The sequence below is a fragment of the Mytilus trossulus genome, chromosome 4 (genome assembly GCF_036588685.1).
Source record: "Mytilus trossulus isolate FHL-02 chromosome 4, PNRI_Mtr1.1.1.hap1, whole genome shotgun sequence".
In the NCBI taxonomy this organism is placed as follows: domain Eukaryota; kingdom Metazoa; phylum Mollusca; class Bivalvia; order Mytilida; family Mytilidae; genus Mytilus; species Mytilus trossulus.
In genome coordinates, this window is record NC_086376.1 from 53,893,792 (window position 1) to 54,022,355 (window position 128,564).

General features: G+C 31.7%; 6 protein-coding genes and 3 long non-coding RNA genes across 17 annotated transcripts; 2 read left to right on the forward strand and 7 right to left on the reverse strand.

The window, feature by feature from the left end:
* Window positions 1-2,116: 2,116 nt before the first annotated feature.
* Window positions 2,117-3,395, forward strand: LOC134716675 (uncharacterized). Its single transcript, XM_063579681.1, has 2 exons — window positions 2,117-2,334; window positions 2,971-3,395. Exons 1-2 carry the CDS (start codon window positions 2,169-2,171, stop codon window positions 3,393-3,395), a joined length of 591 nt encoding a protein of 196 aa, XP_063435751.1. The 5' UTR covers window positions 2,117-2,168.
* Window positions 3,396-4,662: 1,267 nt separating this feature from the next.
* LOC134715522 (uncharacterized) lies at window positions 4,663-23,271 on the reverse strand. Of its 5 annotated transcripts, XM_063577751.1 has the most exons (3): window positions 23,142-23,271; window positions 15,971-16,853; window positions 13,265-15,481 (listed from the first exon to the last, which is right to left on the reverse strand). In XM_063577751.1, the coding sequence occupies exons 2-3, from the start codon at window positions 16,729-16,731 to the stop codon at window positions 15,238-15,240; spliced, it is 1,005 nt and encodes a 334-aa protein (XP_063433821.1). In that variant the 5' UTR covers window positions 16,732-16,853; window positions 23,142-23,271; the 3' UTR covers window positions 13,265-15,237. The 5 variants fall into 5 exon arrangements, with proteins under 5 accessions (XP_063433820.1, XP_063433818.1, XP_063433816.1 ...); XM_063577750.1 differs by lacking the exons at window positions 13,265-15,481; window positions 15,971-16,853 and adding an exon at window positions 4,663-6,411 and having other exon boundaries at window positions 23,142-23,264; XM_063577748.1 differs by lacking the exons at window positions 13,265-15,481; window positions 15,971-16,853; window positions 23,142-23,271 and adding exons at window positions 4,663-6,411; window positions 9,665-9,716.
* A 4,596-nt stretch (window positions 23,272-27,867) lies between these two features.
* On the reverse strand, window positions 27,868-43,692 carry LOC134715523 (uncharacterized). The gene is made up of 5 exons (XM_063577752.1): window positions 42,897-43,692; window positions 35,830-36,058; window positions 30,019-31,417; window positions 28,766-28,918; window positions 27,868-28,420 (listed from the first exon to the last, which is right to left on the reverse strand). The coding sequence occupies exons 1-5, from the start codon at window positions 43,173-43,175 to the stop codon at window positions 28,294-28,296; spliced, it is 2,187 nt and encodes a 728-aa protein (XP_063433822.1). The 5' UTR covers window positions 43,176-43,692; the 3' UTR covers window positions 27,868-28,293.
* Window positions 43,693-52,668: 8,976 nt separating this feature from the next.
* Window positions 52,669-62,581, reverse strand: LOC134715524 (uncharacterized). 2 transcript variants are annotated; one of them, XM_063577753.1, is made up of 6 exons: window positions 62,459-62,581; window positions 60,486-60,585; window positions 59,611-59,819; window positions 57,427-57,553; window positions 54,771-54,977; window positions 52,669-53,776 (listed from the first exon to the last, which is right to left on the reverse strand). In XM_063577753.1, the coding sequence occupies exons 2-6, from the start codon at window positions 60,577-60,579 to the stop codon at window positions 53,643-53,645; spliced, it is 771 nt and encodes a 256-aa protein (XP_063433823.1). In that variant the 5' UTR covers window positions 60,580-60,585; window positions 62,459-62,581; the 3' UTR covers window positions 52,669-53,642. The 2 variants fall into 2 exon arrangements, with proteins under 2 accessions (XP_063433823.1, XP_063433824.1); XM_063577754.1 differs by having other exon boundaries at window positions 62,420-62,520.
* Window positions 62,582-71,297: 8,716 nt separating this feature from the next.
* Window positions 71,298-74,781, reverse strand: LOC134716677 (uncharacterized). The gene is made up of 3 exons (XM_063579682.1): window positions 73,976-74,781; window positions 73,492-73,673; window positions 71,298-71,329 (listed from the first exon to the last, which is right to left on the reverse strand). Exons 1-3 carry the CDS (start codon window positions 74,560-74,562, stop codon window positions 71,298-71,300), a joined length of 801 nt encoding a protein of 266 aa, XP_063435752.1. The 5' UTR covers window positions 74,563-74,781.
* Window positions 72,395-93,055, forward strand: LOC134715525 (condensin complex subunit 2-like). 3 transcript variants are annotated; one of them, XM_063577755.1, is made up of 17 exons: window positions 72,395-72,518; window positions 77,200-77,441; window positions 77,629-77,716; window positions 78,201-78,287; window positions 78,813-78,942; window positions 79,770-79,843; window positions 80,367-80,622; window positions 81,384-81,472; window positions 82,044-82,182; window positions 83,192-83,288; window positions 83,927-84,054; window positions 84,767-84,999; window positions 86,144-86,254; window positions 87,407-87,571; window positions 88,389-88,493; window positions 89,057-89,230; window positions 90,315-93,055. In XM_063577755.1, exons 2-17 carry the CDS (start codon window positions 77,200-77,202, stop codon window positions 90,369-90,371), a joined length of 2,175 nt encoding a protein of 724 aa, XP_063433825.1. In that variant the 5' UTR covers window positions 72,395-72,518; the 3' UTR covers window positions 90,372-93,055. The 3 variants fall into 3 exon arrangements, with proteins under 3 accessions (XP_063433825.1, XP_063433828.1, XP_063433827.1); XM_063577758.1 differs by lacking the exon at window positions 72,395-72,518 and adding an exon at window positions 72,552-72,572; XM_063577757.1 differs by lacking the exon at window positions 72,395-72,518 and adding an exon at window positions 74,953-75,110.
* Window positions 93,056-101,919: 8,864 nt separating this feature from the next.
* Window positions 101,920-110,905, reverse strand: LOC134715527 (uncharacterized). The gene is made up of 4 exons (XR_010106744.1): window positions 110,835-110,905; window positions 110,416-110,483; window positions 109,715-109,779; window positions 101,920-109,477 (listed from the first exon to the last, which is right to left on the reverse strand). It is a non-coding gene; the product is annotated as an uncharacterized LOC134715527 (long non-coding RNA).
* A 2,359-nt stretch (window positions 110,906-113,264) lies between these two features.
* On the reverse strand, window positions 113,265-116,078 carry LOC134715526 (uncharacterized). Of its 2 annotated transcripts, none has more exons than XR_010106742.1 (3): window positions 115,899-116,078; window positions 113,991-115,814; window positions 113,265-113,514 (listed from the first exon to the last, which is right to left on the reverse strand). It is a non-coding gene; the product is annotated as an uncharacterized LOC134715526 (long non-coding RNA). The 2 variants fall into 2 exon arrangements; XR_010106743.1 differs by having other exon boundaries at window positions 113,991-115,078; window positions 115,163-116,078.
* Window positions 116,079-120,957: 4,879 nt separating this feature from the next.
* LOC134713998 (uncharacterized) lies at window positions 120,958-126,883 on the reverse strand. Its single transcript, XR_010106458.1, has 3 exons — window positions 126,712-126,883; window positions 123,003-123,083; window positions 120,958-120,973 (listed from the first exon to the last, which is right to left on the reverse strand). It is a non-coding gene; the product is annotated as an uncharacterized LOC134713998 (long non-coding RNA).
* Window positions 126,884-128,564: the final 1,681 nt, after the last annotated feature.

Consider the following 128,564-nt stretch of genomic DNA (forward strand, 5'->3'; position numbering starts at 1 on the left):
AATGATTATTGTAAAAGCTACAAGTATTTCAAAGTTGGAAGATACATTGGAATATACAGATGGTAGGATATCTTGAAATATAATAAAAATATATTTTCTTATAAAGCGTACTTACCACGTTAAAGAAGTGTTTAGATACAATGAAATGTTCTCGATGTTCTGTACTTAAGACTGTCCATGATATGACGATAACAATCCCTACCCACAGAGTAGTAAATCATACCCCATTTAATATTACAATCTATAATGACATTGACATATATAAAAGCAATAAGCTGATAAAACGAATTTTATCACAAATTGTATTGACAATTTGAATGTACATATTTATTAGACATGTTTATCACATTATTTTGTCTTCACTGACTAGATTTATTTTTTTAGTATAAATAAAAGATGTGTTGTGCTCTTCAATACTTCAGCAACCCAACAAACAAAAATATATATATGATATTTTGTAAAATACTGTTTCCCAAACTTTGACTGTGCATATCATAGAAAAGAAGAAATAAAATTGTGAAGACAATTAACCGTCACTTTTATTATATTCCTTATTATCATTATTATTTTCAAAGTGTCAAACTTGATATTGTAGAGAATTGGCTTAATTTTAAAAACAAATATAGGCACACATCTATACTTGACAAAATTTAAACGTTGACAGTGCATTTTTCGACATCAAACCACTTTCTATCGTAATTTGCAAAAAAAAATATAATAAGGCAAGTACACAAAGGCAAGACTATATTTAAAGCAAGTGCAACATTTGCAAGACTTTATACAATCTAAAAGTCCAACCAGGACAGTTTAAGAACCAAAATGCAAATACTAGTAAACAACCTCATTGTCAATCTGTCCTACTGTTTTGTGCAGAAACGTGACGTGTTTAAGTAAGTGACCTTCAAATAATAGATGCATACCATGCTAGCTGCCTGAGAAAGATTCAAATAATGTTCTGGAAAAGTAAGATCAGCAACACGAGCCTTTTGAGAAATGCAATGCTTAGAGCATGGCAACAGAAATAATACAACGAAAATTTTGATGGTTTGGTCATGTGCTGAGAATGCCATCTCTATATTTAGACACCACTAGGAAAAAAAGGAAACCAGTGAAATTTAGAATCACCTAGGTTGAGTCATTGTAACAGCAGAATGGAAGTAATGGGTTACAGTTATGGTCAGGAGACAGTTAGGTGTGGCCTTATATCCCACTGGGAATGCAGAGTTATGAACGTAAAGTAGTTTGATTTAAATGAATTACTCGCATATTTCCAATATTTGGGATATTCATGATGTACCATTTTATGTTTCATGCTAAATACTTGCAAGGCGCTTGAACTATGTATAAAACTAGAACACACATGCGATATCGCGGGTCCGTGACTGAATTAAAGTATCTAAGTATGTGTAAGCCCTACACTTTTAGTATTGGTATTGTCATGTCATCTGATAAAACTATGCTGATTGTAAGATGCACAGTTTTCTCTGCTTACAAAATCTTTCTGCTTGAACCCGTCGACCTGGAACTTTTATTGGTAATATTAATTATTTGGGAAACAAAAGGGTCTGGAATGGAGTAATTTTAAATCAACAGCATTGTCCTAATTTAGTTATATTTAATTTTAACTCGCTCTCAATGCAGAACACTACGCCATGAGTTGAGCGTTTATACTTTCCTGACATATTTCCCTCCATATTTTTCTGCAAATCGTCTTGTCTAATTAAAAAAATAGAAGAGCTTGGAAGGCAAACACATACAAGTTTCTGACAATATGATCTCTCTTGAACTCAATCTTTGATGTTGGTTTATTTTATTTCTGATATGCTATAAACACATGTAGGTTTTCAGATGCACAAAGCTCAAAATGAGTAGTATTTTGCTTGTACCATGTGTTTAAGATTAAGTTGTTATTCTTTACGTATTTACTGCAGTGTTAATGAACAATATTTTGTTTGCATCTTTAAGAATTTTTCTACCAAAATATAACACTGAAATCATTATTTCCATCTGTTATTCATATGCCTTGAACACTTTTTTAGTTACTTCATTTTGTGGCTTTGGTAGCTACATACACTTCTATTTTTAAGTATGCAAGACTCATTATACAAGAAAAGAATATTCGTTACAAAAATATTTTCAAATAGAAAAATTACATATAGTGTTCAAGGATGGGTATTTTTTCATTCACATTAATAATTGAAATATTCTTATTTCAAGGTGTTTTCTCTAAATCTATTCAGAATATATCTCATTATGAAATCAAAATAGATGCATTGGAAAAGTCTATGGAAGTTATGGAGACACGTTTAAACAATTTTACTGAAATTGTGAATCGTAAGTAAAACTAAATAAATAACGACAAACTTGTTTTTTAAGACTAAAGATGGAAACTGATTTTTATAGTTTAAAGTGGAATTCTTATGTTTTGTATAACAGATAATTTACCTAGATATGTTTGAACGATAATGTCCCGGCTTTCTTATGGTGGTTTGTTTTTGGAATAAGGGTTACTTCGGGTTGGTTTTTATTTTTAATCTGGAGTAATATTTCAAAGGGAATGTTTAAATTACTCCATTTATATTATATTATGTCATTTTTAAAGAATTGTCTTGTATCTTTTTGTTTGAGCGTGGATATAAGTGACCGAATGTCAAGATTGATTTACTTTGAAAGAAAAAAAATTCATACTTAAAGAAATGGAGTAAACACATGGAAATCTGATACACGGATTTTGATTGGTATTAGAAAAATAGTAGAAACGACATTATACTTATACGCATTTCACCATTTGGTGACAAACCTAACAGTTAAACTCTTTACAAACTATGAGACCATTGATAATATTACAGATTAGAAAATACCATGGTAAATATTAAAAAAAAGTCTATTATAATGTTTGATATATATCATAACTTTATAAGTCTTTACAAGTCTGACAAACAGTTCTTTAATATTGATTTGACATTTTAGGTCAAACAAAGGAGAAAATACACCAACTGTTTTATGTCGAATTAGCCTCAACTACAATATTAAATGTCAATTCAATTGTGAAATTTAACGACGAAAAGATTGACGAAGGAGATAATTTTAACACAGGGGATGGAATCTTTGTGGCACCAGTCTCTGGGATTTATTTGTTTTCGTGGACTATGCAAACTTACAGTGGAAGATATGTGAATACTGAATTAAGGGTACAAAATTCTGTTAAAGGAACACAACATACAGCTTTATCATCGACAGCTGGAAACTTTGCAACAACACGAAATGTACTTTGTAGTGCAAGTAAAGGTAATCATGTTTGGATTCAAACCAGCGGACACTATTCAGAAAACTCTTTATATGTAACTAATGGTGCAAGGTGTTCGTTTATGGGAATATTGATTCATGCCATTTGAAAAAACGAATTCATGAACAAAAGTCAATTTTTTACTGCCTGATCAAGGGACCATATGATTGTCTATATTTCTTCACCTCAATTCACCCCTTGGTGTACCAGTAAAACACTATGATAGTGTTGAAAATACTCGTATTTTTCATGAATTTAAGCGACAGAATGTTCATTCTGTTAAAAATAAACACATAAAAGCTTTGTTTTATTGATCAAATAATATTTTTCTTTAAGTGAGATTATGACAAATTATAAAGCTTTGTTTTAGACGTGTGACTTATAGTCGTAGGGAAATGTTTTTGAATCATTACCTATAATTCAAGAACTTTTATAAATGTGTATCATTTCAAAATACTATTCTTAAAAAATAAACGATCTATAGTTAAATTGGTTAGCTGTTAAGCCCGTTCATCATACTATATATATTTTTACGCTATATACGAATATCTGCTCATTAGACACGAGTCCAACTCTGGATCAAAATCTTAGTATTGCATATGTATCTACGGAAACTTACATCATAATGAGCATGCATTTTGATAGCTCTAATTTGCATAAAAAAATGAAAAAGAAAAGTAACTCCGGTTTTTATTATTTTCAATTTTGTGCGATGTATACTTATTTTGTCACATGTTGTGAGTCATTGTTTCTGTTGTTCGTTTTAAATGTAAAAGTTGCATTAAAACCAATTGTAACAATAAAGAGGATAATAATAAGCAATCTAAAACAACAACCAATAAATTCATGCCATGACCAAAAGGAAAGACAACGAAAAGACAAGTAGTAACACTCCACAAAATAAAAAAAAAACAAAAACCAGGGTAGAACCCAAGTGCCTCTGTGCAAGAAGAAAACTACGTTTTTGTTAGTATTCGATTATTTCACAATACAGTAAAAAGAATTGAATAAAGCTACGACAATACTAGTGAAACATATTCGTTGTCGTCCGTAGCACAGATATTTTATAAAAGTTACACAAATAATGATGGTGCCGTAAATATTCCAACGAATGACTTCAACTAATATATTTTGAATCCTTTGATCAATATAATGAATATATATATACATATATATACATATGTTGTTTCATATATCATCGGTAAAGCGGAATACGAAATTAAAGTTTATTGTCAGCTTCTTTCAATTTTTCTTGAGAAATTCCGGGTGAAATCGGTCACACAAGAACAAATAAACAAGTAGGTGAAAAGAAAAACATCGGACAGTTTCCTCTATATTGTTTATTATATATTTTTTTCAGGTTATTGTTTTTGTTACTAAGGGAAAATATAGAGCCAGAACCAAGCATAATATCAATTATTTCACATCGTAGAGAAAAGCTGTTCCACTCTGGTTAACAATCAATAAAATGTTCTTTTCTTCACTAAAATGAATCCCAGTAATTTTGTCTATTCCATTTTCTTTCGTTAATATGGTTCTTGCATACGTACCATCAGAGGACAATATAACGACACTATCATTGTTCTGCGACGCGACATAAACGTTAGATTCATTGTCAACAGTAACACCCCAAGGACCATCAATGTTAAATTTGTCTTTATATTCCCACACCATCTGTCCTGCCATGGTGTAGCATGTGACGGTATTTGCCTCTAGACAAGTGTGATATAGTTTATTTCCAAATGTTGTGACGTAATTCCAGAATCCATTTACATTCTGTTTTACAAGAGAAGATGTGCTTCCCTCGGAAAGTGAGACTGTCTTGATTCCTGTCCCTTGTTCATAGTATATTAATTTATCTTGGTAGAACGACACTCCACAACACCAACAGGATATTTGAACCACTTTAACAACTTTTTTTGTTGTAATGTCAGCTATGTCTATTTCATATGGAGACCAATTGTGGGACACAGCGACGGTTTTGTCATCGATACAAGTAATGTCTACAGGACGGTTCGATACGAATATTTCACAATCTAATGTTCCACTGTCATTCAGAACTATAACGCGATTGTTTTCAAAGTCAATGAAAATAATTTTACCTGATGGTGTGATATTGCATCCTGTGACATGATTTGGCTTATTTCCTTTCGGCAAGTTAAGTGTCTTTTTTATCAAAAGGTTGATGTCGTCAATTGATTTAGGTTTCGCAATTTGAACGGACATCAACTGGGCTTCTTTTTCTTTTTCAGTACTAATGATGATAGAAGGGGGCGTCATTTTTGTTGATATGGCACCAAATGTTGTAATTGTTGATAATATATCAGACAATTTGTCATTCCTTGTAAAAAGGAGGTCTGTAAACTCTAAACTTCCGTTCTCTGTCAACTCGTGCAAGAATCGTTCTTCTTTGAATACATCTTCTTCAATTCTCTTACTTCCTAGAAAGGTTTGAAGATCAGATGCATAACTCTTTATATCGGAAATAGTGTTTTGTAACACCGAAACGGTATCGTTGTGAATAGTAAGATTCGAAAGCAAATGTTCTATTTCTTTGGTAATTTTATCTTCACTAACTTGCAATTCTTTGAGAATCTGGTGTTCTAACTTATCAAGATGGCTATTTATTTTTCCTCGAATATCTCTTATCTCTGATTGAAATTTCTGTCGCTGGGTTTTTATGGTTTTAAGATTCTCTTCCCGATCCTTTGTGATTTTTTCTATATTTAATTTCATATTGTCAATATTTTGTTCTATGTGTTCAATTAAAGAAGACTCTTTTGATGATTTAATTATTTCATCGATTGCAAGAACTTCGCATTTTCTATGGACAGTAGATATACAAATAGGGCAGCAAAGACTTTCATGTTGAGGGCAGTAGTTTTGGAATTTCTTATCATGGTCAGGACAGTGTTGTTTTATACTGGCTATGGAAGGTGGTAATTTGGAATAGTTATCGACGGAAATGACGTCATGGTTTCGTGAGGACTTATATGCATTATGGTACTTCAGACAGGACGAACATAAACCTTCATCACATTCAGGACACCAGTGTTCTGCAACTGTAGTGACGTCTTGAACCTCACATACGCCACATACAATATGTCCTTTTGTGGCCATTGTTCCTTAAATAATAAAAATACATGTGTTATACGCTATGTCAAGTTAAAATTCAATATTAATTTTTTTAATATCTGTTCGGTATTGTATAATATTTTCTTTATTTCGAATATTTCCACAAATACGAAAAAATGAATATTATTAATTTAGCTCATCAACTTCAAAATTGCTTTAACGAACTCACTGTTTTACCAGTCAATAAAATCTTTACATTTTCCTGATACGAACTATAATCTTTCCAGATTACGTGGAGACTTTTAAATTGTTGTAATTAATACTTTATAAAAGTATTTTTGTAAAGTTGAGTCAGTGCACAAAATCTTATTTTGGTTTACAAGTTGTAAGGTATGGCAGATCCTAGATATGTAAATGAAAGCAACAGTAGTATACCGCTTTTCGAAATTCATAAATCGATTAGGAAAAAAAAAGAAATCTGGGTTACAAACTAAAACTGAGGGAAACACATTACATGTAAGAGGAAAAAACGATACAACTGAAACACTAAAATGCAACACACACAGAAACGAACTATAAGATAACAATATCCATACTCCTGACTTGGTACAGGACATTTTAAGAAACAATGATGGGTTGAACCTGGTTGTGGCCAAACCTCCCGCTTTTATGGCAATGTTGAATATAACAATTAAAGAATCCTAGATAAAAAAAAATCATATGTAGTTAATGTTTCAGAAAATCAAAAACTTACTTGGATTTTGTTATGAATTTGATTTTTTTCAGTTTGCAAAAAGACAGTAAAATAAAGAAGCACACGAGTTTCATTTCAGTTAATATATAAAGGAGTTTAATCGACTGTCATAAAAGTTCGCGAGCTAAAAAAACAATATTTTCTAAATACGAAATTGCCTATACCAATTCAGAAATATGACAGTTGTTATTCATTCATTTGATGTGTTTTATCATTTGATTTTGTCATTGATTAGGGACGTCCTGTTTTCAATTATCCTCGGAGTTCTTATAAATTCTAAATATAACTTTTGGACTAGTTTAAATCTCGGTCTATTTCTGAAATTTATTCTTACATACTTTTGATTTTTAAACCCTGTATGCTAACATTGCCTATGTAAATGTGTTTGTAGGTAGTATATGTTTTTGTGTTTTGTTAAATGGTCCCTTTTAAAATTGTTATACGATGATGACTGATGTACCCATATCTTGACTGTTTTGTTTATTGTGTCTGTTTATTTAACGTTTCAATGTAAATATAACGGAATTTGATGAGACTGTCATTAAAGTGAGAGGGTTAGCGCTATATAGAACCAGGTTAATCCACCATTTTCTACATTTGAAAATGCCTATACCAAGTCAGGAATATGACAGTTCTTGTCCATTCGTTTTTGACGCGTTTTGTTATTTGATTTTGCCATGTGATTATGTACTTTCCGAATTGAAGTTCAGTAATTTTGTGATTTTACTTTTTTTTTCAGTTTTTTTTATAATTTTACTTTTTTTAATACGGCCGACTCAGTTTAATATTGATTGCAGATGTCTATTGTCCATCTACAATCCCGTTAAATCCAGACAACTCACAACATTTATATGTGAGGAGTTTTTCGAAAACTTCTCTCTTTACTAAGTTTAGTTTGGCAACTTCTGCTTTTTTAATATTCTGAAACTTAAAGTGTATTTAAATTTTGATATATCCATATCCAGCCATGCGACAAAAAACTTCCAGGTTACGGATCAGGATTGTTTGTACTCAAAGTTAAATATTTGGTGTAAATATGGCCATACTTTCTAAAAGGCTATAATGAATCTTAAATTATTAGATAATAAAATCTGAAACAAGATGTGACATCAAATATTTTTTTGTTATATATGTTTCCAGGATAAACCAGTCAACACAAATACGCTTAAACATTAAAAGATGTTCCTGTGAACAAGAACTTAAAGTCATATGAAACGATTTACTGGTGAAAAATTATGTTGATTCAAATTTTGCCTTGCACCAATGCACGCATATATCACAAACTTATTGATCTGTGCAAATTGTTATCAAAGGTACCAGGATTATAATTAAGTACAACAGACGCGCGTTTCGTCTACATTAGACTCATCAGTGACGCTCATATCAAAATATTTATTAAGTCAAACAAGTAAAATGTTGAAGAGCATTGAGGATAAAAAATTCCAAAAAATTGTACCAAATACGGCTAAGGTAATCTATGCCTGGGATAAGAAAATCCTTAGTTTTTCGAAAAAATCAAGTTTTGTAAGCAGGAAATTTGTAAAAATCACCACATTATTGATATTCATGTCAACACCTAAGTATTGTCTACTGGGCTGGTGATACCCTCGAGGACGAAACGTCCACCAGCTGTGGCACCGACCCAGTGGTGTACATTGTTATCAAAGGTACCAGGACTATAATTGAGTACGCCACAGTTTCGTCTACATAAGACTCATCAGTGACGCTCATATCACAATATTTATTAAGCCAAACAAGAAAAAAGTTGAAGAGCATTGAGGATTCAAAATTCAACAAAGGTGTGCCAAATACGGCTAAGGTAATCTATATAGTTATCAAAGGTATGCCTGGGATAAGAAAATCCTAAGTTTTTCGAAAATTCAAAGATTTGTAAGCAAAAGGTTTGTAAAAATTACCACCTTCCTGTGATAGATATTCTTAATTTTTTACGTATCCATGCATATCGTATTATCGTCAAAAAATATTTCACTTTTTCAGTGTTGTGAAAGTATGGCAGCTAATCAATGGTCGTGGATTGAAACCGAAATCAACAAAATAGCATAAATATTCAGGTAAGCACGTGTATAAAATGTACAGGTATATACAGTTTCTTTGAATGTTTACATTTGTTTACACTCTCTGCCAATTTGGTTTTCCCCTTTCACATATTGTTGCCTAAAAGCTAACAATTACAAAAAAATAAATTTCTTCTACATTTGGACAAAGAAAACTAGCCAATTTCTAATTAGTAATAAAACATATGCATCAATTTTTGTTTTAAGTTGAAGTTTAGTATGACTTTAACCTTACAGTTTACAAATATCTGAAAGAAACAAGTTTGTAAGATGCAAAGCATCCTATTAATGCACCTACATTTAACTTCTAAAGGTCAAAGTAACATCTGCTCTTTGTTGTTTTCAACTGGATATCAGCCTAAACAAGACACCAAAATGGTGGTCTTTTTGGTAATTGCATTTCCAAGTGGTCGACCGAACTGTTAAATGGCCATTATTTGTGCACAAACCTTGCATTTAATGGTGAAAACTTACACATGTCTAAATTATCCTGCTGACAACAACCGGATATATAAATGTGATCACGTGACAATTTTGTAAAGATAATTTGGTCGCGATATAAATAGATATTGACTTACATATGATTTTATAACTTTAAAAATTGAGAATTAAGTTTTATTATTAATTTGTTCGAGCACAATGTTATATTTAATTCTTTTGTCATTATTGATGTATCATTGAACATGATTTTCATTGTCTTCCTGCAATTTTGGTCGAAAGTGTAATGTCTTTCTAGAATGTGATCTTGATTTTATAGGATTGACAGTGTTGCTGTAACAGTATGATTCTGTGGTGTTGGTATACTAGCTTATCAATGCCAATTCGGGGACACGATAATTAGATGTTTATACCTTGGATTTTTATACAAAATATATATATAATGATTTATATGTCCCAGGTAATACGTGCCACTTTCGACAGGTTATTTTATAATATTTATTTTACTATAACCATATAAATTGCTACTCAAAATAGTATAAATATAAATGTAAAAAATGAAAAAAAATGAAAAATGTTATTTTATGAATTAATGTCATAATAAACGAGTGACCGGTGAAAAATAATGTTATTCCAATTATTGAACCAATGCATACAAATAAAGGCAACAGTAGTATACCGCTGTTCAAAACTCATAAATCAATGGACAAAAAACAAAATCGGGGTTACAAACTAAAACCGAGGGAAACGCATTAAATATAAGAGGAGAACAACGACATAACACCGAAACGCAACACACACAGAAACGGACCAAGCAACAGACAAAACACCACGAGAATAACAAATATAACATCAAAACCAAATACATGAATTTGGGATAGACAAGTACCGTGCCACGTCTTTTCTCAATATCTCAAAAATAAGAGAAAACACAAACGACCCAACGTTAAAGTGTAACACACACAGAAACGAACAATATTATAACAATGGCCATCTTCCTGACTTGGTACAGGACACTTTTAAAGGGGAATAAAAGTGGTGGGTTGAACCTGGTTTTATCGCATGCCAAACCTCGCACTTTAATGGCAAAGTTAAATATAACATTGAAATGACAACATAATATTACAGGACTGCAATACAAATAAAATAGGAGAACATATTAGACAAAGAAAAACATGATTAATAGATAACAAAAAGCATCAGGTTTAAAATTCAATACGACAAAAACGCGTCTTGTCCACACAAGAATCACCAGTGACGCCCAGATATAAAAGATCGAAAGTGAAAAAAGTACAAAGTTGTACAGCACTGAAGATCAAAAGTTGAAAAGGTTTTGCCAAATACGGCATTGTTTGTATGCCCGGGATAAGAACATTCTTATCATATAGAACAATTCATGCTATTGCAAACAGTAAATTTTATCAAATGAATATGAAAGAGATATACATAATGAAACTGAAGTATTAACTAATTACAGAAAACTAAACCCGAATACATAACGCCCAGATATAAAAGATCGAAAGTGAAAAAAGTACAAAGTTGTACAGCACTGAAGATCAAAAGTTGAAAAGGTTTTGTCAAATACGGACTTATTTTTTACCCGGGATAAGAACACTATTATTATATAGAACGATTCATGCTATTGCAAACAGTAAATTTTAACAAATGAATATGAAAGATATATACATAATAAAACTGAAGTATTAACTTATTACAGAAAACTAAACCCGAATACATGAAGCCAAGTTCAATACAGCATAGACACACCCGAATCAGTCCAGGCGTCAACGCAATTAAAAAAAAATGACGTCACATAAGATGGCGAAACGGCACAAACTTAGTCTTCTGTGCAAGAATTTATCATTTTTTTCGCATAAATTTCGTATAATCGTCAATTTTTTTCTTCAATCGGACAGTGTTGTTGTGAAAAAATATGGCAGAAAATTAAGGTTCGTGTGTTGAACACAGGCACTTGTCTCAGAAAAAAATCCTATATACCTTAAAATAACACAAGGTACTTAACTAAATGTTTTGAAAAATGTCACCTGGTCCCGATTTTCCGTTCAATTTCTCAGTTGACAAACCTTCGTAAACTTTTTATGCCGTGAATCTTAATTGGTTTATCTACACAATGGTATATGACACGACTATCATTGTTGTCGGGATCATTCGTATCAGGCCTCAGAAGTTGGTCAACGTGGTTTTTTTTTGGTTTTGAAGCCGAAGTTTAACTTTTGTCACCTGTTTGCCAACAAATAAAAAGCTTGGACATTGACCACGTGTTTAACATGTACAATCAGATGATAGTTTATTTTAAGGACATCTATGCGTATTGCGATCATCGGATTTTGACGAGATGTGTCACACTGAGGTTACTTTGCATACGGAAAATATGTGGGGGAATTGCTTCATGGGAGCAATTAAAATAAAGTAAACCTTTTCTAAAAATGAACAAATTAAAGAATTTTTATCAGAAAAAAAGTGTATGTTCATAAGTTTTATAATGAAAACTATCCATTTAGTTATAAAAACATATGCATTCTTTTTTTTTAAATTTTAGGTTTCTTATGCCTTTAAGATATTGTGTCAAAACTAATTTGCAAAAGCTTGTGCAAACTGAATTGAAATCTGTTGTGCTTTACCCGTAAATTTAGAATTTTAACGGAATGTAGAATTGTATTATAATTAAACGTATACGTTTGTGTTAATAGATATAAGAAGATATAATGCGACAACTCTTCATACAAGTCACAATTTGGAAAGTAAACCATAAAGGTAAAAATGAAAAAAATAACAAATGTTATTTTATAAATGGTAAAGGTCAAAGTACGGTATACAAAACGGATACTTGGCTATAAAGGGCCCCATAAATTGACAAATGTGTAAAACCATTCCAAAGGAAAATCAACGGTCTAATTTATATGGAAAAAAAACGAGAAACACTTATCAACCACATCAACAAACGACGACCACTGAACATCAGATTCAGTCATAGGACAATGTATAGTTAACGTTTTGATTTCATGCATCACTGAAGAAACAGATTCCCAAATCCGCTTATTGTGCAGTAAAATTAGTATCTGTTGTGTAAACATATAATGATACCACTAGGTCTGTACTGCTGCTGATGGATGTTTTTCCATGATGAAACTGTTTGTGTAGTATATCAAAATTGGTTACGACATGATCTAATTTTTAAAATAAATATTTTGTGTGCTACATATGTAGTAATGAATGAAATTGTTCCTTTTGGCTTTCAATCGTTCCCTTTTGCGTTGTATGATCGACTTTCCCAAACTTTAATTTTGATCTTACCTGATGATGGTTGTTCTATTCAACTGTGTTGTGCGCTATATGCTACACTTGTCTGTTAGATATAAATTATTGTTTGCGTCACTTAGACTTATGTAGACGAATTGCGCGTCGGGCGTATTAGATTATAATTGTTGTACCTTTGATATTTAGAAATACGGAATAGTTGTATGCAGTTTAAAAAAACTTACTTATTTTAAAGAACGCAATTGATATTCTTAGTGTCTCTCAATCTCAAGCAAAATAAAGCCATCGAGCATTCGAGGTGCTCTTTATTCTTGTCGGCAAAATACAAATCAGATGATTTACAATCAATAAATTTTCAGTGTAACTCTATTTACATGGAAAGAAGTTATGTATGTAATGTAAAATATTCATAGTTATTACAGCTATAATATAAAAAAAGAAGATATGTCATCATGTGGTATGATTGCCAATGAGACAAATCTCCACAAGAAACCAAATCCAAAATTGTATAAGAAAGTTATCTTCTTTAACCAAAGAGTGAATGTGTTGTTTCCTGGCAGAAAATATAATATAAAAAAGAAGATGTGGTATGATTGCCGATGGGGCAACTGTCTACAAGAGACTAAAATGACACAGACATTAACAACTATAGGTCTAAGTACGACCTTCAACAATGAGCAAAGCCCATACCTCATAGTCAGCTATAAAAGGCCCCAAAATGACAAGTATAAAACAATTTAAACGAGAAAAATAACGGTCTAATTTAAGTACAAAAAATGAACGAAAAACAAATATGTATCCCATCAACAAATGACAACCACTGAGTTCAAGCCTATCAATATGTTTTGATTTTACATTCCTCGTTAACCTTTATAATGCATCAAACCTAAGTTTACTATACATGATCATTTATTAGTTTCCAAATGCACAGATAGAGTGTCTAACTAACTCAATTTCCTTATTTTCATATTAAGAAAAAAACGTCGACAAAGATCAATAAAATTTTAAAAAACGGTACCAATTTTCTTGCACCAGATGCGCATTTCGACAATACATGTCTCTTCAGTGATGCTCGTGGCCAAAATTTTTGAAATCCAAAGCTTATATGTTAAGTTTCAAGGATTAAAATATTATAAATAGCAGCTAATATTAATAATTTTCTGTGAGAAGGACCAACCAATCCCCAGTTGATGAAGAATTGAAAAAAAGAAAGTGGCGATGGATAGAGAACACACAAGGTAAGCCAAATAACAACATTACAAGGCTAGCCTTACAGTGGAACTCACAAGGAAAGCGTGGCCGAGGCAGACCAAGATACACGCGGAGAAGGAACTTTGTAGCTAAAATAGAGATAGAAGGGTACAAGTGGTATGATATGGAGAGGCTGGCAAAAAACAGAATAAGGTTGAGAAAATTGTTAGTGGCCTTTGCTCCACCAAGCGGCAACAGAATTAAGTAAGCAAGTAAACTATATAAAAATAAAATGTCTGAAAATGATTATCATTAATAAAATGTCATTCCCTGTAATTCTCATGCTATTGCACTGGCATTTTGTATATTCAAATATATTTTAGATATAATTTTAATGAGATTCTTACTATATATATCCATATAATGTAAAGTAACTATATGCATAATGTTAACTAGTTTTCAATTGTAAATATTATGTTATTGTTCACAAAATATATCTTCCAAAGCAAATCTCAATGTTATATTATTTTCGAAAATATCATATAGTGATATTCAGATTTTATCTTTATGTAGATATACACTGTTGATTTTATCGATTAGTCATTACTTAATAATGTTTTACCCATTTAAACCAAACCAACAACAGATTTAACAAGGAGATTCATATTATTATTAATAATATATTACTATATTGAAATATAAACTCATTATATTATGTTGTTTTCTCCTATTTCCTCTTAATCATTCTCTGATTCGTTCATCCAGTCGTCTTTATCTTCGTTTTCCTTTTTTGTAATTGGTTCGATGTGATTTTCAAGTTCGTTAATGAGTTTCTTGATGTTTGGTAATTCGGCATTCCACTTATTGTCTTCAGCAATTCCAGCTGCTTCTTTCGCATGCATGCAGGCGATATCAATCTGATTATGTTGTCTATAGAACTCAGATTTAGCAATCTGAAACAACATCTTCCGTCTTTTCTCCATACCTTCCCAGATATCGGGTTTTTCAATAAAGTCCATAAAGTTTTTTGCTGCTTCTCTATCACTATCGTCCACTTTAACACTGATTATTCGTTTCCCAAAAAGTCCTATTCCTAATCTACAAAACACCATTTTAAGCATAAGCATTCTTTGGTAATCTTATCGCACATTTTCATCTTCTCCAGAAAACTGAGAAATGGCAAGTTCGGCAGTTTTTAGTATTGAGTTTTTAATTTCACTAGACGGATTTTGTTCGTATTTCTGGGAAAGTAGGTTCACCTTAATGTAAAATACCATGCCTGTTTCTTTACACGGAACCACATGTTCAGCGTGACTTTTTGAATACTCCAAATAACCTAGTCCAAAGTCTATAGATTCCAGCATGGAAATAGCTGATCCATATCTACAAAATACGATCAGAACTATTGGGTTAACAAAACCTGCGTCATCAGAATAGTTCAAAAGTGATAAAAAAAAATTGAAGAATAAAAGATAAAAAGACTAGTTTTGAATTCAATATAAACGTGTGACAATGATTTCAGTGACTTAGCTGAAATACCAATTAACTATCCGACAATGGTCTCTTACCAGTTACTGTCACAAACTCCTAAAAAAAGTTCTCTGTTTGAAAATATCTCGGTAACATAATTATGAACCTTTACTTAAAGTTAAACACCATAGTCACGGGTTCAAAACAAAATATCTTTTATTCAATGGATATCCAATCAACGACAATGTGAATACCGTTTATTTTTACGAACAACAAGAATACCCACAATTCTTTGAACAAAAAAAAATTGAAAATTATTTTAATCTAGCTGCATGAAAACTGTAATAAACCGTAGAGAGGATTTTCTTTGGAGAAGACAAGATTGGTTTTAATTGATTATACCTTGCTAAATATGTCATACTGCTCACTTGAGGGTTTGTTGTATATGGAATCGTTGACACCATGTCTTTAAAGATAGGATTTTCATACAAGGATACGTCAAAATTAACTCGTTTAAAACTAGCTTCAGCCTCGAGCGAGGTGAATTTAAGGTCTGCAAGATTCATACGTGCTTTTACATTCTTTAACCTGTCAAGTTTGTGCTTTGAAAACTTGTCGCCGATTTTCCCCACAAATTTTCTGAATTTATCAACGTCGCCGTCATGGTTGAGACGTTTGAGTCTGTGTGACATCCTTGAGATTCTACGCCTATTTTCTGTAAAAACATCGATTTTCTTTATTGGCTCATAAATAAAAGCATGCTCTGTAATTGTTTCTTGGTTACTTGATGTGTTTGTTTTTACATGATTGTCCGGTTTAGATACCTCTTTTTGTTGATATATCAATTGTTCTTCAGTTTGCAGGTTTTGATTTTCATCGATGTTAGCTAATGTTTCTTTTATCTTCTCAGAAAGAAAATGATATGTTTTACTTAAAGCATGAAGGAAGTTTTCAAATTTGCATTTACTTCCGTTCGTTGTAATACGTCGTATGAAGAGTTGGCATAATTTTCCTCTCGACACATTGAGGTCTAAAAGTTCCTCGTAAAGTGATCTGGAGATTTGATCATCTTGGAAGAGATATGGAGTTATATCGTTAGGATTTACGTTGTGTATCAGATCTATCAAGTTCTTTTGGATGGCTTTTCGTTCTCTTTCATTCATATTATTCAAGACATCGTCAATACTTCAATCTTTATCTATGTTCGGTAGTTGTGACGATATTTGAACTCTTTTAAGCCTGTCCATTGAAAACTTCACACATCATCGCAGACGATAATCAACACCTACAAAGAATTTACACCAAAAAAATGAATTTTTTTTGGAAAATTTAACTTACATAAAATGTTTTTTAGAATTACCATGAAACCTTTACGCTATGCACTGGCAGATCCAGAAATTTTCATAAGTGGGGACCTACTGACTGCCTAAGAGGGGGCCGCTTCAGTCCGCTCCAATGATATAAGCAACCATTTTTTTTTCCCAAAAGGGGGACCCAGGCCCCCTGCCCCCTAAATCCGCCTCTGCTATGTAGTTTGATTTCTATTCAAGGGTTCTGAAATTTGATGTAGAATAAGACCAAACTGTGAACTATTAGCAGTTATAAATAATAAAATTAACGGTACCAATTTTCTAGCACCAGATGCGCATTTCGACAATACATGTCTCTTCAGTGATGCTCGTGTCCAAAATATTTGAAATCCAAAGCTTATATAAAAGATGAAGAGCCATAATCCAAAAGGTCCAGTTATATGAGTAATGGGAAAGAGGGACTTCAAAATAGTTTGCCACGCTAAAAAGAAAATAATTAAATCCCAAACTCCAAGGGAAATTCACAACGGAAAGCTCGTACTAAAATGGCAAAATCAAACGCTAAAACAAATCAAACCAATTGAAACAACTGCCATATTCCTGACACAGGCATTTCCTTATGTAGAAAATAATGGGTAAAACCTGATTTTATAGCCAGCTCAACAATATATTTGTATAAAAGTCGCATGGTATTCCAATGTATTGACAACAATGTGTCAGAAAAGAAAACAGGCGTGATAGGTAAAAACGTGAAAAGATGCAGCAGTCAACTTTGCAATTCTATCTTAATTACTTTTAAAAAAAACTGTTTCAACAAAGAAACACAAAATGACATAAAGATAATGGTACATAAGCAAAAATGAAAGACAACCCCTCATATTTGACCTAAGCACAATAACACAATGGAGGGATGCATTAGTTCCAATCCATGTCATTAGAAGGAATTTGACATTTTCCCACAACAATCATTTTTAGATAACTTATAGCAGCATTACACTGAAACTAAGATTTAAAAACCATGAAATTTTTAATTTCGCACATTTACAAGTGGATCTTTTACTCAAATGGTGTCAAGGTAGAGCGGCAAATTGAGTCCCTGAATTATTCTCCCCGGAGTGGGTATCGAACCAGGAACCTTTGTGTTAGTATTCTGTTGCTACAACCACTACACCACGGCTCTTCTTGTTAACGTTATATCGTTATAAAAATGCTATTAAGTAACATAACCTATTTTTGAAATTCACCGACGGGTCTTATCAAGGGAAGGTGTTGATGTCGTTTTTCCGTCCATGGCAGGGAGGTCAAAATCTCTAATCTTATTGACTTACGTTTTACAATTCAGCTGTTTTGTAGAATATTATCCCGAATTTGAATATTTCAAATAATATGATTTTTTTTTGGATTTTTTAAAACCGCTGTTCAAAAGTCATAAATCGATTGAGAGAAAACAAATCCGAGTTACAAATTAAATTCGAAAGGAAACACATCAACTATAAGAGGAAAACAATGAAACAACAGAAACACTGAAGAAGTGCAACAAAAACAATGCGACAATGTAACACACACTGAAACGAATTATCCATAGGTAATAGGTGTTTATCAATTGAGTGGTCTCTAGTTTAAGCATACAAATCATTACTTTAGGAACAAAGTATACACAAATCGTTGAGAATACATTTTTATGGTATAACATCCCAATATCCGCAGCTTCGGTATTTGATCTGCGAAACATAAACATAGTATCCATCTCTTTTTCGCCAAAATTGCATATAAATTAATGTTATGATTAAATATTCTGAATATATTGTATTGTACTACATGATGCATGATTTTGTATTGTATTGAGTTGTATACAGTCTACCACACAGCCCTCTATCTATCGCTATTCTGGAGCGGTCTCTGATCTTGTATTAAATGTCAATTAAGCCAGTATTATCTAAATACTTGTCACTTTCAATTAGATATATGATTGTTTTCAATTATTATCTGTAAAAAGTTAAACTCTGTACCAAATGGTATGGTGTGTGTAATATGACTCCCAACAATGTAAACACTACAGGTCTTGTTGAAGATGAAGATTTCAATATGTGAAAAATTTAGAGAGATGGAAGAAAAGTAAGTAGTTTCAAGATTTTAAATTTTATGCAAATGTCAAAAAAAAAAAAAAAAAAATTAATTATAAAGGTTTTGAAAAAGGCATGCATATATTACCAATAACATTTTATTGCATCTCAAACTTTATTTCATTTATAAAGTGACTGAATAATTTGATAATAATTATAGATCGTTTCTGTTATAAATTTAAAACTTCAAATTTAATAGACTGTGTGTTTGAACTGCATAACATATATTCTTGTTTTCAATATTTCTGATTAGAAATTGACAATATTTCTATTGTTTTAGAACTGATAGTCTTGGGTAGATTATGTTTGAAACTATTCCGTTACTCCGGGAATTATCAACAAAGCTTTATTCTGAGAACAATTCTACTTGGATATCTCTACAAGACATTCTCAAATTCCTTCGGCAACACCATAGTATTACAGACAATATCAAAGAAATTAAGAGATTTAATATTTTAAAAGAATTTACAGGACACAAGTTTGGCGTCTTGGAAAATGAAAATCAACCGTATATATATATCAATGTTACATCTTTCCTGCGATACATCTTTAACCACTGTGACCAGCTTCAGATATGTAGTGAGATTGTGCTTCAAATACAGAGTAAGCTTACTCAAAAACGTGATGAATTCTGTTTTCAAAATACACAAGACTTGTACAAAGTTATTGCTTCCAAAAACTTTACTTATTCAAAATTACAGGATGTTGTTTACAATGAAATATCAATAGATGAAGATAAGATATCTTCACTTCATAAACAATATAAATCTGATTTTACTAAAGATGAGTGGGTTAAAATTTGTCTCTTTGAAATCCATTTTTTACTGGAGTTTGAAGCAGCTGAAGATGCAGAGTTTGAGGAACAACTCGCATCAAAATACATCTTTCTTCAGAACATAGATGCTGTCAAAGAGATATCAAAATCTATAAATCGGACATCAAAAAGAACTATAAAATCGAGACAAAAGAGACAGAACACTGCATCTGAAAATGACGAAATTCACCTATATTCTGAAAAGGTTCACATTGTCAAGAAGGTAGAGTTTGAGCTTACAAATTTATTTGAAAATGAGATTGAGAAAGTTGTTGTGTCAAATTGTATCAACAAATGTAAACACGAGTTCTCCTGTCATGTCTTTGCTGAGTTGAAAAATGAGCACTGTTTGAATAATGAAGAACTGATTCAGACTATTCAGCTGCACTTAAACCGAAAGCATGAACTTAAATGTGGTTTAATTATTTTATTACAACCTGACACATTTGCCTCTTTCCTAGCAGATAATGGCAAAATAGCTCGCTTTAAATTCTTAGAAGAGTTCCAACAAACAGGTCTTCCAGAGAGCATCATATTTGCTTACAGACTACCAGATCTGACAACAACACCAGATATTGATATTCCTGAAACTATTCCACAATGTGAAGAATGTCACAGAAGTGACAATAAAACATCAGCTCCATTGCATTGGAAAAATCCATTATCAACAAGATTTTGAACATCGCTCCTTCACTCCAACGTTTAGTAGTGTGTGAGGAAAAATATACCTTTACTCCAGATGACTTTAAGGCTGCAACAAGGTCCCAAAGGCAGAAGACACAAACCTATCCAATTTCACATTTGAAAACGAAAGAAGAAATTCTGAGCGCAACAAAATTTGACAAAACAACAATTATAACAACAACTGAGGGAAAACGTTTAATAAGTACATATTTGGCAAGTAATGCAGAAGACCTGAAGTTTCAGAGAAATATAGTCATTGATTTTGATAGTGAGCTCCATTTGTCACAGTGTAACTGTATTTCAGAAGAATGCCAATGCGAAATATATACAAACCCCATTCAGTATAACTTTAGTCTTTTGGGAGAATCATCAATTCATACATTAGAGGATATAAAACAGTGCAAAGGGGAAGCAGAGATGGCGCAGGTAGATTGGCTCCTCCAATACCTTCCTGATTTAAAACCTGGCAAGTCTTGTATAAGTTTTTTATCATCTGGCGACATTGATGCAATCACAATTCACATGTTTACACTGTCATATATGTGGCCCCGATCAAATGATGGAAAATATCTTCATCCTGTGTATATTGTTTTACAAAAACCTGGGTCGGTAATGGATGTATACAATATAACAGAAATCCTACAAATTCTTGAACAGGCCTGGAATGACCCTTATATTGGAATCAAAATGTCAATTTTTTTGTCACTTGGTGGAAATGACTTTCTCCCAAAATTTTATGGGATATCACATTCAACTATCTTACAGACTATAATGAAAAACCAAAATTTGCGAGAAAACTTAGTCAAAGTACAGCACAACAACAATAAAATTGAAGTAGAATTTGACTCTAATTTGTATGTAGAATTAATGAAGATTCTGTATTGTCCCAAGGCCTATAACTACTCTGAGCTATCATTTGAGGAAGTAAGGCAACTTACTATTAAAGTTCCAACTATTAAAGACACTAACCAGAATAGGAATCCAAAATTGTGGCTACCAGCATCCTCTGTGTTAAGAAAGTTGTCTTTAAATGTCATCTGCTATATTAAATATTTATTGACCGCAGGAACTGCTGATACTAGACTTCCTAATTTTTTATCGGACGGTTGTCTTACAAAATCAGTTTCTGGTGAAATTGAATTCGAATTAGGAGAAGAAGCTCATGTTGAAGATATAAGTAGTATGATATTAGTTCCATCAAATGTTTTGTTGGAGAAAAATAAACAAAAAAGAAAGAAAACAACGTCCAAACGGAAGCAAAATGAAACACCACAGAAAGGAAGACGCAAGAAACTTCAAAACAGGACATCAACTCCCAAAAAGAATTTAGACATTTAACTCTGCACATTTTACTTTATTTCTACTTTTTGACAAACTTGTTCTTTGTATTTTTGTCGTTGATATATTTATATAAATACATGTACTGAAATATTAATCTTCGGATTTCTACACTTAGATTCAAATAACGGGAGGTTCTCATAGTTAGTCAAGAAAAAAGAGATAGTATCTTATGCTCCCCTGCTAAGCACAAAGCATTTACCATTTCCTGCAAAAACTGGTCAATATTCATTCTAATATAACTAATTATAATGTTACAATTGCATTTGTCTTGATTTTTTCAAAAGAAGGGGGATTCTGCTATAGCCTTACTATACTTTTTTAAAAAGAAATTACAGGTAATTATGAATCTCTATGGATATCTAAATCATTAGTACAATTTAAATGTAATTTTATTTTCCAGCCCCCCCCCCCCCCCCCCCCTTTCTATTTTTGTTTTACTGTAGTTTAATGTATGACAAGAACCAAGTGTGTGTGATGAGTAGTAAATAAATGAAGCAATGAACTTTGAAATGAAATGTTATACACAAATGTGAAAATATGCATGTTCAATTATAAAATATATTTTAATTTCAATCTTTGCATATTCATTATAAACACAACTAGGATTAACAGTTATTTTTGTTGTTTTCTTCTATCTTAGATATAGTGGGACATGAGATTATTTAATTTCCATGAACTATATTAAGTGTATTATAATACATCTGAAATTATGTTTAATGTTTTAAAAACAATATCATCAAGTTGTGTGTACATAATCACAAAGGATGCAGAAGTTATCGCTGACACCTGTGTAATGTTAATTTTACTGATAACATTAAAATTGTGATAAATGTCATTACTAAATGAATGGTGACAGCCACTTAAGTTTTATGTTGTTTTTATCTCAACAGTAGTTGTATGAAAATTTTCAATTTGAGGGCTGTGTGTAGCAATATGAAAAGCAATCACAATAATTTTGCTTAGTCATAGTATTCCTCCCAAAATAAGGACAGCCCTCTTTTAAATGTCAGAATTGTATTATCATGTTATGGTCATATTTATTCAGAAGCAATATGAGAGAAATTTTAACCGCAATTGTCAATCTCAGCAAAACATGTTGAATCTGTTATAAATGATTTTCCGTCGGCTTCTGGTGAAAATATTGAACAGTAATATTATCTTCCTCCATTACCCTTTTCATAAAAATCGTGTTTCAATAAACGGTTTAAAAACGAAAGTAAAAACTATCTTAATACATAAGATATGTAAAGAGACAAGCTGTATTTAGTTATTCGATGAAAATTGTTTTAATTTAACCATACCTTTTGGCTTCGGTGCAGCATTGTATGCTTGATTATGATTAATAAAACCATCGACGTTTACAATTTGTCTGAATCCCAGTTATTAATAGACATTTACACAATAGGTGTTTGCATGTTATTATTTACATGACGTAGTAATTACATTAAAATTAACTGTGCTTATAAAAAGCTCATGGTTGGTTGGATAAAAATTATAAATAGCAAAAAGGCCACGCGTATTTATTACATTATAGTATGTAATAAGGCTTAGTGAGGAAATTCGATGTTTGCTTTACCACGGTTCATGTAAATGCACATTATTCTAGTAATACAGCCAGACTAAGAGTTTTTACAGTATTTTCAAAAATGATGTTGCTTAGTATTTGTGTATATTTTTTTTACAAAACTGTTATTAAGTAGAATTATTTGTCAATATATTTTGTTGTTATTTTTTTAATCCCAAAATTTCCATTGCCGTGAAATCAGAAATTTATATGAATACATACAGATCGGTTTTGTGATTCTAAAAAAACAGTATGGGTGATTAATTGTTAGTCGCTAATGTAGTAAGTCGTTATTGTAGTAAAAGTGTGCGTGTTTTGTATAGAATTGAACAAAATTACATATATCCGTTTCCATGGACGAAATCTGTATCTTCTTTACCTTTGAAAGTCATCAATGACTATTGATAGAATAAGATTCATCTTCTATTGATAGAATAAGATTCATCTTCAAAATTCTAGTGAGGATCTAGTTTTAAAGTCCCTTATCAAATGGCAAAATATAAAGCTTAAACTCATCAAACTGATGAAAAACAACTGCTATATATTCCTGACTTGGTACAGGTATTTCCTTATATATGATAAGGTTGATTATGTTCAATAATAATGTTGCCTTTAAAATGTCTTGTTGTAAAAGTTAACAGCAATGCTAACTGTCTAGGTAGTTCACGAGAAAATCGGGAAAAAAATAGAAAAAGCGAAGAAAAGAATTTTAATATCAATATATTAATGGATTAGTTCTTAGCAGTTTAGTTCTGTCTAAACTTTCTAGTCTAAAAAACTATTCAGTCAATATTCATAAAATTTCAAGTTCTGTTTAGACGGATCATAAGAGTTCAGCACTGTTCGAAGACTTTCGGCATATTTTCAGATTTATTTCTGAATGTATAAACATGTACTTTATTTCGCCTTTGGAACTTTTTGGATTCGAGCGGCATTGATGAGTCTTTTGTAGACGAAACGCACGTCTGGCGTAAATAAAAAAAAAAGGATGTCAACAAGCACTGGAGTACTCGAGTATCGCTTGATAGTACCGAGTATCGATTACCAAGATGATACTCGACTTATCGGTTTCCTGTTGCTTTCTTAAGTGTAAACAACTGTGGTTACCTAACGGGAAATTATATATTATTTAAAATGAATAAAAATTAAAATATGATTCGAATTATTTTGTTTCATTATCAATTAAAATTCCTCCGAACACAGGTACATGTAGGATATATGAACAGGTTCATTTTTTATAGGCTGACACTTTCAGCTACTCTAAGTCCAGTGCTCTCCCAACTATGTACCGTCACAGCATATATTTCCGTCTGCAGGACTGTTAGTTACCGAACAAATTTGAGAAATCGCTACGTCCCAAAGTTATATTTTTAAATAAGAACAAATTCGTTGTACCCTGTATCGACACTCAGAACATGACTAATCACATCCGAAAGTTCTAATTATCGACCTTTGTTGATAAATAGATGTCTTTTTTCACGGTTCCGAAATACAGTAGTTTGAGTAATTATTTTTCTATAGACATTGATTAGTTACCTAATTAGATAATTCCAGCTTGCATGATTATTACATGTAGTAAATGAGCTATTAGTTAGAATAAAACATTCTTTGAGACTATTATTTACTCCAAATTTTGGCGAATTTTGGCGATTTTACGATAATAAGACAACGAAATGCAATACAAAAAATGGAGTATAATTTTGTGTTTCCATTTTGTAATTTTTTTTACCGATCGATTATCGCTCGGTAAATCCAACGAGTAATCAATTAATAAATTGCCCGAGTTGATATCCCTAAAAAAATAATCCTGGTATCTATGATAAGTTTATTTACAACCACTGGCTCGATGCCATTGCTGGTGTAGTTTTAATTCCCCGAGGGTATGACCAGCCCAGTAGTCAGCACTTCTGTGCTGAATAAATTATCATTGATATAGACATATTTATTAATTAACTGTCTACAAAACTTTTGAATTTTTGAAATACTAAGGCATTTCTACCTCAGGAAGAGATTACCTTGCTGTATTTGGCAAAAAATTTAGAAATTTCGGTCCTTAATGCTCTTCAACTTCGTACTTTATTTGGCCTTTTTACGATTTTTGGATTCGTCACTGATAAGTCTTTTGTAGACGAAACGGGTGTCCGGCATAAATACTAAATTTAATACTGGTATCTATTTATTTAGACCATTAAATTTTCAGAATAATGATTGACGTTTGCCTGATAAGTGCAGCAAAGTTTGAGTTCAAATACATGTAGTTTACAGTATAGTTCCAGATGTTTATCTTGATATTTCCCAATGAATACGATATTCCCGTTCTTGTATTTCCTATCATGATTCCTTGGTTGGGTAGCACTCCACAGTTGTTAGAAAATAAAATTAAAAATGAGCCACAAAATGTTTTATCATGTCCCATTCCTGGATTTTTAATACATTAACCTTACTGTTTTTTCTTGTACATGTGCATATGTATGTATTCAGTATCTTCCATAGATTTGATTTTCAAAAGTTAAAAGGGTGAAAAATAATTCCTTTTATGTGTATCCATGGCAACTTTCTGCATTAATTTACCATAAAATATTGCAAAAAGGGGAAAAACATGTCACATATCCCCAAAAATTTAGATCAAACTAGAATTTCGATGTCTTTGTGTGATACCTTTTTAGAAACTATTGCAATTAATTTTCCTACTGATCAAATAAAAAATGGGTGTCTTTCGCCTCATTTTTTCGTAAAATCCAATCACAAAGTTCGTGCGATAAAAAGTTAGAAAAAAACATTACAATAATTGCCGGACCAATGTATGGTAGGGAAATGCAAATACGGAATACAGAAAACAATCTATGTTACATACATTACATAACCTTGATGTTCATATAAACCCATACAAAGGCTATTTTAAAACTCAGCTATCCAAAACTGAATTTTATTGCACACTAGCTCTCATATTTGAAAAATTCACAGGGGCAAAACTGCGAAACTACTCACCTAACTGTGGAGTACTACCTTGAGGGTTGCTGCTCACGAATGTGACCTACCGACTAGGACTATCTAACGGGTTTGTAATACCATGAGCAACACGACGGGTTCCAAATGTGAACAAGGATCTGCTTACCCTTTCGGAGCACATGAAATCACCCCAGTTTTTGGTGGGGTTAGTGTTGCTTATTCTTTAGCTTTATATGTTGTGTCTTGTGTACTATTTTTTGTCTGAATATCTTTTTCTGAGCCATGGCGTTGTACGTTTATTTTAGATCTATGAGTTTGACTGTCCCTCTGGGATCTTTTGCTCCTTTTTTATCTGAGATGTGTCATTAAATAGTTTTTCTCTAGGAACGAAAAAAAGCCATCATAATCCAAAATAGGGTAAATCTTTCTGATATGCAAAATAGATTAAACTTTTATATATCAAGTAGATGCCTGGCCTTTAAAAAATACACACTGCACAGGTACTGTACTCAGAATAGGTTTTGTGGTGAAAATATGGCCATGTTTGTCCGCTTGTTATGATGAACCTTAAGTTAGTAAAACAAACAGATATATGTTATGAGGAACCGTTTAAATAAATTAAAATAATAAGTACAATTGTAGGTACAGTTTGAGATGTAGATGGTTTTGATGAATTTCATCAAATAAATATATACTGCTTGCAACAATATTCTACAAACAACTAGCTCCCTGATGTTGGGTAAAACCCGTATTCCCTACTCCATAATTATGAATAGCACATTATTATTCTCACAAATTGTACCAGTAATTTTTCTTTTATTAAAGTACTAAAACAAGGACAAAGCGTCATTAACATTAAGTAAAAACAATTCTATAAATTATGTGTACATCATACTTGGCTGTATTTGGCAGAACTTTTAGGAATTTTGGTCCTCAATGTTCTTCAACTTCGAACTTTATTTGGCCTTTTCAACTTTAGTGGATTCGAGCGTCACTGATGAGTCTTTTGTAGACGAAACGCGCGTCTGGCGTATACTAAATTTAGTCCTGTTATCTATGATGAGTTTATTGACAAAGAAATCATTGCATTATTTGGAGACGAAAGCATTTGGCTTAATTCAAATTGGGTCCTTGCAATCGAATAAATATTAATCGCAAATGAACATTCACATTTGTATGTCCCGGATTGTATTACTGCATCTTTTAGTATCTTGTTTAAATCTATCATCGGAAAGAGGAATTCATTCCCAAACTCTTATTTTGGTCTTCTTTATAATTCAAAGCCACTCGTTTGCAAATAAAATAAATGTAGAAATAACGTTTAATATCTTTTAAAAGTTAAGAGTACACACATTAACTAACATTTTTTTTTTACAACACAATGTGTTTTAACCATGAACAATGTTTAAATAAATGATCAACAAGCTGTTAAGTTAAAAAATAAAACAATAACATTTTTACCGTAATACATAGGATTGAGAATGGAAATGAGGAATGTGTGAAAGAGACAAAGAGTAGTATTTTAGAGCAGCAATGTAATTATACAGTGTATTGCAAATCACACAGGTTTTCTGTAGTTACTATACAGATTGTAGATATTACTTTTAAAAATAATTTTGACAGTTTGCTATCAAAACAATACAGCATATTGGAAACCAACTTATTTTCGAGGATACTTTTACTCGCGTTTTCCCCTTTCTAATCAACTTCGCAGCTATTCAATTTCTCGATTTTCAAAAATACTCGACTATGTTTGAAATGGTAAAATCCAAGCTTTTCATATTCGCGACGATTTATATTCGCGTTATTTTTCTACTCGCGAAAGTCGCGAAAATAAGTTGGTTTACAGTATTAACCAGCAGTTTAAAATAATATTTATAATTGAGATGCGACAAGTTGAAACTCAAAACCGTTTTTGGGTGGTGCAGGCCTTTATCACGTCAATTACCAGACACAGGTTGAGCAATGGGATCAGGTGATGTGTTTGGTGGAATGTCCAAATTGGGGGATCCAGAATATCCTCTGTTATATGAGCCACCATAATCAGCAAACTGTTGCGACTGCATGCTATTTCAAAATTAGAAAATAAACACAACATTAAGTAAAAATTACATTTATTTATTAGATATATAAATAGAGTTAAACAAATATCATATTTTATAGTTCTCAAAATTATAATTTATAATTTTAGGAAATGACATTTTATCATTAAAAAAGTGACATTTTGTATTTGGCAAAACTTTTAGGAATTTTGGTCCTCAATGCTCTTCAACTTCGTACTTTATTTGGCCCTCTAAACTGTTTTGGATTCGAGCGTCACTGATGAGTCTTTTGTAGACGAAACGCGGGTATATTCAAAATTTAGTCCTGGTATCTATGATGAGTTTATTTGTATACATATAGCTTATTTACCTAATGTCTGGCATGCTTCTAGCGCGTTGTTCCTGAAAATACTGCTGGGGGAACTGCAAGCGGTTTTCAGGTTTGAGTGTTGATTCATGTCTATGTGATGATGCAGAGGTATGTGAGTCAAACACAAAAATTGGGGCTACATTCTTCTTAAAGCTGAAAAGAGAGAATCGTTAAACCATATTAAAGTTTAAATGGATAAAAATAAACTTTACTTGGTCAAAAGGTTTTGAAATACATTTTATAAATGAATTCATTGCAAAATTTGGAATATCATATTACTTAGCCACAATGATGGATGCAGATCCACGGTCTAGAAAAGAACCAATAGCAGTAGACATATACAGCCAAAATTAACTTTTGGGGAATGATATAATAGGAGTAATAGAAGCCGCCGTGATCTCAGCTCGAAACTTTGATGTTGCGTCTGCCCTCTCCTTCATTTGGCTAAAGTATAGGCAGCAGCAGGCTGCTGCTGCCTCTTAAGCGCAGTGTTTTCGCCTTGTCGTACGAAGAAGAAGGTGCATGTTTTGTCGAAGTAGTCCATCGAGTTGCTAAAGGTTGTATTTCTGTAAATATGGAAAATGCTTTTTCCCAAAGGAACTCCCTTTACGGCTAAAACTGTACCACTTTCACTATGAAGTTTTGAAAAAACGGCTATGCGGCATATTTTCAATGTTTATATGCCCCGAACTTCTAAGAGTTTATTTAAACTAACTAAATTTCTTAACTGTAGGGTTACCATATATTTCAATAAATTTCAATATAAACAATATTCACATGTATATTTCTGATAACTTTCCGAAGTTATGTCTCTATGAGATGCAACCTGCAGATAAGAACTTTGAACCAGTATGTAAACAAAATTAATTTTCTATGAATATTCTAAATATTCCCAAAAGCGGCGTGGTTTGAGAAACAGCTGTATTTACAAAGTGCAACCTATAGAAGTTTGTTTTTGTCCTACAGGATTTTCACGTCCAACAAGTACCATATTGATGTCGGACATTTCCTAGTTAAGACTCGGCTACATGTACTATGTTCTTTCCACGTTTGCAATGGAGGATGAAATGTGCGCTGCTTTTGTTTTATTTCAGCAGCTTGCAGAGTAAAATATTGAACTAAAGAGCATCTCTTATTTGCTTATTGCTGAAAGCCTTAAAGTCACTGAGTAATAAGTCATATCATTCAATATAAATACAGGTACTGTGACACATATCTTTATTTAAAGTATGTACTAGTATTAAAATTCTTACTTGATGTCCAGTTCATTTGTTTCATCATTAAGTATCACATTCCCTTTAACATGACTTGCTGCTAAAATGTTTGCATACTGACGAGCTTTCTCCTGATCACCATCATTAATGGCTGTCTGCAGCAGTTGAGTATAATGTTTCCACAGCTTTTGTTCTTGTCCTGCCTTCATTGTAAGATTTTCTTCACCAAATGGTAAAAGATTGTTATCATCGGCAATGTTTGAATTTGTCCTACCAGTGTTCTCAAAATCTGTGTCTGGTGTATTGAAACCTTCACTATAGTCAATACTTTTATCACCATTATCCATGTCCACATTTTCACCATTTTCAGTATCTGTGTCTATATCTGTAATTCTTAAAGTTTTCTCAGGGTTTTCATTTTGATCAGACAGAACTTTGAGATTTTGACTGTCAACATGTTCACCATTTTCAGTATCTCTGTCTATATCTGTAATTCTCAAAGTTTTCTCAAGGTTTTCATTTTGATCAGACAGAACTTCAAGATTTTGATTGTCAACATTTTCACCATTTTCAGTATCTGTGTCTATATCTGTAATTCTTAAAGTTTTCTCCATATTTTCATGCTGATCATACCGAACTTTGAGATTTTGATTGCTAACATTTTCAACATTTTCAGTATCTGTGTCTATATCTGTAATTCTTAAAGTTTTCTCCATATTTTCATGCTGACCATACCGAACTTTGAGATTTTGATTGTCAACATTTTCATCATGTTCAGTATCTGTGTCTACGTCTGTAATTCTTAATGTTATTTCCAAATTTTCATGCTGATCATACCGAAATTTGAGATTTTGTTTGTCCTCTATCATTGTATCTCTGTCACGAATATCTGATTTGATATCTTCTCCCCAAGCTGGGTCATCAACAGTTTGAAGAAAAAGTGATTGAGGTGCGGAACCACCTCTTTTTATGTTGTATTTTTCCTCAGGGGTGTTTAAATCTGATCTGTAATCTACTGGCCAAGCTGGATCATCAATTGTTTGAAGAAAAACTGATTGTGCAGAACCATTTCTTTTGTTGTATGTATCCTCAGGGGTCTTTAAATCTGATCTATAATCTAATGTCCAAGCTGGATCGTCGAGCGTTTGAAGAAACTCACATGATTGGGGTGCTGATATTGAAACTTGTCTTTCTTTGAGGTATTTGCCTTGTCGGGTCTTTACATCTGCCTTAACTGATTGTGAACTCTTACTTCTTTCCAGTACTTGGTCTAAGCCAGTAACTCTTGATATATGTGGATGAGGGTTATATGGCCTGTGCACGAGAGTATCGGTAGAACATGAATTATCAATGATTCCACTTTCTGTTGAGCTTGTTTCTTTAATTGTCCGAATAAATTCAACCGGTTCTTTATGTTTGAATCCTACTAAGATGTATTCTGAAATGAAAAATTAAAATCAATGCATCATGTCAGCAAATGCGTTTTTGATTTTAGAAAGGACCATAAATGGAATTTATTACAAATCGACCATTTATTTCAAATCAGTCTTCTTTTAAAAAAAATCTTTTTGAGTAAAATCACAAAGATACTGAACGCCAAGGAAAATTCAAAATGGAAATTCCCTAATCAAATGGTGAAATCAAAAGCACGAACACATCAAATGAATGGATAACAACTGTCATACTCTTTACTTGGTACATGCAATGTATAATATAATTTATATGTCCTAGACCATATGAGTATTTGGACCGTACGCGTAATTCAATTAATGTATCACTGATCGACATGCTAAACACACGAGATTAACAGAATTAATTAGCTTCAATTCTTGAAATAGTTGAAATATAAAGGGTTTTTTAATTCAATTAGCATTGAAATTTTTTATAATAAAGTCTAATAAACTTGACCAACTTCATGATATCTGTCAGACCTATGGTCCAGAACGTACGCGTACGGTCTAAATACTCACACGGTCTGGAACATATATACATAATTGCTCCCATTTAGTATATCTTATTCTAGAAGATATTTGTCAGGTTAATAAAGCATAATTAACTTTTAATAAGTTTAGATAACTCAGATTAAAATGTAGCTGTTGCAGGTGTCCTGAAATTATTTTGCGAGCCATTAAGACATTCATTCCGATTTCACTTTTTAAACTGTACACATTACTGTAAATGCCATCCCACAAAAAATTGCATGCTCAGGCCAAGTGTCAAACTACAACAGTATCAAAAAAACAAAGATAATGAATAAAAGCTATAGACCATTTGAGTACATATACAAAGTGAAAACTTCGAGCAAAGCATTATTATTACATTGCATTTGGATAATTTACCGATTATGTCTGTTCATGCATCGTTGTAAAAATAACGGAATTTGATGCGATTGTAATAAACATGAGAGGTTTAACGCTATAAAACCAGTTTTAATCCACCATTTTCTACATTTGAAAATGTCTGTACCAAGTCAGGAATATGACAGTTATTGTCCATTTGTTTGATGCGTTTTGTCCTTTGATTTTGACATTTGATTGGGGACTTTCCGTTTTGAATTTTCCTTGGAGTTCAGTATTTTTGTGATTTTACTTTTAATTAGAAAAAGGGGATTTCGTGGCAAATAAAACCAAGATTTTGGTAGATTATCCACAGAATTTAAATTATTTTATTACAAAGATTTTTTTATTTGTTGTTAAATAAAACATAGAATACTCATTTATTTTTAGACAATCTTTTAATTCCAGTTAAAGCCAACCATCTAAATTTATAAACTTGTTTAAGGAAATCATTGCTAGCATTGTTAACATATCATTTAATCCAGCACTTCTCGATCCCATTAAAACAAGTGAGGTGTTTAAGAAAAACCCTGAATAACTTTCTTTTACCATCCATTTACAATGCATAATGTTTATAGGGACATATATATACCATAAAGTAATATATCGCTCAAGTCATTTGATTTTTCTATGATGCAAAGATAATAAAAAAAAATACTACTAAACAAAATTGACTTGAAAAAAGTCAGTAACTTGTTTTATGACGAATAGGTGTTTATTGTGTCAAAAGAATACTTGAAAGTAATATTAAGCATTGTTTCTTCCTCCGTTTATCGATTTGCGAAACGTTTTATTGTTTCAACCTAAACAGGAAGACAGCTCTCATCATAATCAACACCGACGTCCTTTCATTGATGAATATATTAATATAGTTCTGAATAAGAATAGTATTTTGATCTAAGGATATGTGGAAGTAACACAATTGTGTTTTCCAGATAACACGTTCAAAAGGTCATGTATCCCAAAAACTTAATCAAAACATAGATTGAAAACATAAAATTATATCAGGTCAAGGTTGCAGGCATTCATCGCCATTAGATTAAAATTCAGCTGTTTACAAAACTTAAGCTGTATTTGCAAAGCCATTAGGAATATGTGGGTCATTGAATAATGCTCTTTGAATTCGTTACTAATCTAGTCTTTTCATCTTTTTTATTCGAGTGTCAATGATAAGACTATTGTAGACGAAATAAGCGCTGGGCGTAGAAAATTTAAAGCCGGGTTTATTTAACAAGTGTTTGGTGCATTTCAGTCTTATTTTTTTCCAATATATTTATATAACAAAATTCGTTTAATACCGTGCGCAGGACTATTCGCAAAGACCACATTTCACTTTAAGTAATTAAAAAGTTCGGTAAAATAATGATACTGGCGTGTTTGTGTCCTTTATAAAAAAAAAATATAAAAAGGGGAAGATGTAGTATGATTCGTAAGGAGATAACTCTCCAGCAGCGACCAAATAACGCAGATGTTAGCAACTGCAAATGAATCTGTTCTACATCAATAAGAGAACACGTACTGCATAGCATTTACCTACTTTAAAGATGATGAATTAACACACTCTCATTGAGGGAAAACGATGCTATTACATCACAGCATTAGGTTGGCATTTTGTCTACCCAAGGCAGGTGAAGCATATCAACTTAGGAGCGCTGTGATTGGATGTAGGCGATGAAAGGGTTAAATTTTTTTATTTATCTATGAATAACTGCAGTGTTTATGTTTACAATATAAATTTTGAAACCTATTGAAATATTTTCTAGAGAATTATCCGAAAAGACTTCCAAAATTTCATACACTTGGGGATATAAGTCCATTTCGTACGTAGATCCGTTTACATTTCGAATTAAAGACCTTTGCCAAGTGTTTGTTTTCACTGAATTACTGTCGTTGATTTTATAAATCGGAATAAATTTTCACCAATATTTTACTTGACAGCAATGTTCATTAAATTCAACCGCTAGTGTGATTCCAAAAATCGCCAACAACTGTAAATCCGGGTAACAAGATATCCGATTGACAAAAATATAACTTCAACATATGGCCGTCATCCGGTAATTAGTAAAATGAAAAACCATCTTTGTATTTGACACCAATGTATAACCTATGTAACGGTTTCATGAAAATGTAGTCAGTTGTCTTAGATACAAGTATCTTGTCTTAGGGAGGAATAAATTCTACTTTGTAAAGGATCACTCTGATTCGAACAAAAAATTCTCTGAAACTGATATTATCAAGATGCTTGATTTCTTGATTACCAAAATATTTTTTACGTTTGGAGGACATGTTTTTAAACAGACTGTCGGCATTCCAATGGGAACAAACTGTGCCCCTCTACTTGCCGACTTATTTCTTTTATTATTATGAGGCTGACTTCATGCAGGAACTTCTTAGGAAGAAAGATAAGAAGTAAGCAATATCCTTTAACTCTACTTTCCGCTATATACTAGTAGGTGATGTTTTTTCACTAAATAATTCAAAATTTGGTGACTATATGGAACGCATCTATCCCATCGAACTAGAGTCGAGATAAAGGTTACTACAGATACAATTAAGTCGGCTTCATATCTTGACTTACATCTAGAAATTGACAATGAGGGTCGGTTGAAAACAAAACTTTACGACAAAAGAGATGAGTTCAGCTTCCCAAATGTGAACTTTCCATTTTTAAGTAGCAACATTCCAGCAGCACCTGCATATGGGGTATATATATATCTCTCAATTGATACGATATTCCCGTGCTTGCATTTCCTATCATGATTTTCTTGATAGAGGGTTGCTGCTCAAAGGGAATCTATTAAACCAAGAGTTCCAAATGGTGAAGTTGAAATCATCCCTTCGTTAATTTTACGGACGTCATCACGAGTTGGTTGACCGTTATGGAATAACCGTTTCACAAATGATATCGGATATGTTCCTTACGTCGTAACTACAATCCCATTTCCTTTCATGAATGTGACCTACCGAATTAGACTATTTACCGGATTTGTATTCACATAAGCAACACGACGGGTGCCACATGTGGAGCAGGATCTGCTTACCCTTCCGCAGCACCTGAGATCACCCCTAGTTTTTGGTGGGGTTCGTGTTGTTTATTCTTTAATTTTCTATGTTGTGTCATGTGTACTATTGTTTGTCTGTTTGTCTTTTTCATTTTTAGCCATGGCGTTGTCAGTTTGTTTTAGATTTATGATTTTGACTGTCCCTTTGGTATCTTTCGTCCCTCTTTTTTAATGGTGCATCCAATTATTGTATGATATTATGATTTTTTCTTAAACACACACTTTTCCAAATCTGTCCCCATCTATTATTAAATTACCCATACTTTTCTTCGTAGATTTAGAGAGTAAATAAGTTATAACCATTAAGCAGTTATTTGAATAAAGGGTTATTTCAAAAAGAAATGACCATACATGTTCATTATAAATATATATGCTTCTATTCAAAGGTTTTTTTAATAAAAAAAATAAGTCATGATTGCTGTGTAAATGATACTTTTAACAAAAAAACTTACTTTTATTCATTCTTGCTTTGCCTTCTCTACAAGCATGCAGAGTATTGATCACATTCTGAAGTTTCGGATAAAACTCGTCAAACTCCGGTCCTTTCTTGAACTGTAATACAAAGGATCTTTTCCTCCCTAGATCATTCAAATGGAACTCTTGCCAAACTTTAGCCTTATTTACAATGTGTTCCAATGATTTGTCTATGAGTCGGTTAAGGTATATGGTCATCAATGGAGTCTGAAATGTTCCAAAAATGTGATAAATACTTTTCCTTTTACAGTTGTGATTGTTTTGCTACCACTTATAAAAACACACATGGTTGAAGGGGCCAAAATACGTATCATGAAATGTCAACATTTGGTGAAGAATAAAAAAATGAATTTATCATTCTTTATTGTTTTAAATCCACCCCACCCCAAAGACGAATAGTCGATGTAAAAAAATAGCTATATTTCTGTAACGAATAGAAAACTTGTTATCAACATATTTTCCGACACTGTTTCTAAGATATGATCGTTCAGCGACCCTACAATGAACATCGAAGTCCCTTCTTGTTGTCTGCGAGCAGACCCATTGGTGGCCTTCGGCTGTTGTCTGGCAGACTGTTTTATGGTCAGGTTGTTGTCGCTTTGACACATTCCCCATTTCCTTTCTCAATTTCTTCTTTCAGGTCTATGTATTTTTTTTACTTGTGTGGTTTCAGAGACGTTGTGGTGACAAACTATTGCAGTAGTATAGTTAGACCAAAGTTCATGATGACTTTACTACCAGAAAAATAAATTGAATCATTATTTCCTGTTGAAATGCACACTTATATAGATTCTTCAAGGTTTCATGAAATTCTATTATGTGGTTTCAGAGTAATTGCGATCTCTAGAACAGGACTGTCAGTCGGGTCAAAAATATTTAACTCTACGGAACGTGTGCCGTTGGGTAAACTAATCATTAAAGCATAAAACTGGGTTTTAATTTTCGAATCCGAAAACAAATGTGACCCGCAGACGAGCAGACAGTCGAACTGTGGAGTCAAACCAACTAATTTATAGAGTAAAACCTATAAGGCTACTTGTATATAACCATTTAGCAATACAATTTTAGGGGTAAAAATGGGAGTTTAGGGTTCCCGACTCCCTTCATTGAGCTATATACATATGGTTAATTTACAACAGATATTAAACAATGGCAACTGAGATAGTATGATAAAACGGTTATTTATGAGTTTGGGATGCAAATACATTTTATTGCAATATGGTTCAATATTCTCAACCAGCTGAGCTGTGCCTTGCAGAATAAGAATTTTGATTTCAATCTTTTGTTTTTGTCCCCCAATACAGTTAATAAAAATTGAAAATAGCTGCTGTTTACCTAGATCATAAGATAACTAATATTTTCCAAGAGAATCGGATAGGAATAAATAGTATGTATAATACTTTGATAATTAGGCAGATATCGAGTTCAAGTTAAATGATGTAAAATGATGTTGAACTTCATGCTGAATGTTCTTGCATAGTTGCTGGATTTGCATTGATAAGCTCTGTATTAGACCCTGATCATTCATATTTGGCGGGGCGTGGGATTTTTTCTCATGACAAACAGTTTATAATCAGATTTAATCAAAACCAAACAGGAACAAGAAAAGGAAACAAATTATTTGTTCCCTTCCCCTTCTGTAACAATTCAAATATAGATTTTTGTCCAGAAATTTAAATTCAAAACAAAGGATTCCGGTGAACCTTTTATCTTGCCTGTGATCGCTGTTGTCAATGTAAAGTGTAATTATAACGGCAAAAACTAAGTCCAGTTATCAAATTCAAAATATAATAAAATTCATATTTTTGTTCACCTGCATCTTCATCTTGTAAATCTTATATTTATTAAGTTTCGTAACATTCCATGAAGGTTTATTCGCCAAATAAATAGACCCCGGACTGAATGCACATGCCTAAAATTTTAACGATAAAAAGCTTAGTCAATTGTTCAGTAACATAGTGAAAACTGTTAGCAAAATATACATTCGAATGTTTCTTCGGGTTTTATTAACTCTCATCGAAATTTATTGAATTCTATGAATGTTTGCAAAGTTATTAAGGTCTATAAACTTAAACGCCAGACGTATCTTTATGTTGAATGCAACAAAAAGTAAGTCCATTTGTTACTAATATATATGGGGAAAAGAATTAAATATTTTTTACAGTTTTGCTCTGGATACTATCTTTTGATTACGCAAAAGCATCTATCTAAGTTTTTTTTTAAATCCATCAAGATATGAAAGTTATTGTAGTTATTGTTGTAATAAAAACTTTAACCTTAGACTGTATCTATATGTTACTTAGAAAAACCTACACAATATAGGATTACTATGTATATCTTTCGTTTCTTTTTTAATAGGCCTGACTAAAAAAATGTCCCATCAGTCTCACCAACACAATATGAATGGTCAGTGCCTAGACGATCACTATATTTCATTGGATAGGTCGAAAGAATAAACTTAGTACTCAATGCGTTTACGTCCTTTCGTAAGAAATTACTGGTCTATGTTTTTAATAATATTTTAAAAAAACTGTTAGATAAAAAAAAATAACGGAAAATTTTAAATTTGCCATTTTGAACAGAGACTTTCCGGTATGAATTTTTCTCAGAGTTCGGCATTTTTTTTAATTAACTTTTTACTAATGATAAGAGCTACTGTTGGAACACCAGAGTTACTTGATATTAGCCAAACATAGCAAAATGGTTGACAATGAAGCTACCGTACTCCGAAACAGCAATTAAGCCCTCTTTACTATACTGTAAGGTTAGCGAAGCAACGTCACCACTGCATGCACTGTTACGGAATTTGTGAAGTTACTTTTCGTCCTTGTCAAACAAAAACTTATACATTTTCAAATATAACCATTAAGGAAGTCTTAAAGTGACATTAATATCCATTTACAGCTTGTTCTTTATTTTTATCTAATTACTTCCACAAATGTAGAGGATACTTATGAAAGACTCTTATAACTCTCTATATATATGAGATAGTTTATCTGATAGTTTAAAATGAGACTAACGTCTTGAAATAAAAGCATACAAATGAGTTGGCATACATTGAACAATGTGGTTAAGGCAATGTAACTAACCTAAACGTTTTTAATTCAAGATACCTAAATTGCAGTATTAAAACTAATTATAGTAGTGTAAATGCTATTACTGTATAAAATTTTGAACTATAAAGAGAGACTTGCCTTGGTGGGGGCCAACATACCTTGCCTGAGAATGTGTCATACAACCTTTACCAAAAACATGTTTTCCTAATATAATATCAAGATAGTTTTTAAAAGCATTATAACTAGACATAGTTTAAACCGTTTGATGATTTGAAATTTGATAACTAAAAGAGGATGAAATTTTTTTCAAGGAAATGGAGTGGGTCAAAATACATGATCTTGAATCTTCTCTGACAATTTTTCATGTTCAAGACAATAATAAAGACAATATAACTAGTCAAAGTTGTAAGATGTTATATGCTATCATTTATAGAGATATTGACCTCTTATGGGTGGCCTTTTAAATTGCCATTGTAAGGTAAGGGTCAAAATACCATGGCTAAGAGAACAATATTATAAAATCCTTTCCAACAAATGTTGGTTTATTTAAAGATACTTACTACATCCTTATAAGTACATATAGTTTATGTATGAATTCTGACGTATAAGAGAGGTGACTTCCTGAAATGCCTACATTTGATACAATGTATTTTCCTAGAATTCCAAGAAAATCAATTGAATAGATATAGATGATGTTTAAGTGAATGATACAATGACTAAGGAAACGTGTTTATTTCTACGTTCAAGTTCTTAATGACACATTATAATCTCGAGATTATAATAACATCGTGTAGCTTTTTATGTAGACTTGCTACATGTCCCTTCTGTGTTATGTTTTTTTTTTTCTATTTTGCCCCTTTAACAATTTAACTTCTATAACTAGGAGACTACCATTATACTGACATCTGCAGGAAGAAGGATACAATGTCATTATACTAGTCCCTTTCTCCAAGGGCAATCAGTAGACTGGCAGTTATCAGTAAACATATAATTTAGTAAGAAATAAATAAAAGGGAACTGTAGCAAGTCTACTATGTCTCTGGTAATATGAAATTCTGACAGCGAAAGGGGGTTCAAAATACGACGATTATAAAAAAATAATCTCAAATCTTTTCTGACAGATATTTTTGTTCAACATACTGATTACGACATAATCGATTCATAATTACTAATTGAAGTATTGTTATAATGCAATATACTACATAATATTTTGACATATTAAGATAGGATGTTCAATATATCATGGTAGGATGTGCTAAGAAAAGATGTTATAAATTGTTTTGGAAACTTAAGGTTTGTAATCTTTTTGAAGCATTATCACTAGTTTTAGATCGTTTTAGTAGTTTAAACGGAAATCCCTCAATATCAAAGAGGTTAAGATCAATGATTTGCTACTCATCGGATTCATTCAAACGATCTATTTTGTATAGATATCAGATAAGAAGTTGAATAAGAATTCCTATGTTTTACCTTTTTACCTATATGGCAATACTGTTCCAATAAGTGTTTGATATCATTAAGTGGGCTCGTGGGTCTAAATCATTTTTTTTTTAATTTAATATAGGATTTCTCTATATTTTTTTTATAAATGAACTTTAACTTATACTTAAAAAATTGGGTCACCGGTCATTTACGCACACAATGTGCCTTCGAAAGAAGCATACATTTTTGTTAATATCCTTTTTTCTGTTGAAATAATAGGAGAAATAGCGGTAATGTCGAAATAAAAAAGAACTAAATTACAGAAATCGCTAAAATTTTACATTTAGTTTATGTACAGCTTATTCGAAAACAACAATAAAAAATATAGGTCACCGATGAGTTAAAATCTCAATTTTAATGCCAAAAAATAGCATTCTTGCAACAAAGGGAGATAATTTGGAGCTTTTTCAATGATATCTACATTTTTTAAAGTCAGCTGGGGCCAACACGAATTGATTTTTTGGAATGATTTTTTTTTATACCATATGATAAAGTAACAACTACTTAAGGTAATAAATATAATTTGTAAATAAAAAAAATTCTGAAAATCTTATACCCGCGAGCCTCCTTAAAACATGATCAAACAGTTGTTTAAATTCTCTTAATTAATCAGCAATGATATTTTGATCCCCTACCATTGAAAGATGACAACAATGTTCTTGTAGACGTCAGATTTTTTGGATTACCATAGGCAGAATTCAGACTACTTATGGAAATAAAACATGGTGGTAGCCGAGGTATTATGACTTCCCGAACCATCATAGAAACAAACAAAAACTTTCTTCTTTTTGAGGTGGTTATATATAAAATATGAAAGAATTTAAACATTTTCATTTCGTCTTTGTGTTTGTCCCCTTCGTCCAAAAGAAAACCATAGAAATCCCTTCCCCTTTTAATAGAAATTACATTTCAAATAACTTATATAGTTATAATGCTCCAATAGGTACGTGGTGTCAATTTTTGTGATTATTACTTAGTCGGTGTATTCTGATCCACTGGCACGTCCCACATATCTTAAACTTTCAAATCCTATAGTTATTCAAACTTCTTGATAGTATCATAATGTTACAAAAATTTGTAAAGGTTCCGCGGAACCCAATGTCTCGCCTACTTTTGTTTTTAATCGCAGCCTCAACAAAAATGAGGGAAAACATTGATAAAATATTCCTGTCGATACTATATTTTGATTGTAAGAAGCTTCTGTCCAAGTTTGGTAAAAATCTATGATAGTTTATGAATCTAATAAATGTTATGAAAACTTTCACTTCAGACCGTATATAATGTCAACTGGAAGAGAAGTCCGTTTATATTAAGTAAAGTACGGATAAACAGGTACGAAATTTCCTTCTAGATATTTGTTTTGTTTAATCATAAAAAAAACTTCTGTCCAAGTTTGGTACATATCCAGGATAATTAAAAAATGTTTTTAAGGTATATAAACTTTAATCACAGAGTGAATGTAATGTTAACTGGCAGGAAATCCATTTATAAGTAAAACGGGAAAATATGATTTTTTTACAATAGTTATCATAGGTGCCAGGATCATAATTTTCTGTTGGATACTATCACATAAACAAGCTTCACCATCTCTTCAGAGTTCAAATATTTATATATATATATATATATATATATATAATTTATTGTTTGTATGCATACTTAGTAAATATTCTATTGTTATAAATGGTATGGGAGAAGATTATATAAGTTTGATTAACTTGTGTCTCATCCCTTTTGCACATTGACGCAAATAAAATATGTTTAAACTATAAACAAGCTTCTGTCCAAGTTACATAGAATTCAGGATACTAGATTAAGAAAGTGATTAAAAGTAATGTTTCCTGGCGGAATTTAAGTCCATTTATAAGAACAATACGGAAAAACAGGATTTTTTTACAAAATTTACTTTAGATACTATCATTTTATCATAAACAAACTTCTGTTCAAGTTTGGTAGAAATGCAGGATAGTTTAAAAATATTTTTTACTTAGGGATGGTATTTGAACCCTCAACGTAGTAAAAATCCATCAGAAGTTTTAATTGGCAAGACACTCAAATTAATTTTGGTGTAAATAATCGTCATGGAACAGACTGGTGTTTTTTTTTAACATTTTCACACAGTCATGACACTGTGGACTAAAATTGAACCCCCCTTTAAATCGCAGATATTCAAATCAATAAAGCTTGCCAATCTATTGCATATATATAAGAATAATGCTCCAAGTCCTATTTATTATGGAGAAAACATGTTCGAAAAGTTGTTTTAACATATTAACGTGGTCATAAAGGTAGGGGTTAACGTTTACTTGCGGTACATAATTACCAAATTATCTTTCTCTTTTTTCTGAATGCGGGATATAATAACAACATTTTTAAAAAAATCTGAATTTGACACGATTCTGATGTTTGTGATCGATCAACCATCCTCAAATCTTGTATGTCTACCATAAAGAACTGAAGATTTCAGGTTAATAAGATAAATCAAATGTGCATTTTGCTTAATTACATACCTGGTTTTCATCTCCAGAGAAATTAACTATGTCCTCCGGTGCGTCGGATTCCAATAACATGATAGTACATGATCCAAATGGATGCAATGTTAGTTCTGACTTTTTTCTCCTAAACAGATGAACTTTTGATTTCTTCGGTACAGGAACAAAAACTTCACAATCATGACATTTTGCTATCTGTGGCACTTCAGAGAAAAAATACACTCGACTTGATCGAGGCCTTGGAATTGTCTCCGAGGAATCGGTCTCTTTTAATCTATTTAAATTTTCTGTATTCATTTTATTAATTTCCCTTTCACAACAGATTATTTCAACATTTTTATCACTGTTAACAAATCAAATATAGAATATAAAAAAGGCTATTTTATATTAGCAAACCAATAAACAAATGTCACTAATTCCTGTCGTATTTCCTTCCTGTTTTCTTATAAGCTTATGTTCCGCAACGCTTCTTCAATTCATTATCAATTTTGTAATTAACAATACTTTTTGTTACGTAGATCGTCATCACATAATCTAACGAATTCTAAACCGCAGTAGAGGAAAAAATCGGGGTAAATTGTGTTTCAATTCTTCAAATTGTTTTAACAAAATTTCATCAACAAGTTACACATATTTTATCTTTAAATATGAACTCCGTATCTTCAGTTAGACAGTCTGGTCAAAATCATACATCTTACGCGCTATCTTTTATTTATACGTCTACGCGACATATCAGAAAACGGGAGGGCCAATCGAGATTTTGATTTGATTTTAATCCAAATGACAGTTAACTAGTGTCTTCCTGGAACGCTTACCCTACTTTCAATGAATTTAATATCTATTCATCGAATGTCAATAAAATAATTGATTAAATGTTTGTTATATATATATACATATATAGTGAAAGTGGGTGTGAGAATTTTATTTTATTTGTTTGAAACAAAAAATAACTTTAAAATAAAAATTATTCAGCACTATGCAGTGGAATCAAGATCATAATTAGTTATCTAAGCATATACATGTACTTCATTTATTTTGGTATATGCTAAATCGTATTTCACTCAGCATATGCCAAATTTTTTATTACATACTATATATCATTTAGCAAATCTTTGATTTATTTCAGCAAATGCTGTATTCTTTTCAAAATTTGTTAAATTCAATTTAGCATATGCTGTATTTTTCGTCATATATATACATCTGTTGTAGGGTTGTCACTGACTCAGACGTACTTATATGTGACCAGCCACGACATATCCAGGCTTATGGAGGTAAAACGTCATTGTGAGAAAATCGCCGTTAACTATATGTGACTAGCCATTTCCAGGCTTAGTTGGGTACATTGTCTAAAATTTGATTTTTGTATATTTATCTAAAATATTCCGAAACAAAACTCTCTGTCATGTTATTATGACATATTTGTTGTAATAGCAATGAAACGAGTCATTTCGAATACCGGTATGAAAATGAGACTGTTCTATGACGACTTTTATTTATTGAAGCCACTAATTTATAAAACACAAAATTATTGTATTTATCGGCTTTTAGTGATGTTGAATAGCGTATTTGAATAAAATTTCAAAGACTTAAATTTACTGCAATGCAAACAATTCTTAGCTCTATTTTAGAACATGTAATTTAAACTTGTTGAAATGAAGTTAGTTTGAAATTTGTCAAAGTAAGCTTTAAGAATTCCTTTTTTTTTAATTTAGATTTATTATGCATGTCTCTATACATAGTGAGCGACGCGTAACAGTTTATAAGTAGGTGTTCTCATATGGTGTGGTCACGTTTCTCCAACATTTAGTAATTAGACTAAAATAACATTAGGGATTATGGGATCCTCTTAAGGACTGGATCTTGATATCTACCTGTAATTCGCCTGTTCTTAACCAAAATATTGTTATCAAGGTATATATTTTTAAAGACATATATATTTTTTAATAGTCTCCAAAAATTGTAAAAGTCGATATAATCTTACGCAGTGATGTAAATTGTTTTTTATTTTATAAAAAAAAAAGATGTGCATGGTACGATAGACAATAAGACAACTCTCTACAAGAGAACAAATGACATTGAAGTTACAATTATACATAAAAAAAAGAAGATGTGGTATTATTGCCAATGAGAAAGCTATTCACAAGAGACCAACTGACACAGATATTAACAAAGAAAGGTTATCGTACGGCCTTCAACGCTGAGCAAAGTTATATCTCATAGTCAGCTATAAAAGGACCCGAGAAGCTTGAGACAAATGTTAAACAACTCAAACGAGAAAACTAACGGCCTAATTTATGTGCAATATAATGAACGAAAAACGAATATATTACACAGGATCCAACACTCCCCCTTATCTTGAGACATTGGTGCAACAGAACAATAAAAGAACTGTACAAAAACATAAATAAGCAACAAACAATCTAAGACTAAATTATCAATCACTACACATCCAGTATAATACCGTACGGCCGAAAGCAAATTTTTTGCTTTTTTTATATATATTTTTTTCTATTTTTCATAGTAATGTATTATAGATTACAATGTTTCGATCTTGAATAAAAATGAACATTTTGTATTTTGAGAGCTATTACGAATTTATATATCTTGAGTCATTAAGCCAGTTCCCACAGTTAAACACTATATAGAGCACGACGCCACGTGATGTACCCAATTTGTACCAGCTCCGTTTTCGTGGAAAAAGTGGACAGATATACGACTGACTCTTTCATCTTTTAAGACAGGATACCATGAAAACTGGCCTCGACTCTTCTGATATACAGACAGAACGACTAAGTAGATATGTTTCTTCGCACCAGAAGACAATAGCTTTCGATGACTTTTTACATAAATAAAACTTGGCTGTTTTGCATTGGTTTAGATTTTAACATTTACATGTAACACAAATACAAAAATATATCAAGTAATAGAATAAATTACTAAAATGAGGTACAGTCAGTGAACATTTCGATTTTTCATGTTACTTTTAATAAAAAAAAATCTTTTCAAAATAATAATTTCGAGATTATTTCTTAATATTTTTTTTTATGAAATTTTCAGTTTGATAAAGAATCCACTTGTCTATATAATGATTTTTTTTGTTGAATAACCTTTTTAATTTTGTAAATCAAATACGGATGAAAATAATTACGTAACAGTTTCGGGTTATACTCGACCAAAAATATATGGTTTGTTAATTTTTTGATAGATTTTTTTTTAACAATATCCCTTTTTACAATATTTTAGTTAAGACCTGATAAAGGTGAATTACCGGTAATTTTCATGATGCCAGTCCTTACGAGGACCCCCTAATCCCTAATGTTGTTTAGTCTAATTATCAAATGTTGGAGAAACGTGACTAAACCGGTGACTAAACCTGAAATATATCCATAATAAATGCACCGTATCAAATTAAGATATGATTTAGTCACGTTTCTCCAACATTTGATAATTAGACTAAAACAACATTAGTCACCTAATATATGAGAGGTTTATTCACGTTTCTCCAACATTTGATAATTAGACTATTACAACAACTTGTTGAAATGAAGTTAGTTTAAAATTTATCAAAGTAAGCTTTAAGAATTCCTTTTTTTAATTTAGATTTATTATGCATGTCTCTATACATAGTAAGCGACGCGTAACAGTTTATAAGTAGGTGTTCTCTTATATGCATTTGATACGGTGCATTTATTATGGATATATTTCAGACTTCATTTATGAAAGGAAATCTATAAAGCAGTAATTTGATTTTTTTTGTATCAATTTAAAATGTAGATTCAAATATTTTTCACTTCACACGATAAAGTAAAACTTCTTCAAAAGTTATATATGATGTATAGTTCGGCGTCCGCAAAAAAGAAGCCAACGAAAGTGTTTATCTTTTCTTCACACATACGTATTTCATTGAATCTCGATATTTATCATGTTTATAATTTTTCTAACAATGACGTTCTACCTCCATAAGCCTGCAAATGTCATGGCGGGTCACATATATATTTAGACGAGTTGTATATACATTATGTACACAGCCATGTATCACCATCATTGATGGCGATCCGATGGATACATCTGTTGTAGGGTTGTCACTGACTCAGACGTACTTATATATATATAATACCGACATCACTGAAGAGACATATATTGTCGAAATCTAGATCTGGTGTACTAAAGAAATATTGACACCGAATGTTTATGGCTCCAACATCGTAGCCACAAGTTAACTTTTTTTTTTCTTTCTGTGACGTATTAAATTTATATTGAGATCCATTTTGTTACATCTTGTGATCAATTTTATTTGGCAATCGTCAATGGCAGTCAACAGGGTTTAAGAACATCAGTTGTTCGACCTGTTTGTCAAATGCGTTTTGTTTAAATATGCTTTTTCACCTTTTTGGTCTTTTGGAAAATGTTGTTTGTGCTGTTTTTAGACCCTTCTACAACGAAATTTGTTTGACATGCACACGTATAAAAATTGCAGTTTTTATCCAACGCAATCATAGGTTTGAACGTAGTTTTCAATTTAGACTCGTTTATATTTTTTGTTTGGGCATGTATCATATTTTCCCTCCGGTTTATATGATCCGTTCATCCTATATTGTCTCTTAAAATTCAAGAGTCAATCTTAAATTGAGAGTAAATTATATGGCCTTCCAAATACCGTTTCGATCCCTAACATCACTGAAGAGACATATATTGTCGAAATCTAGATCTGGTGTACTAAAGAAATATTGACACCGAATGTTTGTGGCTCCAACATCGTAGCCACAAGTTAACTTTTTTTTTTCTTTCTGTGACGTATTAAATTTATATTGAGATCCATTTTGTTACATCTTGTGATCAATTTTATTTGGCAATCGTCAATGGCAGTCAACAGGGTTTAAGAACATCAGTTGTTCGACCTGTTTGTCAAATGCGTTTTGTTTAAATATGCTTTTTCACCTTTTTGGTCTTTTGGAAAATGTTGTTTGTGCTGTTTTTAGACCCTTCTACAACGAAATTTGTTTGACATGCACACGTATAAAAATTGCAGTTTTTATCCAACGCAATCATAGGTTTGAACGTAGTTTTCAATTTAGACTCGTTTATATTTTTTGTTTGGGCATGTATCATATTTTCCCTCCGGTTTATATGATCCGTTCATCCTATATTGTCTCTTAAAATTCAAGAGTCAATCTTAAATTGAGAGTAAATTATATGGCCTTCCAAATACCGTTTCGATCCCTAACATCACTGAAGAGACATATATTGTCGAAATCTAGATCTGGTGTACTAAAGAAATATTGACACCGAATGTTTGTGGCTCCAACATCGTAGCCACAAGTTAACTTTTTTTTTTCTTTCTGTGACGTATTAAATTTATATTGAGATCCATTTTGTTACATCTTGTGATCAATTTTATTTGGCAATCGTCAATGGCAGTCAACAGGGTTTAAGAACATCAGTTGTTCGACCTGTTTGTCAAATGCGTTTTGTTTAAATATGCTTTTTCACCTTTTTGGTCTTTTGGAAAATGTTGTTTGTGCTGTTTTTAGACCCTTCTACAACGAAATTTGTTTGACATGCACACGTATAAAAATTGCAGTTTTTATCCAACGCAATCATAGGTTTGAACGTAGTTTTCAATTTAGACTCGTTTATATTTTTTGTTTGGGCATGTATCATATTTTCCCTCCGGTTTATATGATCCGTTCATCCTATATTGTCTCTTAAAATTCAAGAGTCAATCTTAAATTGAGAGTAAATTATATGGCCTTCCAAATACCGTTTCGATCCCTTACATCACTGAAGAGACATATATTGTCGAAATCTAGATCTGGTGTACTAAAGAAATATTGACACCGAATGTTTGTGGCTCCAACATCGTAGCCACAAGTTAACTTTTTTTTTTTCTTTCTGTGACGTATTAAATTTATATTGAGATCCATTTTGTTACATCTTGTGATCAATTTTATTTGGCAATCGTCAATGGCAGTCAACAGGGTTTAAGAACATCAGTTGTTCGACCTGTTTGTCAAATGCGTTTTGTTCAAATATGCTTTTTCACCTTTTTGGTCTTTTGGAAAATGTTGTTTGTGCTGTTTTTAGACCCTTCTACAACGAAATTTGTTTGACATGCACACGTATAAAAATTGCAGTTTTTATCCAACGCAATCATAGGTTTGAACGTAGTTTTCAATTTAGACTCGTTTATATTTTTTGTTTGGGCATGTATCATATTTTCCCTCCGGTTTATATGATCCGTTCATCCTATATTGTCTCTTAAAATTCAAGAGTCAATCTTAAATTGAGAGTAAATTATATGGCCTTCCAAATACCGTTTCGATCCCTAACATCACTGAAGAGACATATATTGTCGAAATCTAGATCTGGTGTACTAAAGAAATATTGACACCGAATGTTTGTGGCTCCAACATCGTAGCCACAAGTTAACTTTTTTTTTTCTTTCTGTGACGTATTAAATTTATATTGAGATCCATTTTGTTACATCTTGTGATCAATTTTATTTGGCAATCGTCAATGGCAGTCAACAGGGTTTAAGAACATCAGTTGTTCGACCTGTTTGTCAAATGCGTTTTGTTTAAATATGCTTTTTCACCTTTTTGGTCTTTTGGAAAATGTTGTTTGTGCTGTTTTTAGACCCTTCTACAACGAAATTTGTTTGACATGCACACGTATAAAAATTGCGGTTTTTATCCAACGCAGTCATAGGTTTGAACGATTGCCAAATAAAATATATATAAGTACGTCTGAGTCAGTGACAACCCTACAACAGATGTATCCATCGGATCGCCATCAATGATGGTGATACATGGCTGTGTACATAATGTATATACAACTCGTCTAAACATCAACCCAACAATGTTAGATCTAACATTGTTGGGTTGATGTTTAGACGAGTTGTATATATATACATATATATATATATATACAGAAATATTGACGCGAAATCAAGGTCATAAATATTACTTAGGCGTACATGCTGAAATAATCTAGCATATACCAAATGAATTCAACAGATACAAAAATGAATTCGGTATATGCTAAAATCAATAATTATTACATTGATTCCGGGTCATATCTCACCTTAAAATGATATGTTACATAATGTATTCCTTATAAGTGAATTTGAATTTGATTTCACTGTAACGCCGAAAATGTAGAGATTTAAAGTTTTAGAACATTCTTTTAAAAAATAAGCAGATTTTTTAGTTTCTTGAGGAACAGCGTTTATCATGAAAAAAAAACATTAGCCAAGAAACCATGAAAGATATGTTAAAGACTAGAGTCACCAGACGGAAATGTACGCCTTAGAATCATTTCATTCACCAAATATAGTTGGTGTATTGGTTAAAGTATCTGTCAGATAAACTGACAAAACCAGTAAAACTAAACATTGTCCATGTCCATCTATAAAAATAAGGTAAAAGGAATAAAATCTGAGGTTCGGACATGTACAACTTACAATCATTCAATTCACTTAATAAAGAGGCCCTATTTGTTATTGTTGTATCTAAGAAATACACCAAACCACAAAGACAATGACGAATAAACCCTGAAAATCAAGATCAGATGAAACCTGCCAGTCTCAATTGAACACCAAATGTAGTTGACCTATTGCTTATATTGTCTGAATAACGGACTTGTCAACTGATCAAGAAATGAGGTCAAGGTCAGGTGAAGCCTATCTGACAGACATGTAGATCTTGCAAAGAAGCCTATACCAAATATATTTCTCATGTCACTCTGCCAATTTCGTAATCATCTGAGAAATGCATGTCCTTTGAATAAAGTATAATATAAACATCTCTTTATCTCAATACATGTACCTACATAAGCAACTACTGTCCTTATAATATTGGAGTTAACGGTCTTTTTAATTCACCATTTTTTTTTCTTTTCATTTGCAAAAAATCTGCCAAGTTTCCTATTCGTGTTTGCTGCATTTGTAATTGGTAAATCGGTCACAAACTCAACATATATGAGAGTTGTGATACACTAGTAATTAATTTACAAAACACCAAACTTAGTTGACTCCTTTTAACAATCACCTGTGAAACAACTAGTCTGCCAATAGACAAATGAATTTTAAGATTACCCGGTACTGGAGTTGTGAATATATGCTTAATTGGTTAGTCAATAGATAGGTATGTGTACTTGAGCGCTCTTGCAGAGCCAATAACACTTAACTGATAGTACCTTTCCATTGACTTACAGTGATGTATATCAATCTCTCCAATAAATGTTATAATCACATTTACCCTAGGAGCAAAGCTGTTTTGTAATCTACTGGAAATAGGTTTTCAAACAAGTAAAAATTATGAGCCATGGCTCATTTATGATATTCCCATATAAAAAAATCTGTTAACATGTAATCCATGACCCATAAATCTGTAAATGCATCACATGATAAAGCATGTTCACTTGATACTTGATATCAAGTTTAAGGAAGCTTAAATATGTAGTTCCCGAGAAAATGAAAAGAAAAATTCAAGCATTATAATTTCAAAAATTCAGAAAACAGGAAATTCACGATTGTTGAATCTGAAACATCACATCATGGTATAGAATGATGGTATGATAACAGATATCAAATTTCAGGAAGATCTTATTTGTAGTTCCCAACAAATAAATGAGAAAAATATCATATATGGCCATTGTATGCAAGTACATACTGAGACAACTATTAGTCGTTGAAGTATTATGATACTGTGGATTCATTATTATTCATTGGATACCAATTTTCGTGGTTTTCATGGGTACAGGTGAACCACGAATATCATATTTTCAATAGGCTTGGTATACAGAGATTGGCAAAACCACGAAATCAAATATCCACGAATATGCAAGCTTTAATTCAGCAATGCACGAAAATTGATACCCAAGAAAATAAATGAATCCACAGTACCTGGAAATTGGAAATTGATGAATCTAAAACCACATCATACTGTAAAGAATGAAAACTGATCATGAATTTCATAAAGATCTGATTTTTAGTTCCCTAGAACTAGAGGCTCTGTGCATCTTCAACAATAGACTCTCTCCAAAGATTGTAAACTAGAATATAATTCCTGACTAAAATCACTAATTAGCTGTTAAGTATTACTGATAATATTTGGTCTGTCTTTGACAATTTTTGCCCAAATTACAAAAAGAGGTACAAAAATACCCATTTATGATTACTCCTATTAGAAACAACTGACAATTTCAGTTATGCTGCCCTTTTTGAAGATCTTGTAAGTTAATTATTTTTTTCTCTTGTAACAACCTTCATTTTGAATTATAAAAGAACTTTATCTATGTGCCTGTCCCAAGTCAGGAGCCTGTAAGTCAGTGGTTGTCGTTTGTTTATCTGTTATATATTTGTTTTTTGTTCATTTTTGTACATAAATAAGTATGTTAGTTTTCTCGTTTGAATTGTTTTGCATTGTCATTTCATGGCCTTTTATAGCTGACCATGAGGTACGGGCTTTGCTCATTGTTGAAGGCCGTACGGTAACCTATAGTTGTTAATTTCTGTGTCATTTTGGTCTATTGTGGAGAGTTGTCTGATTGGCAATCATACAACAACTTCTTTTTTTATATTCACTCTAAAATACTAGTCTCACTTTAGTCTCCCCATGATGATGTATGCCTCTAAAACCATGGATAAAAAATAATATACTATCCAATTATAAAAAATACTTAAACTTATAATTAAAATGCAACCATCACTACAACGTTGCTCCTACTGAATCTGGTCTATGAATTGCAATAATATATTATTTGCAAATGGAAAATAAAATAAATCAGCTTAATTTTTATTATTTATTATAAATTTACATACTATTTACAACTTTACAAGTGTATTAAAAAAAGAAAGAAAAAAAACTACATAAATGATAGACAGTGAAAATAAACCATGTAAAAGTAAACTATACAAACATTTCTTTGTTCAAAAGAGATAATTTTAAAATATATTTTTTCAAAGAATATTTCATATTTTTGCCCAATTTATCACTGAAGCAGCTATAGAAGTTTTGAAATTAAGTTTATTACATCTACTCGTTCAACATTATTCAATAAATAAACAATCCAGTAAATGTTGTCCTGTCTCGCTCGTGTATGCAACATGAGATGTAATTTTATAGTGGCAACCCATTGTGTGTGTGGAAAAATTCACCCCTTTTGGTATGTAAAATTCATGTAAAAACACAGTGATAGACCAGAATTTGCAAACCTATGTTGAGTTAACAAACTACTGTTTTCATTATTCCTTTATCTATTAAAAAATTAGCAGAAGAGGGGGCATTTTTTTTTAATTTATTAAAAACTATTAATTTGGAAATTATTCTTTCCACAAGTTAATGGCAGGAGACAGCCAAATATCTGCCAAGGCATAATTAGTTGATAAACTATAAAATAAAATAAAAACTAGTCTCTAAAAATGTCACACATATCAACAGGACAGAATTTTGACAACAGTAATACACATATCATAATTAAAGCTTAAACCTATCTACTTTCATCCCTTTTCCTGTATCAAACTCACTTCCACACTTAAAAGACACAGCTATACACATTCATTAAATATATACATTGCAGTAATGTTTGTAGTAATATAAAATTATCAATTTATCATAGCAACCTTATTATTACATCACGACTAGCAGATCAGTTGAGTATTGCATTACAAATGCCCAATTCCAGATCAAATATTCTGCTATTATATCTAAATCATGGATTCTGCAGCAATTCTTAAAATAAAATGTAAATGTATGTTCACATTCATTCTTTGAGTTGTAGAGGTCCAATGTTTGGCAGTAAGTCTATAGAATTATCTAGAGATATTGAGGGGAGAGGAACATCTTCAAAATCTTCTGGTTCTAATAAATCTTCAAATCTAAATTCATCTGAACAATCTGAAACAGAAAATTGAAAAGACCATTAAATATTGTACATTTGCCATTCAACTGATGATTTTTAAATATTTTGTAAAAAGGTGTTTTTTCCCCATTTTACTGTCAAACATGCAACGAATCAATCAACACCAACTTTTCCCAAATTATTAAATTAAGTTCACCAAGTTATTTTTTCTTTAGAAAAATATTTTTTGAGGTAAATATTTAACAGCTATCAATACCAGTAATCAATTTACTTACATATTGAATAAAAATTGTGTAGTGATGTTGAAATTAGATGGCAAAAAACTGTTTACACACAATTTGTATATATGTTTTTGATAGTTAATACAAATGTTGAAATTGAAGTAGCAATACATTGTACGTTAACATGTAAATTGTACAAAATACTCAGACAATTAATAATGACTTGAATGAAGAGAGCCATATAAATTCTGATACACGTGATCAAAACCTCCAATTTTCAGCATTCCCTAATGTGCATAATTTACATTCTTAAGAGTTCTCTAAATTGTGTACTTTCTTTTATTTATTTGTGACAGATTTAACTGTCAGTCAATAAATTTTGTGATTTCCTCGCTGTTTTGAAGACCTATTGTTGGTCTTGGGCTGTTTAATGCTCTTTGGTCAGGTTGTTGTCTCTGTAAAACATTCCACATTTCCATTCTCAATTCTATTTAAAAACTGTGCAATAGTTTCAAAGTTAACAAATAAGACAATGACTAAGCTAAATAACCTCCATAGAAAAGAAATGTGGCAATGCTGCTTATACAACTGCATACTATATATTATTTATTTACCCTAAGTTGTTCCTCTTAAACTGACCTAATCACATCTTTTTCTAAATGTTGATGCTACCGATGGAAACAGAAAATATAAATCTGGCTTTTTTACTGTGTAATCCTTCATCGTTTTTTTATTCATAATCTGACACCATATAATAAGCCATATATACATTTGGTAGCTCTAAAAGATGAAGATAAATGTAACATACCTGATTTTTGTGTTGAATATTTTGCCAAAGATGCTACCATCTTTCTTTCCTCTTCCTCCTTCATCCTCTGCCTCTCTAACTTCTCTTCTTCCTCGTCACTTGAGTCAGGCAATTCCCCAAACAAACAAGGTGGTCTCCAACGTACTAACTTATTAAGGTATGTACTTATTCTGTCAGATTTGGGCCAAATGTCCTCAAAATCATCCTCTAAAAATAAATGTTATAACAATGTAACAAGTGAAACTGCAAGCTACTGCTCACTGATGATACCCCCGCCGCAAGTGGATAATATTAATAGTGTAAAAATATGCAAGTGTTCGGTAAACAGGAAGTTGTCAAGTGATCAATCTGAAAACGCATCACACGGTATAGCTGACTTAGATAAACCCTGAAACCAAATTTCAGAAATCCTTGTATTGTAGTTCCTGAGAAAAATGTGACGAAAAATATTCATGGGACGGACAGACAGAGGTAAAACAGTATACCCCCCCTTTTTTAAAGCTGGGGTATAATTATCCACCAATCTTTCAGATCATTGTCTTTAATATCATATTGCATGACTGTATGTCCTCTGATTAAAATAAAAATTAAAGTATTGTCATTGGTATAGTCCAGTCAATATTTAGCTAGTAGTCAAACATTTATTCTGATCTTATTTGTAAAGACTTTTCTTATTACCAAATTCAGTGTGTAGGACATTTTGATACATACAAGATATGATGTGTTTGGACAAAATTTTTATGAAAAAAAGAGAAGATACATATACAAATGATATACATTGGCACAATCTAAATTATATACCAAATGTCTAACAAAAATATACAACATAATTATCATTATAATACCTAAACAAGAGTTCACATGCTAAAAAATCTCAACTGCTTTACCTATTATCTTGATTGAATTTTATTTGATAAAGTCTGTAAATGATCCATGAAAATGAGGTTAAGCTAAGATGAACTCTGCAAGACAGACAGACATGTACACCTTACAATCAGTTCATATCAAAATATGCATGACCTATATTGCTTATAGAACAAATTTGAGAAGCATGTGGCAGATTCCATGTAAGAAATGAAAATGTCTGTCAAAATGAATAAATAAATAAAAATAATAGTTGCTGTTATTTTAAAGATAATCTGTGAATATCTTGATGAATAATGATGTTAGTAGAAATTATAAAAATAATTTTTTGGTATGATTGTTTCTTTTTAATGTAGAAATGATTAAAACAAGTTGAGAAAATGCAAAAAATTTGACAGAATTAACTCCCATTTTTTTACACAATGTTTATGTGTTGCAATGCTTTATGTTGACACTTGTATACTGGTATTTACTAGTGTAGTCTGGTTGTTCAAACATCCCTGTTCCCAAATCCATTACTTTTTTTAGTCAAAACATTTGTGATATATATTTTTTTTCATTCTCAAATATCTTGCTTTATAGCTCAGTGTCTGTCAATAAATCTTATGAGGAACATCGCTGTAAAAACTTTCAAAATCATTGTTGGTTCCAATATATGCCACTTAAAACTGTAAATCATGCTGTGCATAAGAAAAAACACATGTTGATTCTTTCATTTAACTTTAATCAAGCAATAGTTTAAACTTATATGTTTCCTACATAAGATCTGTCAAATTTGTTTTCTTATGTCTGAAAAATTTGAATGTGCTAACAGTTAAAGTTCTTTGATCTGAGGTGAAATCTTGTGGGATGTTAGGCTGCAGTATTTTCAAGGAGATTTAAAAATTACTTTCAACTAGGATTTGATTTCCAATGTCAGTAAAAAAAAAAAAAATATATATTGTCTGTCAAAAAATCTTATGTATGAAAAATCTTATGTCAGAATCATGTCTGTCAAAATCTTATGTCAGAAACTCAATTTGTATGTCAAATCTTATGTCAGACAAAACAAAGTCTGTCTAATCTTATGTATGAAAAAATAAAGTCTGTCAAATCTATGTATGAAAAAATAAAGTCTGTCAAATCTTATGTCAGAAATAATAAAAGTCTGTCAAATCTTATGTCAGAAGAAATAAAGTCTGTCAAATCTTATGTCAGAAATAATCAAGTCTGTCAAATCTTATGTCAGAAAAAATAAAGTCTGTCAAATCTTATGTCAGAAACATAACATTTAAGGCTTCGTTTATTTAAAAAGGATGATGCTCATAATTTTTTTGTTGGTCAAATTGTCTTTATTTTTAATAGTAAAGCATGTATTCAAAAACAGAAGTTCATTGCTTATGATTTTTGTCTCACATGCTTATAAATGGGAGTTGTTTCACTTTCTTATATGGAATCTGCCATATGTATATATTTATTTATGTACATATGTAACAAGGAAAACTTAGCATTGATGAATGAACCATGAAAATCAGGTTATGGTCACATGAAACCTTCGAGTGGAAAATGTACACCTTACAAGTAGTCTGCACACCAAATATAGGTAACAGTTACCCTATTAATAATTAGTGAGTTTTTTGTATGATATTTTTTTTTGTATCAGTCACAGAATCATAAGATTTAACATATGACTGACAGAAACTTCTTTACATAAGACATCTGCATACAAGGTATGAAGCATCCAATTCTTCTACCTTCTGAAATATAAATATTTTCTACACCTAATTATTCGCAGGCAAGACTTAATACCAACCTTCTTCTTTAGGAATGTGCATATGTTCTATATCCTCTGCTATTCTTTTGTGAACAGGCTCTATTTTGACTGTAACTTTATTGGTACTTATCGACTTTTTCCTAAGGTTTTCATTCATGGATGGTTTCTGAAATATATTTCAAGCATTAATATTTTTTCCTCATGTTTTCATTCACCTAAAGTTTCTGAAATATATTTCAAGCATTCAAAATATCTGTATACATGTATATACATGCAACTATCATTACAACTGCCAGATAATGTATAATGTACTTAATATGCATGAACTGTGAATTTATTATTCAGTTTGGATCGTTTTGAGAGAAAAACAAAAATAAACCACAAGACTTCTGTTAATGACTGTTTTTTTTTTTAAATAACACATCATTTTTTTAAGTACTTGGGAGACAAGACAATTATTTTCACATTTATCAGCAAATACACTATGATCATACTACTGTACTATAATATAGAGACTCTCTTTATAATATATCAGTAACAGCTGTGGATAATAAACTTGGAATGGATAGACTTAGTAAAAAGCAAATATACATAATTTATAATGTACAGAAAAACGCTAAAATAATTGAAATTAATAGAACACAAAAACAGACTTTTGAAAAAACGGAGGGGCCAAAAAAAAAGTTGTTCTGTCTCAAAGTACCTATGACTTTTGATACTTCCTGAAATTCTCCAGTCAGAATTTTTTTACACTAGAAAGTTCATCCTACAACAGTTTACATTCTTAATGACCTTGAATTTGCAAGTATTTTCTATTTCTTTTTTATTTTGTATACCAGCTGGATTTGATGATAAACTTGACTCAGAAAAAATGTACAAAAATTCAAGCATCTCTCACTCATCAAGTCAGAAAATGGTGATAGCCAGTGATTTTGCTAGCGCTCGTCACTTTCGTATTTTACGAAAAGGTTTTCGAAATGACGAAAATATTTCATATCAATTTCGTCACTAAAATTTGGAAAGTGTAAAAATATTTACACATCAAATTTCTTGAATTCTAACTGTCTTTATGTTTCTGACAAGTTTATGACCCTCAGGTAATTAACGTTTACCACAGGTGTTGAAAGTTGTGATGACAAGTAATCCGCCTATCGCCAATCAGATGGGTCACTAATCCCTTAATTATTATTATAAAACCTCATAAATGACCATCATAATAATCTATTTAAGTTAAATCAGTCAGTCAGCATTTCATTTTAATCATTAATCACAATTCTGTCGTATTTTCGTCATTTGAACAAAATTGATAAATCTTCCCGGACATTTCAACTTTATTTTACTTTCAATATTTCCTTTACGATCATAATTTGCAGTTTGCTTGTCGTAGTTTCGTCATTTTAACGTATTTTTGTCATACTTTACATAAACATTCATCAAAAACTTTCGACAACTTCGATTAAAAAGAATGAAATTTATTCAAAACGTAAATATTTTCACTTGCAAACAGGTGCTTACTGTTCTATGTATTGCTCATGCGTGAAAGTTCGTAGATGAATCCGGTTTTATTCTGAAATTATTATTTAATTGTCACTTCCCGTTTTCATTTCATTTCGTTTAAAAATCGAAAGTAAACGTCTACAGTCATTAGAATCGTCACATTAAGTATAGATGCAGATCCTTCTATCCAATATTAAAGAAATTGATTCCAAATAGATATTTAAACGTATTTTCAAGAAAATAAATGATTGTGAAGTGAAAAAGTCATTACAAGTTCATTTGACTTGTGCAGTAGTTTAAAAAATAGAGGCACACAACTTTTGTTGATCAGGGATGTGCCCTGAAAATAACTGAAGTGAAGTTGTGAACCATATTACTAGATCCCTGATCTTATCTTCATAACTTAGCATCACATCAGTCAATTCATGCAATATTGACAATAACTGCCTACATTAGCAATCCTAAAGTCTTCAAAGATCCTAGACTAGTTCTTGAAGAACTTAAACATATATGTATAGCTAGTTATATAAACATCCTAGACGGTAAGACCCCTTGCTATTATAAAAAATAAGCCTGAATTTTGTCACGCGCAAAAGTGACTAAAGCCCTCAAAATCCTAGCTGAAACCCTGGTGATAGCACAGTTGTTTGATGAGTCCATGAACCACCAACTCCTCTTAGTAAGAACTCTACATAGCCAATGCACCTTATCCTTATCTACCATTACCTGCATTATATTACCAGATCGACCAGTCAGGGGCTGTATGTTAGTCGATTTCATTTGAAGCCCTTTGCTCTGCAGTGGTAGTCCTGAAGGTTTCTGCATAGGTTTTAGACCAGGTCCATTATTCACAGCCTTTAGATCTCTGTTTACATCCCCCAGTGCACGTCTAGGTGTGACAAGACTCTGTTCATTACCTTTGTTGAACACCTTCCCTAAAAAATGTTAGAACATTTATGCATTTCATCAGTTAACACTTTTCTTCATAATGACACCTTTTGGCTGTCATGACGCCACCCCCTTTACTCCACAATTGACGCCTGTGTATTGCCTAAGTTGAAAGGTCTTATCTACTAAATTTTCTTATGGGACTTAATAACATTTGTATCTAATATACATGTAAAAAGATATTTATGAGAAGATCTGAGTGCAATTTCATTGATGAAATATTGGTTTTCACAATGCATTCAAAATACTTTAAAGTCATATGAAACGAGTGAGTGGTGAAAAATAATGTCTATCCAATTCTTGAACCAATGCATGTATATATCATAAACTAAGTCCTCTGTGCACGATTTTATCATTTTTTACGCAAATATATGGTTTTATCGTCATTTTTTCTTCTCTTTGTCTGTTATGATTTAACAAATATGGCTGCTCATTAAATGCCCTGTTTTAAAGTCGAAGTTTACTGATTGTCACCTTATAGTAAATAAATTAACAAAAAGCATGCGTATTGAGCACGTGTTTAACATGTACAATCAGATAATTGTTTACTTTAGTGACAGATTCATGCGTATTGCGATCAACTTTATAAATTTTTAAGACTCATAATATTCATGAACCAAGTTTAAGATGTAAGGTACTTTTATTATTCTTACCTAGTCCGCCACCTATCTGTCCTTTATTGGGTCTGACTCCAAATGATCCTGCATTCTCTTTATCAACATATGGTTGGAAAGCAAGGGAGGCCATATTATTCTGAAACATATATATTACAATTTACATTATCATATTTGCAAAATATATAATACATATAAGCTTACTACTTTAATGTAATTCAGAACTTAACATAACTATAAAGAGGTCTGAAAAATTGTTGTTACTAGTGTTTGAAAAAAAATTAACATCAAAATCAATCATTTTTTTATTTTCTTCATGTTCTTAGTCAAAATGTCGTAATCGATGGGTCTCTGTGAAAACTGTTAAAATATGGAAAAATAAAGGTTGGCAGGTTGGTGAAACATACGTAAATGAAGAGATAAATGAAAAACGAACAGATTGATGCCCAATTTATATAATTCCAAGGCCGTCCGTCGGCACTAGAAGCGGTGAAGCAGAGCATCTATTTTGGGTGGGCAAATATCCACTTTTTGATATGGGACGAGCTCTGACGTCCCACGGCCCCAGCTTGTCTGGCAAAACAGCCGTTGGAGGTCAGAGTAACCTCGGACTAGTGTCACGCTTACAAAAAATCCCACGTCACACTTAGACCTCAGTGAGACCCACTTGAGACTTCAAAATTTTATATCAGTATTGTTTGATACATTAATGGTAGTCACTATTATGTTTTGGGGTCTACACACTAATGAATATATTTTTCTGTTAGAGTTATTAACACAAATGTCATTTAACAGTAGCTCACCCGGCCTGTTTGTTTACGGAATACCTAGTCCAAATAATTAGGCAGCAACCATTTGATTTTCTGGGGGGGGGGGGGGGGGGGGGCTAAGAGTTTTATTTCTGTACAAACTTTTTTTTTCGCGTGAAAAACAATCTATTTTTTCGCGACAAGTCGAAAACAATTTTTTTCTTTCAATTTTACCATTACATATAGTGGCAGCTGAGGGTGTAACAAACAATTTTTTTTTCCCCAAAAAAACTGGAAACAAACTTTTTTTTCCAAAAAAAACCATAGCCCCCCCCAGAAAATCAAATGATTGCTGCCTTATGACGTTTTGAAAGCTGTTATATATTTTTTTCTATAACGCCTTACTTCAAAGAAAAAAATTATAATAGCCTTTCAAGACGTCATAATTATTTGAACTACAGTGGAGTCCCCGGTGTCCGCGCGGCCCGTGATATCGGGCATTAGCTGATTTCGTCATATCAACACAGTAACACTTACAAAATCGTTCTTGTTATTGTTTAAGCTTTCCGAAGGGATAAAAAAGAATAAAATTGATAAGTTCAAGAATTAATTAATAACTGCAATCCCGTGATTTACCATATTTTGCCAATTTCCATTAAAAAAATTACATCATCAGATTATTTTTGTTTTATTTAAGTCAAATTAATATCAGATTGAAATATTTTTTGCTCTGCATCCTTGGAAGTGTGTTTGGTACAAACTGAGCTATATTTCGTAGTATAGAATCTTTCCTTTATTTCAAATAAGCTATTTTTTTAAGGCATGCGCGAAATCACCAGACATTGGAGGAACTCTCAGAACAGGGGTTTTCCTAATTTTGGACACACATTACACAAAATCTAAAGGATGAAACCATACAAACAGAAGATTTTATGAAATAAAAGTATGTTATGAATGTGTTCACACAAAATTATCCAATTATTGGTTTTATCAGTTGAATGAAGTGAAGTCATAAGTCTTAGGTGCGCGGATACACCGGACTGCACCGTACAGAATACCCTGCTTTCGCCTGATAAAAATGTATTTTCTTTGAAGCAAGTCTGACTTTTTTTTGAACGGACTGTCAAAAATAAATGTAAATGAAAAAAAGGAATTTCTATCAGGAGGATTAAAAAATTAATAAATCCTTAAAATTTGCTGTTAAATCAAATTTAAATGGTGTACATTCACTGATTTTCCAATTTTCAATTTTATCCTGCTTACTCTTGTTAGCTTGTTGTTTTTGAAGATGGCGCTGCTAAATATATCAACCAATGAAATGAACGGTTTCGAAACGCAGGTTAAAACAAATTATGTACTGCTAAACTCGAAGTCGGACCCATATCGCGGAATAAAAATAAATAAATGGAAATTCATTCCACAGAAGAAGATCTGATTGCGTTTTTACAAGTTATTAGAAAAAAAGATCACACAAGCAAAACGGACAAGTGTTTTGGTATCTTATTGGTCACGCTTTCATAAACTGTTTATAACGTTTATGTTTAATCAATGGAACGTATACGGACAAACTAAATTTTTGAGTGCACACATTTTCATATTTATTCAAGATAAAAGGCATGAATTTTACGGACACAATAAATTAAAATGAAACATAGTTTATGATTTTACATTATTAAAAATTATAAATTTAAAAATAAAATCAAGTTGTGAATATTGATATCTTAGTAATTCAAATAGACTAAATTAATAATGAGTGAAATTTAAATTGACTACTTGATTATTTTTTAGTTGTTATTGGCCGGCATTAAAATAACTTTCGGTAGCTTCGAATATTATAAGATCGATATTTTTATCTTTATTGCGTTCACGTTGTAAGTTGTGGTGTACTCTGAATCGGCGATCATTTATATGATTTCAGTGATAATTTGTTCTTATGATAAATCAGGGACAGTCTTTCAAGTGACCAATTTATAGAAAGTCCCTGATTAAATGTGCTCTTATATGAATCACTGTTTTCTTTTTGGGGGATATCATCGGACCCCCCCCCCCCCCCCCCCCCACACACACACACACACACACCGGAATGATGCTTATAAATCCCGCCGCATTCAGAATATGAATGTCCCAAGTCAGGAGTTTGTGCTTTTAAAATGCAGTGCTGTATGACCCTTTGTATCACATTTGCTGTCCGTTTATTGTCATGCCGTTTGTACAAAAACCAGGCTGTTGTGTTACCCACACCTCTAGTACTTTATAGTACAGCCCGAAGAATGCCCTCAAAGTCTCAAATTTCACAACTGATTAGCTTCACAGTTTGAAGTCCTTGTAATTTATATATCACTCTTCCCAATTAACTGACAACAGATGTTACACATAGGTTATCTGATAAGAAAGTCAACATTTTGGCTTTTTTTGTCTTTTCTTGAAGTCAAGAATAAATATTTCTACTACATGTAACATTATCTATGTGTGTTTATTCTTCATAAGATTTTGACAATCAAGTCACTATTTTTTATCAATCATGTTCAATTCAGTTAAAGGAATATAAAATAAAGTTATGATTTCTTTTTATTAACTTTTTCATTTTTTTTAAATGTTGAAAGATTGATAATTATTGTCATTTTGAAGATTAATTTTGATAAGAAATGCATATTCTTTCTAATTTTCACATTTTTCTGATAAATTTGATTTAATGATAAAACAAAATCTCCTTAATAATTTTTTTTATATATAAAATATTCATGAAGCAAAGACAATTAGGGATAAGAACACCCCTCCCCCTTTTTATACGCCTGGTTAAAGTCTTATTGTATATCTTTGTCCGTCTGTGTTTAACATGTCAGACATTAACAATATCTAGTATTTTGAGGAAAAAACTCACAAACTATTTCAGCAATTCTCATGTAACTTTGGCGAATTGTTTATATATCTGTATATATTGTTTATTTAAGCTTCCTTTCGCTTTTTATAAATTTAAGATTTCACATATCCGAGTTATGGGATTTGATTCATGAAAAGGAGTGATTCTCTAGTTTTCAGACAATAACCTTTAAGTGATTTGACATTTTTTTGTTAAACTTTGTTGACTAATTTATATCTATTAAGATAACCCCCCTTTTTCATAAATTTCTGGTATGACATTGTGAAGTTATTTAACTGTATTCTTCAAAACCGTTAGGCGTATCATGCGCTCTAGCTCATGGCGCAGCTGTTTATTATTTTAATGCCCCAGGCCACCTACAATAGGAAAGGGGTTTTATGTTTCTGGTTGTAGCATCCGTTTGTCCATTCGTTCATCCGTCCTAATGTCTGTCCCGCTCAGGTTAAAGTTTTTGGTCAAGGTAGTTTTTTTATGAAGTTGGAATCCAAGAAGTTGGAATCCAATCAAGTTGAAACTTAGTACACATGTTCACTATGATATGATCTTTCTAATTTTAATGCCAAATAAGAATCTTTACCCCAATATCACTGAACATAGAAAATGATAGTGCAAGTGGGGCATCCGTGTACTGTGGACACATTCTTGTTGGGCTTAGTTTTAATTTTCAAAACATCTTCAAGTGCTGTATTTTTTCCCTGTGTTGAAGACTCATTGGTGCCTTCATCGGTTTTCTGCTCTTCTGTCGGGTTGCTGTCTCTTCGACACGTTCCCCATTTCCATTCTCAATTTTATTTCATATTTCAACTTAATTTCTTTTATTTTAAGCATTTGCAAAATCTCACTCATTTCAATTCGATACTATAACAATAAAAGTGGCTTATATACATATTGCCCCTCTATTCAGTGGAAAATAAAAAGGTATGTGCGTCCACTCCACATTTGCACGTGAACAGAATAAGGTAATATTTAGCCTTAAAATGAAGAATATATGGATTGGTCCTGAACCTCAGTGCGCACCACAGAGAGTCAAATCGTTAACAAGCATACCACTGCCACTGCCCAGCTTAAAGCATCTTCCGAACATTTGAAAGTCCCTACCATGTACTGGTTACCGAAATTACACAAAAAACCATTTAAATTCCGTTTCATCTCCGCTTCGAGTAAGTGTTCTACTACTAATCTATCAGTGCTTCTAACCACCTCCCTAACTACTATCAAAGAACTGGTTATTAACTTTTGTAATAAAGCTTATGAAAATAATGGTATTAATTATTTTTGGAGTGTTAAAAACTCTTTAGAGGTTTTAGATAAAATACATGCTTTCAATGGTCCTTACAATTCTGTTGACAGTTATGATTTTTCTACTCTGTACACTACACTTCCACACAATCTTATAAAGACAAAGTTTTTGTATTTGATAAAATGGTCTTTCGAAAAATCTCATTGTAATTTTATTTGCTGTAACTCGTTTAAGGCCTTTTTCTGTAACGAAAAAGGAAAGTATGCTAGATACACTTACTGGAAATGTGAGGATATGATTGAAGCTTTAAACTTTCTGCTTGATAACATTTATGTACGTTTCGGCGATAAAGTGTATCGTCAGGTAGTAGGTATTCCTATGGGCACCAACTGTGCCCCTTTAATAGCAGATTTATTTCTATATTGCTATGAATCTCAGTTTATGACCAAACTCAGTAAAGACCCATCATTGTTACATTTGGTTGATACATTCAAAAATACCTACCGTTATCTCGATGATATTTTTTCGTTGAATAATCCAGAGTTCTTTAAATATACTTCAGAAATTTACCCAAACGAACTTACTTTAACTAAATCTAACATAAACAGCAGCAGTTGTCCTTTTCTAGATTTAGACATTTCAATTTCAAACGGGAAACTTCACACTAAAATTTACGACAAAAGAGACGATTTTTCATTTCCTATTGTTAATTTTCCTTTTTTAGACGGCGATGTGCCTTTGGCTCCATCATACGGTGTTTATATATCGCAACTCGTTCGGTTTGCCCGTGTGTGTTCTGATGTCATAGATTTTAACGAACGTAATCAATGCATCACTGGTAAATTGTTGTGTCAGGGATTTCGATACCATAAATTACTTAAAACTTTTACTAAATTCTTTCATAGATACAAAGATTTGATTAGTAAATTTGGCTATACCTGTAGAAAGCTTATTAAAATTGGTATTTCTCATCCTAAATTTTATGGTAATATTGTACTTAAAGCGAGGAAATCACTATGTGATCCTTGTAAACTCATCGAACCTTTAAACAAACTTATAAGTAAGGGTTATCGTACCAATATTGTAATTAGATCTCTGAATATAGTTCACATTGGCACTAATATTGATTTTGTCATTAGCAAATTAAAACATAACTAAATTTCATTATCTTTTGAGGCGAGATGTATAGGGGACACAGCCACGTTAACTTTTATTTCTATAGAAGTCGCTCTTCACTATACTACTACCTGTCGATACATTTATTTTTGGCATTGCACAAGTCATGTCTTCTTTGACTATTAATGACGTTAAAATACTAAATCCCTGTGATGTGTTTTAGTCGATTTTAGTCTCTGATGCATGATTTTTTACTATTAATTGGTTTTGGCTTTTAACTAGCTGTCAGTAACTGCGAGTACTCTCGAATCGTATTTTCTTGTTAATTCGACCTGTTGATACTGTTTATAATGCTTTTTTGTCATTTTTTATTTATATGGATCTTGGCTGTATACCAGCTTTGATTATTTGTAATATCTTCAATTTTTCACTTATTCTTACAACATTTGTATAAACTTCAAGATTATAAAAAACGGTTTTTTTCTAAAGTGAACATTGATTGGTTAAATATTTCTCAGTGTGTTTGAATTTGTTTGATAGCCTTTTGGTCATGACTGTTTGTCTCTAATATTTAATTAACTGTGCATTTGTATTCAGATATCGCAGATCAAATTTATTCGTTCTTTGTGTAATCATACGTTTTTTGATTGAGTTAAGTCTGCTAATTGATATTTTATCGTATGTTTTTATATGTTGTGATGTTATGCTATTGTTTTAGAAAAAGGGAGAAGGTTTGGGCCCATTAAAACGTTTAATCCCGCTGCAAATGTTTGCACCTGTCCTAAGTCAGGAATCTGATGTACAGTAGTTGTCGTTTGTTTATGTAATATATACGTGTTTCTCGTTTCTCGTTTTGTTTATATAGATTAGACCGTTGGTTTTCCCGTTTGAATGGTTTTACACTAGTAATTTTGGGGCCCTTTATAGCTTGTTGTTCGGTGTGAGCCAAGGCTCCGTGTTGAAGGCCGTACTTTAACCTATAATGGTTTAATTTTTAAATTGTTATTTGGATGGAGAGTTGTCTCATTGGCACTCACACCACATCTTCCTATATCTACTCATTGATTTCAATATAGTTATTTGATAACACAAAATTCCTTAGACGGTTTATTCCCGGTTGTCCCACTTTTTAAAATTTTAGAGTTCTGATTGTCCCACATGAAAAGTTCTGATTGTCCCACATTATTTCATGTAGTAAAATGTTCTTAGATAAACAATGCAACTGTTGTTTGTTTTGCTAAATAAACCAGAATTAATTATTGCCCATTTAATATTAATCTTATGAAAATATAAAAAAAATGTTTTTAAACATTCGATTGATACACTTTTGATTAAAAAAATAATTTCTGATTTATGAAATACATCTTTCAAGGTCTTGCATTAACTTTTTTTCCAGATCAGCCTTTCCAAGAATCACTATTAAAGGTTGTTTTCCAATTTTCCCTTTGTTTTTGCAGTCAACAGGACTCTTCACCAATAATAAAGAAGAGCCAGACTTCCATAAGAAATAAAAAGATGTGGTATGATTGCCAATGAGACAACTCTCCCAAAGAGACCAAATGACACAGAAATTAACAACTATAGGTCACCACAGGGCCTTCAACAATGAGCAAATCCCATACCACATAGCTACAAAAGGCCCCAACATTAATGTAAACCAATTCAAACGAAAAAACTTATGGCATAATTTATGTACAAAATAATGAATGAAAAAACAAATATGTTACACGACAACAAACGACAACCACTGACTTACAGGCTCCTGACTTGGGACATCACCACAACAAAGACACTAAGTACAGATCTGATAGTACTCACAGTACTGACCGCTAGTTCAAAGTCAATAAAAAATAATTAAGAAAAAATATGCATCTTAGACCATACTTGTTTTAATTTTTGAAAAGACTTCATATTATATTAAATGATACGTCAATTGTACCTTCTATGAGCAAAATAAAATATGTAAATACTATTATTTGTTCTATTTTGTTCATATTTTATAAGTTACATTGAATTGTAACCTTTGATCATGTTGATTAACTGCAACACGCTTTAAACACAAATTGAACTCTAAAAAAAACAGTTCCCATTTGTCCCACATTTAAACTTCCCAATTGTCCCACAAACATATTCCCGATTGTCCCACAAAATTTCATTACCTTTTTACCTGTAATTTAAAAAAGTTGGACAATTGGGAAGACACCCCTTAGACTGCTCCGGTCAGGCTTCAGTGATTCCCTTATTAATCAATCAAATTTCTCTCAGAAAAGGGGGGGGGTCTAAATCCGCCTCTGGAGTATCCCCATAAGTGAAACCAAATTCAAACCATTCTAAGTATTACAAGAAAGGAAACATATAGGTTAGGGATACCACCAGATGATGATATGTGACTGTAACTGAAATCAGAGACATGTATACTAACATGTATTTATATGTCTCTGTCGAAATACCTCCTTTAGTATCAGAAACACAGACCAGCTTTTTTTTTAATTTATATTCTAAATATACACACACAATAAATATACTATAAGCTTGCAAGTGGGAATTAAAAAAAATCAAAATAAATGCTAAAAAATGTATTCCATAAAAACTTTTTTAACAAGAAATATTTATCCTTCACTGAGATACCAGCTTCAAATATATGCAAATGAAAAATGGAATTAATTACGAAGGACTATGATAAGATAGACTGGATTGGTCCTGAACCCTATTTATAATGGTATAATATTAAAAAATATCAAATTTGCTAAATTTAAAAAAACATTTATCATTGCATTTCCAAATTAGCTGCAGAAATCCTAAAGATTTTTTTTTTATATTTTATATATTATTCAAATGCATTTTTAAAGTAATTTTTTTCATTCAAAATACCTTGACTGAGAATATTTTTAAGACAAGAATATAAAATGTATTTAGTGCAGAGGATATGAAAATTAAATAATCTTGACCAGCTAACCATCTGTGTTCATTTGATAACACCAGTGGACACCAACTGTGAATGAAGCACTTAACCTAATCATTTATTGCTTGTATAAACAATCAATTACATGGTTTAAATGTTGAATATCAGGGAAAATCCGGGCTGTTCTCTAAAGTACTAGCTGTTATTTTCAATCAGTATGTACTGAAACGAATTTCCTGTACAGAACCCTCACGGTCCTCCACCAGACTCAAATAGTATACCAGTGATGATTTATATTGTATAGTGTTATATATGTTCTTAGGTGGGTTTTTTTTGTTGACTTGAAATTTATTTTCTGGACTATGTGTTTGCTTCTTCGATTAAAAAATATGAAAATTTGAATATTTGAATAATTTCATTGAACTATTGTCGTATGCACTTTTTTAATTCTTTTAAAATGCGTGTACTGTATTCGTTGTCAAAAAGTGATTTAAAGTATGTCTGTCTTGTTTCTGAATTTTGGTTTGTTGATTAAGTGTATAAGATTGGCACACTGTCCTTTTGCTGTTCATTTGAGAACGACTCTTAACAGCTTTAGTATGCGTGCAAGCGTTAGGTCAAAAGGTTTTGCCTTATCCCGAATAATTTCATTTTCATATTTGCATATATCAATTAAACGAGTTTGCTCTCGTTCTAAACTTTTAGACACTTATCTAGCAGTCCTTATTCTGAATTTACAGGAATCATTTATTACAGGACATCAGTAAGCAAGAAGATAACTTGATTCAGAGCTTGTCTTTTGTACAACAAAAAAAAAATGATTTTTATCTTATCTGACTTTATATTCAGTTCTGACTTAATGTATTTATAGTGTTTAGATTTTAATGCCATTAGTACCCCCACTCCTTTTTATAGTATATCATTTGACAACAATTTGAAATCTATGATATGATTACAATGTCCTTTTTTTTGTGCTAATGCGGCGTAAAGCGACCAACAATCAATCAACAATGTCTTTTTTAATTCTTTTTGTTATATGTTTATGTGTTGGGTTTTTTTATGAGTCAACTTTTTAAACGGAGTTTTAAAGTTTGTTCCGATGTGACGATTATACACTACTACACTAGGTTATAGGGAGTAGTGAGTTTCACAAACATGTTACCCCCGCCACATTATTTATGTTACTGTTCGAAGCCACTTACAAGCAATTATTTACATTTCAAAATTTCTCTAGCTTTTAACACCTTTGCATCCGCGACTCGGCGATGGAAACAAATTCAGGGAAAATGGTGACATCTTGTTATAAAAGAACTCATATTTTTCCAAAATGAAATTCAATATAAACTTTGTTTACGATTGAAAACCCAGTTTATCACTTCTGGATCAGATTACGCGGCGGATACGAGAGCTTGGGACATTACCCTTTGTGGTGACCTGACGTTGTTCACATATTTGTCCTCTAGTCTTTATGGATTACAGTTGACGGTCTTATTGGCATACGTACTATATCATCTTATTTTTTATTTTTTTTATATTCAATCTTTATATTTAATTAAGGTTGTATCTATATTTTGAAGAAAATTGCAGCAGCCTTGATAATAATATGCTTTACTGATTTAAAGAGAGTGAAACCATATTACTGAGTGTTTTCTAATCTTACTTGTGGCTCTCATAAAGTTAAGAACAAATTGCTATAGTACACTACATACTGCATTCACACTAAGAATTAATGTAGATAGACACTTTCTTCTTTTTAAATCAATACCTAATCTGGAATTCGTGAATATTGTAAATAATACGTGATTTATAGTATACAATTGTGGAGTGTTATTAATAATAAAGTAATTCTTAATTTGCAAAACATACAAAAACCAATTTTGGTTATGGCAAATACATTGACAAAACAAACATAATCAAACGCAATGAAAACTCGACAATATTATAAGAATTATGATAAAAACAGTTACTGTTCTCCTTTCCTCAGTTCTAATGACTCTTTAATAAAAGAAACAACTGCTTTACATCATTTAGTGTTGATGGATTTGGTATTGTCACGAGTTTATCAGTAAAATTAAATGTATTAAAATTTACATATTTTTGTATATAATATTTTAGAAAGATTTCTCTTTTATTTTTATTTATTTTACAGTTGAAGAAAAAATGAAATTCATCATCTAAGATATTACATATTTTACATTTTCTTTCATTTCGTGGTATTTTGATATATCGTCCAGTATCTATTAAGAGACAATGATAATAGTAACATTTACTGTTTACCCCAGGAATAAGAGAGGGACGAAAGATACCAAAGGGACAGTCAAACTCATAAATCTAAAACAAACTGACAACGCCATGGCTAAAAATGAAAAAGACAAACAGAAAAACAATAGTACACATGACACAACATAGAAAACTAAATAATAAACAACACGAATCCCACCAAAAACTAGGGGTGATCTCAGGTGCTCCGGAAGGGTAAGCAGATCCTGCTCCACATGCGGCACCCGTCGTTGCTTATGTGATTACAAATCCGGTAAATAGTCTAATTCGGTAGGTCAAATTCATGAAAGGGAAGGGGATTGTAGTTACGACGTGAGGAACATATCCGATATCATTTGTGAAATGGTTATTCCATAACGGTCAACCAACTCGTGATGGCGTCCGTAAAATTTACGAAGGGATGATTTCAACTTCACCATTTGGAACTCTTGATTTAATAGCTTCCTTGTGAGCAGTAACCCTCTATCAAGAAAATCATGATAGGAAATGCAAGCACGGGAATATCGTATCAATTGAGAGATATGTACCCCGTATGCAGGTGCTGCTGGAATGTTGCTACTTAGAAATGGAAAGTTCACAACTGGAAAGCTGAAATCATCTCTTTTGTCGTAAAGTTGTAAGGATGTGCTTTTACTAGTAAAATTTAAATGGATACTAATAAGATACATATGTTGTTATTTTGCTTCTTTCTTTTGGTATGTTTGTTGAATTTGAAACGTTTTGACGATCAAAACTATTAAGATCTATTAATACTAGTACGTGTTTCCATCTTTCAGAGGCAAACACGGAAATGCGAATAATGTCTTAGTATGTCTCTATTTCTCGCAATTTCTCGTACACAAACGAGACCAATACGGATGGCGGAAACTTCAAAACAATAGATAAGTTCTAAACAACACAAAAGGTGACTTTTAGTGTAACTGACAAAACACATTAACAAAAATACAAAATATTCTCAGTGAGTCTCTTAAATTAGCAAACTAGACACCCTTTAAGATTGTTTAAGTCAAATGAAAACGGGTTCACTTCAGAATTTTTATGAATAACACAATACTTGTATCAACACAAGGAACGTAAGCGGCCCGGTCAAAGGTGAAAGGGGAAAAACCGCTTACATCATTGAGAACGTAATAATAAACAATGGTCGTCGATTGAGTTGCAAATCCGCCAAATGTCTTAAATCTAGCAAATTATACCCTTTTAATTAGTTATATATTCCATTAGGTTAGTAAAAATACAAAACCTTAGTCAGTGTATATCTTTTCTGAGGTGCAAAACCATATTCTTGTCCTACACAAGCCGTGACAAGGTACTTGTACACTGTTGTAGGTCACGGTCTCAATTACCAGCTGATTACTTTGTTTACCGAAAATATTTTAACTTTTGTGACTTATTTCCGTGTTTATGACCCTAGTACTACTCCATTTTATCGCAAACAAATATATAGGGATCGCTATAATTGTTTAGAGGGTCCACCAGAAGGGTAATTTCTTGTTTTTTTAAGAAATATTATTGCTTTATTTTTATATTAAATCTCATTACATGCCTTATTAGTTTGAGGATAGTTTCCATGGTAAAATCAGAGACACATATTTCATGTACATGTATTATGTCTCTGGTAAAATCAATGACATAAGAAAAGGATTGGTAACGCAGTATGGAAATAAAAACTTAGTGTGGCTAATAAAATATCAAAAATTAAAAATGGTATGTAATAACTTGTTTATAAGTACTAAATTCTATTTAAAGACATCTAAAGTGTACACAACCTTTAAAATACTTGATCATATGTACATGTATTGTAGTTATATAACAGAAATTGTAGCCAAATTTAATATATAGAATTTTCTCATGTTTGGTTATTAAAAAAAACATACCTGATTGTCCATGTCTTGACTTGATAATTCTTAAGTCTTTAATTTTGGTTGGCTTCACTCCCTTTATTTTTGATGGTACTTTCCATGTGCAGGGAAGTGAAGTACATGCAGATGCGCCTAGTTTGTTTGCAGCCTCAACTCGGAAAAGGAGTCCAGCCACATGATTACATGTTCCACCCAAGCTGAAAAAAACCCACTAATAAATGATCTTGTTCAATAACCTAGTATTTATACTATAGCAAATTATGCAAGTCAATCAGCAAGATAACTTTTATTGACAAAACAGTAAATAGTTTTAAATTTATAAAGAAATGGAAGATATAAAGGTTGAATTTATTGATATTTTTTAAAATCAGAAAATCAAATGGTTGCTGCCTTATATTTTGTACTATTTTGAACCCTTCCACACAGTTTTCTATGCATTTAATTCAAGGAACTTGACTGTACATTATATAGTGATTAACATGAGTATGCCAAGTCTTACCCTGCTGTGCATGTGCAGTATGATGATCCAATTTCTCCTGTTGCTTTCTCAACACACACCCAGACGTCATGTTCTTCTTCTTTTATTTTTTGTGAAGGCACACATTTGGCTCTAAGAAAACAGTACTTGGATCTTGCATCAATGTTATGGTAGAATATTTCTTGCAAGAATCCATTCTTAAAATATTCATAAGCCTTGCCAATTTTATAGTCTTGGAGAATCTCTTTCATTTTACCAGATGTATTTTTTTCACTCAAGTACTTGACAATGTCAGATATATAGACTGGTGGAAATTTCTTCATGCCATTTTTCTCATCTAACCAGTTATCATGGATCTTAAGTGGATCTGATAAAACTTGACCGTTTATTTTTAGCAAGTTCTGATAATCTAGTTGGTTGCTTTTTATAATTTCAAAAGAAGATGGAATGATTTCAATTTTTAAAACAGATGCCGAATAGCAAAGAGCCGCCAATTCACTTTTTGTACCGTCTTTCGTAAAACCTCTTTTGGTCAGGTAGTCTCGCAAAGCACTCACTTTCCAGGTTAAAAAATCATCTAAAGAAGTGTTTTGGTCAGTAGTATCCATTATAAAAGGTAAAATTGTATCAAATGTCAAATATATAAAAGGTAAAGTATAATAAAATCGTGTAAAACTGTATCAAAACAAGTTCAGAACTTCACATCTTTCTTCGACGTTATCACGGCGGCCATATTGTTTACACTAGATACGGAACTCTGACGTTTTCCCCTACGACCTTTTGACCTGCGCCGCCATATTGAAAATGACGTTAAGTGTTGATACAAGTATAAATCGATTTATAGCAATTTTTAATAATAAACATGAATAATCTGGACATTTAAGATTTTTTAGAAACATATAACATGTCAAGTAAGAAATGTAGACCAACAGAAACAGATAAACACAAATTATGAAAGTCGATTCAAAATGTTTTAAATCTTTTAACAGTTGTCTCCCTTTTAATAATTCTTCAGTTTATTATTGTCTGCACATGTACTGAAGCAAATCAGAATTTTGTTGATGAAATTCGCCAATCATATGTTGAACAATGGTTACTTAATGCTAAATATGTAGAATGACAACACATTACTTTTTTCAAATTATTGGGTTGTTTAGTAAGTACATTTACATTTAATGCATACATAAACTGATACAGGAGTAAAAAAATGTAACCAATTACTATTCCTGAACTTGTAGAAGAAAAAAGTGTTTTTGTATTAAATTCAATGGGATAAAGAATTCTGAAAGACTTTAAGCTTAAGATATTCCTATTGTCTGTGTATTAACTATAATGCATACAGTCAACACTACAGTCTATGTCTATGAGTATGATTGGCACTCTACATGTATATTCATATTGATTTTTTTAATTCATCCTGTTGTTTTCATGCATGTTCAAGTAACATAAGAATTTGGGCCTGGCTCTCCAAATAGAATAAATCTGCCCTGATACTAAAGGAGAAAATCCTTTATACTCTCTTGACAAATGTATTACCTAATACACCTTATCGCTATTACCGCTTGACCTTAGAATCTGTACTGCTTGAACTTTTGACATCATACACAGGGCTTTCCAAAGTAGCCGGTAGATGGCTGATTTTCGCCGTTTACAGTGGCTTCAAGTGCCGGCTACTTCACTGACAAAAATATAAATTCAAAAAGAAAAGAAAAAACTTTTTCAAATGTTTACAGGCTGCTGAGCGACTTATTGTCGCAAAGTCGCGGTCATGATAAACAAGGATGAAAAGTCAGTGTTTACCTTGGGCTAAATATAGTTCACATGAATTCAGGTCACTTATTAATTGTCTATTTAAAGGCTTTAAGAATGTGAAGACAATCAGATACATGTAGGATGACAATTTTATGTTATGGAATAATATCAGTCAAATAAAAGAAAATGAAGTAGATCATCTTGGTCAGAATCTGGAAAACAGTATCTTTTGAAGTTCATTTTTACTTCCCACATGGTGTTCAGAGAATCAAGGTTAAAAATGAAAGTAGAATAACTCGAACACCAATAAATAACAAGTTACAGCCACCTTAAATTGTAATTTAGCCTACTACTTCAATTTCAAGGGAAAGCCTTGCATACAACAATTACTTTTCCATTGTGGCGTCAGATATTTTCTAATATGAAGTCAAAATTTTATGGGAACTTGTGTGATGTCCAGTATTTGTCCAGTAATGATGGACAAATAGCGAAAAGGTGTATTCTAACAGCCAATTATTGTCAATGTATTAAATAAATCTGTAGGTACAATGTAAGAGACATATTTGTTACAACTTGAAATTTACAACTGTTTATAGGGAGAGGAAATTAAACATATTAAAGACAGTTTTTTAGTTTTACAGTACATGAACTTGATTACATAAATTCTATACATCTGAGGTTTGGCTTGACTTTTCCATTATCAATTTGTCACTAATTGCAATTTTATATTTTAACTGGGGAAATCCTGTGTATAGACAGACAAATAAAAAATATCCCCATTCAGCAAGTATAAAGCCATGAAAGCTTGTTTCTGTGTACATTTGACAATAAACAATCAAATACAATTTGTTTATTTACATGTATTTATGGTTTCTGCAACTTGAAATGCACAATTTTACAATAGGTGATGGACACTGATGGTTAAATAAACCATAAGGGCTGTTCCAAAAATAAATGTAGGAGGGGGTGGAGGGAGGCACATTTTATATGACCCAACTATTAAATTGAGAAAGGAAATGGTGAATGTGTCAAAGCGACAACCACCTGACCATAGGGGGAGACAACAGTCGATGGCAACCAATAAAATGCATTCATTTTAAATTGAATATTTCATTAAAATGTTCAAGTAATCTTTCTTAAATAATGACCACCCATCAAATTTTAATAAAAGCGCCTTCCTTCCCCCATACTATTAATTCTGGAAAAGCACTAAGCTGATTTCTCCAAGCTGCATACATGTACATTGGTCATCAATGACAGATCTAGAATGTAACTCGTTTCACTGGAAAAAAAACTTGTTTATTTTTTCCACTCAAATAAATTCCTTCAAGCTGCTTCTATGATCAAAATCAATTTCTGATTTAAAAAGCATATAATTGATTTCAGATCATACAATTGTCAACAAAGCATTTAAGAAAAACTAGAGAACCAAAGTCTGGCTAGCGTGACTTCTTTATATTGATTAACAATTGACCAATTTCTACTTTCTATAGATGCCAAGCAGGTCAGATGTCCTCTCTCCTTTGACAACGCCAGCCATACAGAAACGGTCTGGTATTAGTAATACAGTTGGTAGTTTTGTGTCTCCATCAACAAGCAGACATAAAGGAATGGATAGTCCTGTGACTATGTATATGGAAGAATATGATGCTGGTACTGAGAAGCGTGATAGACGTCGCTCCAGAGCATTAGAATTGAAACAAACTGTTGGGAGTCCTGCTTCACCTGCAGAAAGGTACATTGTTTGTTTTTTGTCTACATATACCTTATCAGGATATTCCAACTTTTCTATACATTGTTTGGCATTAATGACTATCCATTTAACTAGTTCTGTTGTTGTTGTTAGGCACTAGTCAGTATTTGCTATTCATAGGTTATATTTGCATTGTGTATTAATCTGTTTTTCTCATTTATATTCACAGGCCAAGTTCTGTCTCATCAAGCCATGGATTAACAGCTAATCAACTTTCAGAACATTATACCAACTGTATAAAGCTGTCAGCAGAAAATGTAGGTTAATTATTTTTTTTTATCCTTATCCTTTATTGCTATATTCCATCTTTCAGCAGCAAACAGTTATACATACTTTTTTCAATTTCATATTGATTCTGCTCTGCTAATTTTTGTCTAATTTGAAAATTACAGTTATTTTAACTTTCATTCTCCAGTTTTCACTCCTAAAACATTGTAAAAATGGCTTCAAGCTTTTAAAGCCATTGTCATTGGTGTCAGTAGTTTTATTTTTTTTCACCTGACTCGATATTTTGCTAACTTTCAGGTTTTAGAAGTTTGTTATAATTTCATAAAAAACACATACAGGTTTTATTTTTGCAGAAACTTCCTTGTGGCAATACCTTTATTGTGTACGAATAAAATGAGACATTGATAAAACCAATAAAACAGCAATCCAACAACACAAACAAAATCACTTAGTAGTTGTCAGATATGTTTTGGTATTTATTTATATATTGTGTATTAACATTTTCTTTTCCAGAAAATAAATTCCAAGAATGCCTTTGGACTTCATTTAATAGATTATATGTCAGATCTGGTCAAGAAAAAAGAATTAGAAAACTTTCAGGTAACTGAGATAATTTACAGATTCAGATTTGTTTCTCCAATGGTATTATAAATAATGTAAAACAAAAACAACTCTGTCCTTTTTTAGGTCAACTGGCCCACAGGGCCACTTGAGCTTTTCCCATCATTCATGTCATTTGGGGTCCTTTGTTGGAGTCCAATAACTTTTCCAAAATCCTCTCCTCTCATAAAACTTGGCGAATTGATACCAAACTTTGCTACAATCATCATTAGGGTATCTAGTTAAAATATGTTTCCTATGAACCTGCCTGCTGACCAACATGACTAAAAATAGAACACAGGGGTAAAATGCAATTTTTAGCTATTTATTGTCTTGAAAACCTTTAATACAGAAATAGAGACAATCTGACATGTGTGAAAAGTGATATATATAATTATCCATAAATTTGGCATACATCTGAAAGGTTCAGAATTTTACTACTGATGCAGTGAATTTCGGGGACCAAATGATTGCTATTATCACAAATTGGCTGTTTGTTTATTTAGTATTTACTTATTTTTGTAGGTTGCCAGTACCACATTAGATGCTAGTGCTAAAATCTACGCAGGGAGAGTAGATGCTATACATGCTGAGACTTATAAAGTATTGTCTGGGTTAGGATCCAGTAAAGACAAATCTAAACAGGATGATGGAGGTTTGTAATTGAAATAAAATTTTGGAAAATGTACTATCTGTATCACTTTACCATAGTTATAAGTAAATAATTTTACTTATATATTAGGAAACCAACTAAAAATGTGAATTCAGATTTTTTGTAACATTTTATATACTTAAATCAATTGGGTAAGTATCACATTATTAGTATGCAGCTTTGCCAGAAATTAAATCAATCAATTGCTCAAATTTTGCATCGATCAACAATTGTGATATTAAATGCATACAATAATTTCTTAATTCAAGATAGTTCTATTTTAAGCACAGCTAATGAATATGGTACTGACATCAAATTGCATCTCAAAAAATGATCTGTTGTCTCTAATTTACTTATCTTATGTTTGCTTAAACTAAAAGTTTAATCATGTTTATCTGACATGCTCTATCTATACATATATTTCTCAAAACCAGAAAATGACAATCGATGACACACAAGCTTTAAAAAATGAAGTGTTCTACAATATTTTGTCCGATACAATACAATCTTAACCTCAGAAGATATATGTCACTTGTTTTGACATAGAAATGATATAAAATTCCATGAGATAGAGAACTTGACACAACATAACAGAATATTTTTTTGATGTTGTGCAAGGGGGTATTGTATCTTACATTTGCAAAATAAGATCTTAAAGTTACATCAATATCTTAATGCCACTATACTCGTGAGTTTCAGATATGATGCCATTTTATTGATAGCAGATTTTACTATAACTTAATTTCAATATGACTTTTATTTTAGCCCTATCATACCGTGGGAGTTAAATGTCTTTGTATATTTACACACTTTACACTGTTTTCTTTTAGAGGAAGGAGCAGATGATGAAATGGCAGATAATGAAGATACACCAGAAAATGAACAGATTAAGAAAAAGAAAAAAGTAAGATTCACTCTCAGCAGATTTTTGGTGAACACGATTGTATTTTATTTAGATTTTTTTTAAAAAAAAAGGCTTTATTATCATTTAAGCATGTGGAATTTTACCATTTACAGAAATAATTTTTAAACAAAGCACTTTGAATTTTTATATGATTTGCACTGTATAGAACAAGCTTAAAATGCTTCTTTATTTTAAAAACTGCCAAAACAGAAAGCAATCAGTCATAAGGTGATTGAAATTAGTAAAAAAAATAATAGACTAGTTAAGGTGGGAATTAAAAAAAAAGGATGAAAGAACACCACAGACATATTTGAAGTTAGACACTGATAAAATTTCCCAAGATTTTGATTATTATATTTCTTATATCTTAACAACTTTTTTGGTGCAAAGTTGATCAACTTTCCATTGAACCATCAAAATTAATAAAAAAAAAAAATCAGATTTTTTTACTCGTGAATAATTTGTTTCTTACTAGAACATGTAGAAGTACCGAAATGATCACTTCCATAAATTTTACTTTCAGAAAAAACATACAACAGTAGAAACAAATCTAAAGAACATTACAGCTGCTAAAGTAGACTTGGCATTTGAAGTTGATCCAATGTTTCAACTGATGTCAGAGGCTTTTGATGAGGGAGGAACCATGGGATTGCTACATAATACATTACGGTGCTTCAATGATGACCAGGAACTGGTCCTAGATTCAAGTACTGTAGTAAATGCTGAGGATGAAATTCAACCATCACAAAATAAACCTATAGATTTAAGTGATATAAAAGGTTTGTATAAATAAGATAAAATAAAATGCATAGATAGTACCGAGTACTATAATGAAAAGATCAAATCTGTCGTACATGTATAATTCCTGTCTCTTTATCCCAACATATAATCATTCATCTTTCTCAGAACTACAAAGCAGAGCTTTGAAAATGTAAGCAAAGTGTATGTGAGCAAGCTGTAATCTGTGATTCATTTTCACTTTCCGTAATCATCAAATTCCTTTTCACAGAAAAAATTGTACTTACACTTAATGATTTGAAATTTTCCTCACATAGACCAAGGTGAGCGACACAGGCTCTTTCAAGAGCCTCCAGTTTTTTACACAAAAACAAATTAGGAATCTCAGAAATATGGTTTCAAGCTTTATCTGAGCATGCTATACTGTGACAGTGCATTCATTGCTCATCCACTTTCTGCAAACTGAACATTCTTGCATATTATGACTATATATGAAATTATTGTTGCATTATTCTTTGGGAATAACAGCCAAAATCCTTGACTTAAGGTATCAAGTTTTAGAAAGCATGTTAACACTGTAATGTGTTTTTACATTCATTGCTTTTCAACTTCCTGTTTACTGAACACTTATAAAAAGGGTAGCATGACTACTCATAATTCCATGGGTTTATACAGAAAGCACCACAGTTTTGTTGATTTATCACAACATATATGAAATATTACAGAATACAATCCCTTATATGTATACATGATAAATCCTTTTTGGGATGACCCTAATTTAATTTCTCATTTTGTTTTACAGAAATGTTTAGAGGTATAAATTTAGAGTCAAAAGAAGTTTGTCCATCTTTTTCAAGTTTTACTTTCATGGATTGGGATGAAAATGCAGAGGTAATGTTCTATATTCATCTGTTTAAATATTCTCAAGTTAATATATTTTTCATTGAAACTTAAACATTGTGTTGTATAAATTATGTTGCTTAATTGTAAATAGATACATGCTTAATCCTACTGAAATAATTTTTGCAAGAATTCTACATTTTATATCTTTTTATTATAAGCCAAAAGTAATGCCATTTGATGTTGTTACAAACTTTTTTAATGTATGAAAACCAAATCACCATGGATTATTTATTATATATCATAATATTTTGATTTAGTTTAAACATATTTATTTATAGTGGATTGGGAAACAAGTTTTACAACTTATATTAATCCCTTTCCACTTTGCGGGTGCGAGTGCTGCCTTGTAGCGACATTAGCCTACTATAATATTTTGATTTATATAACAGACATGAAAAGGATATGGTGTATCAGTTCATGAAACATAATCACTATGCTCAGGTGTATTTTGTACAGCAAAGGACTATAACTTTTATTTACTGTTAATAATATATTGATAAACTGCAAATTTTCTAGATGCCATTAAATTAATTTATACATGAAAACATTTTTTTTTCAGGACACCACAGTTCACTCACAAGACAATGGAGACCATGCGTTTGACATGAATGCTGAACATGAACCCATCCCTGAGGCTGACAATGATAATGATGATATGCCTGATATGGGTGGAGATTTTCCTGATAATGATTATGCAGGTATCTACATTCACTATTGCTAAACATACTATTTTATAGCTTGCAAGGATAAAATACAATTTGGAAACATGTAAAAATAATCAATTTGTAACTTACGAAAAAAACAGATTGTAGAATATAAACATGCCCAAATACCAGGTATTTTTAAGGACAGTTTAGCATTGCTGTAGAAAACATTTTTCAATCAACCTCTGTAATGACTAGCAAGCTTACAGGAATCACCAGCATTACATTATCGTTTATTTAAAGACACTTTTGGAGTTTGAGAAATATTTAAATATTTTGGATGACAGACAGATATCCTTATTTCTTAAATTTCAATCCTTGGACATGAAATTTCCAATAGAAACTGGAAGATGGCAAAACATAGCAAGAGAAAACAGAAAGTGTGTATTGTGTAATTCAGATGCCATTGGTGATGAATATCATTACATTTTTAATTGTTCAGCTTTTGATAACTGTAGAAAACAATGTATTGTATTTTACTATAGAAATAGACCAAACACATTGAAGTTTAATTACTTAATGATTACTGAATGAATTCCAAAAATGTACAGAACTGAACGAAATATGTAAACTTAAATAAAAGGAGATCAATAACAAATTGAACTTTTCTGGGTGAACAATTGTGAATGCCTCTATCTACTTTCGTAATAGTATTAAAATATGTATAATTATCTCTATACCTTTGTAATTTGGTTTGTGAGAATAAAGATATATATATGTATTTTGCTGATGTAGAATCGATCATTAATAACCACCACAATGCTTGTAAACCGCTTTGTTTTTTTACAATTTTATTGATATGGTAGTATATAAATAGTGTTAGTGGCCTATGCTCCACCAAGGGGCAATACGATTAAGTTTTTGATTTGGCAGTAGATAAATATTGTTATTGGCCTATGCTCCACCAAGGGGCAACATGATAAAGTAATTGTTATGGTATAATCATATTCTGGATAGTGGATATGTTAGGTTTAGTGTTACTGCATTTTTATAAATCTTTCAGAATCCGATACCAGTGTACATGATGAGAATCAAAATAATGGAATTACAATAGGTGATGGTAAAGCTGCTGAAATCACAGAAACCATTGAAAGTATCAAGTAAGAACTTAAACCTATTATGCCTGTTTGTTGTGCTCACACATTGTTGTCAATATAATGGAATGTTATGCTGTCATTCAATTGAGAAGTTTAGCTAGCTATTAAAACACATTCAATCCACTATTTTCTACATAAGGAAATGCCTGTACCAAGTCAGGAATATGACAGTTGTTTTCATTGGTTTCCTTTGCCATTTGATCAAATTCTTTCTGTTTTGAATTTTCTTATTTAAATTTTTGATAGAATGGGTTTCTTTGCACAATTAAGATGAATACATTAGAAAATTTGAACATGTTGCCAAAATGCAATTGATTTATAAGGTTTTTGATTTTCCATGCTTAGCCGGCACACATATTTATGGCAGTATTCGTGATACACATACTCACATTTTCCTCCCCTAGACCCTAGAACCCCTGAATGATTTACACCAACAACAATGATCTCACTTTGAGACTTTAATTGAAATAAAAGAATACAAACGGTTAGATTTGTATATAGTTTCTGTAATTAATTTTTGCTTGTTTAAGGACAACAAATGTTCAAATTTCCACTTTCCTGTGACCTAAATCAACTTGCCATAGATGATGGGAAAAGGGAATTCTTGATCACTGGTATTACATGATTATTATTTTTTTCAGACATGGAACAACTGGAACCCTGCTATCAGTTTTAGCTTCAGCACCATCTGATTACTCCTATTTCAATAATACTCTAATGAGAGCTTGGGCAGGACCCTCACATTGGAAAATAAAACCATTATCAAAAGGTATATATAATCATTATTGTATAGTGTTTAATTTTGAAAACAAAAATGATGTAAAAAAATAATGTTCAAATATCAGTAATGTGAAATTCAGGAGTTGATGGTAATAAACAGTTCATTATGAAATAAAAGTACAACCACCAAGATCAAAAGGTAAAACAACCCCCCATTATGGAAATTCCTATATATTGTAGCAACACTACAAGGTATGGCAAAAGGAGTTTTAGCTTTGAGGCAGCAAAAGTTGTGGAACTCCCTGCCTAACCATGTACAGAGCCTCTCAACTTAACAACAGTTCAAACATTTTATTTCTACATGGTGTTCTTCAGAAAACTGCTTCTGTAGCTCATGTAAACAATAACTTTGCTGTCTCAGAGCTGGAATCTTCTGGTCCTGTGTTCTGTTTATTGTTTGCTTTTATGTTATTTATTTGCTTAGCTTTTGTCTTAATGCCAGTAAAAGCAAAATTTGCTTTTCCCTTATTTTAAGCTTGCTTGCTATGATTTATGCATGTTTGCTTAGCTATTATATTATGCATGTGTTTTATTTGTATATGGAGTTTGTCAAATGTGCTTATATTTTGTTATTTGTTTTAAATATCAAGTCAGTTAAGAGCTCTGCAAAGCTCATGTTTACCTTGTTGAATTGTACATATCATGCCCAACTCTAATAAAATTTACTTACTTACTTACTTACTTAGTTACTTTTTTTCCAGACAAAAGATTAGTCAACCAAACAGAACAAGGAAAGAAGAAATTAAAGAAAGAACCATTTAAAATGGACTATGAACAACAAATAGACTTTGATAGTTACTTCAAATCATCTAGAGCAACAATGTTAACAAAAGCAACAATGATAAAACATAGCAAAAAGAAGAACACACTCCCTAAAGATTTACATTATGATGCTGATAAGTTGTTTAGATTATTTCAGAAAACCAAGGTTATGGTAAGTAATTTATTAAGCAACATTGAACAAAAAGTATCAGATATTAAAGCGTAGACGCTTATGAAACAAAATGATATAAACTTACTAGGATAACTGGGAGACATTGTCTTCCTGTGGCATGAGTAACCCTAAGTTTTTGAATTTCTTCATTTTCCTCACAAAGATATATTTAATCCCCCATAAAAGTTTAAAGTGACATGTAAGTAAAAACTTCCTATTTTTTATCACTTCAGTAGGTTATATATATTTTGAAATTAAATTTATAAAAATTAAAAATTCTCTTTAAATGCTTTTTATTTAGTTTTACAAGACTTAAATCTTAATGGATCTCTTTGCTCTCTGTACACTCTCTGAGCCAAAGTAATGTAGAAAAAAGATATCAAATTACTCTTGTGTCTGTGATTTGTGAAAAAAGTCATCAAAGATATCAGACTAATGATTTTGTATGCTAGTCATGTTTTTCTTCATAAGACTCATTACTGACACTCAACAATGCTGAAAGTAAAAGAGTTAAAAAACATAATAAAGTATGAAGTTCAAGGGCACTGAGGACATAAAGTTCAAAAAATGTTTGGCCGAATACAGCTAAGATATGCATTTAGGAAGGTGATAGCTAAAAAAATATTCTTTAAAAAATATTTTAAAGTTTAAAGTATAAAGTTAATGTTTTTTATGCCCCACCTTAGATAGTAGAGGGGCATTATGTTTTCTGGTCTGTGCCTCCATTTGTCCGTCCGTCCGTCTGTCCCGCTTCAGGTTAAAGTTTTTGGTCAAGGTAGTTTTTGATGAAGTTGAAGTCCAATCGACTTCAAACTTGGTACACATGTTCCCTATGATATGATCTTTCTGATTTTAATGCCAAATTAGAGATTTTACCCCAATTTCACGGTCCAATGAACATAGAAAATGATAGTGCGAGTGGGGCATTCGTATACTGAGGACACATTCTTGTTTAAAAGGAAAATAAGTTTTTAAAAGACATATTTGGATTCTTCCTGTATTGATTTTGTATAATGAATGAATACATAATCAATATCATGACATTGGATTATGGCAATTATCAGAAGCGGTTTAAAAATTTGGACAAAATCAAATAGACTATTGTACACTTGATTATAATTTTATTTTTTCTCTTTTGTTTCAGATAAAGCGACAGAACAATACAAATGACAACGTTGATGTTGATGGCGAAATAGACAACTACAATTTTGATAATTCAAATGATATGGAAAATTATTGTCCAAGAGGTGACGAGGTAAAGTTCAATAAACTTTTATATTTTTGACATTCCTTAAATTATTGTCAACTTTTTAATTAACTAGATCAGTGTTCTTATGAAAAATCTGGGAAGAAAACTGTAGATGTTGTTTCTACTATTTTATGGTTATGATTTGAAGATTTTTTAGATTGTTTTAATAAATTTGCCATGGAATTTTAAAATTAATAATAAAATTCAAAAAAGTTTACTACTTAACAAAATGTTGTAAGAAGACTGAATGAAAGGTAAAGATGATAGTTTTATTGAATAAATTGTGATCAAAAGGGATTCCATAAGTTTTCAAGAAGATACTGTGGGTACCAATTTTCGGGGATTGAGACAAACCTTACATATTCATGGACATTTAATTTCATGGTTCTGCCAAAGTCTGCAAACAAGCCTATGGAAAATATGTAATTCATTAAACATTTAAATTTTGTGGTTCATCTGTACCCACGAAATCCACGTAAATTGGTATCCAACGAAAAATAATGAATCCACAGCACCTGGGTTTTAAACACATGTTACACCCTTTAATATTGTGTATACTGAATTAGTAGCTAACGTAAAATTGTGATATTGAAAGGCATTTAATCAGAAGCAACTGGAATGACAGATCAGAATCTTTTAAAAATCAAACACTGTTCATTAATTCTTAACATTCCGTAAGTTTCCAATTATTCAATCAGAATAAATTTAAGTTATGATACATGTAAAAATTTTACTTCAATCAGACAAGTCCTGTAATTCTGAAAAGATCAAAAGAGAGCACAGCTTTATCAATCTAAACAATAATGTACATTTTTAAAGAAATCAATCCAGGCCTGCTGGAGTTGGTGCACCTGGATGATTATTGATAAAATTTTACACAGTTGTAGAAGACTAATCTAGGATGTGCATTAAGGAATATAATCCGGATCCTACCTGTTGAATTGAAAAAAATTGAGCTTAATAATAACTTCAATATTGCATTATGTGGTTATAGTATATCATACAACTACTCTGTAAATTGGATGTATATTGATGAAACTTCACACAGTTGTAGAACCTACCTAAGGATGTACATAACAAACAAAAAAATCATTAAAAAATTAGAATCTCCTATATTTCATATTATATTTTGATTATAAATTTTGTGATTATTAATAGCCATGTGATGACGATGATGACGAGAATGGTGAGTTTGGATTCAACTTCACAGCAGATGGGTGCTCTCAAGAAACCAATGATTCCCAGCAAGGAGTGGTGGTTAATGACACTATTTTAGATGGAACAATGTTAACTGGTGATAAGTTACTGGATGTTCCAAGAAAAGTAAGATTTATTCTAATTTATAAAGCTATTTCAGATGTTTATTTCTTATTACCAATAAACTCATCCCTTTCTACAGGTATTATAAGTTTAAAGAATATCGTCAGCAACATTTTGTAAAATGTATAAAATAAACTGCACTCCTAATGATATATCTATCCAAATTCTATTTACAAAATGGGTTGTTGAAGTAAGGGCCTTATTTGGCCCTATTAACAAGGTTATTATTTTAAAGATGAAAATGTTTCAATATAATAAATAAACATTTGAGAAAGTTGAATAGAATGAAGAACTTTTCGAATGAAATGTTGACATTTACTGCCCAAAGTGGCAAAAAATTGAGTTTTGTGAAATATAATCAAATCTACTGGAATTTCTATCAATGGAGACTTAGATAATATAAAGCACATGGTTTGACAAACTCGGATTTGTTGTTTGTCCTAAAAAACATAATGTTAAAATATTTCTTTGTCAATGTATGAACTACATGTGTATATGCTTCAGGTTCTGACAACCAATTCATTTAGCCTGTTTTAATATTATTTCTTATTGTGATCTCATGAAGAGAATGTGATCCTTAAACTTATTTGTTGTTTTTTTTAAATCTATTACATCATTGTTATCTGATTTATTCTGCTTATAGGTATTAAATTGAAACTTGAAATGTATACTAGAAAGTGTGCCATATTAAAAATTAAAAACTTTAAAAAAAAATTTGGAACGTCAGCAAAATAAAAACATTACAAATTCAATATAATGTCCCAGTGGCTGTATGATAGATCAGAGATTCAAGTTCACTAAATTACATTGAATATTACAGGTTGCAAAGATTGATATTGGGTACGCAAAAACAGCAAAGAAGTTAGATGTCAAAAGACTGAAGAAAACAATATGGAACATTTTAACAGAAGCCGAAGAAGAAAAGGTAATAATACATTGTCATTGTTGTAACTGGAATAATACTACTTAGCTTCCATAAGTTGTTGTCTACCTTCCATCATGTGAAATATGTGTCTTTTAATTATTTGGAGTATGAATTGTATTGTGTTATTTTTTTTTTTTATCTTCCTATCGCTCAATTACAGTTGGACAATAATTTCTTTTATATACCATTTTTAAGGGTGGTACATAGCATTACAGGGAGATAATTCTGTAAAAATCAGCTGAACTATTTAATCTTGTTTTATTGTTAAGGAAATATTAGGATCAAAGGATCAAGGATCAAAATTAGTGTTTGTTAAAGTTTGTGGTTCATTTTTTTTTTTTAAATTTTTATATTTTTGTCAAAGTGTCAGATAAAATATTTCTATGAGAATTAATTTTGGTCAAGGTGTTTTGTACTATATAAAGCATGAAATATGTTTTTGATAATAAATCACAAGTGGAGATGTACTTTTAATGACAGTTCATGCAACTGTTTGTTCTTTTATTGTTTAATATGTAAAATATTTGTCCACATAGTGATTGTGTGATTTTTTTTTCATACAGGACAAACCAGGAACAAGTGCAATGGTAACAGATCAGCTAAATAAAACCATGGATAAGACAATATCATTTACCAGCCTGTTAGCAGAACTACCAAAAAGAGTGTCAGGCCAGACAGCTGAAAATCTTAGTGTTCCTATAGCATTTGTCTGTTTATTACATTTAGCGAATGAAAAGGTGATTAAACATTTGTTCTTCATTGTAGTATTATTCAAATAATCTCATAATCACACAATTGTATTTTTGTCAATTTTATGATTTGTATACATCTGTAACCTCCATCCATGAACTTTACGCCAAGTTTATCTTAGGACAGTCAATTATGTTCATACATAAGGTAATCTACTCATGGGATAGAAAATCTTAAGGTTTGAAATGTCAGATGTTTTTTTGTTGAACAAGTTAAAATGTTTTTTTGGTTGTTGCAACTTGTTATAAAGATTACCAGAGATTGGAATATAACGACCTATTATCATCAACCAGTATAATCACAATATATCTACCTTGAGTACAAATGCAGTAATACACAAAAATGGCTGTACTGCGTTTTGACTTCCTTATTTGTTCTGCCAGATATTCTCAATTTTTGACAGCAAAATCCCCAGTTTAAGAAGTCTAAGATTCAGATACAATATATTTATCTCTATTCTTCAGCAAAATAAACAAATCAGTCCATTTTGATATATTTTTCATAGTAAAATTTCATAAACAAAAAATCTGTGAAATGATGTTACTGTCTTGGCATGCAATGAAACAAGGTGACTTCACAAAAATGTTACCGTAACAAAATATCAAATGTAAATGCCAGGGATTTTGAAGCTTCTTGTAAGCCTCGTAACAAATAAAATTACATTGGAAGAAAATATATAAGTGAAAAAATGTGATTCAAAAAAAATAATCCTTGAATTATATATTTTATTACTTATATTATCAAAATCAGGTAAAATGGAACAGCCAAAACAGTATCGTATGTATAGGGCTTTCAAGGTTAAAAAATTACAGAATTTGTCCTATTAGAATGGAAATAATTCATGGTAACGGTAGATTTGTTTTCTTTTAACCTGGGTTGGGTTAACGCTCAGGGTAAAATATAATATAATAGTATATACATGTAAATGCCCAACCCATTGTTAAATGAAAACAAATCTATGACTTCCAAGAATTATTTCTTTAAATCATTATAATAGGTTGATGCCATCCATGTACAATGTATCTTACATTTTGAATCATTAAAATTAAACTTATGATTTATATTTTGCAGAATTTGAAAATAGAAGATAGTGATATGAAAGACTTGATAATTTCTCAGGACGTGTGAAAGTGTTTATAAAAACATATTATACAGTAACAATTAATTGTGTACACACAATAATATACCACTATGGATTCATCAATTGTAAAGACAGGCAGCTGACATGGAAATTAAAGATGCAATTGATAGAGAAATGTCACTAGACTTACCAGAAATTTATCAGAGATAGAAAAAAGAAGAATATAAAATATTATGTGATTAGGGGGAGATAACTCAGGTTCTTCTGAACAATGCTAATCTAATGTAGAAATATACCTTCTCTATTTTACTGTTTATGAAAAATATTGTGTAATGATGTTTACAATAAGTAAATACATGTACACCAGATGCTGATTGTATAGGATTAAGGAAATAGTTTGTCATTATTTTACTCTCAGGTGTCGAATCAACAAACCACTATTTAATGTTCAGATATTTTATGAATAATGTTATTACTTTTTAAATGTAGTATGTTTTGTTTTATTTTAAATAATTGAATCATTTTAAATGTATGTCCATTGTATATAATAGAATTTTCTTCTTCATAAATTCTTTCTGTTCTAAATAGTGGTACATTTCATTTCAAGGTTGGCTTGTATTAGTCATGGATTTAAATGATACATATTGAAATAGTTATGGTGATGCATCAGCACAGCTAGTAAAAAGATAAATATAATCATAAGCTAATTAATTCAAGTAGTTGAATGAAAATATGCATGGGCTATTGATCACCCAATTGATAAGAAGGGATCTTTAAATCTTTAATGTGAAATATCCCTCCCACTCCCCATCTCCACCGAAAAAACCATTAAAAATACTCATCTTTAAAAACATTTCACAATTATTTTTTTAATGAGGGAACATTTCTATTTTTACAACTGAGAAGTGGGGAGTAGTTAATAAGGGATGTAGCAATTCCCATCTGACATGATTTCAGATACAAAACATATACATTCATATTTTCACGTTTAAAAAAAAATAATTTTCATTTGTTCATACATGTAGCATAGTATTTCATGGTACTTTTCACTCAAGTTAATAACTGGTCCTTTCTTCTCTGAAAGAGTTAAAATTACTTTGATAGTTGAAAATATATTACTTCAGTTCTCAGGTAGATTGTTATAAATTGTTCAATTTTTCAATCTATTCACAGTTCTTTGTGATATCGAAATGCACAACATATATTTTCTTGTTTGTTATCATCCTGTGCTAACTCATTTATCAGATTCATTTGTACAACCATGTTTTCTTTTATCTTTTCTTTATCTCTCCATCATTCACTGGTCTTCCTCTCATTAGCATATATTTTACTGTTCATTTTTATGTATTTTAACTTTATATTGCTTGTAAATATCTGTATAGATCTAATTGTGGATGTGAATGGAGGTAAAATGAATTCCTGTTATCATAAATTGATTCCATAATTTTAAGATAGCTACCATAGCATGTCTTCCAAAATGGTCTTATTATTTGGACAGGACTGATATTTCAAGTCCGTTTGTGCTGAGCCTGAAACAGACATATGACATAGATTTGACAATTTAAGACAATTCTGTAAAAAAAATTAACATATTCATTTGACCTGACAATTTGCCAGCCACCTCGTTTCCAGTCTTAAAAGTGAAATAATGAATGAGTAAATTCTAAAATTTCACTGGTTTGCATCTAATAAATTTTGTTGAAAAAAGTAGTTAAAAAGGTTTGGAGTGAAAAATCAATAGAACCACATTGTTCAAACTAGTACACATGTGCCCAGGTGTGATATTTAATTATGCACCAGTATTTAAAAAAAATATTGATATCTTTATCTTACATTCATTGTTTGTATTTTCTTTGGGAAAACGTTGAAGGAATTATTCAAAGTCAATTGTGCTTTGTAAACATACACAGATTTTACGTATTGTTAAAAATACAGACTCAAATTGCTTTTGAAATCTTGATAGAAAAATAAACCATAACAATATCAACACAGGCATTAATTTATTTGAAAGATTTTTGTTAAAAAAAAGTATACATATATAATTTTTTTTGGGAAAATGTTCTTTTTTCATCATTTTCAAACACACTTGTATCCAACTTTTAACTGACTTCCAGAGTTTGGACAAAATACTGAGAAAAAGCTGCAGTTTTTACTGTCATATTTAGTAATTGGACTTTGAACTCAAACAATCTTTGTTTGAATCCAGCTAAAGTCCTTTACCTTTTACCTTCACCTCATCTTACTTTTTTTCATCAATCTAATCCTGCTTTGAAAGAAAGATTGTCACATTGAATGTATTTAGTGATATCATTATGTGTAGTTCAAAGGAAGTTATGTTTATTTTTGTTTGTACTTCCTAAGTATGTATAGCAAATTTTGTGTTTTGTTTTATGATTCAGAAATTGTCATATGACTTCACAGTACATGAAAAAAAATATTGCATTTAGTAGGTTCATTTGTAAATAAATGCATTAACTTAAAACATAGCTTCATTTGTTTTGCTTACTATATATATATTTATATATAAAGATCTACGAGACAATTTTATGCATTCATTTAAATTACTTCATAATAAGATATTCTTAACTGTAAATTTTAACCAATCAGAATACATCATGCTCATTACAAAATTATGCAATACATTTGTTGTGGTTGTAAATACATCGTAATATATAAATGTAGGAGCAGAAATTAAAAAAAATCTTAAAATAAAGTGACTAAAAAAGGTGAATATCTGTTTTCTGTTATATGCCCAGTCTATAGTATCAACCTTGGAGGGGATAGGACCTTTATTGGGACTCTGGGAGGTTTTTAAGCTTGGGAATTTGGGACTGACCCTTTTAGGGTCAGAGAAATTTTTTTCTTCGAATTTCCGGACCTCAGGATTACGTGTTTTTAAGCAGTGATTTCGGGATCTGGTGTTTTTAAGCCTGGTATTTCGGGATCAGGACCCCGCCTATCCCCTCTCTGTCCTGTATGTTTGTCAGTTCACACTTATAAGGTTTGTTACAAAGTATTCACATTTGTATTGAAGAATTAATATCTACTTGATTGTAGCTTGAAGTTGTCTAATAATACTCTGGAAACATGATTTTTATGCCTCCCCTAGGGGGTATTATGTTTTTTTCGGTTGTGCATCTGTTCGTCTGTTTGTCCGACCCTCTGATTGCTCCAAGTTCAAGTTTTTGATCAAGGTAGTGATTGATTAAGGTGGTACCAAACACCTTGACTGAAATAAATTTGGCTTGTTTAATTTTCATAAAAAATTTTCAAAATAGTTTCTTTGCACCCTTTGGCAAAAAGAAATCAAAAACCTTGAACCACACTTTTTTGTAAAAAAATCATTGGCTATATAGCTGTTAGAGAGACAGACACCAATTAAATATTTCTTTAACAATACAACATGATCAAAACTCTAAGCTGATTTTAACTGTAGTGTTAGGTACCACCTTAAGTTAGTTTAAGTAGTATTTATTAACGAAACATTACAACAAATATCAGTGCTAATTTAACAAAAATTATGAACAGATAAAAATGTTAATTCAGTCTCATTAGCCACATTTCATGGAATATGAGACATTGAGATGTTTGTTGAGCTGTTTAAGTGACAAGTATTAACTTATTCCCGAATATGACCTACAGAAATTAGACTTAGTAGCTGGTTTGTGCTACATGATCAACATAATAGGTACCACATGTGGAACAAGATCTGCCTAGCCTTCAGGAGAACCTGAGATCAACCAAGTTTTTGGTGAGGTTCCTGTTTGTCTTTTTCTATTAAGCCATGGTGTTATCAGTTTATTTTCCAATTTTCAGTTTGAATGACAATAGCTTTGCTATCTTAAGCCTCTCTTTTGAATAAAGCTTTTATATTTCAAAAGGTAGAAGACCTGGATAATTCAATACAGATGCCTGATGTTATTAAGTTTTTGTCTGGCATGGTCATTGTCTTAATTCATATTTTATTGTTGAGTGACTGCTTAAAACTAAGTGTGCACTCCAAATCGTCTCCCCTGCTTTACGGATTTTAAATTTTTTAAGACAATGATTTAACTGCAAGTTTCCCAAATGATAATTCATGTAATTTGTAAAGGACATCAAAGTGAGATGATCCTTGTCAGACTGAAACAAAGTAACCCAATTGCTTCTCAGAACCCAGCTGGATACGACCCCAGTTGTCCAACCCTGAACAGTTTGGGGAAAATGGACACAATATTTGTGCTTGATACAGGTCTGAATTTAGATTGTAATTAAATATTTGACACATAATGGGTTTCTGACATATAATTACTGAAGTCAAAGAACTTAGAATTGTATATATGATTTGGATTTAATTTTTGCTTTTGTGCAATAAAAAATGTGCTATTGACTATATCAACTTTATTTGGTGTGTGGAATGATTTTTTAAAGGTGAATTTGTCTGTCAGGCAGGTTTCATATGACCTTGATCTTGAGGATTGACAACATAAAGTTCAGCAGACAGTTAAGCCTTTACAATCTGGTCTAATATAGTACTGAGTTACAGACACCTGTGAGCTTTTTCTCAAATGAGTATCTTTTGCTCTACTTGTTGAACTTAAACTTTGAAAGTAACAGGTATTTGGCAAATGACTTAAGCATTCCTGAAATAAATATCTTTCTAGCTTAACCATTTGGATTTTTGATACCATTTTGATACTCACAAGGAGATCGAAGAATTTGCACTCAAGTCACAATAGTACTGGTCATTACTGGGATGTAAATATATTATTAGCTAAATGAAACAGTTCATCTCAAACAACAGGAGGAGGGCTATGAGCACAGACACATAAGAATTAAAAATCTCAAAAATGTTGCACGGAAATAAAAATTGTGAAAAACGAAGCATGAGAAATTTAATTGTAAATATTTAGGAAAAAGTACTAGAAGTTATTAATCAGATGTTCTTTGGGATCATGCATTCATTATGAATTGACATGATGATCCTGTGGTCAACTCTTAGCGTCCGCTACTGGCATATCAATTGAAAAAAATATGTTCATAGTACTAATTTGAAACCCATTTATACCCTGGTAACACATAATTCAAAACAATCTACAGGGCCGTAAGGGGACCCAAGAGGCGAAGCGAAAATATTTTTCACCCATTTTTTGCAGAAAACTATATTTTTCTGACATTTTTCCTGTATGCAATGTACCTTTCAGAATCAACAACTTGTCAGATTTTTGTTACATTTCAATAAATAAGAGCCTGGAACATATTGAATACAGTTATAAACCAGAGTTATTTTAGGTGTGCCGGTAAGGTAAGATTTTTGTTTATGCTTCCTCCTGCTTTATGACTCTTCACAAGCTATTTTTTACTTAGTGTGAACCTAAAATGGAAGGCCTCCTGAAGCTGAGCATTTTTTGTGGTTTATCATACTTTTTGTTGTGCCCTAATCAAACTATTTTAACTTGGTTTCAGTGAAATTTACATTTTAATGTTTGAAAACTGTGTCTGTGAAACTTCCCATGTTTTGAGGCACCGTAGAGCAGAAAACAAACTCTCACAACTGCAAAACCTTACTGGCAAGCTAAGGCTAACAGAAAAACTATCTTTTATTATATATTTGGGTACAACAATGTGTGTTTGACTGCTTGCTCTATTATACATTTTGACGCAATCTCCTTATTAGACGTAAAAGGTTTCCATTTTACTTGTGCAAAGGAGTTAGGTATTATTACAATCGAGATCTAAATGTTGATCACACGTCACCCTGCCATTGTGATTAGTCACCTTGTTGGTTAAACAAACAACCAGTGCTTAAAAAATAATGCATGATTTTAATCAAAAACAAAATGTTTTTTTCTCTGTTTTTTTGCCAACTGCCTACATGCCTCCATGTTATTTACAGCATTGATCTCTGGATTGACTTTGAATTTAGTCCTGGTTCACTTTCTAATCAATTGTGGACAAGCTTGAGAAATTAAGAGTACCAACATGAAACACAGAAAACAAATAAGGGTAAACACGAAGCATGCATGTCAAACCAAACAGGAGAAAACAAAAAAAAGGTCAAAACACGAAAACATGTGAAATAAACACAAAAAACGTTGCACCAAAAATAACCCTTTACCACCCTCACTGAACAAAGAAAATGAGGTCACGGTCAAATGACACCTGCCAGTTGGACATGTACATCTTACAATTCTGTCATACACCAAATATACTAGACCTATTGCTTACAGTATCTGAGATATGGACTTTACCACCAAAACTAAACCTTGTTCACTGACCCATTAACTGAGGTCAGGTTCAAGTGGAAAAAAAATTAACAGGTGTAATCGATGACCTTGCAAGGTACACACATACCAAAGATAGCTACCCTATTTCTTGTAATAAGAGACAAACTAATATTTCAAAAAACTTTACTTTTTCAAGTAGTCACTGAACCATGAAAAAGAGGTCAAGGACATCTTTACACCTAAAATATACAGCTTTTAATAAGTTAACTATAACGCCGCCGCTAGATCACTATCCCTTTGTTGAGCTTTCTGCAACAGAGGTCACAGGATCTACAAAACCATCAAAAATAGACCTTAAGCTGTATTTGATGATCTACAATAGTGTGTACAATTTCCAAGGATTGGGTCATGTGGGACTATAACTATTGTCCAGAAATATATGAAATACCTTTTTCAAAGGCAAGCCACAACTCTTGAACAGTTATGGCAAAAAAAAAATCTGACTTGACCTGTATTTTTAAGTGCTTAAACCTGCTTCATTTGTTTGCACCTGTCCAGGATTCTGATGTTCATTGTTTGTTCATGTGATTCATAAGTGTTTCTCATTTCTCTTAATTATGTAGATTAGACTGTTGGTTTTCCTGTTTGAATGGTTTTACACTAGCCATTTTTGGGGCCCTTCAAAGTTGCTATTTAGTGTTAGCCAAAGGCTCTATGTTGAAGGCCGTACTGTGACCTATAATGGTTTACTTTTACAAATTGTGACTTGGATGGAATCTATTGACTTTAACTTCAACCCCTAAAATATTTAGGCTAATACAAATCAAACAATGTATATGTTTATGGTCTGCTAAAGTCAAAATAACAACTAACACATGTTATGATGATGCAGGCCACAGATGTGATAGTTCATGTGTCAAAATCAATCATATCAAAAGATACATGTATAAAATTTGCATACAATACAATTATAAGTAACAATTGTGAATTAAAAAGTATACAATATTTGTATTATAGTTTGAAGCAATCAGCATATAATGCAATAGATGAAAAGACAAAATCATCAATTATTAAAATTAGACATAAGACATTTTATTTCACTAAAGCCCCCACATGGGGTATGTTAGTACAACATTTTTTAACAAACAATAAAAGTATGAACATATTTACATTAGATTCTAACATGACGTCCTTCAAACGCTTTGAGTACACACCCGTGGTAAAATTTGAATATATTGCATGGGCTGTTCCGATCGTACTCCCACGTCATATGATTTTTTATGAATGAGTTTCGCGACGTCATAAAATGATGACGTTAGTATATGAGCATTTTACGGGAAAATACACGCTTTCAAATCCGAAAATCATCACAACATGGAAACATAAACAAACGATGCTAAAATGTGTTATAAGCCACCTTTGTTGAAACATTTAAGACATATAAGTAAATTATTATTTAAATTAATTAAAAACTATCTATATACGTTATTTTAAATAGTTTAAGCATGTCACTAAATAAGTTTGCTCCGTTCTTTTACGCCAATTTAATAGTGCGTTTATTTATGGGAATGGAAAATATTTGCCTGCACCTAGAGCGCTTCGATCCAAAAAAAAATGCTGTATTTGACCTATTAGAATCGAAATAATTCATGGGGGCTTGAATATATCTAGATTTTACCACGGGTTGTCCCTTTATGCCGATATTTTACCCCTCGCTATCGCTCAGGGTAAAATATTTGTCATAAAGGGCCAACCCGTGGTAAAATCATGATATATTCAAGCCCCCATGAATTATTTCTTAAACAACATGGTTAACAAAGGTGCAATAATAGTATATACATGTATAATTAATACAGATATTTGACATGAAGTACAAATTATAGTAACATGATTAAGCACATGTATTAAAAGGTTTTAATAACACTTTTGCAAAATTTTGCTATTTCAGTAAGTGTAAATAAATCTGATGTATTCATTTGGGTTTTTGCATATATCTAAAGGTAAAAATTTAGCTCTAACATTGTTGAAAAAGGTACATTTGAATAAGTAATGAAACTCATCACCAAGTTCATTAGCATTACAAAGATTACAATGTCTTTCAGATCTATCAATATTAAAATTGAAATATTTAAAAAGTCAATCAATTTAGAGTTATCTCCCCTTGACTATAAGTTTGTCAATAATAGTGTAACATTTGAACTTTGGGACCATATACCGCTCTTTTTGTCACCTTTAATTCAACAATTAAAATAACTCTTTTCAAGGTTAAAGATTACAAAATTCTAAAGAGTTTCAAGTCAGATAGGCACATATGAACTGGTACTGTACAAAAATATCTACCTATTTCTAATTTACAAAACATGATATCACAAGTCTGAATACAATTAAAAGTTCAGTTTTTACCAAATAATGACAAAATCTGTATCATCTACAATCCTGCTGGCCAGGAACAGTCAGCTAAAACCATTGACCTCAGTTAAATTTGAAATTGAATTTGTAGTGGGAAAAAGTTGAATCAGTGAAATAGTCACTTATGTGTATTAGAAAGCGTTCAAACCTTTCATCAAATGAACCTGAAATTTGAGGCCAAAATTGGCCCTTACCGAGCTACTCCTTTGTGATTTTTCTCTCGCTATTGGTGCTTTCATTTTCAAAGAATTAATTAAATCTAGTCAGTCTCGTCATTACAAAACGACATAAAAAAAACCAAACAAACATTTCATTATCCAAAATTGACCAAAATACTGTTGCTGGCTTGAGCTTTGAACTGGTCCCTTGTATGTTTTTTAACTATTGGTAGTCTGGTATTTTTGTTCTTTTTCCACTAAATAGCAGTAGTGGTTTGTACTGTTTTTCTGTGATCCTGTGGTTTTATCACATATTACATCGTCATTTTAATCTTCTTGATTGCTGAGTTGTAAGTATTCTCTGTCAGTACATCTATGGTTGATTTTCTAGTATCTTTTGTGTGTTAACCAGAGTTGAGGCTGGGTATGTAGATGGTGCTGCTATGATTCTAAATTTCCTGCTTAGTGCGGGATTCTACCGGTGGAATCCATTTAGCTATTAGTTCTGCTGCGGCTATAGGTCAGAGTTGCCGTTTTCTCCATGAAGTCTGTTGTGCATACACAAAAATTGTCTGATTTACATTGTATTTTGTTATAGTTATCCAACACAAACCTTTTATGCAGCCACAGTACAAGGCCGTAACTACCCTTGAGGCAAGTGAGGCAATAGAAGTAACCTGAAAAAGAAATTTAGAATCTTAAACATATCTCAGACAAAACTATATAATTGAAACACTTTTTAATGCAAGAGAATAATTATCTGGGAATAACAATAAGAATAAAATATTTACATATAGCGCTCTTCTTTTACTTTTTTTTTTTTTTTGATTTGATAGCATTATTAACTTTTATACACATACATACTGAATGTGGCAGGGTAAATAAAATTGATTGAATGTAATGTCAGCCATGTAGTTGAGAGGAAAAATAAAGAACTGAAGAAGGCCATTGGCCGAAACGTCTTGAAAAATTGGTTTATTTAAACAATTATATAACTTTTAAATCACCAGTCTTTATTAGCAAATTAGGATGAACAATAAGTTATTTGATGTCCGATATTAAATATGTTTTTCTATATAATTGATTTATCATTCATCAGGTCATCAGAGTTCATATGCTTTGTGATACTCTACGAGTCTTTAAGCTGAAATTGGTGTGGTTAAATTATTACAGAAAAGTATCTATCATGAATAGTAAGCCTTTTCAACTATTTTTTATTGTTCATTCTTGTGTTGTACTGTTACACTACTGTCCAAGGTTAGGGAGGGTTGTGCTCCCGCTAATAAGTTTATTTACCCTGCCACATTCAGTATGTATGTGCCTGTCCAAAGTCAGGAGCCTGGTATTTAGTGGTTGTTGTTTGTTGATGTGTTACATATTTTGTTTTCCATTCATTTTCTTGTAAATAAATTCGGCCGCAAGTTTTCTCGTTTGAATTGTTTGTCATTTCGGGGCCTATTATAGCTGTCTGTGTGGTATGGGCATTTACTCATTATTGAAGACCGTGCAGTGACCTTTAGTTGTCTCATTGGCAATCATACCACATCTTTTTTATACTAACATCATTTCAATTGATTTGGTCAAGCAGTATTATGGAAACCCATATCTTAGCAGTAACTAGGGCATTTCTTGTTCAACCTTTAAATGTCAAAACTATCAAAATCTAACTTATCCTAAATTTTACGGTCCATGACATAGCCTTGATATTTCCAAAAGATTTGTTAAAGCTTTACTTGAAACCTGGAGTGGAAATTATGGTTCTAAAAGAAGTTTATAGGGGATGAATGGACATGTGCATCACTATATGTATACCATTTTTTATAGCAGGGGTATTAACAAAGGTTATGTCAAATCAATTTTATATATGAGTTTATTCACACGCGAAAAATATGTGTGCATGCAAAACAAATTTCTTGGTAGAGGGGTCTACAGCACAAACAGCATTTTCCAAAAGACCAAAAAAGTGAAAAAGAATATTTTAACAAAAGGCATTTGACTTAATTTGCAATCGCCAACTAAATGAACATTTTTGCACCTGTCCTAAGTCAGGAATCTGATGTACAGTAGTTGTCGTTTGTTTATGTAATATATATACGTGTTTCTCGTTTCTCGTTTTTTTTTATATAGATTAGGCAGTTGGTTTTCCTGTTTGAATGGTTTTACACTAGTAATTTTGGGGCCCTTTATAGCTTGTTGTTCGGTGTGAGCCAAGGCTCAGTGTTGAAGGCCGTATATTGACCTATAATGGTTTACTTTTATAAATTGTTATTTGGATGGAGAGTTGTCTCATTGGCACTCACACCACATCTTCCTTTATCTATAAACGGCTCACCAGATGTTTAGAAGAATTCTACTATATACAGAATAGTTGTCAGCCTTGTATGAGGTTGTCCCCTCCTTCAAACATTCAGTATGCCTTCGGAATGTACAAATATTTGTTAAGAATTTCAGTACAGCCAGGAAACAGACTAGCCTTGTATCACCATCACTGATGATGATCTGATGAATAAAATCTATTGTAGAGTAGTCACTGGTTCAGACATTACAAGTTTGAAATATTTTAAATTTGTCATTTCATGGCCAATTGAAGCTGACTATTCAGTATGAGTTTTGCTCATTGTTGAAGGCAGTACCGTGACATATGGTTGTTTATATTAGTGTCATTTGGTCTCTTGTGGAGAGTTAAGTCTAAATGGCAATCATACCACATCTGATTTTTATCAATAACTCAGACAGCTTGAAGGACATAGAATCTTAAATTAGTCTTCTTTCCACAGAGTACATTTAACCTTTAGCTCCTTAAAGAAAAACGCAACGCAAACTTATGTTTGTTGACTAGCTCAAGTACAGCATATTGTGAGCTGCCATTTAATAGGACAAATTATCAATATAAACATACATTTTATAATATGATTTCAATAACTTGTACCAGTACTGGAGAAATAATCTCATGTCAACCTTTTGCATTTGAATAACTATACATATACCCTATATTATGCTCATATCTATTATAAGGCATAAATGAACACAATAATATGGTGTTGCCGATAGCCCAGCAAGCATAGTGAACAACAGAATTTATTAAATAATTACAGACATTACATACATGTGTCTTAATATATACATGTATATATATATATAAACATATGAAAAAAGCAATTACACAATTACTCCTAATAACAAAAACCTTGAAATGTACTTGAAAAATACTATTAGGTACAACTTAGCTAGAACAAACAAGAGATATAATATGGTTGACATGAATGTAAACTGAATAACTTTACAAATGAATAACTCGATCATCAACGACCTCGCCGGCCAGGAACAACCAAACAAACCCAATAATGGGAAACTGGAAACCTGGGTCCAACCCCAGGGTCAGGAAACAGTCATAGATGCTCTGACCCTGTAAATGCGACAAGTCGTCTCATGAGACATACTTGGACGTGTAAATGTTTTGAAAAATATATAAATGCATGTATCAAAGTATATTCATAATATGAATGGAACATGAATGTTGCCCTGTCTGCAGCGGGCTAGAAAGTGATAATATCCAGGAAAAAATTTCCTGCTATAATATTAGTCACATGTCTTATACCTACTGATATGAACTCATAAAAATACTACGTTAGTACCATATATACAATAATTTTTCCCTTTACTACGAAATGTTCTGTGACCTCACTAGGTAAATGAGAAAAAGAAAACATAATTTTGTTTGTAAATATGAAAGTAAAAAAGAAATCTTGTCATGAGCACTACAGCTATAAAATATTTGGTACAAAAGTCGAAAAACGATTATGTTTGTATATATAATAGCCATTCCACTTGAAAAACAAAATTATGCAAATCTTTTTTCTTTAAATATCCCTAAAAATATAATTTTCAAAGTTCAAACTAGAACTAATATACATAAAGATGTCACTTTACAACCCAAATATCTTGGTGCTTAAATTCCTATGCCTACATGTACATGTATTACAAATGAGCAATTCCTGCTATACTTTTATGCCTAGGGAATTATTATACATACAATATACATGAGTACAACTTATAAGCATAACAATATACACCTAAAGAAAATCATTATAATAATGAATGCAATAATTGTTAACTGTGTTTAAAACGATATAAAATCAATGTAGTGGAAAAATGTTGGAAACCTTTTTTGAAACTATTTGCTTGGAGAGGTATAATTTGGACAGTATAAAAAAGAACTATTCAAAACAAAATACATGATCATGTGCAAATATATCAGTTAGAGTATTATAAAAAGAAACTTAACACTCTGTGTAGAAAGTGAGGTTTTCAAAATATTTCCAACCATAGGTCTATGAAACACAAGCAAAATTTCATTATAATGCATCATGCTACAAAATACCTAAATAACTAATCTGCTTCCACTATATCAAAAATAAATGGGGTCAAAACTTCCATAAGGACACAGATGATGCCCCCGCAAGCATATACGTTATAAAGGGACATAACTCAAGAACTGTAAAAGTGAAGCTGCCAAAATTTGAACTTAAACTGCGTTTAGTGGTAATAAGCATTATATATACACATTTCATTAAATTTAGTTGAGACAAACTTAAATTAAGAGAACAGAAACAAACATTCAGGATTTTTTCCATATGGAAAGGGGCATAACCCTAGAATGGTAACCAAAGTGTTGGGAAGCACAGTGAATGGTAAAGATTGGTTTAATTTACCTATCTTTTTGGGGGGAAATTTTGCATTTACAAAAATTGTAGACAGACGAATAAAGTGAAAAATGTAAGGCTCCCACTTTCTCACCAGGGAGTCCTTATGATGGCCGTTTTGAGATATTAAAATTGTGAGGATTTGTTTCTATCAAAGTAAAAGAGTATTTTATATCCAAAAAATAACTGAAACAGCAAAACTTTTTGAATTGTTTGTAAACACACCACTTTTAATAGGTGGAGAAAACTTAGTCTAGTGTTTCATTTTGGTTGGGGTTCAATAGTGTAAAGAAAAGAAGTTCAAGCCTCAAAAGCCAACTTTCTGGAAATCCATTTTTTTTATACATGACCCGAAGACTGAAAATAAAAATCCTGTTTTAGTCAAGTAAACAAATACCAATCATAGTATGCAGCTATATACAATGGAAAACTTTGAATTCATTCTTAAAATTATAAATTCTGTCACTGCTGGTACATTTATTTTCTTTTTCTTTTTCAAGATTTTCTAATCTTAAGCTTACTAGGGAACATAAATAAAAATAATGAATTTATCATGTCAATCTGCAATTTGAATTTAAACTAAAAAAATGTCAACTTTATTCTTCATTTATTAAAAACATTTTTTTTTAAGTATATATGAGGTTTATAATTCAAAACTGTTAAAAGAAATGTTAAGGGTTTCTATTTTCACTTAAACTACTACACAACAAAATAATTCTAGTCAAATCTATGTGGTGCCATGAGTAATTATTCTATTTCAAGCTAGGATATCATGATTTTTGAAGACCACAAATATTATTTAACAAACTAATATGATTGCAAAGTCTGTTCTTATAAAATCATTAACTTAAGAACCGATGATTCTACCCCATCCTCTGACAATCTAATCTAAAAAAAAAAATTATTGTATTTTACATTTAAATAAAATTTATTGAAAATAAAAACAAGTTTGTTTACAAGCCATTTATTCACCTAGTCAATTCAAATATGTAATAATACATGTACCTTCATTTGCTACTTATATAGACGAGTGGTCAATTTCAGACATTTCTACTAGACATTTCGGTTTCTTATAGATATTTCCAAATAATGGAAAGACATACTTTCTTTTTTGTCATAAAAGACAAATACAAGGGAAGTTTAGAAATTAAATAATACTTGATAATCATCTCTTCATATACATGATTTTAATAAAAAAAAAAACCACATCATTATTGGCTGTTTATTAAGAAATATTATTTAGAAATATTCCATTGGTGATTTCTTCAAATTGGCACAAATCATCTTTAAACATATTCAAGCTTCGTGTAATATTAAAAAAGAGGGGTCCGTGAATTCATTTCATGTTAAATCAGTAAAACAATGGGTCTTTTCCTGGTATGCAACTATTCGACATGGCTAAAAGTAACGTTTGAAATTAGGGACGTCAATACCTCCCCTGTTACTGTATCATATGCCCTTTATAGAAAACGTATATCAGCCTCCCTATAGATCTTGAGGAACCTTAGCTGTCAAAAAAGTAAGTTAAGTTTTTGTTTAAAGGTGCATAAACTAAAATTTATAAAATATTTTATCCTTATAACAATACTCGAGGGTGCATGTGTTGTAGTAATTTATTAGAATGATCTACTGAATAGTGAAGTGATAATTTGCATGTCACAATGTCAAAAAGGGGAGTAATTATAAATAGAAAATGAGAGCTGGTATGAAAGTAAACTTTAAAAAGAATGTTAAATAAAATTTGTTGAATAATTTCTAATCAAATTTTGCAGAGGTACATGCTTCCAATTGGCTTCCCTCAGAGTTACATACTTCTAATTGGGACCTCTCTGCCAGGGGTACTGCTTCTAACTAGCTTTTGCAGACAGAGGTATATATGTACTGCTTCCAATCAGCTTCGCAACAAGACAGAGGGTGTGCTCCCAATTAGCTTCACTAAGAGGTACGTGCTTCCAATTGGCTTCGCTCAGACAACCATACTACCTCCTGTGATGTAATGGTATGGATTTGCAAGTCTATACTACTTCTGTTGTTGAAACGGTACATAATTGCAATTAATTGTCGTCCAAATTTGCAAAAAACATATTTTATTTAACATTCTAAATCCAGTTTACCGTCATACCTTATTTCACTCTCTATTTGTAATTTCTTCTACTGGTGACAAATTGTGAAGAACACATTATCACTTGGGAATTTTGTACTCTTCTGTAGTTTTAATCATGATGACAGTGTGGTACGAACCAAAAGTTGTCTTTCTTATTAAACAAGGGAAACTGCGAGCTACTGCTCACTGATGATACCCCCGTCCCAAGTGGCTAATATTAATAGTGTAAAAATATGCAAGTGTTGGGGGGAAGTGTCGAGTGATGAATCTGAAAACGCATCATACGGTAAAGCTGACTTAGATAAACCCTGAAACCAAATATCAGAAATCCTTGTATTGTAGTTCCTGAGAAAAATGCGACAAAAATATTCATGGGACGGACTGACGGACTGACTGACAGACTGACAGACAGAGGTAAAACAGTATATCCCCCTTTTTTAAAGCGGGGGTATAATCAAGACAACCTTTGCATTAGTTGATTTTTGTATGTCCATACCTCTTATATTTTTTTAATCAAAGAAACAATTGTTCATCACTTTATAAGGACTTTCTTTACAGTTTTTAAATATCCCATTTGCAGAGGACATGGGGCATTATTTTTAAAGGGAAAACAGTTTGCTTCTCAGTTTCAAAATAATGAACTTTCAAAACACTAGTTTATATTGATAGGTGATTTTAATATAAAGGAATCAAAAGAGCAAAATTAATTTAAAAGTCAATGTGCTTGTTTCCGAGATAAATCATTGGAATTTTTTGCGGGAAAAAAAATCTCTCTCGACTAATCTTAGCTTTATCACTGACAAGTTTAAGTTCTCAAAAACTATTAGAAAATAATTAAAATTTATTGAGACTTACAGATGGCTTATCATTATACATGTAAAAGATTTATAAATAGAAAAATTGGGGTTCAATGGGCAATTTTTTTTAAGACATTCAAATGAATAAAACTAGAGAATTCTGAAAATCTGACAAATATCCCAAAGCAAGCGAACTTCCTTAATTTCAAATAAAAAATAATGTCATTTGAAAGATGGATGCCAGGAGATTAGGAGAATGCAAGATTTTGCTCCATTTACCCCCTGACGTTAAGGCAGCAAGTTAATATGTCTGCATGTCAAATAGTTGTCTACTTTCAGATTTCAGTTTACTACTTCAAATTGTATTGAAAGCCTTCCTTTACAAAGAAATATTGTCAGTAAAATTCCACACTGGCAAAAGTTCTTATTTGATATGGGGAGATAATCACAAATTCTGATAACCAAGTTGACTTTATCCAATTCCTTCACCGTATATTAATAGAGGGCTTGTTATTTTATGCATTAAATAAAATTTAGAGGGGTGCTTCTAAAAAATGTGTAAGTTGAGGTCAATTTCGGTCGTAACACATATTTACATATAAAAATGCATATAGAAGCTATTGGAAAGAGAAATTTGTTTCTTTTTTGTTATTTCTATGCTTAATTGACATGATAAAAAAAGTTTACGTGAGACTCTAGCATTGAACTATTTTTGCAGACAGTGTACTTTAATGCAAATTTTATTTTCATTTTTCAGTGAAAAAATATGTAATTTTATTCTCAACTTGCATATATTTGAACAATTAACTATCCTACAGAAGAACAAAAAGTTTCAAATGAAAGGAAATGGGTAAGTTACACTTATCTTTGAAAAGTGATTTTTTTACAGACTAAGTTAACTCTTTAAGATGGAATAAAACTCAACTTTTTCGTACATAGCTCCATATCAGGGACTTTGCAGAATCTACATTAACTGATCAGGGAATTTGCTGAATCTACAGTTACTGAACTCATCTCTTAGGCCCAAGAACAGTTATTTCAATGTTAAATAAAATTTGTTGAATAATTTTTAATCAAATTTTGCAGAGGTACTGCTTCCAATTGGCTTCCCTCAGAGTTACATGCCTCTAATTGGGACCACTCTGCCAGGGGTACTGCTTCTAATTAGCTTTTGCAGACAGAGATATATATGTACTGCTTCCAATCAGCTTCGCAACAAGACAGAGGGTGTGCTCCCAATTAGCTTCACTAAGAGGTACATGCTTCCAATTGGCTTCGCTCAGACAACCATACTACTTCCTGTGATGTAATGGTATGGATTTGCAAGTCTATACTACTTCTATAGTTGAAACGGTACATAATTGCAATTAATTGTCGTCCAAATTTGCAAAAACATATTTTATTTAACATTCTTAATTCAGTTTACTGTCATAACTACTTTCACTCTCTATTCGTAATTTTATTCTCAACAGGCATATATCTGAACCACTAACTATCCTACAGAAGAAGAAAAAGTGAAAAGTGATTTTTTTACAGACTAAGTTAACTCTTTAAGATGGAATAAAACTTTTATGTACTAAGCCCCATATCAGGGAATTTGCAGAATCTACATTTACTGATCAGGGAATTTGCTGAATCTACAGTTACTGAACTCATCTCTTAGGCCCAAAAACAGTTTTTTTCAATGTGCATTTCTTTTATCGTAGACAATAAACACAAATAAAATAAATTTCACTTGTTTTGACAGTTTTTAAGGCTCAGAGCACTACTTATGGGACAAATTACATTCCCTGAAAGTAAGGTGTTTCATCAATATTCTAGTTTTTTGGACTTAGTCAAAAATTCAGCCAAAGATGCTTAGCATAACTCAATGCATGAAAAGTTTAATGGGTGCTTTGTAAAACAGTTCCAGTACTCTGGTACTGCTCAAATTACAGAAGAGAATGTCTAAGTAATATTGGTAAACTGTGCACTAAAGAAACTTCTAGTATGAGGCATTGAACAGGGGAATTATCTCCCCTTGACCCTGTTAGACTTATGATCCATTACAACCGAGTCAAGTACCTATAGCAATAGACTTGATATTTAGTCAAGAAATGTCTGAATGGTAGTTAATAAGGATTACTCACATATTGCTACATGTAATCTCTTGAATGTATCAATATACCAATTTTGACAATAATATTTTTGATTTCCATATAAACTCATTGCTATACTAAAATTATTTATAATATTTTTGTTATTTTTAGATTCTCCATTCTTAACCAATGTATAAGAAACATTTTATCTGTTGGGGCACAATAAAAAAAATCAATAGCATTTAATGGTAGAGAGAAAAAGAAAGTTGAGTGAAAATTCAAAAAAACAATACATTAACCTTAATCAAAACTTCCACTTTGGTTGAAAATGGAGAATCTTTACATTAACTATTTTAGAATTTATCAACTACATTTTTGCTCTTGTTTATGCAAGATTTATATGAACCGTTCATATTGGAAACTGTTTGGTAGAGTTAGAAAGACCCCAATGGGAAATATGGTCACTCTTGGTCTTCTTCAGACTGGCAGTAAAATCCTTGCATAAGTAAGGCATCTTTTTGGTAGTGCAGGATGTACAAATTGGCAGTCATGTCCAGTGTCAGAATGGGGATTTTAAATCTGATGTCTTGTGAAGAGAGAGTCCCCAGCTGCCAACATGTTTAGAACCTTCACAACATCTCTATGGAGTATGGAAAATTAATCACAGAATAACATCCTTCAGCCACAGTAATTATTATCTGAAAAAGAAATACACTTTTCAAATTTCTGTAATATTTTAAGAAACTGAAATAGGCAACAAATAGCAAACTGGGAATAACAATTAAAGCAGAGAAACTTTCAAAATAATAATTTTTCCATCCTAAAACTTGAAATGTCATCCAGAGAACATTAAACTGTAAAAAGATTATAAAAATTGTAGGAACTTACATGATTTAAAAATTAGAAAAATCTAAATCTATAAAATAGTTCTTTACCTTTAAAAGTAAACTCTAATAGCCATTTCCAACATCAAACTGTAAGGACAAGCTGTAATGCTAACCTGAAAAATAAAATGCTTAGTCATTCAAAATAGAAAAAAAGGAATCACTGTTGGTATACTTATGTACATTATATAAAAATAGGTGATATATAACATATCAAGGTGAAAGAAGATGCAGAAAACACATCAATGTGCTAATAATTGCTTCCATCCGCTTCATTTGAACTTTGGTGGATAGTTGTCTCATTAGCAGTTAAACCACATCTCCTTATTTTTATAACTGATAAATGACAGGAAAACAATCCAATTACGTACAGAAGCTTTCTGTTAAAGAGTCTCGATCAGTGGAGTTGTGTTCAGAAGTTGATTTTTGGACATAATATTTAAAATTGTGATAAGACTTCCCATAACTTCTCTAAAAATTGTCAAATCAAAATGGTGGTACATTATGGTCAACTACACATGATGGAAAACTATTTGACCAAGTATGATGACTTTCTGTCTTATCCTAGACCCTTGACTTTCCTGTGTCATGCTAATAAAAAAACCAGCCAATCCCTCTTCACCCTTAGACTTCTATGAAACCCACATGCCTTAAGCTTTTGTCATAAAAAGTCACAGGCTCAACAAAACTTAAGGGCATTTACATATAAATCTGTAATTAACAAGTTTATAAATCTATGCAATAGTTCTTACCTTAAATGTCAGCTCCAATGACCATTCTAAAACTCTACGCATACTGAAAAGCAGCAATAATTGCTAACCTGAAAATAAAAATGTTTAGTCAATCAAAAGTTCTTACAAAATAAATAGAATATTTAGTGTTGGAATATGGTGTGCATATGATTGTAAATTTCTTTATTTTCTTGGGCTACAATTCATTGAGGATCAATCGTAATTTTGTAGGTACTTCATTTCGTGGTTTAGCCAAAGCCTGCATACATAAGTCTTTTCAATGACATCAGTGTGATCAATTCAAAATTTTAGAACTTTTAGCCAACAACATAAAAACATTGGACCTCTTACAATTTTAAGCCTACTGGGTGCACATTTTTTCCCTGTAAACTTATCTGATGATGATAAAATTTGTTTAAATAGAAGAATTATATACGTACTTGTATTTAAGATATATTATACCACAAGTCTTACTCCCCTTCATGAAAACATTGGCACTGTTTTATAATCTAAAAAGAAATTAAAATTGCCACAAATTATATATTTAACAAATTCGTCAAATTGCCAGCCTAAATTTTTATTAATCTTTTCTGAATTCTGATTGTGTAATAGAGAGTTATCTCCCACTGAAAGAAACAGTCTTGCTGTTTATTGTAATAGTCTCCCTTGAAGTAAAAATTCTAACAGGATTTACTTTGCATGGCATATAATTTTAATCATGTACAGGAAAAACAATTATCAATTTGATAATATCTTTTTTTGTGTGTTTTTATTGTGCAAAATAACAAAAATTAGTGTTGCCTTATATATAATCTTTATAGACTTTATCCCATTTTCCTGATAATGTACAGAACTAATTGGCTTAAATATACTTGCATTATTTCTTTCATGACTAAGCCTCAGACTTGTTTGAAGATCAATGTGATAATTAATCTTCATTCCAGCTGCTATCCTTGCTGCTTGATTGCTGACATGAAAAATCCTTGGACTTGGTTGAAGATCTAAGAAAACTTCTTCCATAGAGTTGCTACTCATCTGCTATCTGGATTGAAACTTGGTACTGGCCACCTTCTGAAACAAAAACTAAAATTATCAATAAGATTATAATTATAAAAATGCTGTTGGTCAATATAAATGAAAAAGACATATATTCCTTCAAGCTTCATATACTGATCTGCATCAATGGAGCCATTTGCAGCATCTTATTTGGCGACCAATTGTAATTTGTAGGTATTCATATCGTGGTTTAGCCAAAGCCTGCATACATTAGTCTTTTCAATGACATCAGTGTGATCAATTCAAAATTTTAGAACCTTTAGCCAACAACAAAAAAACATTTAACCTCTTACAACTTTAAGCCTACTGGGTGCACATTTTTTCCCTGTAAACTTATATGATGATGATAAAATTTGTTTAAATAGAAGAATTATATACGTACTTGTATTTAAGATATATTATACCACAAGTCTTACTCCCCTTCATGAAAACATTGGCACTGTTTTATAATCTAAAAAGAAATTAAAATTGCCACAAATTATATATTTTACAAATTTGTCAAATTGCCAGCCTAAATTTTTATTAATCTTTTCTGTATTCTGATTGTGTAATAGAGAGTTATCTCCCACTGAAAGAAACAGTCTTGCTGTTTATTGTAAGAGTCTCCCTTGTAGTAAAAATTCTAACAGGATTTACTTTGCATGGCATTAAATTTTAATCATGTACCGGAAAAACAATTATCAATCTGATAATATCTTTTTTTGTGTGTTATTGTGCAAAATAACAAAAATGAGCTTTGCCTTATAGATAATCCTTCTAGACTTTATCCCATTTTCCTGATAATGTACAGAACTAATTGGCTTAAATATACTTGCATTATTTCGTTCATGATTAAGCCTCAGACTTGTTTGAAGATCAATGTGATAATTGATCTTCATTCCAGCTGCTATCCTTGCTGCTTGATTGCTGACATGGCAAAGCCTCTGACTTGGTTGAAGATCTAATTAAACTTCTTCCATGGAGTTGCTACTCATCTGCCATCTGGATTGAAACTTGGTACTGGCCACCTTCTGAAACAAAAACTAAAATTATCAATAAGATTATAATTATAAAAATGCTGTTGGTCAATATAAATGAAAAAGACATATATTCCTTCAAGCTTCATATACTGATCTGCATCAATGGAGCCATTTGCAGTGTCTTATTTGGTGACAAATTGTAATTTTGTAGGTACTTCATATCGTGGTTTAGCCAAAGCCTGCATACATTAGTCTTTTCAATGACATCAGTGTGATCAATTCAAAATTTTAGAACCTTTAGCCAACAACAAAAAAACATTTGACCTCTTACAACTTTAAGCCTACTGGGTGCACATTTTTTCCCTGTAAACTTATATGAATATGATAAAATTTGTTTAAATAGAAGAATTATATACGTACTTGTATTAAAGATATAGTATACCACAAGTCTTACTCCCCTTCATGAAAACATTGGCACTGTTATATAATCTAAAAAGAAATTGCCACAAATTATATATTTAACAAATTTGTCAAATTGCCAGCCTAAATTTTTATTAATCTTTTCTGTATTCTGATTGTGTAATAGAGAGTTATCTCCCAATGAAAGAAACAGTCTTGCTGTTTATTGTAATAGTCTCCCTTGAAGTAAAAATTCTAACAGGATTTACTTTGCATGGCATTGAATTTTAATCATGTACAGGAAAAACAATTATCAATTTGATAATATCTTTTTTTGTGTGTTTTTATTGTGCAAAATAACAAAAATGAGTGTTGCCTTATAAATAATCTTTATAGACTTTATCCCATTTTCCTGATAATGTACAGAACTAATTGGCTTAAATATACTTGCATTATTTCTTTCATGACTAAGCCTCAGACTTGTTTGAAGATCAATGTGATAATTAATCTTCATTCCAGCTGCTATCCTTGCTGCTTGATTGCTGACATGGCAAAGCCTCGGACTTGTTGAAGATCTAAGTAAACTTCTTCCATGGAGTTGCTACTCATCTGCCATCTCGACTGAAACTTGGTCCTTCCTTTAAGCTTCTTTCCAGATCTGTGTCAATGGCAAAATTTTCTGTATCTACCGGTATGCTCTTTTTGCCTACAATTCATTAACCATTTTCATTTTAACTTTTAATCAGTACTATGAAGACTGATTAATGATAACATCATTAAGTCTGAAATTAATGTATGCTGATAATTATCAGAATGTGGTGGCTAAACAAAACAATCTGATGTATACATTTTGACAAAAAGTCATATTTTCCCAATTAAAATGGAAATAAATATGTAAATATCCAAATTGTCAATATTAAGTCTATTTGTTGTAATAATTAACTCAGAAATTAATGTAATGCAATAATTGTCTTATTTCAAATCCTAAATTGGGGGGATCAGTCTATTTCTAATTACAATAATTCTTTTTAAATTTATTGCATAAGAAAAAATTTGAGCAAGAAATCAGGGACGATTTTGTAATAAAGTTTCAAGCAGTCTTTCAAATGAAAAACTAATTTTGAATACCTAAGTTTAAGAAAAAAAAAGTTTTAATCACAATTGTAATGAACAAATACTTACATCATCATTATCTGGCACCTAACATACAACAATTTTCCTTCAGGTCTAGGACTGGACTTTCATCTGGGCTCTTCCATCTGTAATACAAACTTAAATCATCTTAATAAATTTGGTCAAAAAGACATACATTCATGCACACAATCTTATCTTAACATACCTGTCCTTTTGATCCTTTGACGCCACCTAGAGGAAATTTGGACAAAAAAACATACAAAAATGCACACAATCTTATCTTAACATACCTATCCTACTGTACCTTTTACGCCACCTAGAGGAAATTTGGACAAAAAGTCATACATTCATGCACACAATCTTATCTTAAAATACCTGTCCTTTTGATCCTTTACGCCACCTAGAGGAAATTTGGACAAAAAAACATACAAAAATGCACACAATCTTATCTTAACATACCTGTCCTACTGTACCTTTGACGCCACCTAGAGGAAATTTGGACAAAAGGACATACATTCATGCACACAATCTTATCTTAACATACCTGTCCTTTTGACGCCACCTAGAGGAAATTTGGACAAAAAGACATTTAAACATGCACACAATCTTATCTTAACATACCTTTCCTTTTGATCCTTTACACCACCTAGAGGAAATTTGGACAAAAAGACATACATTCATGCACACAATCTTATCTTAACATACCTGTCCTTTCAACGCCACCTAGAAGAAATTTGGACAAAAAGACATTTAAACATGCACACAATCTTATCTTAACATACCTTTCCTTTTGATCCTTTACACCACCTAGAGGAAATTTGGACAAAATGACATACATTCATGCACACAATCTTATCTTAATATACCTGTCCTTTTGATCCTTTGACGCCACCTAGAGGAAATTTGGACAAAAAGACATACAAAAATGCACACAATCTTATCTTAACATACCTGTCCTTTTGACGCCACCTAGAAGAAATTTGGACAAAAAGACATTTAAACATGCACACAATCTTATCTTAACATACCTTTCCTTTTGATCCTTTACACCACCTAGAGGAAATTTGGACAAAAATACATACAAAAATGCACACAATCTTATCTTAACATACCTGTCGTTTGATCCTTTGACGCACCTAGAAGAAATTTGGACAAAAAGACATTTAAACATGCACACAATCTTATCTTAACATACCTTTCCTTTTGATCCTTTACACCACCTAGAGGAAATTTGGACAAAAAGACATACATTCATGCACACAATCTTATCTTAACATACCTGTCCTTTCGACGCCACCTAGAAGAAATTTGGACAAAAAGACATTTAAACATGCACACAATCTTATCTTAACATACCTTTCCTTTTGATCCTTTACACCACCTAGAGGAAATTTGGACAAAATGACATACATTCATGCACACAATCTTATCTTAATATACCTGTCCTTTTGATCCTTTGACGCCACCTAGAGGAAATTTGGACAAAAAGACATACAAAAATGCACACAATCTTATCTTAACATACCTGTCCTTTTGACGCCACCTAGAAGAAATTTGGACAAAAAGACATTTAAACATGCACACAATCTTATCTTAATATACCTGTCCTTTTGATCCTTTGACGCCACCTAGAGGAAATTTGGACAAAAAGACATACAAAAATGCACACAATCTTATCTTAACATACCTGTCCTTTTGACGCCACCTAGAAGAAATTTGGACAAAAAGACATTTAAACATGCACACAATCTTATCTTAACATACCTTTCCTTTTAATCCTTTACACCACCTAGAGGAAATTTGGACAAAAATACATACAAAAATGCACACAATCTTATCTTAACATACCTGTCGTTTGATCCTTTGACGCACCTAGAAGAAATTTGGACAAAAAGACATTTAAACATGCACACAATCTTATCTTAACATACCTTTCCTTTTGATCCTTTACACCACCTAGAGGAAATTTGGACAAAAAGACATACATTCATGCACACAATCTTATCTTAACATACCTGTCCTTTCGACGCCACCTAGAAGAAATTTGGACAAAAAGACATTTAAACATGCACACAATCTTATCTTAACATACCTTTCCTTTTGATCCTTTACACCACCTAGAGGAAATTTGGACAAAATGACAAACATTCATGCACACAATCTTATCTTAATATACCTGTCCTTTTGATCCTTTGACGCCACCTAGAGGAAATTTGGACAAAAAGACATACAAAAATGCACACAATCTTATCTTAACATACCTGTCCTTTTGACGCCACCTAGAAGAAATTTGGACAAAAAGACATTTAAACATGCACACAATCTTATCTTAACATACCTTTCCTTTTAATCCTTTACACCACCTAGAGGAAATTTGGACAAAAATACATACAAAAATGCACACAATCTTATCTTAACATACCTGTCATTTGATCCTTTGACACACCTAGAAGAAATTTGGACAAAAAGACATTTAAACATGCACACAATCTTATCTTAACATACCTTTCCTTTTGATCCTTTACACCACCTAGAGGAAATTTGGACAAAAAGACATACATTCATGCACACAATCTTATCTTAACATACCTGTCCTTTCGACGCCACCTAGAAGAAATTTGGACAAAAAGACATTTAAACATGCACACAATCTTATCTTAACATACCTTTCTTTTTGATCCTTTACACCACCTAGAGGAAATTTGGACAAAATGACATACATTCATGCACACAATCTTATCTTAATATACCTGTCCTTTTGATCCTTTGACGCCACCTAGAGGAAATTTGGACAAAAAGACATTTAAACATGCACACAATCTTATCTTAACATACCTTTCCTTTTGATCCTTTACACCACCTAGAGGAAATTTGGACAAAAAGACATACATTCATGCACACAATCTTATCTTAACATACCTGTCCTTTCGACGCCACCTAGAAGAAATTTGGACAAAAAGACATTTAAACATGCACACAATCTTATCTTAACATACCTTTCTTTTTGATCCTTTACACCACCTAGAGGAAATTTGGACAAAAAGACATACATTCATGCACACAATCTTATCTTAACATACCTGTCCTTTCAACGCCAACTAGAGGAAATTTGGACAAAAAGACATTTAAACATGCACACAATCTTATCTTAACATACCTTTCTTTTTTATCCTTTACACCACCTAGAGGAAATTTGGACAAAAAGACATACATTCATGCACACAATCTTATCTTAACATACCTGTCCTTTCAACGCCACCTAGAAGAAATTTGGACAAAAAGACATTTAAACATGCACACAATCTTATCTTAACATACCTTTCTTTTTGATCCTTTACACCACCTAGAGGAAATTTGGACAAAAAGACATACATTCATGCACACAATCTTATCTTAACATACCTGTCCTTTCAACGCCACCTAGAGGAAATTTGGACAAAAAGACATTTAAACATGCACACAATCTTATCTTAACATACCTTTCTTTTTTATCCTTTACACCACCTAGAGGAAATTTGGACAAAAAGACATACATTCATGCACACAATCTTATCTTAACATACCTGTCCTTTCGACGCCACCTAGAAGAAATTTGGACAAAAAGACATTTAAACATGCACACAATCTTATCTTAACATACCTTTCTTTTTGATCCTTTACACCACCTAGAGGAAATTTGGACAAAAAGACATACATTCATGCACACAATCTTATCTTAACATACCTGTCCTTTCGACGCCACCTAGAAGAAATTTGGACAAAAAGACATTTAAACATACACACAATCTTATCTTAACATACCTTTCTTTTTGATCCTTTACACCACCTAGAGGAAATTTGGACAAAAAGACATACATTCATGCACACAATCTTATCTTAACATACCTGTCCTACTGTACCTTTGACGCAACCTTGAGGAAATTTGGACAAAAGGACATACGTTCATGCACACAATCTTATCTTAACATACCTGTCCTTCTGATCCTTTAACGCCACCTAAACAGATAAAAATCAAAACATAGAAAATGAAATAGATAACCATACCTCACTTTCAATTATTTTAAGTTATCTATACTATATATTTTCTATAGGCTATAGAAAGTATAAAGAAAATTAAAACCAAATGTTCAGAGAACAATTCAAGGTCTTTCCACAAGTAAGGATAATTTTAAAATGAAAATATTTAAAGGAGTAGGGGCATTAAGGCCTAGTTTTGGCCCAAGAAAATAAAATGTTTGATAACCATTTCAAATTGGCACATAATGTTTAGAAATGCATCAAGTCAAGAAATTTAAATGAAAAACATGAAGGTTTTCATCTGATGACGTCACAATCACGTCATTATATGTACTGTTTTCACAAAAACGATGCAAAATTACAGAAGTTTTGCAGTTTTTTATCTTTATTTCCGTTGTGGAAACACCCCACGCAGCCAAGAAACAACAAAATAACTTAACAGAAGCTTTATGTTAACTATTGACATAATCTCACCAAATAAAAAGTTGTTTCTTGGATGCGCACATACTTTTTAAATCTAAAATATACTTAAAATTTAATGAAAAAACAAGGAAAATCACGAAATTTAACATAATATGCAAATTAAGTCGTGATTTGTTGCCATGGTAACTTGTTGAATGTCAAATTTGTTTTGTTTTTCTTAGTACTTTATACCTTAGTCAGTTAAGTTTTCAGTTATTTAAGCATATGTATGATAACTTTTAAATTTGCAGTAATTTTTGGGCCAAATAAGGACCTTATTGCCCCTATTCCTTTGATTATAAATGTCGATTCCAGCTTTTTGTACCAATTCCAAAAATATATAGTTTTTATACAAAATAAAATATCATTTTTACTTTGAAAAATGTCACTCCTGGTATTGTTTGATAGTTCACTTGACACTGATTTCAAAAATATATGGTTCTTTATACTTTTACATTAATTTAATAAGTGAAAAAATGGCTACTTTAAGTTTAGAAAAGGTCACTTAGTTGTTTTTTCAAGGTTAAATGGATTACAACCTAAAGCAACAAGAGTGCACACACTGAAATGTCTCGCCTTCTTTACTTATCCTTGATACTATCTTGATAGGCTTAAATATAAAGCTTTATTACAACTGTCACATAAACTCAACATTAACCAAGAAAATGAAACATTGATCAATGAACCATGAAAATGAGGTCAAGGTTGGATGAACCATGCCAGGCAGACATGTACAGCTAACAATTCAATATTACAAATATAGTTGACTTATTGCTTATAAATAAAAAAAAACAGACCAAAACACAAACACTTAAAACTTAGCAATGGACTGTGAATATGAGGTCAAGGTGAAATGAAACCTGCGTAACCGATATATAGATCATAAAATATTTCCATATACCAAATATAGTTGACCTAATGCATAAAGTATTAGAAAGAAAAATAGACCAAAACTAAAAAACTTAACTTTGACCACTGAACCATGAAAATGAGGTCAAGGTCAGATGACATGTACACCTGACAATCATACCATATACCAAATATAGTAGACCTATTGCATATAGTATAAGAAAAACAGACCAAAACACAAAAACTTAACTATAATCACTGAACCATGAAAATGAGGTCAAGGTCAGGTGACACCTGCTAGTTGGGCATGTACACCTTATAGTCCTTCCATACACCTAATATACTAGACCTATAGCTAAAAGTATCTGCGATATGGACTTGACCACCAAAACTTAACCTTGTTCACTGATCCATGAAATGAGGTTGAGGTCAAGTGAAAACTGTCTGACAGACATGAGGACCTTGCAAGGTACGCTCATACCAAATATACTTATCCAATTACTTATAATAAGAGAGAATTTAACATTACAAAAAATCTTATATTTTTTTTCAAGTAGTCACTGAACCATGAAAATGAGGTCAAGGACATTGGACATGTGACTGACGGCAAGTTTGTAACATGAGGCATCTATATACAAAGTATGAAACATCCAGGTCTTCTACCTTCTAAAATATAAAGCTTTTAAGAAGTGAGCTAACACCGCCGCCGCCCCCGCTGGATCACTATCCCTATGTCAAGCTTTCTGCAACAAAAGTTGCAGGCTCACCAAAAACTCCCATGACCTAATTATGTATACTCATGAGTTATAAAAAGCAAAGGTCAAATTATAGAATGTAAGAAGGTCTGAAACAAAGGCCTCAAATCAAAAGACCCTATGTTTTAATTATATATGATAAATGAATTATTTAACCATATCTGTAATTTTAGATATTATAGGGGAGAAAACTCTCATTAAATGACTGTACCCTATCAACTAAAATTTGTTAGGACATGTCACAACTAACAATTCTTAAAAATGTTTTGTTGATATCTTGTAACTAAGATTTCTGAAAGTTAGTGATAACAAGCCAAAATCATAATTTTGAACATGACCTTGACTTCATATTCATTTTTATGGACCAAGGATCTAAAACCAAATGACCCTGGGCCTCTATCACTTACGGTTTTCCAGTTACAAATACATTTCACTTTTATCAAATGCAAAAGGGGAAATAACTCTCGTATAGAATCTTTATACAGCTTTGGTCAAAATTAAACGAAACATCCTGAGGACATAACGAGCAAATTGGAAAAATAACTTTGTTGGTTTTTTATACAGTTGCAATCTTTTCGAAATGACAAGAGAAACAGTGTTTTTGGGGAGATAACTCTTACATAGAAAAGTATTTGGTAACGCAATAGTAGTTAAAAAAGTGTACAAACTGTACGATATCATATTTAAAATATCTAAGGGACATCTTGCAAAACAACACAACAGCTAAAGAAAAACAATATGAAAGAAAAAAAATTCACAAGATAAGGAATAGGTCTTTCCACACAACCATACACATATAAAAATATAAAAGGAAATAGACAAACCAACCTCAATATCAATTATTCGAAGTAATTGCCTATAGAATATAAAGGAAAAACACCACCATACACATAAAACCATATAAAAGGAAATAGATAAACATTATTATTAATTACCTGGTGCTGGAATCTGAAATAAAAACAAAACAAGTTCAAAAATATCAAACAAAATATAATACTTTTAAAAAGTTAGCTTCTTTAGCTTTTTTCTTTCTTTCAAAATATATACAAAATTTGTAAGTGGAGTCCTGTGTCTCACCTAATATTTTCTTTAAATCAAAGGCTAAACACAAATCAGAGAATTTAAAAAAAAAATATTTTCTCAATACTATCTTTTGATTGTAAGAAGCTTCTGACTAAGTTTGGTAAAAATCCAGGATATTTTATGAATCTAATAAATAATAAAAGTTTTTCAAAACAACTGTATGTAATGTTATTTATAAGTAAAATGCTGAAAAACAGGACTTTTTTCGTAACAAAATTTAAATCTTGATACTATCTTATGATCATAAACCATTTTCTAAAAATCTACACAATGAGCAATGAACTGTGAATATGAGGTAAAGGTCAAATAAAACCTGTGAGACTGACAAATTGATCATAAAATATTTCCATACACCAAATAAAGTTGACCTATTGCATATATTATTAGAAAAAAAGACCAAAGCTCAAAAGCTTAATTTTGACCACTGAACACAAATGAAGTCAAGGTCATATGACACCTGTCAGCTAGACATGTACACCTTACAATTAATCCATACACCAAATATAGTAGACCTATTGCATACAGTATAATATAAAAACAGATTAAAACACAAATACTTAACAGTAAACACTGAACCATAAAAATGAGGTCAAGGTCAGAACATCAGATGACACCTGCCAGTTGGACATGTACACCTTACAGTCCGTTCCCTACACTGAATATACTAGACCTATAATTGTGTATAGTATCTGAGATATGGACTTGATCGGAAAAACTACACCTTGCTCATTGATCCATAAAATGAGGTCAAGGTCAAGTAAAAACTGTCTGACGGGCATGAGGACCTTGCAAGATATGCACATACCAAATATAGGTACTGGTATCTCATTACTTATATTAAGGGAGAATTTACAAAAAAGCAGTCACTGACCAATGAAAGCAGGGTAAAGAACATTGGACATGTGACTGACGAAAGCTTCAAAACATGAGGCATCCATATATAAAGTATGAAACATCCAGGTCTTTCCCCTTCTAAAATATAAAGCTTTTAAGAAGTTATAGCTATCAAATTCCCCCTGCCACCAGGTCACTATCCCTATGTCATGCTCAACAAATACTTTAACCACAGAGTGAATATTTGTGGATGATGCCTTCAACGACGGATTACAATTACAATACATTCTTATTATTTTTTAATAAACAAACTCAGACGCAGTAACTGCGCTACACAGACATCAATTATACATAGTGCATTATAATTACAGATGACAGAACAAGTGAAACTGTGAGCTACTGGTCACTGATGATACCCCCAACGTAAAAAAGGTAAGTGTTTGTTAAACAGGAAGTTGTTGAGTGATGAATCTGAAAACGTATCACACAGTATAGCTGACTTGTATAAACCCTGAAACCAAATTTCAGAAATTCTTGTATTGCAGTTCCTAAGAAAAAAGTGACGAAAATTTTCAACTTGGCTATAAGGTTTTAAATGATACAATTGTTCAGTAAACAGGAAGTTGTTGAGTGATGAATCTGAAAATGCATCACACGATGTATAGCTGATATATATAAACCCGAAAACTAAATTTCAGAAATCCTTGTATTGAAGTTTCTGAGAAAAATTCGATGATCAATATTCATGGGACGAACTAATGGATGGACAGACAGAGGTAAAACAGTATTACGTATTACCTAACCCCCCTGCCCCCTTTTTTTCAAAGCTGGGGTATAATGAGTAGAAATTATCTTAATATTCATTGAACTATAAGATTTCAAGTAACAAGTTTGTCCACATATTATAGACATTATGTTACTTTAAAGAATTGTATTACTGTATAAAGAGATTTTTGACGAGTTTGTGATGATTTTTCAAGCTGTTTCTCCAACTAATTTGAAAACTATTTTTTATTATCTAACAAAGTTTCAAATACAATTGTAATGAGCAAATACTTACATCATCATTATCTGGCAACTGAAATGAAACCATCTTCCTCCAGGTGTAGGACTGAACTTTCATCTGGGCTCATCCAGGGGTCTGTAATACAAAATAAAAGAGTTCTTATATTTATGAGACAACAGTTAGTAAATTGAAATTAAAATATACTTAAATCAAAGTAATATGAAGATATCCAAACTGACAATCAGAAACTTTTCTTTCATTCAGTTAGACTAAATTAGAGATATAGATTCCTACACTGCAACAAGTGTATTACGATATTTCTCAAATATTGAGACAGTTAAATCTTATTATTTCAAGAGCAAGGCTTGCCAAGCTCTTTAAATAACTAAAATTTAACTGTCGAGAGTGGAGAAATATCGTAATACACGAGTTATAGTGTCAGAATCTGTTCCTCTAATGATTTTTATCCTTTTTCAAAGATTTTCAGAAACTTGTGTTCCTTATATGCGACGTTATCAGGCATTGTTGCCTTTTTTCATGACATCACAATGGGAAAATTCACATTTAGATGTCATAATTAAAATTTCGACTAATTATTTGCCGAGAACAAATTTTTCACTAGTGAGGAGAAATATTTTTCACACACTGGTCAGGAAATGTGAAAATAGCACAAAAATTACAGAAAAAAGGTTTCCAAATTGTCAATGATTAGATAATTAAGAGCTGACTGCCACAAGTGCATGATATGCTGGACGCTTTTTAAAGAATAAAGTTCCCTAAGTCCTCAATGTTATAAATTATTAAATAAAAAGAATTAAAGAACCTTAGTGAGCACGCTCACATACCCCATGTCCCCACATTGTTATTGGAGAAATTAAATAAGTGTAAGAAAAAAAAATTGTATAAGAAAAATAAATTTCCTGCCAATATAATGCACATCTAAATAGTATGTCCTTATTATCTATAAAATTTCATGAAATTCTGTTGCATGGTTTCAGAGGAGTTGAGATGACAAACTGTTGCAGAAGTACATTGAAGCAAATAAGTTCAAAGGGGTGTAACTCCTAAAAAAAAATGATAATTTCCTGTCGATATGCACATCTATGTAGTATGTCCTTATTATCTACATCATATTTAACATTCATATTTTTACCTCACAGTGATATGAATGCCCATACCCGTAGCCAGAGGGGGTTTGGGGGGTTTGGACACCCCCACCCCCCTTGAAAACAAATAAGCACTGCTAAAGTCAATGTTCTGTTCGAATTGTGACTGTTAAAGTTGAGTTTGTGTGTCCAAGTGTCCAACAAACCCCCTTTGGAAATTCCTGGCTACGAGCCTGATGCCCCACTCTAGCATGGGTTTTACTTCCAGTTTGAGAAAGCCCTATGATGACCATATTTCTATAACCCAGTCACTAAAGGGGGATAGTGGAGAAATCTAATAGCAATCAGATCTTGGGGGATATATTGCTCTGTGTTGAAGGCCAAACTGTGTGTGAACTGTATTGGTTACAAACCTCAAAAAATTTGGTCTCTGGTGAAAGTTTGTCTCATTAACAATCATACAAATTATTTTTAAAAGATTTAGTACATTGTTCAGTTGGATTGATGTGCTATTTCATATACCAGAAACACTTTCTTATCAAATTTCGTGCTTTATAACTTTGTAATGATACTAAAAAATAAAAATTAAAGTATGGAGGGAAACAAAAATTAAAAGATTAACAAGAGTGCAGATGCTGAAATGTCTGGCCTTTTTTACTAGCTAATCATTGATATAAATTTATTTTGATAGTCCTAAATATAAAGCTTTATTAAAACTGTTACATAAACCTAACATTAACCAAGAAAACTAAACATTGACCAAAGAACCATGAAAATGAGGTAAAGTTCAGATGAACCATGCCAGATAGACATGTACAGCTAACAATTCTTCCACAACAAATATAGTTGACTTAAAGTTTAAGAAAATCAGACCAAAACACAAAAACTTAACAATGAGCAACAAACCATGAAAATGAGATCAAGGTTGGATACCATGCCAGGCAGAAATGTACAGCTAACGATTCTCCAAGAAATATAATTGACCAATTGCTTATAGTTAAAGAAAAACAGACCAAAACACAAAAACTTAACAATGAGCAATGAACTGTGAAAATGAGGTCAAGGTCAAATAAAACATGTGCAACTGACATATAGATCATAAAATATTTCCATACACCAAATATAGTTGACCTATGGCATAAAGTATTAGAAAAAAACCAACTGAAAAACTTAACCTTGATCACTGGACAATGAAAATGAGGACAAGGTCATATGACACCTGATAGCTAGACATGTACACCTTACAATTGTTCCATACACCAAATACAGTAGACCTATTGCATACAGTATTAGAAAAACAGATCAAAACACTAAAACTTAACTATAACCACTGAACCATGAAAATGAGGTCAAGGTCAGATGACACCTGCCAGTTGGACATGAACACCTTACAGTCCTTCCATACACTGAATATGCTAGACCTATAGCTGATAGTATCTGAGATATGGACTTGACCACCAAAACTTAACCTTGTTCACTGATCCATGAAATAAGGTCGATGTCAAGTGAAAACTTTCTGACGGGCATGACTGAGGACCTTGCAAGGTACGCACATACCAAATATAGTTATCCAATTACTTATAATAAGAGAGTATTTAACATTGCAAAAAACTTTTTTTCCAAGAAGCCACTGAACCATGAAAATGAGGTCAAGGACATTGGACATGTGACTGACCGCAAGTTCGTAACATGAGGCATCTATATACAAAGTATGAAGCATCCAGGTCTTCTACCTTCTAAAATATAAAGCTTTTAAGAAGTTAGCTAACACCGCCGCCGGATCACTATCCCTATGTCAAGCTTTCTGCAACAAAAGTTGCAGGCTCGACAAAAAACTAGATAAAGGCATAGAAACACAAATATTGACAAATGAAAACATGTCAGATACAAAGTCAGGATGCCATTTCTGCATCAATATAAAAAAGCTATAAAATGCCTATTTTGACCATAAAATGCCAAAATTTGTCATTTTTGCAGAAATTCTATAAAATAAAAGTTAAAATCCTTTAGTTTCATGCTATTTGACAAATTGACACCATCAAATCATTTAGGGAAGTTGCCAAAGTACAGATTCTTTACTTACAGATTTCACCTCTTAGGTCCGAGAACACAATTATTTCGTAGTGCATTTCTTTTAGAACATAAATGAAAATAAAAAAAATTCCACCTGCGCTTTCTCAAAGAAACTTTTACAGTGTGTTGTATTACTTTTGGGACAAATTATATATATCAAAATTATAGAAAACTTCATTGTCTCTAACTCAAAATATGGACAACTTTATGTTTAGGACATCTTTTGACAGCTTCCAAAGTGATAATTTTAAACCTTTTTCAGCAGGACCAAATCAGTACTTTCCTTTAAAATTCTGGACCCACAAATTTTTTTACAGTGTAATTTTACGGCGTGCGGTCGAGTAGACCGGCCGGGGGAAATATAGTAGTGTAACAAATTCAAAGCAGATTACTGAATTATGAAATTTTAATGTTCTTTTTGGATTGTCTTTTTATAAATTCTTATTCGACAGCCACCAAAATAAACTCGACATTCTGATTCATTTTGTGCAACACTTCTATTACCAGAGACATATTATATGTCTCTGCTATTACTATTCCATTAATTTGTTAACATGTTATCATTAAGAAAGAATAAAACCTACCTTTTGCAAGAGACTTTCCAACCAATGTGATATTTAACCTAAGTGAACAGCCAGTTCAGTGAAACTAGTAATTCGAAATGAATTCCCTCTTGATAAAAGTGTTCACAAATTAGAACAAAAGAAATCACAGTGTCCAATAAATAGCCGTGAGGTATTTTGTCTAATCAACCATGAAGCCTAAATATAGTATTGTAAAATCTGTTCAAGTTCAAAACACAAGTTTAACCTTTCTTAAGCCATATGGGAAACAAAATAAGCCAACTTCTGTTTTATTGTGATTTTTTAGGTGCAAAGACAATAAAAAAATTAAATGAGGATTATTTTTTTCATCAGTATCAATTTGTTTTTTAGTTTGCAGAACAACAGCATTTTGCATGAGCGGGTCAAGGCAAAGGTGTAAGTGACGTACGCCTGTCAATGTATTGTTCAAAAAAATAAAATAAAACATAATATTGGCATTTGCTATTGAATTTGACAATACATCATCTATACTATTAAACGAAAAGACCTTATTTTCAACAGACAATTTTTTTAAGTTTACATTGTAAAGTAAAGTAAAGTAATGATTATCTTTATAAATTTAAAGTCGGGTTTCATATAGTCAAGTGCATCTATTTCAGAGATATGTATAAAGCCGGAAAGCATACAATGAAAACTTAAACTTTCCTAATGGTTTTTGTAGTAAATTAAAAGTGTTATTATGTAAACTGGGTTTTCAGCATGTCTGGGAAAATCAAAATAGTAAGTCAAAGACAAAATTACTTTTTTTTTTCATTTCAAAGGAAATTAGAAGAGGAATTCATAAAATCCTGAAAAAAGCTCTTTTTTGTGACTCTAATAAAGATATTCATGGTAATACATTAAGAACATTTCGCAAAGTTAAAAATATTTTAAATGAGAATGATATCTTCTACTGGACCCTAACAACGGTGTTATTTCTAAAATGGTAATAGCAAATTACTAATAGAAGTTGGTAGCGGTGCTAGAACTAGAACACCTTTAGAACAGAGAATTTGTCCAATTTGCAAGGATGGAATTGAAGATGATTTCCATTTCCTCATTGAATGTAAAGAGTTAAAAAATTAATAGAAATGCACTCTTTTGTAATTTAAGTGATATAGTTCCACTTTTTGTTAACATGTCTGAACAAGACAAGTTTAGTTTCATTTTGAAAAGTAATACGGACATTAGTACTGTATGTGTAGCTGAATAAGCGACATGTATGATTTGACTTAACATTCATTTAAAGCAAACATAATGTTGCTAAGAACTTTAAACTATGATTTTTTTTATAAAAAACATATTGGTAGTTTAGTGGTAGTTTAGTGGTTAATTGTCGTTGGTTAGGGTCTGTGATATTTGTTTTACGTAAATAGATTGGTGGTCATTCATTGCTTGCCCCTTCCAACCATCATATATAAAAGAGGCCTATTTTTCTATATTTTAATAAAATATTAAGCTCGGGATATAAAATCGGTGCCCATTCAAATATATAGTGTCATCTCTCTGTATATGTCTGATCAAACGTTATTGGGAGTGCTGTTTATTTCTCCGTATTTCGTGGATTCATATGAATTCCGAAACATGATGATCATAAAATCTGACTGGTAGATGTCTTAGTAAAAGCTGGAATTACTCATCTTTTCGGGGCACATATTTCCACCTAGTTTTGTATTTGTAATAAGGAGATGGCTAATTTCTGCGACAAAATAAATTCAAATGAAAATGTGTTGCGACCAAAGAGGGAGGGTAGCGTTATCCAACTCTGAAATAAGTACCGGTAGTGGTAAAAAATTCAACCACAATTACCCAGACCAGGGCCGTACATTTTTTTGAACCCTAAAAATATTGAA

Excerpts from the sequence above, each read along its gene's own strand:
- LOC134716675 (XM_063579681.1), top strand. The coding sequence starts at position 2,169 with ATGGGTATTTTTTCATTCACATTAATAATTGAAATATTCTTATTTCAA. Across the intron at positions 2,335-2,970 it reads TTTTACTGAAATTGTGAATC|GTCAAACAAAGGAGAAAATA; the intron begins GTAAGTAAAACT and ends TTGACATTTTAG.
- LOC134715523 (XM_063577752.1), bottom strand. The coding sequence starts at position 43,175 with ATGAATACAGAAAATTTAAATAGATTAAAAGAGACCGATTCCTCGGAG. Across the intron at positions 36,059-42,896 it reads TCTCTGGAGATGAAAACCAG|ACTCCATTGATGACCATATA; the intron begins GTATGTAATTAA and ends GGAACATTTCAG. Across the intron at positions 31,418-35,829 it reads CAAAGCAAGAATGAATAAAA|AATACATCTTAGTAGGATTC; the intron begins GTAAGTTTTTTT and ends TTTTCATTTCAG.
- LOC134715524 (XM_063577753.1), bottom strand. The coding sequence starts at position 60,579 with ATGGCCTCCCTTGCTTTCCAACCATATGTTGATAAAGAGAATGCAGGA. Across the intron at positions 54,978-57,426 it reads GCACATTCCTAAAGAAGAAG|AGGATGATTTTGAGGACATT; the intron begins GTTGGTATTAAG and ends ATTTATTTTTAG. Across the intron at positions 53,777-54,770 it reads ATATTCAACACAAAAATCAG|ATTGTTCAGATGAATTTAGA; the intron begins GTATGTTACATT and ends TTTCTGTTTCAG.
- LOC134716677 (XM_063579682.1), bottom strand. The coding sequence starts at position 74,562 with ATGGATACTACTGACCAAAACACTTCTTTAGATGATTTTTTAACCTGG. Across the intron at positions 73,674-73,975 it reads TACTGCACATGCACAGCAGG|CTTGGGTGGAACATGTAATC; the intron begins GTAAGACTTGGC and ends GGTTTTTTTCAG. Across the intron at positions 71,330-73,491 it reads GTCAAGACATGGACAATCAG|AGTCATTAGAACTGAGGAAA; the intron begins GTATGTTTTTTT and ends CTTTTATTAAAG.
- LOC134715525 (XM_063577755.1), top strand. The coding sequence starts at position 77,200 with ATGCCAAGCAGGTCAGATGTCCTCTCTCCTTTGACAACGCCAGCCATA. Across the intron at positions 81,473-82,043 it reads ATTGGGATGAAAATGCAGAG|GACACCACAGTTCACTCACA; the intron begins GTAATGTTCTAT and ends TTTTTTTTTCAG. Across the intron at positions 82,183-83,191 it reads TCCTGATAATGATTATGCAG|AATCCGATACCAGTGTACAT; the intron begins GTATCTACATTC and ends TAAATCTTTCAG.